Source organism: Triticum aestivum, chromosome 7A (genome assembly GCF_018294505.1).
Source record: "Triticum aestivum cultivar Chinese Spring chromosome 7A, IWGSC CS RefSeq v2.1, whole genome shotgun sequence".
Lineage (NCBI taxonomy): Eukaryota > Viridiplantae > Streptophyta > Magnoliopsida > Poales > Poaceae > Triticum > Triticum aestivum.
The window spans coordinates 238,638,306-238,782,484 of record NC_057812.1 but is presented as its reverse complement, the minus strand read 5'-3'; positions in this window follow the sequence as shown (position 1 = coordinate 238,782,484).

The window sequence follows — 144,179 nt, the reverse complement described above, 5'->3', positions numbered from 1 at the left end:
TTTGTTATTCTTCTCAGGGCCAAACCTAGGCCAAGCAAGAAGGCCCGCCTGGACAAAGCGGCCAAAGAAGATGTTATTCTTGAACCAGGCAAGACACCCAATCTTGAAGCGGCTATTCCTGAGGATATTCCCAACGATCCACCGCAGCCAGATGATGATCTTATTGCTGAAGAGAGACCTACTGATACCTCAGGTCCTATCCATCAGCCCACAGGTTCCATCCAGATTGAAAGCTCCACCGGTCCAGCAAAACCTACTGACAAGCCAACAGCTCCAGTGCAAACCGGCGGTACCCAGGATGATGAGGTTGTCATTACTGGCACTGGCCATACTGAGCCAAGCAATCCTGTCGCTTTATCCAAACATTCTGCCAAGGAAGAATTTGCTGCTTTTGGCAAAGGCAAGTGGAAAACTGATCTGACGACTTACGCTGCTCTGAACGCCCAAGATATCCATTCCGGCTATCTGAACCGGCTGTATACCAGCCGTGACTACGAAGCCGGTCTGGTTAATATGATAAAAGATAAATATGAGGTAACTTCCATATGCTCCTTCCTGCTTGTATGCTTCCATTCTTGCTGACTCTCCTAGCCCCCAAGGGCCGGTTTGAAATATTCTTTCAAATCGGGACTTAATAATATAAATCTTGATGCTTTGAAATTTGCTGATGTAGCCCCCAAGGGCCGGTTCAGCTTAGCGTAGTTAAACCGGTACTTTAAGTAATTGAAACTGCCGCATCAGTATATATATGATCAAATAGCCATTATCCCCCAAGTGCCAGGTTGAATGCTTGTATTGATCTTGGGACTTTGTAAACAATTGAAAGATGAAGATCGAATATGCATTAGCCCCCAAGTGCTAAGCGCATAACTTGTTATGTGGTTGGTACTTGAATCCTTCTACCGATTTGTTGAAACATATATCTGTATGCCTGCAGGCGGAGCTGAAGACGAAAGGAAACCAAGTCATCAATCTTCAAGAAAACCTGAAAACCCAACAGGCTGAAACCTCCAAAGCAAAAGAGGGATTGGCCAGTGCTTTAAGCGCCATGGAACAACTTAAGGAGAACTTCAAGAAGAAACAGGCGGATTGGGCCACTGAAAAGTCTGCTTTAATCAAACGAGCAGAGGATGCCGAGGCTGCACTAAAACCAGTGACAGATGAACTGACCAGCATAAAGCAGCACGTTCATGCCATGACCACTACTATCTTTGGTAAGCCAGTTTGCCTTCTGAATTGGCTCTGCCTTCTTACAGAGTCGCCGGTTTATTAACCCTTTATGGTATTTCAGGGACACACATTGGTCACTTGGGGTCAGATGTGCGGAAGAAATTGAAAGCCGCCTATACATTGGTTGAACAATTGTATACTGGTGCCCAGTGGATCATTTGTACCGCGTCTCATAACAAACCGGCGCCCACTTTGATTCAAGATACTTTGATGAAACTGTCAGTGCTTCCTGCCCGGGTTGAAGAGCTAAAGAAATCTGCTGCTCGAACCAGTGCAATCAATGCCTTAATCCGGTGAAAAGCCTGGGTGCCGGATTTTGATCCTATTGAAGCGGCTCAGGGCTATCCCAGCTTGAAGGAAGACGGGTCAGAATTTGGTGAAGCGGATTTGCGAGCAATAAACCGGGAGGTATGTCCGCTAGCTTGTCAACTGGCTGAGGAAGCGGACTTGTCTCATTATCAAGCCCAATATGACAGTCAGAACAAGCGAATAGCTGCACCAATCCATGAATCGAAAAATCTGATCCCTCCAATCCGTAAGCATACTTACGCTCCCGATATTGACCCGTCATTGCTGATCCATGATGAAGCTGTTTTTCAAGCATTAATGGGAATCGACTAGACAACTGTGGATTTCCAGCCACTGGGTAGAGAAACGGAAGCTGAAGCGGCGCAGGATGACCCACAACCATCAGGCCAGGCTGGTGCCAAGCTTAAACCGGAAGCCGGTTTTAAAACTGCCTCTCCTTTGTGAAAAACAATTATGTTATTATGGGCACCATGTTGCCTTGTAATAGGCTAGCTGATACCTTTGATGTTGATATGCCTTCGTGCATAACTTGTTCGTCCTGTGGTAATGAACTTTCCAAAACACTTTCTGAAATAAGAAATTCGTCAAGTGCCACCGCGGTTGTACCGTCAGGCAGAATATGATGTCTGTATATATGAAATCAAAACATCCAAAACAAAATTTTAAATATATGATCAAATTTTTGAGATACATAATACCTGCCATCGTTGAGTGTGAAGTTGGCTTGGCCAACCTTGAAGCGGAGTTTTGCAAACCCACACTGTTGGAGGAAATAACAGCTCCTGTATATATATATGACGTTGGTTACCATGTAAACCGTGCCAGGTTATAATAAACACCGTGTTACTCCATAAGAGGATGTTAACAACAAGGATCAAACCGGACAAATAGTCTCCGGATTGACGTGAACTGTGTTCCGTCAATTGATTGGTTAAAAAACTTTGTCGGTTTAAAAAACACAATGAAAAGCAAAAACCCCCCTTCAAAGAAAAGTGTGAAGCAAAAGCAATGACAAAAACGTTTGCCAAAAAAGATTTATTTAAGCTGATCAAATGGCGTTACCATGGCCAAACACGACCAAGCTCCCGTTAGGTGTAACTATGGTTCTAGTCAGCCAGGTCCCCAAGTGATTCTGTGGCATTTATGCCGACCAAATGGCGTGGTCATGGTTCAGGTTCGACCAAGCCCGCAAGTGATTCTGTGGCCTTAGGCCGATCAAGAGGCATGACTGGTTCAGACATGACCAAGTCCCCAAGTGATCTGGTGGCTCTCGCCTATCAAGAGGCATGGTATTGGTTAGGACACGACCAATCCTCCAAGTGATATAGCACGATGCTTTTAGCAAAGCGAACTCAAGGGGTAAACCGGAGGCCGCTTTAGAGCAACTCCGTGTAACCTCACATGATGTAAAAGAACAGATACCCCGCTTTAGCTGAGGTTCTGGTTTATTATATTTAATCATAATATATACATTGTCGTAATATGTACATAAGTATAGCCAATGGCTCAGGTATAGTAAGGCCGAAGATGAGCTATATTCCACGGCCTGTTAGTCTCCTCCTCTGATGTACGTGAGTCCTTATGCTCTCGAATATCGATCAGATAGTATGAACCGTTGTGCAGATTCTTGCTGACCACGAAAGGCCCCTCCCAAGGTGGGGATAGCTTATGCATATCAGTCTGATCTTGGATGAGCCGAAGCACCAAATCTCCTTCCTGAAAGGCTCTGGTTCTGACCCGGCGACTGTGATAACGACGAAGATCCTGCTGATAAATTGCCGATCGGGCGGCTGCGATGTCACGCTCTTCATCCAACCGGTCCAAAGCATCTTGCCGTGCTGTCTCGTTGTCCGCTTCAATGTAAGCCGTGACACGAGGTGAATCATGACAGATATCACTGGGGAGAACCGCCTCCGCTCCATAAACCATGAAGAACGGTGTGTATCCTGTTGATCTGTTGGGTGTTGTATTGATGCTCCATAACACGGATGGTAATTCTTCTACCCAAAAACCCGGCGTTCTCTGCAAAGGAACCATGAGCCGGGGCTTGATGCCTCTCAAGATCTCTTGATTAGCTCTTTCTGCTTGACCATTGGACTGTGGATGTGCCACTGATGAAACGTCGAGTCGGATGTGCTCCCGTTCGCAGAACTCCTTCATAGCACCTTTGGACAAATTGGTACCATTATTTGTGATAATACTGTGCGGAAAGCCAAAATGGAAAATCACCTTTTTGATGAACTGAACCGCCGTGGCCGCATCACACTTGCTAACAGGTTCTGCCTCCACCCACTTGGTAAACTTGTCAACCGCCACTAGGAGGTGGGTCTTCTTATCTTTGGACCTTTTGAAAGGCCCAACCATATCCAGCCCCCAAGTCACAAACAACCAAGTAATTCGAATCATTCTCAATTCTTGAGCCGGTACATGAGCATGTCTTGAAAACCTTTGGCAACCATCACATCGTCTGACCAGATCCTCCGCATCAGCATGAGCAGTTAACCAATAGAAGCCATGGCGAAACGCTTTAGCCACCAGAGACTTTGAACCGGCGTGGTGACCACAATCTCCTTCGTGGATCTCATGCAAAATTTCATGGCCTTCTTCAGGAGACATGCAACATTGAAAAGCTCCTGATACACTGCAATGATGCAACTCGTCGTTGATGATAGCCATGGACTTGGATCGCCGGATTATCTGCCGGGCCAGAATCTCATCCTCTGGCAACTCGCCCCGGTTCTTGTACGCCAGGTAAGGAAGCGTCCAATCCGGAATAACATGAAGAACTGCCACCAACTGAGCCTCCGGATCAGGAATAGCCAAATCCTCTTCACCAGGGATCTTCACCGACGGGTTGTGCAGCACATCCAGAAAAACATTGGGCGGGACCGGTTTGCGCTGAGAGCCCAGCCGGCTTAAAGCGTCCGCCGCTTCATTTTTCCGCCGGTCCACGTGGTCCACCTGATAGCCTCTGAAATAACCTGCAACAATATCCACCTCACGACGATATGCTGCCATGAGTGGGTCCTTGGAGTCCCAAGTGCCATACACTTGCTGAGCCACAAGGTCCGAGTCACCGAAGCACTTAACTCAACTTAGATTCATCTCCTTAGCCACCCGGAGACCATGGAGCAAGGCTTCATACTCAGCTGCATTGTTAGTACAAGGGAACATTAAGCGGAGAACATAACAAAACTTATCACCTCGTGGGGAAGTTAATACGACTCCAGCCCCCGAGCCTTCCAACTGCCTGGATCCGTCAAAATGGATGGTCCAATATGTATGATCCGGATTTTCTTCAGGTGCTTGCATTTCCGTCCAATCATTGATGAAATCAACAAGTACTTGAGACTTAACCGCTGTCCGAGACACATACTTCAAACCGTACGGCCCCAGCTCTATGGCCCACTTTGCAATCCGGCCAGTTGCTTCTTGGTTCTGGATGATATCTCCCAAAGGAGCAGAACTAACTACCGTAATTGAGTGCCCTTGGAAATATTGTTTAAGCTTCCGGCTTGCCATAAAAACTCCATACACCAGCTTCTGCCAATGCGGATACCTTTGCTTGGACTCAATGAGCACCTCGCTGATATAATAGACCGGACGTTGAACCGGATGCTCCTTACCTGCCTCTTTTCGCTCCACCACAATAGCTACGCTGACCACCCGAACATTAGCAGCAACATATAGCAGTAACGGCTCCTTGTCAACGGGAGCGGCGAGCACAGGCGGATTGGCCAATTGCCGCTTTAAGTCCTCAAATGCTTCATCAGCAGCAGAACTCCAGATAAACTGATCCGTCTTTTTCAACATCTAATACAAAGGGATTGCCTTCTCACCCAGGCGACTGATAAACCGGCTTAGCACAGCAATCCGGCCTGCCAGGCGTTGAACATCGTTGATACACTTCGGTTTAGCCAGGGAGGCGATAGCCGTGATCTTCTCCGGATTAGCCTCAATTCCCCTGTTGGACACTAGAAAACCCAATAGCTTGCTCGCCGGTACACCAAAGACACACTTGTCCGGATTAAGCATCATCTTGTATGTTCTCAGGTTATCAAAGGTTTCCTTCAAATCATCAATCAGAGTCTCCTTCTCCCTGGATTTAACCACGATATCATCCACGTAAGCATGTACATTACGACCAATCTGCTTGTGAAGACAATTTTGTACACACCGTTGGTAAGTTGCCTGGGCACTCTTGAGCCCGAAGGGCATAGACACATAGCAGAAGGCTCCAAAGGGAGTTATAAATGTTGTCTTCTCCTGGTCCTTAACTGCCATTTTGATATGATGATAGCCAGAATACGCATCCAAAAAACTTAAACGCTCACAACCCGCCGTGGCATCAATAATTAGATCAATACGGGGGAGGGCAAAAGGATCTGTTGGACAAGCTTTATTAAGATCTGTGTAATCCACACACATGAGCCAGGTGCCGTTTTTCTTGAGGACGAGCACCGGATTGGCAAGCCACTCGGGGTGAAAAACTTCAACAATAAAGCCAACTGCTAAGAGCCTGGCTACCTCTTCTCCAATCGCCTTGCGTCTTTCTTTGTTAGACCGGCGGAGGAACTGTTTCACCGGTTTATATTTAGGATCCACATTAAGTGTGTGCTCAGCGAGTTGCCTCGGTACACCTGGCATGTCGGAGGGCTTCCATGCAAAAATGTCCCGATTCTCACGGATGAACTCGATGAGCGCGCTTTCCTATTTCGGATCCAAGTTGGCACTGATGCTGAACTGCTTGGACGAATCGCCAGGTACGAAGTCAACAAGCTTAGTTTCTGCTGCCGATTTGAACTTTAGGGCCGGATCATGCTCCGTAGTTGGCTTCTTCAACGGAGTCATGTCTGCCAGATCAACATTGTCTTTATAGTACTTCAACTCCTCGGTGGCACAAACCGACTCTGCATAAGCCGCATCTCCTTCCTCGCATTCCAAAGCGATTTTGCGGCTTCCGTGAACCGTTATTGTCCCCTTGTGACCCAGCATCTTGAGCTGCAAATACACATAACAGGGCTGAGCCATAAACTTGGCGTATGCCGGTCGCCCAAACAGGGCATGATATGGACTTTGGATTTTCACCACTTCAAACGTCAATGTCTCCGACCTGGAATCATGATCATCCCCAAAGGCCACTTCGAGAGCTATCTTACCAACAGGATATGCTGATTTGCCAGGCACTACACCGTGGAATACTGTATTAGACGGTCTGAGATTCTTATCGGTTAGTCCCATGCGACGGAAGGTCTCATAGTACAGGATGTTAATGCTGCTCCCTCCATCCATGAGCACCTTGGTGAACTTATAACCTCCCACCTGAGGCGCCACCACCAGAGCCAACTGACCCGGATTATCGACCTGGGGTGGGTGATCCTCTCTGCTCCATATGATTGGCTGTTCAGACCAACGTAGATAACGGGGTATGTCCGGTTCAACAGAGTTGACTGCCCGCCTCTAAACCTTCCGGTCTCGCTTGTCCAAGCTAGTGGTAAAGACATGGTACTGCCCACTACTCAACTGCTTTGGGTTGCTCTGTTAACCTGACTGTTGCTGCTGTTGGTTGTAACCACCCTAGTTGTTCTGACTATTTTGACCATTATGTCCGCCCAGATTACCATTAAATCCTGAACCGGAACTTCCTCCACCGTAACCCGGCCCGGACCCTGAGCCACCGCCAGATCCGTGATCATACCGGAAATTATTAGAATTCTTGAACTCCTGCATAATAAAGCAATCCTTCCAAAGGTGGTTTGCTGGCTCCTCCTTCGTCCCATGTCTTGGACAGGGCTGGCTTAGCAGATAGTTTAGGCGGTTTGGGTTAGGGTTGGGTGCTCCACTACGATTTTTCGGCCTACCCTTGCGTCGCTAGCCATTGTCCTGTGCGTTGGTATTAGCCACAAAATCCATGTTACCATCCGCTTTATGCTTGCCTCCTCCGCCATTGCCTACCCAGTGATGCTGCTGACCTTTGGAGCTGCTGTTCTTCTTCCCTTTCCCTATCTTGTCATCATCAGATTCGGGATCCTTGGTACTATCAGAATCAGCATATTTCACCAAAGCGGCCATGAGGGTCCCCATGTCGGTGCAATGACGCTTCATCCGTCCCAATTTCAACTTCAGGGGCCCAAACCGGCAGTTGCCTTCTAGGGTTAATACTGCGGTGTCAGCGTTGATGCGGTCTGAGGAGTGCAACACTTGTGAAACCTGGCGCACCCAATGAGTCGTTGATTCTCCTTCCTCCTGGACGCATGCAGCTAAGTCCACTATCGACATAGGCTGTTTACAGGTATCCTTGAAATTGCTGATAAATCGGGCTCGTAATTGGGCCCATGAACTGATAGAATTAGCTGGCAAGCTTTTTAACCAAGTACGGGCCGTTCCTTCAAGCATCATGGTGAAGTATTTCGCACACGTCGTGTCATCCGCATCAAGCATCTCCATGGCCATCTCATAGCTCTCCACCCATGTCTCTGGAGGTTGATCCGCCGTGTAATTTGGTACCTTGCGCGGGCCTTTGAAATCCTTGGGCAGGCGCACGTTGCGTAAAGCGGGGATAAGGCAAGGCACCCCCAAAGAACTAGAAGTAACACCAGGTTCGATCGAGATGGTTGGACGAACCGGCATGAGTTGTCGAGCCTGATGCTGTGTGGCTAACTCGGCCTCCCTGCGCGCTCGGGCCCGGTTCACCACTTCCTGAGCGTCATCAGCACCACCCGTCGGGTTGTTGCCACGGGGTGCTCCACGTCGTTCATTACTCGACACTGCTGGTTCATCCATATGTCTGCTATAGCTCCGGCTTGGACGGAGGGTCGAGTGGATCCGGTCACGGCTGTACGAGTACGCTTCCTGTTGGGCCAAAGCTGTCCTCAGAAGTTCCTTGACCTGTCGCGTCTCTGCTGCCTGCGGCGAGTCACCTTCAATTGGAATGGCCTCCAGCCGTGCAGCAGCGGAAACAAGATTGTCCGTTGGGTTGGAGTAGTGACCCGGAGGTGTTAAAGCATTCCGAGGTATAATGGTGTTTTGACGAGGCGGGTCCATCTGACGAGGCTGAACTGGTGCACCGGTCCCAGGGGCTTCTGCCCGGTTCCCCTCCAGCGGATTGCCGGCTCTTGGTCCTGGAGTGTTGAAAAGGTCTCTGGCCTCGAAAACCGGAGGTAAGCGGGATCGGTGCTTCCTCCTCATGACTTCATGCGACGCGCTCTGGTCCAACATAAGCCTGTAGGCCTGTGCGTCTAAAGCGGCCCGCTCTGCGGCCATCCTGGTGTCCTCAGCCGCCAGATCCGTCTTGGCCTGGGTGATTTGTTCCTTTACCTTTGCAATCTCCGTGTTGTGAACGTCCTGATCTGGCGGATTAACTTCCGCCATAAGCACAGCCAACACATCAAATAATTCTGATAGAACCTGAGCCGGCGGGCGCACAGGGCCTCCTGCCCCGGCAGCCGTCGCCGCTGCTGAACTGGAGATCGTTGCCGCGGCTGTCGAAGAATGAAATGCTACTTGTGTTCTGGTCATGAATATTCCAACCCGGTTAGGTAGATCAGAGGGGTCCGGAATACTGTCGCCATCAGAACAGCTCTCAATCCGGCCATCTTGTAGCTGATAAAGAGATTCGGTTTCTCCGGTCGAAGATTCGTCACCGGAACAAACGACAGTCGCCCCGCGAAACTCCGATCCGTCCTTATAACTTCCTGCATGGATCACTCCCACGAAGGCACGCTTCATGGCCGGTTTAACCCGGGCGGATTGCGCACGCTGAGCCGTCTCGACGAGGTCGGTGCAGATGTCCGGCTCAGGGCCCGGTTCCCCGATCTTGCCAATGAAAACGTGAATGCTACCAAAGGGGACCCGGTACCCATACTCAATTGAGCCGGCCTCGGGGCCCCAGCCTGTGTCGTCGATGTAGAGCTTGCCGCGACGACTCTTAGTCATCCGGCCTACAGCGTAGCCCTCGAGTCCTTCAAAGCAGCCCTCCAAGAACCGGAAACCATCGTGCGATAGCCCCACGATGGGCACCAACTGTCGTGGTTTTGTCACGGCAGATGTCCTAGAGAAAGGACTTAGTCGTGGAGCCATCACGACTGGTTAGCTTGAAGGGGTTAAAGCGGACACAAGGACGCAAGAGAGTTTATACTAGTTCGGCCCCTTCGATGAAGGTAAAAGCCTACGTCTAGTTGTGATGGAATTGATGGGTGTTTCGATGACTAGGGAGCAAACAAGCTTCGCCTATGTCTCGAGTTGTTGTCTGTTGTCCTTGAACCGCCGTCGGGTCGTCCCCTTATATACATGGGTGATGCCTGTCGGTTTATAGAGTCCCAACACTGGCTCATAGATGCGTCCGGTTTGGTCTCTACTTATTCCTAACTTACAATACAAGTTACATATTGACGCCGGTTTACGGTTATAGGCTCTCAACCGATTATGGGTCTTGAGCCCTCATCTACCTTCATGGGCTTTAACATACTTAACTACTGATGAAGTTAACCCGGCCTAGATAGGCCGGTTTACGCCCAGTAGTAATATCCCCAACACATTCCCTCGTTCATCCTTTTCTCCCACAAGATAAACTTCTCATACAAATGCAGCTTGATGTTCCGTGCAATGCATGGGCATCTTGCTAGTAGGGAGAAGAAGTTTGTGTGACATATATCTAGCTATATTAAGGGATAGGTAGATAGCATATGTGTGAGAGACATTAGTGGCTGTGGGTGGGCGGAATTAAAGGGTTGGGCGTGTTAGACATAGAGAGCGTGTGTGTTTCTGTGTGAGAGACTTGTAGGACGGGGTAGAAAGACAAATTTAACCCTGACAGAGGGAGAGAAATACACGAAGTGCGCTTGTGTGATTCCGATGCCCATGGGGAAATGAGATATGTATGTGTGTGAGATAGATTGCACAATTCATTCACGTATCACTATCTAGCGATCATGGACGTGCATCGCTTGAACATAAGGCAATATCTACTTTGTATTGTGGCCAAAGGTACAATATCGATTCAACGCTATAAAGATTGGACACTCACATATCACATTTTTTTCTATTTCAATAAGCCTTTTTAGTTGTGCATGCCAAAGTTACAGTGATGTTTCTTCAAACAACCAATGTAGCTATCATGAACATGCACCATTGTTACTCTTGCATTCAAATTCATTAGTCTTGGATGATTTAAGTTTCTATTTTGAAGTAATATATGTAATATTCATATATGAATTCAACGGGTACGCAATTTATGAAATGGAGGCTATGTAATCATATGAGGTAACACTTTTAAGTAGCTGACTACAATATCCATTTCTTTTTGTGCGCCTCTACACTAACACATCAATGCATTATGTTTAAAGTAAATAACCAATGGCACTAAATTATCTATTTACACGAGAAATACATAGGCTGAGCGTTTCATCCCTTTTTTGTGAACGTGCCACTACACCCGTACGATTGGCCATGCCCGTGTGAACATCCAAGTTACCGACGCATCATCCCGAGTTATTGTCTTTTTTCTGGGGTGGACTTCACACCAGTTATTAACTGCTGACGCATGCCCCGTGTACACAGTCTAGCATGACCTTCCCACTAGCACAGTCCAATATTAGTTGAAACTGGATACGAACGATCCCGCGGGCGGCAAAATCTCCCGCCTCCTTCTAAAATTTCCGCCACCTTAGTCTTTAGCATGCGAAATCCCCCTTTTATTCTTGGTGCATGGAGACCAACAGTTACAATACCGCCCTCATCTACATGATAGGTCGGGGCTGCTTTGGTAACTTCCGATTCCCCCACTACACGGCACCCCCATTTCCTCTCCCCCTCCCGCAAAAACGACTAACTCCACAGCACCAGAGCATCTTACATCACACCATCCGTACTTCATCGCCCTTTCTCCCCTCCCCTCTCGAAACCCTAGACTGTTCATCCACCGGCGTACCATAGCCCATTCACTGCCAGCGGCGTCCACCTCGCCGGATCTGCTTCTGCGACCGCATCTACCCCTCCCACCTCCCCTAGAAACAAGTAGACTGCTCATCCACCACTGTACCTCGCCGGATCTGCTTCGCCGGTACTCTCGTCAACCACCGCGCAGCTGCAGCGGCTCATTCGTACTCCCCACCGGAGACGCTTCGTCCTCACCCCCCGGAGCCGCCCCACCGATGCCCCCGTCGACGGCCTCTGATCCTCTTCGCCGACACCTTCCTCAACCCTACCGGAGCAGCTTCCTCGACACCTTCCTCAACCCTACTGGAGTAGCTTCGCCTATACCATTCTCAACCCTACCGGGGCCGCTTTGCCAACTCACAAGTCCACGGCCTCAGATCTGCTTCCTTGCACCCCCATCCAACCTACTGGAGCAGCTTCTGACGCCCCATCCACGGCCGTAGATCCGCATCGTCGACACCACCCTTAACCCAACCACTGGAGCAGCTTTTGACGCCCTGTCCATGGCCGCAGATCCGCATCATCAACAACATCCTTAACCCAACCACCAGAGCAGCTTCACCTACGCCCTCGTCCACGACCATAGATCCGCTTCGCCCAGACCGTAGTCCACCCTACCGGAGCCGCTCCACAAACACACTACTCGATGGTTCTAGATCTCCTTACCGGACCCCGACAGCCAGCGCAGCGTCATCACCCTCGACGTTTCTAACCTGATTCCCACAGTCTGGAGAGATGCCAAGCACCCGCCACGGCCTAGGTACTTGTCACCTTTAAACCCGTCCAACATCACCTGCCCGATGTACTTCAAATATACTAACCGGTCGCTATTACCTGTTATGCAGCTGGCAAAAACTACAAGGACGATGTTTCTTCTGGATCTAACAGCTTGGCCAACCAAGATCCTGGACTGAGGCATTGCTATGATCTTGTAAGCGCGTCTCTCTCTTGTATTGTTCTGTGCCTGCCAGCGTGCTTTGCTAGGATTTTCGACCAGTAATCCCTTTGTGCAGACAATGATTTCTACTACTAGCTGCTAAATTAGATATGTAGATGTCATACATGATACTACCTCGTACCTCCGTTCCTAAATACAAGTCTTTCTAGAGATTCCACTATAGGCTACATACCGAGCAAAATGAGTGAATCTACACTTGAAAATGCATCTATATACATTTGTATGTGGTCCATGCTGGAATTTCTACAAAGACATATATTTGGGAACATGGGCAGTATATTACACAAAATCGTAGGTGGCATGTAGGAATTCCAGTGCACTACATTAGGCTCCCTTAGAGTGCCTGCTAGTCCATCATACATAGTCATGGTTTGTTTATGGTACACACACAATCGTTAATTGGTGGTTTAAATATGCGCAAGGGATATGCAATGTAGTATCATGTAGAGATGTCTGAAATTAGCCGTGTCAACTTGCAGATAGGGTTACACAATGAAAAAGTACAAGATGTATGTGGCAATTTCATGGAACATCGCAAAAAATGGAGAGGCAGCGGTGAGACTATACAGTGTGCCATGGTACGTCACTCCTCCATTGCAATCATCGTGACAGGTTATTTGTATGCCACTTCTATTAGCCAAGTTTCTTAGGGACAATTGTTACGAGTTATCCTAAGAAAATAAGCACCTGTGAATATAAGCTCCATATAATAAGCCAACCAGTTCTTTTCATTGTGTTTTTAGCTTATCTTTGGTATGATCAGTGGAAAGTCTAGATTGCATTATATTTTTTCATTTTGCTGCCCATATGGAAATTAATTTGACTTGCAAACATCACAAATTGAACCCAGTGCAGTAATTAATATGATAGGAAAACAGACCATCACTATTTGCTCAAAATGCAAATACAAAGATACCATCTACTTGGCACAATCTACTTTGGTCAATGTTTTCCATAGAGATCCCATTGCCTAATTTAAACGAAGAACGCATGACCCACATTTAAATGAAGAACAATTATTTATTGAAATTCGATGGTCCAAGTGGATGGTTATTATCGTATAGCAGCACCACCTGAAAGCATCATATAGCAACAGCGGCAGCTCATAGCAACTCATCATACAACAACAGCAGTCTGCAATTCATCATATACCAGCAGCAGATCATAGCAATTCATCATATAGCAGCAGCAGGAGCAGCTCATAGCAATTCATCATATAGCAGCAGCAGGAGCAGCTCATAGCAATTCATCATATAGCAGCAGCAGGAGCAGCTTGTAGCAACTCATCATATAGCAGCAGCAGGAGCAGCTTGTAGCAACTCATCATATAGCAGCAGCAGCTCATAGCAATTCATCATATAGCAGCAGCAGCAGCTCATAGAAACTCATCATACAGCAGCAGCAGCTCATAGCAATTCATCATATAGCAGCAGCAGGAGCAGCTCATAGCAATGCATCATATAGCAGCAGCAGAAGCAGCTCATAGCAATTCATCGTATAGTGGAAAGGGGAGAGGAGATGCAAGCGGGCAGGGCAATGAATGCTTGTGTGTTTGTTTTTACTTGAGGGTCAGGTGTGACACAGGCGTTAGCAGTTGCATTTTGAGTGTAATATAGGCAGACAACAGAGTCATTTCACTATTCCCCTTCCCTTCAATTTTTAGTGAGGTTCTACCCGAAACACCCTCTCCAAAGCGGAATTAGTTAAGACCAAGCCCATAACTCAAACATGACTTCTTTACATCTTTTATGGCTTATTTTGACAATATGCCCTGAAAAGGCGGAATCGAACTGGCCCTTAACCTACAATTCAATTGTGCGTGCAATGATGAATCACTCCTGCCTGCTATCTGTACATTTAGGCATCATCATACATGGCATAACCTAATACATGTGCATTCCATTGTAGAATCTGGAATATGCAATGTTTATGTTAGTTCATATGTTGCACATGATGATTAAATGCCCCTTAAATCTGGTCTGTCAAGTGATGGTCTTTAAGCCTCCTTCTTTGCTTCTTTTCTTGATATGTATGATTTTCTCACACATCTGTTCAATTGCTTGTTTGCATCAGCCAGCCATACTAGGACTGTTTGCTTTGATTACTTGTTGTTCTTGACATAACACTCTAACAGAGCTTGTCAACGATTTAAACACTAAGGGCTGGTGTAGTGGGGCCTTGTCTAACTCATAGGTGACATAAAGGTTTGGTTGTACACTACAGTAGGCTCTCCAAGAGTACCTGGAGATCCAGTTCGAAGGTATGCCTAGTTTTTACATAGTGCAGACATAGTAAATGCTCATTTCATTGTGTGCAAGTGCAAGAGATGTGGCATGTTTCATTATGTGGTGTTGTTTTGTTATAATCTCATTCTTTTGTGTTCATAGACTGGAAAGTATGCATATTTATCTTCCAAGGAGACGAGTAACTAGTTTGTGTCACCTTGCAGAGGGGGTGCAATGAAGATAAGATTGAGGATTTCCAAGTACAAGATGTTAGGAAGGAGCCTTGCAAGAGAAGTAGGAGATGCGCTGAGCCTCTTCAACCTGCTAAGATAAGTCACTGTATGCAACTCAACAGTTCAATTCCTTGTTTGTTTCAGGCATAGTTAATTTTCTCTTTTCAATTGCTTTATTTGTCCTCAGTTAATGAGATGCCCAAATAATCATGCCTGATGGTCGGTACTTGTATCACTATTAGTTGACATAATTAAAGGCCTTACCATTTAATTACTCTACCGAAGTTTGCCTGAAGCTTTGAAGTCTATTAACCAACTATTATTGCATGAGGCTCACAATCTAGTTTATACTACGCTAATGATTGCATAGTTTTGCCTGTTGTAGTATGTTTGTATGAAACCCTCTGCTGTTCATTATGCTCCTAAGACTTTAATTGAGGCACAGAATGGCCAACTGCTTGCTTACTTATACGTAACATGCTGTCTAAATTTGTAACTTGTCTGTGTTTTCGATTGGTCCCCAACATCATGCTCCTCTGGTGAGCTAAGAGGGAATTCTGTATGCAGGCTGCACAAACTACCTTTTTTATAATTTTTAAAATATCACCTTCTTATGCTTCATGACGTGTAACATTTTTTCTGAAAGTGACGTGTAACATTATTGTTAGTCCTATTTTGCCATGTAGTACAAAATAATGTCTGGTTCGCTTCACTGTTGTAACTATATTTTTGCCCTAGTCATGTGTACTTACAAAAACATTTCAGGATGAAGTGACATCAACACAAAGATCTGCGAGCAGTGCGGCATGGCTATTACCGAATGATTATGGATTGGAATTGGAATGTGCTGATGTTCTCGAGCATCAACTAGAGGTGGCAAGACAACGTGTACCTGATTGCCAATGTATAATCAACAAATTAAGACTCGACATGCAGGTATTAGATGCAAGAGTCAAAAAATGAAACAAGACACCGAGGTAACCATGAAGGAATTGGAGATTTTGCAGACTGAAATTTGTGCTATCTGAATTCGGCCAATCCTATTTTCTGAAGAGATTATAGTTCAAATGGAGTTAAGTTGATGCGTGTCCATGATGTATGAGCTGTATTTACCCAGTGTATGTAATTTGTTGTTTGTGTATGCTTTATTATCACCTGTGCCGAACCATAATGCCCAGTGGGTATAATCGGCTGTAATTTCTTTATTGTAATAGTGTAGGATTATTCTACCTTTCTATGACTTGATCTCTTTGTTGTAATAGTGTACGCTTTTTAGAGGTGATAGTATTGAGTAGGATAATTCTTTGAATATGCTATATCGTTCAAACGGGGGCCAATTCGCCCGACCATGGCCCTTCACGGGCCATCGGATCCATGGGCCTTCTACGTATCGTAGGATCCATGGGCCTTCTACGTCTCATAGGATCCATGGGCCTTCTACGTCTCGTAGGATCCATGGGCCTTGTACGTCTCATAGGATCCATGGGCCGCCGGCTCATTTATGGGTCTTGTACGGGCCTTTAATGGGCCACAGACGTGCCTTTATTGGAAATCGTACGTTTTATGGGCTGACCATAACGGGCCGTTAATAGGCCATATTTGGTGATGCTATGAAAATGGCCCAACAGACTAACGGTCCGCAAACGGGCCGACTGTAACGATGGGATGAATTTGGCCCACAAACAGAAAATGACAGTAATGGGCCGTAAGTAACCGAATGCTGCAAATGAGCCCAAGAATAAATGGGCCCTCAGAAGGCCGAAAGTTAACTTGGGCTGGAAACGGCCCAACGGAATAACGGGCCGTTAATGGGTACAAAGTGATACACTGTTCATTACGGGCCAGTTTCACCATGGGACGTTAATGGGTGTAATGTAATACACTATTCATTACGGGCCAGTTTCAGCATGGGCCGCTAATGGGCCAAGAGTTACAAAGGGCCTCATATGGGCCGAAAGACGTCATGGGCTATACATGGGCCAGAAGTGAAAACGGGCTGGAATCATATTGGACGGCCCAAATGATGCTACTGGGCCTAATTCGGATAGGGCGTAACGGGCCTTGGGTTAGCGGGCTGTAAATGGGCTATATGCGAACACACCGTTAACAGGCTTTCCATGGGCTGACCCGCCAGCTTTTGACCAAGTCAAATGGGCCGGCCTTTTCACAGGAATGGGCCACTATTGGGTTGTGCCACGTGTCGACGTATCATAGGCGCCTTCTGTCTAGTGAGTGGATGACATCTGTCCCAATGATTAGCCGACACGTGTTTCCTCTAGCCAATGATGATTTTACACGTGGAAAATCCCCATTGGTTGGGGCTGTTAACGGGTTACCGGATCCAAAACCCGACCTGATAGCTTAACGGCGTTCCGTTACGGTGGATGCCACGTGTCGGTCACCCTTGACGAAAGCACTTCTGTGACACGCGATTTATTGTCATGGAAGTGGACACTTCCGTGATGATAATTTTGGTAATGTCATGGAACACTTCTACGACAGCACATGTATGACTATCTTGAGTCTGTCATAAATTTGTCATGGATGTACATGCATGACAAAAAAGCGACCTACTGTGACAAACACGTATCATCACGGAAGTGTATTTTTTGTAGTGACGGGAATGGAGAAACATGGTCAAATTAAAGTCAAACCACGTGAAAATGAAAAAAATAAGAATCTTATTATGCCAGTAATGCAATTAGTCATGTTCTTCATGCATATTAATTTGAAAAGGACGTCCAAGTGGATATTAAAATTCCTACGTTTTTTCTTTGAAAGAGACAGCAAAGGAAAAAATCCTCTAGTTTTGCTTTGCTCCACTCCTTCTAACCAAATGCACCGATAGTAGTACCATAGTAGTTCCATAGCAAAGGATCCCTAAGGGATCGACATGAATGTAGAGTAACAAAGTGATGTGACGAGTGTACAACCTCTTTGGCATAGCCTTGTCGACCTCAGCATCATTGGGTTGGACATGGAGGATGGTGATGCTGGTGTGACTGTCGGAGGCGGGGAAAAAGATCTGAGACCTCTGGAAATGGCGCCGAGGGTACTGCTCCACTGTGATGGACGGTTCCATCGTTGGAGCAGCTCCGGTGAGGTGTATGGTGGCGAGGCTGAAGCAGGACAAGACATACAATGTTAATCTGAAGTGGGACTCTAATATCATCTACAATAGATGATGTAAAATACATCACCAAAAAGTGCTAGATGTAAAACGCATCAGTCGCGCCACGGCCGATGTTGTAAATATTGTTCACTCTGAACTTAACTAAAGAAACTGAACTTTACAGTTGAAACTGAATTTTACTGTCGAAACTGATTGAACTAGTAGCAGAGCATTGCAATAGATGTTTAGGGTGTTCGAGCACTAGTAGCAGAGAAGCAGTGATCTAAATCACCAGCCGCTCGAGCAGAGAACGCACTAGCAGAGAGCAAGTCGTGCAGCAGCACCGCGAGCGAGTGCTAAACTAGCAACTCCTGCAGCTGCCGAAGGTCATGTAGTAGCAGCAGTAGCAGCATGAGCGAGAGCAAGTGCAGAGTCGTAGCACGAACGAGAGCAAGAGCGGAGCAGCAGCATGACCGACAGCAATAGCAGAGCAGAGCAACAACACGAACGAAAGCAAGAGCAGTGCAACAATGTGACCGACAGCAAGAACAGAGCCGCAGCACGAGCGAGAGCCGAAGCAGCAGCAGGAGCAGCACGAGTGAGACCCGAAGCAGCAGCAACATGAGCGGGAGCCGGAGCAGCTGCAGCTAATGCTGGTGTGGAATTCTCCACCGAGGAAGCAATGACATGGGGGAGAGATGTCGTGGATAAAGTGGCCGGCGATGGTGCTGTCGATGGAGACCCGCCATGGCTGCTCGGTATCGAGTATCGTCAGCCCCGTGAGATCAAATAAAAGATAAAATGCAGCTGTGAGTGCAGAACCTCCTTGGTGGCGCTGAGTAAGCCTCGGCTTCATTGGAGGAATTGGTGAGGGTGATGTGGTTCCAGTGGGGCAGGTCAAGACGGCGCTATGGGGTGGAGTTGGCACAATGGACGAGGCGAACATCGGGGAAACTCCTTGGAGGTGGAGGATGGGGCGGCTGATCCGGCGGGACGACGATATCGACGATGGATCCTCATCCGGTGTGGTGGATGAGGTACGGGGAGCTGTTGCGGTGAACGGTGTCGTCGAGGAAGAGCCTTCGGCTTGGTGGCGGTCGGGAGTGCGATGGAGGAGTGTGGGGTTTTGTGGGTTTTGGTGGCCACGGTGTACGAATGGGGGGCGAAGGGGAAGGTAGGGGGAACCATGGCTTAGGGGTGTGCTTGTCCGAAATGTAGGGTAAGTTACCAGCGTACCCCCACCGGTTTTGACGATGCGACGTCAAGCCGGCATTTCTGGCTGAGGGGTAGAAGGGGGATTTTGCGTGCCTGGGCTGCGGGACCGGTTTTAGATGAGGAGGGAGTTTTCGCGTGCGTCAAAATTTCGAGATAACAAGGCGTGGCGCGGGTTGAATAGGCGGGAGTTTCACAGCAGATGAGACAAAAGATACTCGACCTTGAAAATTTTGGGATAACAAGGCGCGGATTCCATGGTCGGCAAAACAAACTTAACATGTACAAGAAAACAATTCATACAAGACACAAGAGAGTCATGTCCCCTTTTACTATATTGCTATAAATGCCATTGAAAAAACTACAAGAAAAATGTAAAAAAATCGGGAGAACAAGATTACCTTGTACAGTACCAAATCAATTCGCACTTCCCTCAACAACAACAAAAAACAAATCAATTCCCAGCACAACAAAGAGTCATGCCCCTTTTTATATGATTACAAATGCTAGGATCTCTCATTTCAATTTTTGAATCCATGTTATGTTGAATTCGAATATATCGTTAGGTGACCTTGTGGTTTTAATGTATGTAGTCCTACATTTTGATCTTCCATCATATATGAACATTTTACTCCACCCTATGAACATATATATTATCGTCTACCATATGGACTAAATTTGAATAAATTTTCCTTATTTGAGTACAATTGTTGTCAAGTTATACCATCATTTAAATATTATCTTGATAACAAAAAACATGCATATAGCAGTAATCATATTTCACTATGAACTACATGTACCATACGATATCCAATTCAAATATTTGTATCCATTTTATGTTGAATTCAAATCAGAGTACATTGGTCTAGGTAGCGAGATGTTCGGGATAATCTAAACCCTGTATTCATATGTATAATGTTTGGCTGAATTGTGACAAGTTTTGGTATAAGCTTCTTGCAAAACCAGAGATTTTTTCAACAAGCCTCGTGGTTCCGAGAGGGAACATGTCACCTTTGTGTGCGAAATGATATACGCTGCCTCCCCCTGATTTTCTTTACAGAGGCAACATAGAACTATATGAGTGCCTTGTTAAATTTTGGAATTATTCCGGGTTCGTTTGGCCATTTTATACATTAATTGAGTTTCTGGACATTTAATGTGCATAATACAAATTTGAACTACAAGCACATGCTCCGATGCACCAAAGTTGGTTGAAAAATCACATGTGTGTCCTTGGGTGAATTTCTAGGTCCCATGCAAGAAATGGGAATGAAATTCAAACATCTAGGCATCGTGGCTCGGCCGAGAACATCGAGAAACTTGCTTTTTAAATTCCTGTAAATCCAAAACTTGCCTGGAAATCATGAAACTTGGCATGGTGTCATGTCATGGCACTAACTTGCTATGGTAAAATATTGGGCCGAATTGGAACAAGTTTTTTCTAAGATTCTTGCAAATGGGAGGTTCTCTGAAGAAGGCTCGTGGTTCTAAGAGGGAACATGTCACCTTTGTGTGCGAAATGATATACGATGCCCCCTTGATTTTCTTCACAGAGGCAACATAGAACTATATCAGTGTCCTATTAAATTTTGGAATTATTCCGGGTTCGTTTGGCCTTTTTTATACAGTAATTGAGTTTCTGGTCATTTAATGTGCATAATTCAAATTTGAACTACAAGCACATGCTCCCGTGCACCAAAGTTGGTCGAAAAATCACATGTGTGTGTCCTCGGGTGAATTTCTAGGTCACATGGAAGAAATGGGAATAAAATACAAACATCCGGGCATCATGGCTCAGCCAAGAACATTGAGAAACTTGGTTTTAATATTCCTGTAAATCCAAAACACGCCTGAAAATCATGAAACTTGGCATGGTGTCATGTCATGGTACTAACATGCTGTGGTAAAAAAATTGGCCTAATTGGAACAAGTTTTGGTATAAGATTCTTGCAAACCGGAGCTTCTCTCAAGAAGGCTCGTGGTTCTAAGAGGGAACATGTCACCTTTGTGTGTGAAACGATATAAGGTTGCCCCCTTGATTTTCTTTACAGAGGCAACATAGAACTACATGAGTGTCATGTTAAATTTTGGAATTATTCCAAGTTCGTTTGGACTTTGTTATACATTAATTGAGTTTCTGGTCATTTAATGTGCATAATTCAAATTTGAACTACAAGCACATGCTCTAGTGCACCAAAGTTCGTTGAAAACTCGCAGTGTGTCCTCGGGTAAATTTCTGGGTCCCATGCAAGAAATGGGAATGAAATTCAAACATCTGGGCATTGTGGCTCAGCCGGAAATATTGATAAACTTGGTTTTTTAATTCCTGTAAATCCAGAACACGCATGAAAATCATGAAACTTGGCTTGGTGTCATGACATAGCACCAACATGTTGTGGTAATTTTGTTGTCCGATTTGCGAAGGCGCACACATTAACAATCAACAAAGTCATTTTGGAACAAGTGTTGTCATGTTACAATCGGAAACACGAGTATTATTGAAACCATGGGCGTTCTACTTACCATTTACGTGCCACCACGCATCCCCTTTTTATTAGCTAGGAGGCGCCGTGCATGGTAGCTATTTGAGTACGGGAGGCGTGCGATCAGACCCCTGCGCGTGCTTATCAGGAGGAGAGCCCTTTGACCTCCATCTGCCGCCCACCTCTCTCCCAAGGACTCCATTAATAGCCCTCAAGCCCCTGTTTAATGGCGTGGCTATGTCTCACTCGACTGAGAAGAGAAAAAAGAAAATCTGAAAAGAAAATTTTGCACGGATCTTGATGTAAGATCTGACGGACCTACATAGCATCTACTGCGACTTTTAGCAAGACTGATGAATATATAAGGACAATGACAGTGGATAATAATGGTCTTACATAATTAGGAAGATAATTAAAAAAGCCACATGCTGCTACGCCCGAAATACACAAGGGCAAAAGAAGAAGGAAGACAATGATCTGGCTTGCTGATGTCTAGTTTCTTGATGCGTTGCTGCAGGCCACGGAACTGGTCTCTGCGACGAGCGGTGATGAGCTCTGTTGTGTCCTCAAGACGCTGCTTGAGAGCATCCACAGATTCCTCCACCAGCCTTTGGCGCTCGATGTAGAGCATGTCATTCTCGTCCATAAGTTTCTTAACGATGACATCAGTCCTCTTCAACAAGGCACTGGGCTACTCCTGCTGCTATGCACTTCTGACGATCTTCGCCCTCAGCAGGTCGCACTCAGCCCGGAGCCTCTCATTGCCCTCCCTTAGTTGCCGGATGTTGCCGGTAGCCTGTACAAACTAGGCTTTCATGTCGTCCTACAACCTCGCCCAGCCAGAGATCTGATCCATCTGGCGATGGACGATCGCATACATGCACCTGTAAGAGTCGTTGCCTGCCCGTGAGACATTTTCCTAGGCCGTGCTACCTCTTGAGCACTGCGTTGGTTTTCCCTTGAAGAGGAAAGGGTGATGCAGCAAAGTAGCGTAAGTATTTCCCTCAGTTTTTGAGAACTAAGGTATCAATCTAGTATGAGGCCACACACGAGTCCCTCACACCTACACAAAAAAATAAACTCCTCGCAACCAACGCAATAAAGGGGTTGTCAATCCCTTCACGGTCACTTACGAGAGTGAGATATAATAGATATGATAAGATAATATTTTTGGTATTTTTATGATAAAGATGCAAAGTAAAATAAAAGGCAAAATAAATAACTAAGTATTGGAAGATTAATATGATGGAGAATAGACCCGGGGGCCACATGTTTCACTAGTGGCTTCTCTCGAGAGCATAAGTATTATGGTGGGTAAACAAATTACTGTTGAACAATTGACAAAATTGAGCATAGTTATGAGAATATCTAGGTATGATCATGTATATAGGCATCACTTCCGAGACAAGTACACCGACTGTTGCCTGCATCTACTACTATTACTCCACACATCGACCGCTATCCAGCATGCATCTAGAGTATTAAGTTCAAGAGAACAGAGTAACGCTTTAAGCAAGATGACATGATGTAGAGGGATAAACTCATGCAATATGAAATAAACCCCATCTTGTTATCCTCGATGGCAACAATACAATACGTGCCTTGCTGCCCCTACTGTCACTTGGAAAGGACACCACAAGATTGAACCCAAAGCTAAGCACTTCTCCCATTGCAAGAAAGATCAATCTAGTAGGCCAAACCAAACTGATAATTCGAAGAGACCTGCAAAGATAACCAATCATACATAAAAGAATTCAGAGAAGATTCAAATATTATTCATAGATAAACTTGATCATAAACCCACAAGTCATCGGTCTCAACAAACACACTGCAAAAGAAGATTACATCGAATAGATCTCCACAAGAGAGGGGGAGAACTTTGTATTGAGATCCAAAAAGAGAGAAGAAGCCATCTAGATAATAACTATGGACCTGAAGGTCTGAAGTAAACTGCTCACACTTCATCGGAGAGGCTATGGTGTTGATGTAGAAGCCCTCCGTGATCGATGCCCCCTCCAGCGGAGCTCCAGAAAAGGCCCCAAGATGGGATCTCGCGGATACAGAAAGTTACGGTGGTGGAATTAGGGTTTTGGCTCCGTATCTGGTAATTTGTGGGTACGTAGGTATATATAGGAGGAAGAAGTACGTCGGTGGAGCAACATGGGCCCCACAAGGGTGGAGGGCGCGCCTTGGGGGGGGGGGGTAAGCGTGCCCCCTACCTCGTGCTTTTTTGGTTGATGTCTTTACGTAGGGTCCAAGTCATCTGGATCACGTTCGTTCCGAAAATCACGTTCCCGAAGGTTTCATTCCATTTGGACTCTGTTTGATATTCTTTTTCTACGAAACTCTAAAATAGGCAAAAAAAACAGCAATTCTGGGTTGGGCCTCGGGTTAATAGGTTAGTCCCAAAAATAATATAAAAGTGTATAATAAAGCCCAATAATGTCCAAAACAGGATATAATATAGCATGGAACAATAAAAAATTATAGATACGTTGGAGACGTATCAAGCATCCCCAAGCTTAATTCCTGCTCGTCCTCGAGAAGGTAAATGATAAAAACAGAATTTTTGATGTGGAATGCTACTTGGCATAATTTCAATGTAATTCCCTTAATTGTGGTATGAATATTCAGATCCGAAAGATTCAAGACAAAAGTTCAATATTGACATAGAAATAATAATAATTCAGGCATACTAACTAAGCAATTATGTCTCTTCAAAATAACATGTCCAAAGAAAGTTATCCCTACAAAATCATATAGTCTGGCTATGCTCCATCTTCACCACATAAAGTATTTAAATCATGCACAACCCCGATGACAAGCCAAGCAATTGTTTCATACTTTTGGTGTTCTCAAACTTTTTCAATCTTCACGCAATATATGAGCATGAGCCATGGACATAGCACTATATGTGGAATAGAATGGTGGTTGTGGAGAAGACAAAAGGGAGAAGATAGTCTCACATCAACTAGGCGTATCCACGGGCTATGGAGATGCCCATTAATAGATATCAATGTGAGTGAGTAGGGATTTCCATGCAACGGATGCACTAGAGCTATAAGTATATGAAAGCTCAACAAAAAGAACTAAGTGGGTGTGCATCCAACTCGCTTGCTCACAAAGACCTAGGGCATTTTGAGGAAGCCCATCATTGGAATATACAAGCTAAGTTCTATAATGAAAAATTCCCACTAGTATATGAAAGTGATACATAGGAGACTCTGTATCATGAAGATCATGGTGCTACTTTGAAGCACAAGTGTGGTCAAAGGATAGTAGCATTGTCCCTTCTCTTTTTTTCTCATTTTTTTATTTGGTCCTTTTCTCCCTTTTTTATGGCCTCTTTTTTTATTTAGTTCGGCGTCTCATCCTGACTTGTGGGGGAATCATAGTCTCCATCATCCTTTCCTCACTTGGGATAATGCTCTAAAAATGATGATCATCACACTTTTATTTACTTACAACTCAACAATTACAACTCAATACTTAGAACAAAATATGACTCTATGTGAATGCCTCCAGCGGTGTACTGAGATGTTCAATGATGCATGAGTGACATGTATGAAAGAATTACGAACGGTGGCTTTGCCACAAATACGACGTCGACTACATTATCATGCAAGCAATATGACAATGATGAAACATGCCATAATAGCGGAACGATGGAAAGTTGCTTGGCAATATATCTCAGAATGGCTATGGAAATGCCATGATAGGTAGGTATGGTGGTTGTTTTGAGGAAGGTATATGGTGGGTGTATGATACCGGCGAAAGGTGCGCGGTATTAGAGAGGCTAACAATGGTGGAAGGGTGAGAGTGCGTATAACCCATGGACTCAACATTAGTCACAAATAACTCACATACTTATTGCAAAAATCTATTAGTTATCGAAGCAAAGTACTACACGCATGCTCCTAGGGGGATAGATTGTTAGGAAAAGACCATCGCTCGTCCCCGACCGCCACTCATACGGAAGACAATCAATAAATAAATCATGCTTCGACTTCATCACATAACGGTTCACCATACGTGCATGCTACGGGAATCACAAACTTTAACACAAGCATTTCTCAAATTCACAACTACTCAACTAGCACGACTCTAATATCACCATCTCCATATCTCAAAACAATTATCAAGTATCAAACTTCCCGTAGTATTCAACACACTCGTAAGAAAAGATTTTTATTAATCTTGAATGCCTAACATAATTAAAGCAAATTACCATGCTGTTTTGTAGGACTCTCAAAATAATCTAAGTGAAGCATGAGATAACAATAGTTTCTATAAAACAAATCCACCACCGTGCCCTAAAAGATATAAGTGAAGCACTAGAACAAAAACTATATAACTCAAAAGATATAAGTGAAGCACATAGAGTATTCTAACAATTTCTGAATCATGTGTGTCTCTCTAAAAAGGTGTGTACATCAAGGATGATTGTGGAAAACTAAAAAATAAAGACTCAAATAATACAATATGCTCCAAGCAAAACACATATCATGTGGTGAATAAAAATATAGCTCCAAGTAAAGTTACCGATGGAAGTAGACAAAAGAGGGGATGCCTTCCAGGGCATCCCCAAGCTTGGGCTTTTAGCTGTCCTTAGATTATCTTGGGGTGCCATGGGCAACCCCAAGCTTAGGCTCTTGCCACTCCTTGTTCCATAATCCATCAAATCTTTCACCCAAAACTTGAAAACTTCACAACACAAAACTTAAAGTAGAAAATCTCGTGAGCTCCGTTAGCAAAAGAAAACAAAACACCACTTCAAGGTACTGTAATGAACTCATTATTTATTTATATTGGTGTTAAACCTACTATATTTTAACTTCTCTATGGTTAATAAACTATTTTACTAGCCATAGATTCATCAAAATAAGCAAACAACACATGAAAAACAGAATCTGTCAAAAACAGAACAGTCTGTAGTAATCTGTAGCTAACGCAAGTTCTAGAACCCCAAAAATTCTAAAATAAATTTCTGGACGTGAGGAATTTATCTATTAATCATCTGCAAAAATAATTAACTAAATAGAACTTTCCAAATAAAAATGGCAGCAATTCTCATGAGCGCTAAAGTTTCTCTTTTTTACAGCAAGATTAAAAAGACTTTCCCCAAGTCTTCCCAACGGTTCTACTTGGCACAAACACTAAATAAACACAAAAAACAACCAAAACAGAGGCTATATAAATTATTTATTTCTAAACAGGAGCAAAAATCAAGGAATAAAAAAATTTGGGTTGCCTCCCAACAAGCGCTATCGTTTAATGCCCCTAGCTAGGCATAAAAGCAAGGATAGATCTAGGTATTGCCATCTTTGGTAGGCAATCCATAAGTGGCTCTCATAATAGATTCATATGGTAATTCAATTTTCTTTATAGGGAAGTGTTACATGCCTTTCCTTAACGGAAATTGGAATCTAATACTCCCTCCCTTCATATCAATAATTGCACCAATCGTTCTAAGGAAAGGTCTACCAAGAATAATAGGACCTGAAGGATTGCAATCTATGTCAAGAACAATAAAATCTACGAGCACATAATTCCTATTTGCAACAATAATAACATCATTAATTCTTCCCATAGGTTTCTTAATAGTGGAATCCGCAAGTTGCAAGTTTAAAGAGCAATCATCAAAATCACGGAAACCTAGCAAATCACACAAAGTTTTTGGAATCGTGGAAACACTAGCACCCAAATCACACAAAGCATAGCATTCATGATATTTAATTTTAATTTTAATAGTAGGTTCCCACTAATCATAAAGTTTTCTAGGGATAGAAACTTCCAACTCAAGTTTTCCTTCATAAGATTGCATCAAAGCATCAACGATATGTTTGGTAAAGGCTTCATTTTGACTATAAGCATGCGGAGAATTTAGCACGGATTGTAACAAGGAAATACAATCTATTAAAGAGCAATTATCATAATTAAATTCCTTGAGATCCAAAATAGTGGGTTCATTGATATTTGAAGTTTTGACTTCTTCAATCCCACTTTTAACAATTTTAGCATCAAGATCTAAAGACTCCAAATTTTTGGAACGCCTTCTAGGTAAAGGTGGATCATATTCAGTCCCATCATTATCAAGATTCATATTGCAAAACAAAGATTTAATAGGGGACACATCAATAACTTTTAGATCTTCATCTTTATTATCCCTAAAAATTTCTGGCTTAGCGGCCAACTTATCAACTAAGGTGGCCTGCTTATCCGAGACTTCAGCTATTATCTTCTCAAGGTGAGCAATCTGAGATTTCAAACCATCAAATTCTTTAATCATATCATCGAGCTCTTTACTCATAAAACCCGTAAAGCTCCTTTGTTCTTTAAGCTCATTTCTAAAGAAATTATTATGCTCAAATTGTAAGACCATAAAACTCCTGACGTTGCTTTCGATCTCTTCTAACCTTTTAAGGTGATGATCACCAAATCTAGGTAGAGCCATCATGACAAGCAAGCAATCCAACACATAAGCAAACAAGAGACGGGCAAAAAGAGGCAAATAGAGGAAGAGAAGGAGTACGGACAGAGAGGGCGAATAAAACGGCAAGGGTGAAGTGGGGCAGAGGAAAACGAGAGGCAAATGGCAAATAATGTAATGCGGGAGATAAGGGTTTGTGATGTGTACTTTGTACGTTGACTTTTGCGTAGACTCCTCGGCAACGGCACCAGAAATCCTTCTTGCTACCTCTTGAGCACTGTGTTGGTTTTCCCATGAAGAGGAAAGGGTGATGCAGCAAAGTAGCGTAAGTATTTCCCTCAGTTTTTGAGAACCAAGGTATCAATCTAGTAGGAGGCCACGCACGAGTCCCTCGCACCTACACAAACAAATAAACTCCTCGCAACCAACACAATAAAGGGGTTGTCAATCCCTTCACGGTCACTTACGAGAGTGAGATCTGATAGATATGATAAGATAATATTTTTGGTATTTTTATGATAATGATGCAAAGTAAAATAAAAGGCAAAATAAATAACTAAGTATTGGCAGATTAATATGATGGAGAATAGACCCGGGGGCCATAGGTTTCACTAGTGGCTTCTCTCGAGAGCATAAGTATTACGGTGGGTAAACAAATTACTGTTGAGCAATTGACATAATTGAGCATAGTTATGAGAATATCTAGGTATGATCATGTATATAGGCATCACGTCCGAGACAAGTAGACCGACTCCTGCCTGCATCTACTACTATTACTCCACTCATCGACCGGTATCCAGCATGCATCTAGAGTATTAAGTTCAAGAGAATAGATTAACGCTTTAAGCAAGATGACATGATGTAGATAGATAAACTCATGAAATATGAAATAAACCCCATCTTGTTATCCTCGATGGCAACAATACAATACGTGCCTTGTTGCCCCTACTGTCACTGGGAAAGGACACCAAAAGATTGAACCCAAAGATAAGAACTTCTCCCATTGCAAGAAAGATCACTCTAGTAGGCCAAACCAAACTGATAATTCGAAGAGACTTGCAAAGATAACTAATCATACATAAAAGAATTCAGAGAAGATTCAAATATTGTTCATAGATAAACTTGATCATAAACCCACAATTCATCGGTGTCAACAAACACATCGCAAAATAAGATTACATCAAATAGATCTCCACAAGAGATGGGGAGAACTTTGTATTGAGATCCAAAAAGACAGAAGAAACCATCTAGCTAATAACTATGGACCCGAAGGTCTGATGTAAACTACTAACACTTCATCAGAGAGGCTATGGTTTTGATGTAGAAGCCCTCCATGATCAATGCCCCCTCCGGCGGAGCTCCAGCAAAGGCCCCACCATGGGATCTCGCGGATACAGAAACTTACGGCGGTGGAATTAGGGTTTTGGATCCGTATCTGGTAGTTTGGGGGTACGTAGGTATATATAGGAGGAAGAAGTATGTTAGTGGAGCAACGTGGGCCCCACGAGGGTGGAGGGTGCGCCTGGGGGGGTAGGCGCGCCCCCCTACCTCGTGCCTTCTTAGTTGATGTCTTGACATAGGGTCCATGTCCTCTGGGTCACGTTCGTTCCGAAAATCACGTCCCCGAAGGTTTCATTCCGTTTGGACTCTGTTTGATATTCTTTTTCTGCGGAACTGTGAAATAGGCAAAGAACAACAATTCTAGGCTGGGCCTCCGGTTAATAGGCTAGTCCCAAAAAGAATATAAAAGTTTATAATAAAGCCCAATAATGTCCCAAACAGGATATAATATAGCATGGAACAATAAAAAATTATAGATACGTTGGAGACGTATCAAGCCGACGCGGCACGGCAGGACATCTCTGCTGCTTCTGCGGCACGACTGGACCAGTCTGGTACATCGGTGACTGAGGGAGTCCTGGACTAAGGGTTCCTCGGGCGTCCGGCCTGTTATCTATGGGCCGGACTGATGGGTTGTGAAGACATGAAGGCCGAAGACTATATCCATGTCCGGGTTGGACTCTCCTTAGCGTGGAAGGCAAGCTTGGCGACCGACTATGAATATTCCTTCTTATGTAACCTACTCTATGTAAACCCTAGATCCCCCTGGTGTCTATATAAACCGGAGGGGTTAGTCCGGAAAGGATATACTCATTACCATAGTCATACAGGTTAGACTTCTAGGGTTTAGCCATTATGATCTCGTGGTAGATCAACTCTTGTTAGACTCATATTCATCAAGATCAATCAAGTAGGAAGTAGGGTATTACCTCCATAGAGAGGGCCCGAACCTGGGTAAACATTGTGTCCCCCGTTTCCTGTTACCATCGATCCTAGACGCACAGTTTGGGACCCCCTACCTGAGATCCGCCGGTTTTGACACCGACATTGGTGCTTTCATTGAGAGTTTCGCTGTGCCGTCGACAAAAGGTTCGATGGCCCCTTCAATTGTCTATAGTAACGCTATCCAAGGTGGAACTTTCCTCCTAAGACAGATTTTCGCGTTCGGCGGCTTCGTACTGCGGGCCAACTCGCTTGACTGTCTGGAGCAGGTCGATAGCTATGCCCTTGGCCATCAGGTCAGATTTGGAAGCTTGAACTATGTCGCGGATATCTATGGAGACTTGATCTTCAATGGATTTGTGACCGCGGCGATCGCTCCCCTCGCTCCGATGAAAGTGCACTAAATCTGTCATCGGACCAGGTTCTGGAGATGGTTCCTATAACTTCTACGACCTTTGATTCGGAGTAGTTTGCACCATCTGAAGCCACAGAGTCCGCGGCATTGGAGCCGCACACAAACTCAACACCAGGCAATATCAGCGTCAACGGAATTTCGGACTCGTTTCCGACTATAAGTTCCGAACCTTGCGCGCTCCCGGACACCGAGCTGGATCGGTTATCAATCATCGAGTTCAGCACTGCAGATGTCTTCCAACACTCACCCTTTGGCGATGTGCTGAACTCATTGAAAAACCTGTCCCCGGCGGGGGACTCACGGCCGAACTATGTCCGGTTTGAGCTAGAGGCTGACAATGGAGAATTTTGCTTCCCACCCGCCACCCACTTCATAGACACTGTCGAGGACTTAACTGACATGCCCGCTTCTTGCTCCGAAGACATTGACGGCATAGATGACGATGCCGATAAGGAGCAAGGCCAAGACCCGCCAGTCAGCAGGCACGGGACGGCCACCCCTTCATTTGACGTGTACATGATCGATACACTTAAAAAAGCCTCGCGGCAAGGACAAGAGAGATCCAGTTAAAACTCCTAAGACACAGTCTAAGTTCCGGAGCCCCAAACGCCGCCCCAAGTCACGCCGCAACAACGATGGTGCTAGAGAAAATAGTACTCCGGACGGCGCCGAAAGTAATGAAGACCCTGTGGGAGCAATATCCGAGCAAGAGGAACAGGAATATAGGCAAGCCAGCCCCGATGAACAGGCCCCACCCAGCGATGGTTAGGAGGACTATAACTACCTTCCGCTATCCGAAGATGAGGTAAGCCTCGGTGACGAAGACTTCATCGTACCCGAAGAGCCCCTCGAGCAGGAGTGCTTCAAGCACAAGCTGATAGCTACGGCAAGGAGCCTGAAAAAGAAGCAGCAGCAGCTTCAAGCTGACCAAGACCTACTCAATGACAGATGGACCAAAGTCCCGGTCGCCGAAAAATACGGCCTTAATGGCCTAGCCAAAAGCTACCCAAAGCACAGATCACTATACCAGTCCGATGACGGGGCGTTGGAGCCCATACCTTCGTCACACAATGCGGCAGGTCGCCGACAACTCTGTCCGGATAAAGAGGCAACTCAAGCCGAACACCAGACCGCCCCACCTCGCCGTAAATGCAAGAACAATGCAGGTCATGATTACCCAGACAACCTGCAGAGGGACTTGGACAATAGAGCAGGAAACGCAAGACCGATCTACGGATCGCGAAAGCATGCTTCAACACGCGACGATGGCTACCTATTCGGACGTGTCAAACCTCGCCACGACCGATCCGAAAACCGCAAAGGGGCTCTTTCGGAGTTACATCACAGTGTGGCCCAACATGCAGGCGTCGCAAACCCGCTTTGCTTCACTGATGAAGTAATGGATCATGAATTCCCCGAAGGATTCAAACATGTTAATATTGCATCATACAAACGGGACAACCGATCCCGTGGTATGGATAGAAGATTTCATCCTCCACATCCACATGGCCCGTGGGGGCGACCTCCATGCCATTAAATACCTCCCACTAAAACTAAAAGGGCCAGATCGGTACTGGTTAAATAGCATGCCTGAAAACTCCATAGGCATCTGGGAGGACTTGGAAGAGGCCTTCCTCGATAACTTCCAAGGAACACATGTCCGGCCACCGGATGCCGATGACCTAAGTCACATTGTCCAACAGCCCGGAGAATCAGCCAGGGAGCTCTGGACTCAGTTCTTAGTCAAAAAGAACCAAATCGTCAACTATCCAGATGCGGAAGCCCTTGCGGCCTTCAGACACCAAGACAAATGGCTTGCACGCCACCTCATCCAAGAAGAACCTAAATCCATGACAACCCTCACTGCTCTGATGACCCGCTTTTGCGCGGGAGAAGGTAGCTGGCTCGCTCGTAGAAGCAATAGCACCAGAAACCAGGGCACCTCCAAAATCCGAGACGACAACGGCAAGCCACGAGGAAGCAAAAACAACAGTCGCAATGACAATGAAAGATCAGGCGACACAGCGGTCAATGCCGGATTCAGCAACCCCAAGCCCGGTCAGCGGAAGAAGCCATTCAAGGCGAATCAAGACGAACCATCCAACCTGGATAGGATATTGGACCGACCCTACCAGATTCATGGCTACCCCAATAAACCAGCTAATCATACCAACAGAAACTGTTGGGTCTTTAAACAGGCCTGCAAGCTCAACGCCGAACACAGGGGGAGGAGGCCACCAAGCGACAGGGATTACGGAAAGGTTCACCAATGAAACACCGGGGGTCAGAAGCAGTCTCCACCCGAGGATCAACTACTCCTAGAACGGAAATAGCAACCAGGCTTCCGCCGCCCACTCCGTACACCTACAAAGTTTGTACCGCGCATACATCATTACGCACTCAAGATACCATGGGCATTGGCGGAAGCACAATACAGACAAGCCTGCAAGCACTCCAGTTACTTTTTATTATTATTTATTTTATTTTTATTTATTCCTTCGCTATCCTTTAAAAACAGGTGACGAGCAGGATAAACATCGGAAAACTGGCTCTATCGGAGTCCGGATCCGTACACTCGCCTAAGGGGCTATTTCCATCAAGGATTCCCCCCACCGAGGACTGGCGGCGCAGATGTGCGATAGGAGGTCCAAAATAACTTTTTGTAGACTGCACTCTCTATTTCTCAAGCCTGTACTATGCCTGTTCCTCCGCCTCCAACCCCGAGCATGTCAAATAGCCGGGAGGATGGCTTATATATATATATATATATATATATATATATATATATATATATATATATCATAAATAATTATTGGCATATCGCTCAGTTCCCATTAAACAATATCCAAACTAATCACCCGCATTGTTTCCCCAACAAATACGGCTCCTACGGTTATTTCACAGAGATACCTTGGCATAACCTGCCAGGGGCTTGGTGTGGGAACAGATGAGTTGCTAGTAAAAGTCCGAACAGCTCTATAGCATACTTCAGCGTCGCAAGTTTGGCCTTATATGCATCAACTTCGGATCATTGTCTTGGGTCAATAGTTGGGTTGCCCGACTCCTATGCTTGCTACCCTACGTTCCGCTTTATTGGGTAGGGTAGTAAAGGGAGAACTACTGCGATTGTGCCCTAGTCTAAATCGGACGAGCACCTCAGTAGAGAAAGCGAAAAACTGGCTGTCATAATGCGGCGTGAGCTGGTCAACCACTTGACGACCTCTTGGAATCTTTAGCGATTCTCCGTGTCACACGAGGGATCTTTTTTAGATCAAATATGTAAGGCACCATATGCCGCATACATACCAGGGGCTATGTCGTAGCCCCACAATAAAACTCCTATGGCTAAGTGAAAGCGTTAACGCCCTATAGTCCGATTGCCTGGTTCGCCGTATTTATCACCTCCTTCATGGCCCAAGACATTGGATAAAGAGTGATTAAATGCCTTTCCGAACACCCCCGTACTTCCTACGAGGGGGCTGAAGCCGACGACTAGAAAACTTTCAGATTTTATCAAAACAGCCGCACAGGAGGAATTCAAGCTTTCAAGCAAAACATAAATATATTAACTATAAAATTGTCTTCTACAATTTTCATACACCTCACTCGAACATTATGTCTTTTGAGCACTGACCCTCTATAAAGCGGGCGGCCTCTAGGACGTCTTTAAAATAATGCTCCGGTTCCGGGCGGTCCTTGCCTTTGGGCGGACTCTTCATCGCAACATCGATGGCCTTCATCTTCCCCCAGAATGTTTTGACTCGGGCAAAAGCCATTCGCGCACCCTCAATGCACGATGGTCGCTTCACAGCATCGATACGCGGCACCGCATCAACAAGCCTCTACACCAAACCGAAATGGCTATTCGGAACAGGCTCTGTTGGCCACAACCGGATTACGACATCCTTCATGGCAGCGCCGGATATCCTATAAAGTTCGGCCCATTGGGACATCTGGTCATTGAGCAACAGAGGGCGCTTTGATGCGCCAACCTGCGACCAAAAAAGCTTCTCCGTTGCATATCCATCTCGTGCTTGGTAATACTACGCCGCATCAGTAGAACTCTTCGGCAAGTCCAAGAACTCGTCAGGAGAACTCCATACTAAGCTGGGCATAGTTCGGGTCACCAAACTTAGTTTGCAGCAGAAAGGGCTTTCCAGCTGCAATCTCCCTCGCCTGTCGAACCTCCTCATGGGCTGCTCTGCATTCCGACTGCGCTTCTCTCGCCTCTTGTAAGGCCTTGTCCAGATCAGCCGTTAAGGCTTTACTCTCCTTCTACAGAAATTCACAACGGCCGGTAGCATTCTCCAGTTTGGGCATAATCGTGGATATCTTCTCCTCATCTTGGCGTCGTGCAGCTTGTTTGGCTTTTAAATCAGCCGATGCCTTTTCGGCAGCAGCATTGCTATGCCGGGCCAGCTCCGCTCGAAGAACTTCAATGGCGGCAGCACCATCTGCAGCCATGCATATTCCATCATCTAAATCTCAGCATCATGCTTATACCACACAAATGTATGAGGATTGCCTCGAATACATACCTTGCGACTCGTCAAGACGCATATTGAGTAAAGCAAGATCATCCCCTGCCACATCAAGCTTCCGCTGCAAATTGGCAATCTCCATAGTCCGGGAAGTGGCCAAAGGAGAAGAAGCATGTGTTCAAAGTTCATCAGGTTAGTCCTCAAATGATCCTTTTCAATCCTACGTTTGCTTCCCAGTGGAAGCCAACCCGAGTATCAGGGGCTACTACCTATACACAGGCGCATATTTGCAAATGAAACATAGCTGAAAACATTATGTCACAAACCTCGAAGCCCTTCAGTGGGCTCATGAAAGCTTCATTTAATCCACTCTTTGCGGACAAAATCTTCTCAGTCACTGTACCCATCAAGGTACGATGTTCCCTCGAGACAGATGCTTTCCGCAACATGTCCCGCAATATATCCGGAGTCTTCGGGTTTCCGAAAGCCGCTCCAGGAGCACAATCATCCTTTGAAGGAATTTGTTCACCCATCTCCAGAATCACTGTCGGCTGCGAACCAGTCAGTCTGGGGCCTTTGTTATCATCAGCCCTGGAATCCTGGATGGTCGGAGCTCCACCCTCGGTTACTGCCTCTTCTATCCCCTGCGTAACTTGTTGGTCAAAAGGGACCCTCCGTGATGACACTTCAGAGTCATCCACCTTGTTTGGTGAGGAGGTTGGAGGAGGCATCTCGCTCTCCATCATCTCTGGGAGGAGACTCCCCGAAGAAGAGGATCGCCCAGAAAAACTCTGTGTCGACCTGTAAAAATGCATGAATGTGTTGCGTATATCTTCGGTAACAGCAACGGAGCAGGACGTTATCGAAGTACTCTGGATTCTCTTACGGTTTGGCCGAGGGCTTGTCCCCTTGTTGGAGCTGTTTAATGGCGTCACTTTCCAAACCCAGGCCGCTCGACGGTGGCATCTTGCCCTTCTTGAAAGACCGCCCCTCCCAATCTTCGGCGATGGCCCTTTTCCTCCTGTTGGAGAAGGGATACTAGGTCCTTTTTCGCCTCCGTCTTCGGGCGAGGAAAGTTTGATTTCTCCGGACTCAGTGTCCGACTTACCTTCGGAACCAAGGTCATCTTGGGTCTTCTCGCCCTCCCCTGCTAGTGCCTGGCATGGCGCTGAGGCCAGCATCCTTGTTAACACAGGAGTGGCCGAGTCTTCGGGAAGGGGAGCCGGACACCTAATCCGTTCCACCTTCTTTATCCAGCCCTGAAAAAGGATTATACTATTGGTATCTTGCCACTGGGTATCTAACTACAAGGTATTCGGTAAACGGGTACTTAATGGGGTATCCGGATGGTTACAGTCTAGGCCGACATCTTCGGTGGTGTCCGTCCATTGCCTTCATTTCCCAAAGAATAATCTCCACATTCCTTCGTGCGTAGTGTCGAAGAAGTGATGAAGAGTTCGCGACCCCTTTGGATTGAACTCCCATAGGCGGAGAGGCCATCACTGGCACGGCAGGGTCCGACAAACTAGCATTACTTGAACGACGTTGGCTATGTCGATGTCCCTCTCAATGAGGCTTCGAAGCGACTCTGCGGAGTTCACACTTCATTCGTTGATCCCCAATCTAGCCCCTTGTTAATCCATGATACAAGCTGAGTTGGGGGGCTGGATCAAAATGCGGGTGTTGTTGCCCACTTGGAGCTGCGGGGCTCGGTAATATAGAACCACCCCTGTTGCCATAGATCAGAAGATTTGGCGAAGGATCCTTTCAGCCAAACGGTGCTAGCAAGCTTGCTCACTATATCGCCACCGCACTCGGCCTGCTCCCCCTCTACCACTTGCGGCTTCACATCGAAGGTCTTGACCCACAAGACGAAGTGCGGAGTAGTTCGGAGGAAGGCTTCGCATGGGACGATAAACACCGAGATAAGGAGAATAGAGTCTGGGGCCAAATCATGAAAATCTATCCCATAATAGAACATGAGCCCTCGGACGAAGGGGTTAAGTGCAAACCCTAATCCACAGAGGAAGTGGGACACGTACATGACCCTCCCGCCGGATCTGGGGGTGGGAAACCTGCCCCTCGGCAGGAAGCCTGTGATGGATTTATGTGGTTAGGTACCTCGCCGTCCGAAGCTTTGTGATATCTTCCTCGGTGACAGAAGAAGCTACCCACCGGCCTTGACGGCTGGATCTGGACATGATTGGGGCTTGTGGCAACCGAAACCCGGGTATTGGAACTCGGGGTTGTAGGGGTCGAGGAAGAGGCAAGCGTGGAAGAAAAAGACATGTCTATACCCCTATATAAAGGCTGCAAATATCAAACTTCTCCTCTTGGGCCTCAAAAACTTGCTTGTTTCCAAGGAGATGTACCCAAGCGACGGTCGGGTTAGCCACGTCCGGGTTGATAGGAATGACTTAAAAAAGGAGGCACGATCTCCGCTTGGATAAGATGCGCCTATAAGACCATGTCTTGGGACGTGGGGCGACAGGCCGGCTAAAACGGTTCGCAAGTAGTGGCCGGGCAGGTGTGGTGTCATATTATCAAAAAGTGGTCGGTGGGTTGGACCCATGAAATATTATGTCCTATGTGGTTGTGCATACAAGTCCGGATACAATCATTACATCTGAAGATTAACTAGGAGTTCGGAAGGGGGAACCCTCCTTGCAATGCTTAAGACAACCTGCGCGTCGGACTCCTCGTCATTGAAGCCAGGTTCAGGGGCTACTGAGGGAGTACTGGACTAAGGGGTCCTCGGGTGTCTGGCCTGTTATCTATGGGCCGGGCTGATGGGCTGTGAAGACATGAAGGCCGAAGACTATATCTGTGTCCGGGTTGGACTCTCCTTGGCTTGGAAGGCAAGCTTGGCGACCGACTATGAAGATTCCTTCTTATGTAACCGACTCTATGTAAACCCTAGATCCCCCTATTGTCTATATAAACCGGAGGGGTTAGTCCGGAAAGGATATACTCATTGCCATAGTCATACAGGTTAGACTTCTAGGGTTTATCCATTACGATCTCGTGGTAGATCAACTCTTGTAATACTCATATTCATCAAGATCAATCAAGCAGGAAGTAGGGTATTACCTCCATAGAGAGGGCCCGAACCTGGGTAAACATCATGTCCCGCGTCTCCTATTACCATCGATCCTAGACACACAGTTCAGGACCCCCTACCCGAGATCCGCTAGTTTTGACACCGACAACGACACGACGGGACCTCCATGATGCTTCGGCGGTGCGGCGGGACCTTTGTGCTGCTACTTCCGCACGGCGGGACATGTCAGCTGCTTTTGCGACGAGGCGGGACATCTCTCGTGCATATGCTTCCATGCTTGCCTCTCCCTGGTGGTAATCTCTCAACCTAGAACTCACGCTAGCCAAGGCAGACGCAAGGGAAGGATGCTGAATGACTTGTTTGTTTTTGTGGATGAGGAGTTGAGGAGGAATGTGATGTCATCTTGGCATAGTAGTATTTATAACCAAGTACTAATACGCTCCTAAGTGGGAAACCGTTTAGGTTGTGATTGGTGTGAACAGGTTTGCAATTAAATATAGCATGGTAGTAATTTGTAATGTGACGAGACACAAGCTCGAAATTTATTGACGGCTCTAGTTTCGAAGTGCGACACTATTCCCGTATGGCATAACATGGGCACGTGTTCTTGGCCATGGTGTAGCATATGCCATGGTACTTCTTTTTCTACTGTTGTGTACGTGCAATAACCGGCACCGTCGGATCAATATCTTATGGTTATTGGGGCGTTCGACAGGAATATCCTCGTGTGAGCTATAGACTAGTCTTTTTTTCACACGCATTACATTGACACATACCATATCTCTCCCTCTTTCCCACACACACACCTATCTCTCGGGACTTATCGCACGCACCACCTCCAGCTCCCTAGGTCGATGCCACCCACATACACTTATACTCTGAGTTTTGTATGTTATACAGGAAGAGAAGAGGTGCATGCACGCACTCGTCCTCTCTCACACATGCATCTGTAGCTACGAATTGTAGTGTTCTCAACCATCCGGTTGGCTCTATCATAGGTTTCCTGTTGCGCCTTGGCCTTAAGATTGAGAAGTTTAAAATGCGGAGGCTAAGCTGGAGGCACGAGGTTTTGGTTAATCTGCAGGCCGCACACGGCACCAACACGACACGAGCTTCATCTGCCTGGTGCGCATATGGGTGAGTTGTCCAAGTATAGACACAACCAAGCCCTCCTTGGTATCTACGCCTCAGCTTATGCGCAGAGAAATTAGGATTGGAGGGAGTACTACTAGTAGTAGTACTACTTTGATGTGTCGCGTCAACTCGCACAAGTATGCAACCCTTCCTGAACAAACAAGCATATAAGTTGTTATACTTCTTACCCAAAGGATCTTTATATCCAACAGACACAAAATATCCGTTCATGTAACATCCCAAAATTTTAAATTTTGGAATGTTATAATAAATAGATAGATTTGATTGATTGTTTGATTGATTGACTGAAAGTGAGTGAATTCGAAACTCTTTGAAAGTTAAATGAGAGGGAATAAAAGGACTTTCCCAAACTTTCATATTTGCTTTCTGATCTCCATGAATTCAAATTCTTTTCAAACACAAAACCCCGGAGAGAAGATGACATGACTTCTTCCATTTATTTAAATGACAAGGGGTGTTGAAACTATTTGAATTTCATTTGAAAATATTTCTGATTCGAAAACTTTATTCAACTCAATGATTTTCATGAGAGAAGATAAAATGACTTCTTCAAATTATATGAAATATGAGTTGGGAGTTTCAAAGAATTAAATTCAAAGTTCTTTTGAATTTATTTTCCATTTGGAGTTATTTGAGTTTTATTCAAATTATTTTTCTCCAAAAATAAAATATATGGAAATTAGGGTAACATGATTCCCTACAATAGAAAATTGGAGAAAAATTAATTTGAAATCATTTTGGTATTTTTTAAAATGATTTTAGTTGGATTTTAATAGACCAGTAGCACTCTTTGAATTATTAGAATTTGTGTGTATTTTATTTAATGCTAGAAAAATGTCCATGTTGTTGGAAATCTTTTTCTGAAAATTTTGATATATTATATGCCTATATAATGTTTTTAGTTATTTTGTTTTTAATATTTTAGTTCTTTGAAAAAAAATATGTTAAAAAAACATTCCCGACTGGGCCGGCCCAGCTCCCTGCCAGGCCAAGCCCAGCCCAGCCGCACCGCCTCCCTCCACCCAAGCGGGAGACCGCCGCCGCCATGACTGCCGCCACCGACCTCGGCGTCCGTGCCAAGGTCGGGCACCGCTGCCCCCTCGCCCAAGGCGCTCCGCCCCGCCCCAATAAATAGGCCACCGCCGCCTCTCTCTCCACGCCGCCCCGCGCCGCATCTCGCTGCCGCCGCCACCGCATCACGCCGCCCGCGCCGTCGGAGCTCGCCGCTGCTGCTGCCTCGCCTGCGCCATCCCTCATCGCCGCTCGCCGCTGCCCGCGCAGCCCCTCGCCCCGCGCCTCGCTCTCCGCGCCGCCCGCGCCCCGCGCTACCTACGCCCCACCGCCGACGCCTTCGTCGCCGGAGTTGCCGGAGCTAGCCGCCGCTCCGGTCAAGCCCGAGTCGCCCGCCGGTTTTTTTTCTCGAAAACCGCCAAACCACCGCGAACCGGTATAAACCGACCCCGGTTCTTTTCTTTAAGTTCGTTTTTAAAAAAAACCTAGACTAGATCTGTTTTTTTAGGTTTTATTGAACAGCGAACATCCATTATTTAGACCATATAAGTGAACGTCCGCCTTTTAGTCTTTTTCTTTTTTTCTGTTATTTTCAGCCAGGGACCTGGATGTGAATACTTTATTTACAGAATAGTCCCTATACTTCAAACAAGCATAACTTTTTACTCGTTAGTCCAAATCCAACGAAACCAACGCCCACTTCTTCGTTACGATCTCCTCTATCCTGTAATCCAACTCAAACATGTTTTTGAAAAGTTTAAAATTTGAATTTGATCAGATTTGAATTCAAACTTCGTTTGATCATAACTTGAGTTTCGTAGCTCCGTTTTAGTTGATTCTTTTTGCAAATCGAAGCTCTTGACCTAAACATTCTAATAAGGACAAATTCACACAATTTTGGTACTGTTAGAAATTGTTTTATGTTGCAAGAGTTATTTGCTTGGTTTTGATGTTTCCGAATCGTCTTCTTCGATCTTTCTGATCTCTTGAGTGATTGCTTATGTGTGGTTACTATTGCTTGCTTACGATAGATTGACCGGAGTGTGACGAGTAGATCTATCAAGAATTTTGAGTGCGAATCATCTTCATCAACATTGCAGGCAAGTTCACACTTTGATCATATCCCCTTCCATACCCAGTTTTTTGTGCATTAGATCAATCTTCACTCATTGCATGATTAGGATCTAATTAAACTTTGGGATGGGAAGTAGTTGAGGTAGTACCTATTACCTGTTTATTATCAAACCTTTGGGAGTTACTTCTATGTTTGCTTATTATGCCATGCTATGCTAGTAGACGTGGATTGGGTTTCGAGAGTATCCATGACGGATGTGAGATTGTTAATTAATGGTTTACTTAAGGTGGCAATTTAAACACACATCTGGGTGGATTAAGGCACCTGGTTATTTTAGGATTGCCTGTCTAGGCACCTGGGTAATCCAGGACTTGCCTGTTTTCTTGGACCGCCACCCAGGCTCAAAGGGATCATGAGATTATTCATACTAGAAACTTCCGTGTGCAGCCACAAGCCATTATGGGCTCTGGCATAGTTGACTAAGTTGTGCGAACACTTACAGTGGTAGACTAGCAGATGTAGGGGTTGTAGGTGGTACGGTCTACCCGATCGTAAGGTGCTAGCGCTTCTGAAAGACTATGTCTCGGTCATCCGTCTTCTCAAACACCATGTAGTGCGAGAAAACAAACGGAGGCGATCGAGTCTTGTGGGGAAAAGTGCGCAAACCTCTGCAGAGTGTACAAACTAATCATGATTAGCCGTGTCCCCGGTTATGGACATCTTGAGTATCTAGTTCTTGGATTATCCTGTTGATCTCATCATGTTACTTTAAATGAATATTGTTGGGTTTAATGATGTTACTTAATTGGGATTGAGAATGCTGTCAACCATTCTCGATGTTCAACAACCACCATGATAGTTAAATAAATTTATTCCTTTGCAGTAGGGAAAAATTGGCTTTACGCAAAAACCTTATAACCATAGAGCTTTTCCACCAGCCAAATATGCATGTAGTGATAGCCATTGTTCATCATTTCTCTATGGTGTGAATTTGCCAGTACATTCAATGTACTGACCCATTTCGGGCTGCAACGTCTCATGTTGCAGGATTATCTTACGACGAGTAAGTGATACGTTAGGGTTACGATTTCTACACTCAACTTTGCCATTGGTGTTCATGGGAATCCACAACCTTGTTGCTTCCGCTATATGGATTGAGGTAATAGTATTTACGTTACTTTATACATGTGATTTACCTCTGTTATAAACCCTTCGAGTACTGTGTGTGTCAGCATACCGATCCAGGGATGACACTTAAGCACAGAGACTTGACCCATTCGGGTCGGGTCGCTACAAGATGGTATCAGAGCACATGTTGACTGTAGGATATGACCCTAGAAACTGGCAAGCCCATAGCAAAGATTTTTCTCTACAACTTTCCCTTTCAAAAAGATCTTTTACCCCTCTTCTCTTCTGAGTTTTATTCAAATTTCCCTTTAGTGAGACTATACCCCTTTTTCCCCTTTGACACACGAAGATTCGACTGATGAGACCACTCCAAGAAGTACAAGATATTGGACAACTAAGACCACTTCGGAATGAAGAGTATTTTCCATGCATCTGAATAATGGAAACTACAACGGTTGAAGGCCGGAGACAAGTAGAATTTAAAGGCTCTGAAGAATCCCCAGATTTGTATGACCTAGGAATGCTACCCTTATGGAACTTGGCATACTATGGAAGTTGTCAATGCCCGAGATCAAGGTGTATTGGAGAAAGTCCAAAACATGGAGAGTTGAGAACTCAAAGTTTTGTCAAGAAAACCCTAAGGCAGGAGATATCAACTGGCAAGATAGCTCATGGCAATGACAAGGGCAGAAACACGGTTATCCGTGATGTCATCACCATTGATACTGTGGTCACCGAGCTGAGCTAAGCATGCATTCCTTCGGAAGGATTGGATGGTAGAAGGCTGATGGAGCACCTATCATAAGATGAAGTTTTAGCCCTATCCGGTGTATCACCAGGATCTGGAGTAGTACATCAAGAAGTTTAAAATGGAGCTCCAGGAAGTCGTATTAGACAAGGAAGTATTTCATGAGGAACTCAGGATCCTGAAGATGAGAGTAGCCAAGCTGGAGGAGCTACAACCTCGAGATACCAGAGATTTGTCAGGAACTGAAGGACAGTATGACCATGGTTCATGTGAAGGATGTTGAAACCAGAAGTTTGAAATGCAACTCCAGAATATTAAAGGATGTCACGAGAGATTTCACGTCAACAGAGCTGATCTGGCAAAAGAACTTGAGAAAAACAAGCATGATCGAAACAAGCCATTGGAGGCATGAACAAGGCTTGAAGAGTTTGGAGACGTTAAAGATTTATTGACCTTAGAAGACCAAACCCCTGTTATATACCTACGTTAGATGCGGCGATTGTGAGCTGTCATTTGTTTGATGTTTTTCGACAGCCACAACAAAATCTGTCTTTTCAAAACTTTTGTTTGTATTGTGTGCATCCCTCTCTATCTCTCTTATCTCACCTCAAACCCATGGACCCAATAGAGGATGAATGAAGATGAACTTGTATTTTCTGGACCGATGAGTCAATTGGAGACAGACCGATAGATACAGAACATGGAGGATCATATGGAGAACAACCCTATAGCCGGAAAGGATATGGCCCAACATGCTCTTCAATGCTTTGAAAGAGGTGCTGCTACTTGGTGGAGGATGTACCAAACCATCAATGGATGGCAAGGAGTAACCACTTGGAAGGAATTTAAGTTGACTTTGCCAAAGTCTTGGTTTGTGTCCCAGAAGTTGAAGCCTTATGGAAAGGATATGAAGAAACCTTGTGCATGCAAGATTTGTGGAGAAATAGGACACAACCATAAAGAACACAAGGATGAATGCTCTAATTGTGAAGGAAGTCACCCAGTTGAAGAATGCCCAATTAGGTAGATTACTTGTTTCTTGTGTGAAGGGATTTCCCACTATCCTACTCAGTGTCACATTTACCCCATGGTATGAAGGACCGTACAACAGAATAAAGAAGTAATGAAAGGAGCCCTTATGGAAAGTTTAGAAGAACCTGTGATGAAGGAAGAGGTGGAGGACACGCCCAAAGAAGAACCAATTAAACCCTGCACCAAGTCATGCTATTCATGTGGAGAAGAAGGACACATCTCCCAAAATTGTATGAATGGGGATCTAGTAGAATTCCCGACGGAGGAAGTAGAATATGACCCACAGGAAATATAAGCCATGATTGGCATGGAAAGGTCCAGGAAGAGAAGTAGATTGGATTCCAGGAAGGATCTGAGTCATATCATCCGTTACAGGTGCAAGGAGTCAGGGCACTACCTCAACAGTTGCCCAAAAAGAAAACCTCGAGACTTGTCGGAAGTAATATGTTTTCGTTGTAATGAAGTAGGCCACTTTGCCAGAGAATGCCCTAAGGAGAAGGAGACTTGTGCTAGATAGTTGAGTTTGCAACAAAAGAAATGGAGTAGTAGAAGTGAGAACATTTTCTTTTATATTGAGGTGTTGAGTTGAGACATGTAATGGAAAGGCAAAAGATTGAAATCATTGGAGAATCAATGAAGTTAGCATCGTTGGTAAAGATTTGGATTTTATGAGTTGTTACTCTATAAAGAAGAATTTTGGCCATTCTGAGGATATGAGAAATATAGTCTATGGAAGATTCGTGCATTTTAAGGGTGGTAGTACCCTGTAATGGACTTCGGACAAAATGAATACGAGTTTTGTCTCGATATGTGTGATGCCCCAAGAGTATGTGGGATGAAGTTGGAGACCGACAATTGTTTGGACCAAAGGTGATCAAAGGAGTCAGAAGAGAATGTTAAGTTATTCGAGATAGACTAAAGGTAGCTCAGTCCAGGCAGAAGAGTTATGTAGACTCAAAAACTCAAGGAGGTAGTCTATGAAATTGGAGACAGAGCATGTCTTCATGTGTTCCCTCTGCGAGGAGTTAAACGAATTGGAGTTAAGGTAAAAGTTAGCCCCGAGATTTGTAGGACCATACCGAGTTTTGGAGCGTATGAGAGAAGTGGCCTACAAGTTTGAGTTACCGGAAGGACTGTTAGGAGTTCAAGATGTGTTTCACATTTTTCCAGTTGAAGAAGTGCCATGCAGAGATGGCCAATATTCCCCTGTAAGGACGCTTGATCGCGGAAAGGATAATGATGTTCCACGAAGTGGAATATGGACTTCATAAGTATAAGTTTTATCTCGGTATGAGGGATACCCCACGCGGATGAAGAGATGAGTTACCATTGGATATAAAGGAGGTATGATGTCGGAAATATGGATCAATGGAAACTCCTTGATGAGTCTGAGTAATCAAGTCTTAGTTTGGTGCCAATAGAAGGAAGGAAGACAATACAATTGGATGGATTTAAGAATACTAGGAAGTTGGAAGTTGGAATAATGATCGGTTGCCCGATGATAAGTTCAAGGACTACAAGTGATGAGATGTGCCATAACCCACAGGCCCCAGGACCTGCCAAGAAGCAAACACACTCTTGCTGAAGGAAAAACCCTAGAAGAGGATATGCCTTTATCAACCGACGATTTTATAGGAGCAACGCTAAACCTGAGAGTTGTTAAGAAACGATAGATGATTGTTTGGCTTGCAGAATCCATGGATTTATCCAAACCCAGTTCGTCGACAAGAGAAACTCTGCAATGCTTGTGAGGATGAACGAGTGTTACAATGCGAGATTCGCTAAACCATATACAAGGTAATGATTTGGGTGCGGGATGGATTGATCACCATACCGACTTACTCTTATTGTTCGCCTTGTTATATGGAATGGTAAATCTGAGCGACTTACCTATAGTAGAGAGACGACGATCAAAACCTTGTTTAAGCCTTAGAATGGTATAGGTATTTTTCCCTTGTACAAGGCAGCTTTGCCAACCGTAGGTTAAACGGTGAGGATCAACCCAGACCCATTTCCTGCAGGAGAAACCATAAATTGTTGACCAGCATGAGATATCGATAGTTGTTTAGTTTTGGCGCCAGGCCCGTCAGCTAAGAAGACCCAATCTCAGAATAACCTTACCAAGATGAAAGGACAGAAGAATTGAGGAAAAGGTTATGCCACTACCGGAAGAGCCGGATAAGGAATTATCCTGAAGATCTGATAAGACCGACACTGTCAAGAATAAGGATGGAGTATATGAGTATTGATGGAACAGTAACCATGCTTCTAAGGGTGGTAGCACCCCAGACCCCTGGGATGATCGATGGATTTTGAGAAGACCCCAAACCCTAACCCTTTTCTTGCTAGCCTCTCCGAATCTCGAGGACGAGATTCATTTAAGGGTGGTAGGTTTGTAACATCCCAAAATTTTAAATTTTGGAATGTTATAATAAATAGATAGATTTGATTGATTGTTTGATTGATTGACTAAAAGTGAGTGAATTCGAAACTCTTTGAAAGTTAAATGAGAGGGAATAAAAGGACTTTCCCAAACTTTCATATTTGCTTTCTGATCTCCATGAATTCAAATTCTTTTCAAACACAAAACCCCGGAGAGAAGATGACATGACTTCTTCCATTTATTTAAATGACAAGGGGTGTTGAAAATATTTGAATTTCATTTGAAAATATTTCCGATTCAGAAACTTTATGCAACTCAATGATTTTCATGAGAGAAGATAAAATGACTTCTTCAAATTATATGAAATATGAGTTGGGAGTTTCAAAGAATTAAATTCAAAGTTCTTTTGAATTTATTTTCAATTTGGAGTTATTTGAGTTTTATTCAAATTATTTTTCTCCAAAAATAAAATATATGGGAATTAGGGTAACATGATTCCCTACAATAGAAAATTGGAGAAAAATTAATTTGAAATCATTTTGGTATTTTTTAAAATGATTTTAGTTGGATTTTAATAGACTAGTAGCACTCTTTGAATTATTAGAATTTGTGTGTATTTTATTTAATGCTAGGAAAATGTCCATGTTGTAGAAATCTTTTTCTGAAAATTTTGATATATTATATGCCTATATAATGTTTTAGTTATTTTGTTTTATTATTTTAGTTCTCTGGAAAAAAAAATATGTTAAAAAAATTCCCCGACTGGGCCGGCCCAGCTCCCTGCCAGGCCAAGCCCAGCCCAGCCGCACCGCCTCCCTCCACCCAAGCGGGAGACTGCCGCCGCCACGACTGGCGCCACCGACCTCGGCGTCCGTGCCAAGGTCGGGCACCGCTGCCCCCTCGCCCAAGGCGCTCTGCCCCGCCCCAATAAATAAGTCGCCGCCGCCTCTCTCTCCACGCCGCCCCGCGCCGCATCTCGTTGCCGCCGCCACCGCATCACGCCGCCCGCGCCGCCGGAGCTCGCTGCTGCTGCTGCCTCGCCTGCGCCATCCCCGCCGCTCGCCGCTGCCCGCGCCGCCCCTTGCCCCGCGCCTCGCTCTCCGCGCCGCCCGCGCCCCGCGCTACCGACGCCCCGCCGCCGACGCCTTCGTCGCCGGAGTTGCCGGAGCTAGCCGCCGCTCCGGTCAAGCCCGAGCCGCCCGCCGGTTTTTTTTCTCGAAAACCGCCAAACCACCGCGAACCGGTATAAACCGACCCCGGTTCTTTTCTTTAAGTTCGTTTTTTAAAAAAAACCCTAGACTAGATCTGTTTTTTTAGGTTTTATTAAACAGCGAACGTCCACTATTTAGACTATATAAGTGAACGTCCGCCTTTTAGTCTTTTTCTTTTTTTCTGTTATTTTTGGCCAGGGACGTGGATGTGAATACTTTATTTACAGAATAGTCCCTATACTTCAAACAAGCATAACTTTTTACTCGTTAGTCCAAATCCAACGAAACCAACGCCCACTTCTTCGTTACGATCTCCTGTATCCTGTAATCCAACTCAATTATGTTTTTCAAAAGTTTAAAATTTGAATTTGATCAGATTTGAATTCAAACTTCGTTTGATCATAACTTGAGTTTCGTAGCTCTGTTTTAGTTGATTCTTTTTGCAAATCGAAGCTCTTGACCTAAACATTCTAATAAGGCCAAATTCACATAATTTTGGTACTATTAGAAATTGTTTTATGTTGCAAGAGTTATTTGCTTGGTTTTGATGTTTCCGAATCGTCTTCTTCGATCTTTCTGATCTCTTGAGTGATTGCTTATGTGTGGTTACTATTGCTTGCTTACGATAGATTGACCGGAGTGTGACGAGTAGATCTATCAAGAATTTTGAGTGCGAATCATCTTCATCAACATTGCAGGCAAGTTCACACTTTGATCATATCCCCTTCCATACCCAGTTTTTTTTGAATTAGATCAATCTTCACTCATTGCATGATTAGGATCTAATTAAACTTTGGGATGGGAAGTAGTTGAGGTAGTACCTATTACCTGTTTATTATCAAAACTTTGGGAGTTACTTCTACGTTTGCTTATTATGCCATGCTATGCTAGTAGACGTGGATTGGGTTTTGAGAGTATCCATGACAGATGTGAGATTGTTAATTAATGGTTTACTTAAGGTGGCAATTTAAACACACATCTGGGTGGATTGAGGCACCTGGTTATTCTAGGATTGCCTGTCTAGGCACCTGGGTAATCCAGGACTTGCCTGTTTTCTTGGACCGCCACCCAGGCTCAAAGGGATCATGAGATTATTCATACTAGAAACTTCCGTGTGCAGCCACAAGCCATTATGGGCTCTGGCATAGTTGACTAAGTTGTGCGAACTCTTACAATGGTAGACTAGCAGATGTAGGGGTTGTAGGTGGTACGGTCTACCCGATCGTAAGGTGCTAGCGCTTCTGAAAGACTATGTCTCGGTCATCCGTCTTCTCAAACACCATGTAGTGCGAGAAACCAAACGGAGGCGATCGAGTCTTGTGGGGAAAAGTGCGCAAACCTCTGTAGAGTGTATAAACTAATCATGATTAGCCGTGTCCCCGGTTATGGACATCTTGAGTATCTAGTTCTTGGATTATCCTGTTGATCTCATCACGTTACTTTAAATAAATATTGTTGGGTTTTAATGATGTTACTTAATTGGGATTGAGAATGCTGTCAACCATTCTCAATGTTCAACAACCACCATGATAGTCAAATAAATTTATTCCTTTGAAGTAGGGAAAAATTGGCTTTTCGCAAAAACCTTATAACCATAGAGCTTTTCCACCAGCCATATATGCATGTAGTGATAGCCATTGTTCATCATTTCTCTATGGTGTGAATTTGCCAGTACATTCAATGTACTGACCCGTTTCGGGCTGCAACATCTCATGTTGCAGGATTATCTTACGACGAGTAAGTGATACGTTAGGGTTACGATTTCTACACTCAACTTTGCCGTTGGTGTTCATGGGAATCCACAACCTTGTTGCTTCCGCTATATGGATTGAGGTAATAGTATTTACGTTACTTTATACATGTGATTTACCTCTGTTATAAACCCTTCGAGTACTGTGTGTGTCAGCATACCGATCCAGGGATGACACTTAAGCACAGAGACTTGACCCATTCGGGTCAGGTCGCTATAGTTCGACCATTGGAAATTACTTTATCTGCTGATCTGATGTCGAAGTAATTGTTGCACCGCCACCAAAACCCACCATCTCTTAAGCGAAAGTAGATCGAGCTAACCCCTATATTAGCACATTACTAAGATAAATAAAAGGCACTGTATAATCATTTAGGAGGTGAGCTTGTCAATCTGAATGTGGATGGACACCGTCCTCGACAACCCAGCCCCGGCCAGCAGCTTGGGAGGAACTGTGAAGAAGGTCAGGTCATGCACGGCGACGTCGCCTGGATCCTTGCTACTTGTCACCTCCATTTCCACCTAGCTTGACGGTGTCGTTCCTGCCTTTGGGCTCCCCCGGCGGGCCGTTCGCCCACATCTTGGCCATGTAGTGCGGTAGTGGGGACGCCCCTGCTCTGATGCAGACGGCCGACACGATGATAGGAGTGCCGATGTCGAGCATGCCACCGACCAAGAAAAACACGCGGTCGTCCTCCTCCACGAACAGCAAGATCCATGGCTCCGACAGTGGCACTTGCAGCTGGAGCACCTTGCCATACCTGATCATGTGCACGGGCATGGGATGCACGGTGCTGATGTGGTGGGAGAGCTCCGGCGGCGGGCCTTTGTAGCTGTAGATGGGCACGGGGCATTTGCAGGGCACGAGCGGACACACGCTCTGGTGATCGACGAGCTTGTGGTAAGTTGTAACGCCCCAAGACCGGAGCTTCAGATGCCTTCCAGGGTTTTCGGGTTTCGTCATGTGATTTGTTTGGTTCATTGCATTCATCATTGCATCATGTCATCATGCCATCATGTCATTTCTTTTTCTTAACTCAACTAAATAAATGGCATGGATCCTTGATCCATTTAAACCGAGGGATTTCACATGATGATTCTCTTTACAACATATCCTCTCAATATTTAGAGAGCTATAGTAAATATTCCAATTATTTGGATTTACCGCAAACACACGTGCAATTTAAAAACTCTCAGTTCTTTTCTGCTTCGAGTTGCTCCTCAAACCTTGCCATATATTCTTTCATCTTTTTCCGGAGCTCCACCAAAAATCTGAACATTTTTTGGACCTTCCTAACCCTCACTTCCTATTCGAACCATTTGAATTTAAATCAAATGAGTTTGAATTTAAACTTTCAAAAATGCCCACTCCATTTTTCTTGGAACATGCGCATTTTTGCGAGTCCGGGAAATTTATTCCCGTGCCCAAACTCCTTCTCTATATTTTCTTTTCTTCCCTTTTCTTCCTCTTTTTCTGTTGTTTTTTTTATTAGAGAAGATAGTGGGAGAGAGAGCCCAGCCTCTCAGGCCTGCTAGGCATGCCCTTTTGCCTTAAGGCCTAGCTGACCCCTCCTCTCTACTGGGTCGGCCCCAAGCCCACCTAACGCTGCTAACCCTAGGCCCGAGCAGACCTGGCCAAACGGGTCGGCCCGGCACGGCCTGTGCTAATCGTGCCTGGCCCGGCACGGCCCGCCATGGCACGTTTAATAGTCGGGCCGTGCCGTGCCGGCCCACGGGCGCTGCTCCTTGGCCCAGGCACGGCCTGATTAGTAAATGGGCCGGCCCAATGGCCCGTTTAGCATGCTGGGCTGCACATTTTCAGCCTGCTGGGCTGGTTTTTAGGCCTATTGGGCTGTATTTTAGGTATATATATATAAAAATATAAAAAATATAAAAAAATTAAATGGGCCGTGTCGTGCCGGCCCGCGTGCCCAGGCTCCAGGCCCAGGCACGGCCCAAGGCGTGCCGCGTGCCGGGCACGGCCCGTTTAGCCCGTGTCGTGGCTGGCCCATGGCGGGCCATGCCGGCGTGCTCACGGGCCGGCCTGTTTAGCCCGGACCGTTTGGCCAGCTATAGGCCCGAGCGAAACTCTCTCCCGATCGATCCCGAACTTCCCCCGCATCACCTCCTCCTCGTTCCCTCACGCCGCCAGAGACCTTCGTCCCGACCCCTCGCTCAGCTCCTCTCGATCCCCATGGCCTCTCCCTCATTTTCCCTCGCTCCCGCGGCTCCGCGTGCCTCCAGAGCCCGACGCAGCACTGTTGGAGGAGCCGCCCTTGTCCGTCGCCCCGCCTCAAGTCCGTCGATGCCAAGCGCCGCCCTGACCTTCCCGCGGCCACCTCTCCTCCCCCTGCTCCTCCACGCGGTGCCGACCGGCGACCAAGACGAACGGGAACCCCACCGGGGCTCCTTCTCTACGCCCTCTCCTGGAGCCACCCGCTGTTGCTCCTCTTCTTTGAGGCGCAAGTCCCGCCGCGGCTGCTGCTCTGCTCCTGCCCCGTCGGAGACCACGAGCCCCTCCACTCCTTCTTCCAGCGGAGCCCGGTACCTCGACCTCGCCACCACGTCCTCGCCAACCATGCGTCGGACCCCGAGTTCGCCTCCTCCCTGTTGGTGCCCAAGGACGATGTCGCCTTGGTCTCTGCCCGTCACCTCCGGTCTGTTTTGCCTTGCTGCCATGCATCTTGTATCCTCTGGTGCTCCCCTGTACTACGACCAGCAGCTCGAGCTGCCTCCATTCATCTCTGGTGACCTCCCGAGGCAGAGTCGTGCAAGTTCCTCGATGCCCTTTCAGTTCATCAAGATCGCCAAGTCCAGTGGTGCACCAAGTACATGGCGCCCTCCCGAGCACCTCCCGTTCATGCCTCCCCTCGTCCTCGTCGGCCATCCATGAGAAGTTTTGGCATGGCCATGGACGAGAACCCCCCGAGCATTTTGTTGCCTCGTTGCACTTTCGTTCCTGGAGTTTTGGACCGTCAAGACTTGCTGCCGAGACAAGAACCGCCACAAGACGTTTCAAAGATCGCCAAGTACCTCTACCGTTGGCCCCGAACACCTACGGACGTGTACGACTACCATTGCCCGAAATACCATGGGTCACAAGCGCCGTGAACGATTACCATCACTTGGGTTCGACAAGATGCCGAGTACCACTACGTTTGCCATGTACATCTACCCCAAGACCGGACCGTCAAGTACCGTGAGAACGTTTGTACCTCTACCATCGCCGTGGATCCGACAAGTACCCCTACAACAAGTGTACCTCTACCGTCGTCTTCGGAATCGCTAAGAACGTCAAGTACCCCTTCGAGATGATGGGACCGGCAAGTTCGAATGACCCCAAGTACCTCTTCGAAACGATCGAGTACCATTACCGTCGGACGCTCGAACGACTACAGGCCGAAACGTCAAGTTCCTCGATGAACCATGTACGACTACCGTTTCTCGTGGATTCACCTAAGTACCACGTAATGGACGACCCTACAAGTTACCATCACCTTGGAGATGTTGGGCTCATCAAGTTCCTCTTCAGAAAAGTAACACTACTTCCCTCAACGTCCCGAGAACGTCTACTTCCCCTACACCGCATCGAACTCGAACCCCTCCGATAATGCATGCTTCGAAGGTATAACCGCCGAGAACGACGCCCGTGGATGAATGCTTGCGATGTATGAGTGGAACCGTGTGTTGCTTCGTGTCCGAGTTGTTTGTTGCATGAAGCCCCTCTTTTGCCTTGCCACCATCATGTGGAAACCTAGAATCCGGGAGCACCCCATCTTCTTGCATGACACACTTGCACCCTTTTCTTTTTGCACCGGTATCCCCGTGAGCTTCCGGAACCGATATGTTGCCGTGGCATCATTTTCGAATTCATTGCTGTGGCACCCTTTTTCGTTTCATAATGCTCTTATCAACTTTTAATAAAAATTGCATAAAACTTGCATGTCATCCGCATCATGATAACAACTTCAAGTTTGGTTAAAATTGTTGTTTGCTTTAAATTGCTAATGCTTATGGGGATTTACCGGATTTGTTATTTGTTATATCCGGCCCCATTTAAAATGTTTAATTTACTTATGCTCCACCTCTTGCCATGTTTAAACAACATTTAATATTGTTGAGTACCTAACCGGGAGTGAACCAAATAATTGTTGTGGTGTTTTGTCAATATGTATCCCGATGCATATTGAGCTCCACTTAACTTGTAGGTTTGTTTGTGCTCTTTGCCATGCCATGCATATTTAAACCAGACATGCATCATACTTGTTTGCGCATCATGCCATGTTATGTGATGGTTGTTTACTTTGTTGTGTGCTTCTTTCCGGTGTTGCTTCTTCGGGTTGGTTCCGATAACGTCGCATTTGTGAGGACCCGTTCGACTACGTCCGTTTGTCTTCTTCATGGACTCGTTCTTCTTCCTTGCGGGATTTCAGGCAAGATGACCATACCCTCGAAATCACTTCTATCTTTGCTTGCTAGTTGCTCGCTCTTTTGCTATGCCTATGCTGTGATACCTACCACTTGATTATCATGCCTCCCATATTGTTAAGCCAAGCCTCTAACCCACCTTGTCCTAGCAAACCATTGTTTGGCTATGTTACCGCTTTGCTCAGCCCCTCTTATAGCGTCGTTAGTTGCAGGTGAATATTGGAGCTTGTTCCATGTTTGGAACATGGTTATTTTTGTTGGGATATCACAATATCTCTTATTTAATTAATGCATCTATATACTTGGTAAAGGGTGGAAGGCTCGGCCTTATGCCTGGTATTTTGTTCCACTCTTGCCGCCCTAGTTTCCGTCATATCGGTGTTATGTTCCTGGATTTTGCGTTCCTTACGCGGTTGGGTTATAATGGGAACCCCTTGACAGTTCGCCTTGAATAAAACTCCTCCAGCAATGCCCAACCTTGGTTTTACCATTTGCCTCACCACCACCTACTTTTCCCTTGGGAGTCGCTCTCTCAAGGGTCATCTTTATTTTAACCCCCCGGCCCAGTGCTTCTCTAAGTATTGGTCCGAAACGGGCAGCCTGCGGGGCCACCTCAGGGAAACTCGAGGGCTGGTTTTACTCGTAGCTTGACCTATCTGAGTGTGCCCTGAGAACGAGATATGTGCAGCTCCTATCGGGATTTGTCGGCACATTCGGGCGGTGTTGCTGGACTTGTTTTACCATTGTGGAGGATGTCTTGTAACTGGGATTCCGAGTCTGATCGGGTCTTCCCGCTAGAAGGAATATCCTTCGTTGACCGTGAGAGCTTGTGATGGGCTAAGTTGGGACACCCCTGTAGGGATTTGAACTTTCGAAAGCCGTGCCCGCGGTTATGGGCAGATGGGAATTTGTTAATGTCCGGTTGTAGAAAACTTGAAGTTTAACTTAATTAAAATGCATCAACCGTGTGTGTAACCGTGATGGTCTCTTTCGGCGGTGTCCGGGAAGTGAACACGGTGTTGGAGTTATGCTTGACGTAGGTTGTTCTAGGATCACTTCTTGATCATAGATTCTCGAACGTGCTTTTGCCTTCTCTTCTCGCTCTCATTTGCGTTTTTAGCCACCATATATGCTAGTCGCTTGCTGCAGCTCCACATCATATCTTTACCTTACCCATAAGCTTAAATAGTCTTGATCGCGAGGGTGCGAGATTGCTGAGTCCCCGTGACTCACAGATACTTCCAAAACCAGCTTGCAGGTGCCGATGAGTCCGTGCAAATGACGCAACCAAGCTTAGGAGGAGCTCGATGAAGATCTTGTCCTTTGTGTTGTTTCGTTCTAGTTGATCAGTAGTGGAGCCCAGTTGGGGTCGATCGGGGACCTTGTCGCATTTGGGGGTTCTTCTTTTATTTTGGTTCCATAGTCGGACTTTGATTGTATTTGGATGTTGTAATGCTTTATTCATGTATTGTGTGAAGTGGCGATTGTAAGCCAACTATGTATCTCTTTCCCTTATGTATTACATGGGTTGTGTGAAGATTACCTCACTTGCGACATTGCTTTCTATGCGGTTATGCCTCTAAGTCGTGCTTCGACACGTGGGAGATATAGCCGCATCGAGGGCGTTACATAAGTGATGTAGAGCCGACAGCCTTCGTGTGAACACTCCACCCTCACAGGGGAGAGGATGACATCCGTCACCGTGTTCCACACGTCAAAGCCACTACCGTGCTCGCACTTCTGGCACTGCCCCTGGTTCCCGGGGCGCTCGCCGCGGTAGTCCACATAGGCCAGGTGTCCTCCCTTGCACTTCACAAATCAATCGAACAACACATCAATCAAGAAACCTACACCTTGCTCGATCAGCCGAACGGACGAGGTCTATTTGAACCTCATACACTGGAGGCTTCAAGAGGCGGGGGCACAAGGGGCAGAGGCACAAGGGGCAATGGAGAAAGGTGAGGTCCATCGAGACCATAGAGAGCTCCATCATCGGGTCCTGTTCCGTCGGCATGATCTCGCCCTCCTCGTGCACAACCATCTCTCGATTTAGGGCCGGGGCATTACAAAGCTTTACCGTCACATATTCATACTACTTAAAGGTGCATTAAATCAACACATGCAAGTATCAAAAGGAAAGTCACAACATGCATGCATGAATTGTAGTTAATGCATCGGTAAATGCAAATTATTGAAATATATTGAGTGCACTGCTTTGATGTGTCGCGTCAATTGATACAACAATGAGAAGTTTCATTACAACGTCCTCTCCCTCGCGGGCTGAGCTCCGGTGCCTTAACTGCACCTGCCTTTGGCTGCATGACAGGTGGGCCAGCCACTTGTTGGGCCCACCTGTCATACACCCAAAGGCAGGAGCAGTAAGTCAATGAAGCTGCGTCCCTCCCTCACCCATGAGCGTGGTGGCTCGCAAGACTAGGAGAAGCTTTCGCTACATGCTCTCCCTCCTGCATGCGGTGGACATGCAGCAGTTCATTCAGTGTCAAATGGCCAGAAGCATACTGTAGTACTCCACTACAGTAGTTCCAGGTGAAGAACCAAGCGCAACCCGAACGCTCGTGTGGCAGTTTCATGTGTAGAGTAGTCTAGCATAGCGTGTACCATGCCTCTAAGCTTAAAATCGTTGGGGTCGGCTCCATGCTATGAGGCTGTCTCGAAGCTTTTTTTTGATTAAAATAATCTTCTGGCCCTACCTATCATCCTGGTGATTGTAGTTTGCACGCTCATCTGGTCAAGACAAGAATGTATATTTAAATTTGTGGTGGGCTAAATATTAGAGGTTGCAGCAAAGATATTGTACAATGCGGGTCTTTTAGCCAAGTATAGAGGAAAGCATGTGGGGCCAGTGCTATGATGTATCGCGTCAACTCGTACAACGAGGATAAGCTTGATTTTACTACTACATGACATCTCTCTCGCCCATGCGCGTGGTGGCTCGCAGACGAGGACAGGCTTTTGCTTACTACAACAAGTTATCCCTCCCGCACGCGGTGGACGGACATGCAACAGTTGATTCGATAATGTAGAAGTAGTAACATCATTGTTCGTCTTCTCGAAGAGGCGAAGAGCCAAGCACAACCCGAACATGGTAGTTGCGAACTCTCGCGTGGCAGTCTTTGTGTAGGGGTGGGGCGTGGTGCGGAGCCTTGGAGCACGCATATAGCCAGGCTCTTGCATGAGACAAAATTGCTATGTGATCCCACTATTGTACTACTTGCTGGTATAGCCCTGTAAACCGAGAAGGAGTATTTTCCTTTCTAGAGATTTCAACAAGTGACTACACCCTAAATGAGTACATATGGAGCACAATGAGTGAATCTACACCGTAAATAAATACGTAGTTCTCTCGTTTTCCTCTCCGCCTTTGCCGCGGTGCACAATATTGAGTATACTACTACTGACTAGTCTCTTTTTGGCATGCATTTATGTTGATACGGCTTGAATGCCAACGACGCAGAGGGTAGCGGTTCCCAAAACTTTGAACGGTCAATGATGCCTCCGCACTCAATTAGCATGCAGAGGTAGGAGTAAGTAATTGGAGAAGCAGAATGGAGCCAACACGATGTGAATGCAAGGCAGATTGGACTCTCATACAAAGGCGCCCTACCACTCTAATCCATCTACTCCTGGTCTCTACGCAACACTACCCACTCCAATCCAAGACTAAGTGATCAGAAGCCACAAGCACCCATGGCGTCAAATGGACGCGTGCGGCAGTCAGCTCTGCCAAGTCATCCAAGACGCTGACCTGCGGCCCCGCACCGCGCAGTGATTCCAAACGGTCCTAGCGACCGCCGGCACCAGATCCTCGTCGACGCCGGCTTCGCCTGTCGCATGTGCCAGATGATGGTCGACTCCATCCGCAGGTTCACCACCATCAAGAAGCGCACGGACGACCTTGCCGTACTGCTCCAGCCCGCGCGCCCAGGCTCCTCGTTGCCTGCCACCCTCATCGGCCTCCAAGGTGACGAACTCTTCGAAGCACTGGTGGCCCAGCAGCTGCCGGAGGTCGCGACGAAGAATGTGCACCTCGAGTCCGCGCTCGCCGCGTAGCTCCTCGCCAAGCAAGAAACCGTCGATTTGCACATCCACGTCTCTGAGGAAATCATCTACATAGGCCACTACAAGGCCAGGAAGGACAGAAAGACATTGGCCTTCTTCTAGCGGCCACGAAAGACGCTGCTACTTAGTCGCTGTTCGGTGGGCCGGCGCCCTGAGTCGAGGAGATGGACGTCGTCGATGGATGAATCTTTTTTCTTGCCTCCTGTAACCAGCACTGCATCGCCTTGTGGCCTTAATATTTTGTTAGTGTATGGCATTTTTATTCCAGTCATAAATGACATGTGTGATCCCTTGCTCTTATTTGGCGTTAATTATATGTAGTATCACTGTTTCGACCTGGTGTACTACCCAGGTCCTAGTTTATTAGTCCCTTTTGTAATTTGTGCGAAATTTCGACCAAAGATTTAACAGAAAAAATGTTAGTGCATGTCAAGAAAAATTATATCATTGATTTGTATTTGAACATAGTTTTCAATGATATAATTTTGGTGACATGCACGAACCTTTTGTTAGTCAAATTTATAGTCAAAATTTGGCACAGATTATGACAGGGAGCAATAAACTAGGACGGGGGTAGAATGGTCCGTCACCATTGTGTTTCGTGTCTAACTTTGACCTCAGCGACCCAACCTGCATGGAGGGAGTGTTGTATATATTGGCGCGACAACCAAACTTATAAAGTATATTCAAAATTGACCATTACTACAAGTCACGAGTTCAAAACGAGAAAGTGGGTACAGCATGCCTGTCCCGTTCGCGTCGCACCGCCACATCGTCGTGGTGCACAATGTAGTAACTAGTCTCTTCTTGATCCACATTTACATTGATACAACTTGAATGCCAAGGAGGGAGATGGTAGCGGTTCTCGAGATGTTGATTGGTCAATGATGCATCCTCAATTAGCATGCACATGGAATTAATTGGAGAAGCAAAATAGAGCCAACACGATGTGAATGCAACAGAGTTTGGACTCTCGTATAAAGGCGCCCCACCACTCCAATCCATCTACTCCTAGTCTCTGCACAACACTGCTCACTCCAATCCAAGACCAAGTGACCAGAAGCCACAAGCACCTATGGAGGCGATGGACGCGAGCGGCAGTCGGCTATGCCGGATCATCCAAGACGCTGGCGTATGGCCCCACATGGCACAGCGTTTCTGAACGGTGCTGGCGACCGCCAGCGTCGTAGCCCTCGCCGACGCTGGCTTCGCCTCTCGCATGGACGACATGATGGTCCACTCCATCCGCAAGTTCACCGCTATCAAGAAGAGCACGAACGATCTTGTCGTACTGGTCCAGCCCGCGCGCCCAGGCTCCTCATTGCCTTCCACCCTCATCGGCCTCCATGGTGACGAAATCTTTCAAGCCCTGGTGGCCCTGCAGGTGCCAGAGGTCGCGACGAAGAATGTGCACCTTGAGGCCGCGCTCGCCCCGCAGCGCCTCACCATGAAAGAAACCGTCAACCTGCACATCCACGTCTATGAGGAAATCGTCTACATAGGCCACTACAAGGCCAGCGAGGAACATTGGCCTTCTTCCAGCGGCTGGAATCTTTGGACGCCATTGTTCAGAAGCACATCGACCTGGCCACAAAAGCCACTGCTACTTAGTCGTCATTCATGGGCTGGCGCCCTGAGTCGAGGAGGTTGACGTCGTCGATGGATGCATCCTTCTTCTTGCCTCCTATAACCAGCACTGCATCACCTCATGGCCTTAATGTTTTATTCGTAGTATATGGCATTTTTATTCCAGTCGTAACGTTTTCACTGTGAGGTGGGCTGCAGTTGAGCAAACCGACCATCGGCAAATCCCCACCCCACCCACCGCACATCGGCTGAGTTTAGAATTGGAAGAGACAAACGAGGGAGAAGAGCTAGCTGTAGCACGGATGATATTGTCAGATGGGACTCGTGTTGATAGAATAGTAGTATTGAGCACTGGTACCTCTTTTTTGAGGGAAAAGTGGTCGTACGTCTAGTACTACTAGTTGGGTGCGTGTGACATATACTTGTCAACACTTTAGGTCTCCTTTTCGAACCACACCTGTCGGAGTCCTAGGAACGGGGGTACCCAGACTAGCCTGCCTGCGGCCCACGTCGTGGCCCTGTCGACAGCCCTGTATGGCCCAACTTCAGCAACAACAACCCAAGACCCTCACAACGGGCCAAGCCTTGCGAGGCGGACGACACCAAGACCTCCCTATGGGGCGGCCTCACCAGGTTGGCTCCTGAGAAGCGGAGATATCTATGCAAGATGCACCTCGCAAGGTTCACGTGACGTGAGCCATGATGACCAAGGCCATGCGGGCGCCAGCGGGCACAGTGTACCAGTTTCCTCTTTGGTTCCAAGGAGGCAACCGCAGGCACGGGGTACCGAGGAATCAAGTAAAGGTTTCCATATTAGTGCAACAAGACTAAGACAGCCAGGACGCCAGGACGGAGGTCATCGCGGAGCCCACCGCGGTGTCACCACCAGAGGCTTTTGCAGGCGAAGACCACTTTTGTCAGGATAACTTGTACTAGTTGTCTCCCTTCGAATTTGGCCGTTGTGGGATCCCTTCCTGCCTTACATTTGGGAAGAGGATCAAGGCCACTATAAATAGGACTTAGCCACCACCATAGAGGGAGGATGTAGATCATCCTCTCACCCACCAGCTCATCGAGCTCAAGAACACCTCACCTCCTGAGGCTATTCTACCACGGTACTATTCATCCTCAGCCCCTTGAGGATATCCACCACAAAGCTGGAGTAGGGTATTACACCGCAAGGTGGCCCAAACCAGGATAAACTGATGCGTCTCTTGTCCCTTGGGTTCGTCGAGCTAGGCCTTGGATTCATTGAGCGGGTGGACTGGGGAGGACGAGTTCTTCGCACGCACCCCAGTGTTCGAACCACTCGAGGGTCTGCAGAACCCCAAATCCGACCTTTGGCGTGCCAGGTAGGGGTGCGTCAGAGCCTCTCTTCCGCCGATCGACTCACCGCCGCTCCACCACTTCCATGGCTAACGCTCGTCTAGCCCGTGCTGAGTATTGGGTCGCTCTAGACGCTCGTGTCGCCAAGATGGCGCCCGTCGGTGGACCTCCTCGTGGTTCTCCATCGCCTGCCGCCACCGACCCGGTGGGGCACGAGTAGCAAGCTTCATCGCTGCACCCCTCCGTGCGGCATGATGGATGCACGGCCAACCTATCACTGACTCTGGCTAGTTCATCATCTCACGCATGTCATGGGCCAGCGGACACGCAGGCTGCACTGCTCATGGCACGTGAGCTCCTATGCTACCGCCTGGTCGACGACTTCTACGAAGACTGGGTGGACCGCATCGCCGAGCTTGTCACCGCCGCTGGGGGCTCTCCTGCACCGTCCCTCTCGCTACCTCGCCCGCTGCCTGCCGCGGGCGACGTAGCCCATGGAGCGCCTCCACCACCTCCCCTCAAGACGTCGCCCTCGAACCAAGGCGCGGGGCCCATGGTGTCACCCTTCGCGTAGGGCGCCCCCACGTGAAGAAGAAAGCTGCCAAGAGGTCTGGCGGCCGCAAAAAGATGCTCTAGCGCTCCCTACACCACCACATCATGACCGCGCGCCACCTGCGGTGGTGGTGCATGAGCGCCAAGATCAGACTCCACCTCCACGTCGGGCTCCCATGACCACCGCGGGCTGCCGAGCCTTCACTCCCGAGCTACGCTGTGTCGTCTGGCCGGGGAAGTTCTAGCCTGACTTGCCTCCATGCTACGACGGCACCCCGACCCTGTGGACTTCCTGCAACTCTATGAGCTGAGCATCGAGGCGGCCAACGGTGACGAGAAGGTCATGGTGAACTGGTTTCCCATGGCCCTCAAGGATGGCGCGTGCTCGTGGCTCCTGAACCTGCCCGCAGGATCGATCTCCTCCTAGAGCGAGATGCGCGAGCGCTTCGTCGCCAACTTCCAGGGCACTCGCGACCGCCTGCCTGCTGCGGGTGACCTGCGGCGCATCAAGCAGCAGCCAGGGGAAACCTTGCAGAAGTACATCCAGTGATTTAATAGCATTCGCCTCAAGATCCCCAAGGTTTCGGATGAGGCCATCATATCAGCATTCTGTGATGGCATCCATGATGTCAAGATGAAGGAGGAGCTTGCCATCCACAAGGACCTATGCACGGCTCTAGAGATGTTCAACATGGCAACCAAGTGCGCGAGAGCTGAGGAAGGATACCTCTCCCTCCTCGAGCTCCCAACGGCTGACCCAGAAGACAAGAAGCACAAGGCCAAGGACGTGAAGCGCAAGGGAGCGGACGTGCTCGCGGCTGAACCAGAGATGAAGCATGGCTGCGACCACCCAGAGTCATCCAAGAGCAGTCGTCCGTTCTGCGTCTTCCACAATGGACACATCCACAACACCAATGATTGTCAGGAGCTCAGGGCCATCTGCAACAGGCGCTCGGTCGTCGCCCCGAGCGCAATGATCAAGGCTATGGCCATGGAGGAGGTCGAAGTGGAGGACGTTGGGACGACCGCGGCCCCGCCCAAGAGTGGCGCGACCATCCTTGTGAGGACGCTGGCGGGGCCAGCCTCGTGAGGGTGCCTGGAAAGATCAGCCTCATGAGGACCATCCTCAAGGCACCGCCGGCCTAAGTCCGCTGCCACCACCACCAAGAAGGAACGATGACCACCACCAAGACGAGGGGGCTGGGGGCTTCCATGAGCCTCGCGCCATCGCTTGCATCCTAGGCGGCGCTCAGGCCCCAGCCTCTCAACACATCTTCAAGAAGTTCGCCCGTGAGGTGAACGCGGCCCTCCCCAGGCTCGAGGCCACGCGTCCGCTCAGGTGGTCCAACTGCACCATCACCTTCAGCTCGTCCGACCAGCTCAAGTGCACGACGACTACAGGCGCCCCCCACCCCCCATGACGCTTTGTTCACCCATCATCAGCAATGTCCTCGTCACCAAGACCCTCATCGATGGTGGCGCGGGGCTCAATGTTCTTTCCATCGAGACATTCGACCGCCTCCAAGTGCCATATGATCAGCTGCAGCCCACCAATCCTTTCTCAGGAGTGACCGACAGCTCCACCACCCCGATAGGGCAGATCCGCCTCCCTGTCACCTTCGGCCAACGCGACAACTATCACACTAAGATCATTGACTTCGACGTTGCCTACATCCTCCTTCCGTACAATGCCAGCCTTAGATATCCAGCCCTTGCCAAGTTCATGGCGGTGACTCATCATGGTTACAATGTCCTCAAGATGCCAGGGAACCACGACGTCATCGTGATTGCCTGCGAGGAGAAGGATGTGGTGTGCTCTCTCGAGCGCGCCTACCAGGCTGCAGCAATCGAGGACCCAGACAACGAAGGCATCGTCTACCCTCCTGAGGCTACCCCAAGAAGAAGAAGAAGCTGGTCCGCCAAGAAACTCAGGAGAGCGGCGTCTCCAGCAGCACCACCTCAGGACCTGTGCCGATGGACGGGGCGCCTCCGTCTCAGGAATAGGAAGGAACACCCAGCGCCCTCCTCAGGCTAGGCTCGAGGGCTCTCTTCTGGAGGGCCACTGACTTAGCCCATGTCATGAGGGAGGCGCTCGGGCACCACATGGAGGCATGCTTCATCGCACGCTTCCCTCACGAGGGCACAAGGCACAGGGTGCCGGGTGCTCAAGAGTTCATCACCAAGGAGGCCGAGGAGCTTCAAGAGGCGAGAGCCATGCGCGGCGACCGCTACCCACCACCTGGCGTGGCTCCTTGTCCTGGCGAGGACAATCAGCTGCGCATCTGAGTCAACATTCCAGGGCTCAACAGGGCCGCATCCCAGGAGCGCTTCTAGGCATCGCAGGTTGGTCGGTGTGAGGGCCCCCCTCACAGCTAGGTTCGCGTGCCTTTTGGTCTGCCGAATGCGGCTGTTACCTTCTAGCGTTGCCTGCAGAGCATCGTGCCGGCTTAGGAGGCCAGGCACCACGCGGTCTTGGCAGAGATATCAACGGTTTTTCACGAGCCTCCAGAGCCTCCCGAGGTTCAGGACCCAGGCGGCTCGTGAGGAGCGACTTCTTCAACACGCGCCTTCAGCTACTCCAACATCTCTTCAGCAACGGAGCCAGGTGACATTTTCCAGTTTATTCAGTTGGGGCGCCCCTCGGGCTGCATTATCCCCAGATCTCATGGGCCTGTCTTTGCGGCATTTATCTTTCTTGCATCTTTGATTAGCTTTATTGGGGGCGCCCCTTGGGCTGCATCATCCCCAGGCCGCGTGGGTCTGTCCGTGTGGCATGTATCAGTGTTGCATCTATCAGAGCTAGCTTTACCTCCTTCCATAAGTTGCTTTATGATTATCATCTACCTATTCGGTACTTCGTTGCCATGATCATCGCACGCCCTTGCAAGCCCACCCACAACCGCCTCATGATTAAGGGAGGGCACGACGTCTGTGCTCGGGTTCGTCCCTACAGCGTCGCTAAACCCAAGTGGCTGAGCTCTGGCTTGCGGGCTAGCTCCCGTGCATGTCACCACCCATGGTCCTTGGCGCCTTGTTCTCACATGAGCTAATCGGGGCGGGTAAGTTAGGGCGCGCAACATGGTGCCTCGTCACCATGGGAGCCGCGTGTCGGTTGTCTTTCTTCAGGATTTTTGCATGAGAAGACTGGGCACGGCGTCTGTGCACAGGTCTGTCCCTGTAGCATCGATAAACCCAATGGCTGAGCTCTGTCTAGTTGGCCGGCCCCGTTCACGTCACCTCCTGGGGTCGTTGGTGTTTGGCCTTCTCATGTGATAGCCTTAGGAGATTCATTTGGCGCAGGTTGTCTGACCATCTCGCAGGGCCATCATAGGTGTTCCAAATCAAGTTCAGGCACAACCCGCCTTGAGGTAGGGCCTTGTGAGTCCCGCGCTGGCTCACGAGTGCCCGGACACACCTCCTCCAGCCCTGCCATGCAAGCCACATGTCAGGGCGGGGCTGTACACGCCTCGGGGGCTCCACTTAGAGGGAGTACCCACCCACGCACCGGTGGAAGCACCAAGCTCCACGCTGGCAGTCGACATGGTCGAGGAGCGACTATGCCCGTGCAAGTGCGGAAGCGCCATGCTCCACGCTGGTGATAAACAACTGGGGGCAGACCCATGGCTGCATTAACCTCAGGGAGCCGCCAGGCTCAGTGGCCAGCCTCATCGCAACACTTTCCCTTCGGGAGAGTCACGCGAGGGGGCTGGGCACGGGGGCTACGCTCAGGTCACGCCTGGCGTACGCCACCCTGCCAGGTCCCTCGGACCTGGTCATCGCGCTCCCCTCCCGAGCGGGACCTTGGTGAGGAAAGGTGTGGAGGTATGTTCATACGTCAAGGGTTACTCCTGAGCATCGCGACTCATGAGTCTAACTGGTCATGTAGCCCCTCATCCCTTGGCCTCGTCCTGGTGATCCGGATGACCCACTAGTGGTTGAGGTATGCGCGGGGCCGGGCCCTGCCAACGCAGAACGCTAAGATCCACTGTCGCACCTCCTTCCCGAGGGCTGTTCGTACATCAAGGGGGACTCCTGAGCATCGTGACTCAGGAGCCTAACTGGTCACGTAGCCCCTCACCCCTTGGTCTCGTCCTGGTGATCCAGATGACCCAACGGCGACTGAGGTATGCGCGGGGCCGGGCCCTGCCGTCGTAGAACATTAAAGCAAATGAGAAGGAAGTTGCAAATCCTAGCAAATTATTACAATACATACTATTTCTTAAAAGTGCCAAGCACATAAGTTCTTACGCCTCCATGAGGCACGATACATGTCGCAGGAGATAAGATGAAGGAGAGTGCCACCAGTGAGCTTCTTCTTCAGCCTTGGGCGTCGCCATCGCCTGTGAGGGGTGCCCCGTCGTCGACAACATCGTCGTCGCCTGTGCCATCAGCCGTGGCTGTGGGCTCGGCGGCACCGTCAGCCGGGGGCGCGGGGTCGATGGCGAGTAACTTCTGCAGCAGGGCGTCCACCTGGTCCTTCATGGCTTCGGCAGCAGCAGCGCAGTGCTCCAGGTCCACAGGCTCAAGCAAGGATCCAAAGTCGAAGTTGGGGTCGCGAAGGTGGAGGTGCCTGAAGACACGCATCACGGCCGAGGCGGAGAGCATGGCGGCGAGGTGCTTCTCCTCGGTGATGGTGGACGCGGTCAAGGCCGGCTTGCACCAGGAGGCTTGGTGCTCGGACGTGGCGGAGGATCCAGCCTTATCGGTGGCCATTGGTCACTGATTTGAGATGAGATTGGCGAATCTGGAGGTTTTCTGAGTAGAAGGGAAAGGGGATCTGGAGCAAGGCAAAGGAAGGGAAATGAAGACTTCGCAGCGGATGCCAGCCTTTTTGTCAGCCAGGAGCAGTTGTCGAGGTAGCGGGGGAGCAGAGACGCCCACGACCCATTAATTGCCACACGTCAATCAAGGTTGTAGGCGGTTAGGGCCTGCAGCGCTCCGCACTTGCCCTTTGGCTTCACCTCGAAGCCAAGTTCGAGCGTTCCTTGGGCCCGGGTGCTACTGTCGGTGTCCTGGGAACGGGGAGCCCATAATTGCCTGCCTGCGGCCCACAGCGTGGCCCCGTCGACAGCCCGGTACGGCCCAGCTTCAGCAACAACAACCCAAGATCCTCGTGAGGGGCCAAGCCTCGTGAGGCGGATGACACCAAAACCTCCTTGGGGGCGGCCTCACCAAGCCGGCTCCCGAGGAGCGGAGATATGTATGCAAGGTGAACCTCGTGAGGTTCACGTGATGTGAGCCATGACGACCAAGTCCAGGCATGATAAGGACTCGACTAGATGTGAGTCATTCGTCGGTCCGATCTTTCACGATACTGGCAGCAGCACAAGATATTCCGGCCAAGCAAAGATGCAAGACCATCAGATCAAAAACTGGCGTCGAGCAAACTGAATCAAATCCACACGTAGAAATGACAAAATCCAACCTGGATCAGCAAAAGCAAACACAATATTTGGTGTCCCCTGACATGGGACATTTTCTGACTTTTTATTCAACTCACGTAAAAACTAATCCACCTTGGTACATGGTCGTAGCCTTTATTTATATGGTGCACGCAGGCACATGTTCTCAACCGACTCAATCCCAACAAAATCTAAAACGGACTCTGGTATCCAAACTAAACAAGAAACTACCTAATTAATCATGCGGCCACGTTGATCACCTACCAATTAACTTGGACTCAGAAAGGACTACATAAGTAGAACAATAGACTTGGACGTGATTTTGCATGCTACGGACCCACATCAAATTGACAAGTATCATTCCTACCATAATCATGTAGCACAAGGAGTTTTGAAGGTGGGCTTGACTTCGTCCGGTGCAACCAGTTGAACAGGAAATTTTCCAAAATAAATAATCTGCTCATTGTTGACCGCTTTAGATGTGCTCATGATTCTCCCATGGTAACTACCGTCACTGATAGCCACATCATTCCCTCCATCTTGAAATGAAGTTATCCTCAGTTTCATTGTAGGCTTTGGGATCTCCTTCTTCTTCTTTAATGATAGAATAGTATCCTCCTTAATATCACTAGCAAACATGGGCTTTAGCACGCATCGTCTTCCGGCATGCCGAAAAGAATAAGTGTTCAACCTTCCATCATGTGTGGCGTGATGATCATATTGCCAAGGTCTCCCCAACAATAAGTGACATGCATCCATCGGCAAAATATCACAAATCACGGTGTCGGTATAGTCACCAACTGAAAAATTAAGATGCTCCTTGTGAGCAATTTTTAGTCTGCACGACTGATATAACCAGTCGATGCAGTGTGGTTGAGGGTGCCTCCATGCAGGTAACCCCAAAGCTTCCACCAATCCCTTGCTAATCGCATTGATGTAACTTCCTCTGTCTATGATCAACTTACAATTGGTGTTGTTAATTTGACATTGAGTTTGAAAAATATTCCAACGTTGCCCCTAATCCTCAATGCGATCCTCTTGCACTCGCTTCACCATCAAAGACAGATATGATTCAGCAGCTTCAAAACCAGCAGTCGCATTTTCAGTACATTCAAAATTTTTACCAGAAGTGTCGGAAACTGCCTCTTCATCACTTGTAGATGTATAGCCATCTCTTGTGAGCAACACTCACTAGGACATTCACGCCTCATATGCCCCCTTGCTCCACACTTGAAACACTCAATGTCACTAGTACGTGTAGTCGACTATGCAGTAGAATCAACCTTCGATAGTCCTGAGTTTGAAGCATCCTTTTGCACAGAACCATGAGAGCGATTTGATGTTGTCGTTCTGAAGTTTGGACCGACATCCTCACTCTTATGCCGCGAGCGTCGCCATGTGTTCAAAGTGGTACTATTAACGGTACTGCCTTGGCATCACTTAATTTGTTGTTCCGCATGCGCAGCTTGGTGCACAAGTTCATGTATGTTGTAGTAAACCACCATCTCAACACGATCCTGCACCTCAATATTTAGCCCATTAAAGAAACATGACATGGTCACCTCCGGATCCTCCGTTGTCCCAGCATGTATCATAAGCAATTCCATCTCCTTGTAATATTCATCTACACTCATATTACCTTCAGAGAGCCACTGCAACTTGTTGTACATATCTCTTCTATAGTGCTCAGGAACAAAACATCACCTCATGAATTCTTTCATCCCTCGCCAAGTCATCGGACGATGTCGCGATCGGCAAATTTGATTCCAACAAATTAGCATGCAACCGGTGAACTCAATTCCAGCAAGTTGAACTTTCTTCTCTTCGCTATAATGATGGAAATCAAAAATTTGATCAACGCGCATCTCCCACTCCAAATAGACTTCTGGTTCGCACTTGCCGGAGAATGAAGGAATAGAAATTTTTATGCGCCCAATTCCATCATCCAAAGGAACACGCGCATCTTGACCAACTCGGTCATGCACTCCACCATGAACAGAAGTTTCAGGATGAGGCTCATAGTGTCGTGACCGTGGAGCGTACCACGCTGCCTGGTCAACTCCGTCATCAAGACCGTCATCTCCAACATGAGGTTGTGCCGCCAAACAGCGATCATGCACGCCGGCATGTCCATCGCGAGCTGGTGGTGCATAACGCAGTGGAGCAACCGGAGCAATCTGTGGTGGTACAGAATTCGTTGCCGGCATATTGATGATGTCTGCCAAACCATAGAACTGAGTGATCAAGACATCTATCCTTTTTCCAAGCGCATCATGACATTGCTTGATGTAGTTGCACGTGTGGTCAAAACCATCCCGAATATTTTAAGGAATATCATCCTCATACACTGGACGTACTATTTCCTCAAAATCAGGAGCAACCTCACCACCTTTGTTGACCGAGGTTGACATCTTGATCAACACAGTACCATGAGCAATCTTAGCTCTAAATACCATTTGATAAGGACTCGACTAGATGTGAGTCGTTCGTCGGTCCAATCTTTCACGATACCGACAACAACACAAGAAATTCCGGCCAAGCAAAGATGCAAGACCATCAGATCAAAAACTGGTGTCGAGCAGATTGAATCAACTCCACGCGTAGCAATGACAAAATCCAACCTAGATCAGCAAAAGCAAACACAATATTTGGTGTTCCCCGACATCGGACATTTTCTAACTTTTTATTCAACTCGCGTAAAAAATAATCTGCCCTGTTACACGGCCGTAGCCTTTATTTATATGGTGCGCGCAGGCACAGGTTCTCAACCGACTCAATCCCAACAAAATCTGAAATGGACTCTGCTGTCCAAACTAAACAAGAAACTACCTAATTAATCATGCGGTGATACGTCTCCGTCGTATCTACTTTTCCAAACACTTTTGCCCTTGTTTTGGACTCTAACTTGCATGATTTGAATGGAACTAACCCGGACTGACGTTGTTTTCAGCGGAATTGCCATGGTGTTAGTTTTGTGCAGAAATAAAAGTTCTCGGAATGACCTGAAAATCAACGAAGATTATTTTTGGAATATATAAAAAATACTAGCGAAAAGATCCATGTCAGGGGGCCCACACCCTGTCCACGAGGGTAGGGGGCACGCCTACCCCCTGGGCGCGCCCCTGCCTCATGGGCCCCCTGACGCTCGACCGATGTCCATCTTGACTCCATATATTCACTTTCAGGGAGAAAAAATCAGCGAGAAAGATTCGTCACGTTTTACGATACAGAGCCGCCGCCAAGCCCTAAACTCTCTCGGGAAGGCTGATCTGGAGTCCGTTCGGGGCTCCGGAGAGGGGAATCTGTCGCCATCGTCATCATCAACCTTCCTCCATCACCAATTTCATGATGCTCACCGCTGTGCGTCTGTAATTCCCTTGTAGGCCTGCTGGACGGTGATGGGTTGGATGAGATTTATCATGTAATCGGGTTAGTTTTGTTAGGGTTTGATCCCTAGTATCCATTATGTTCTGAGATTGATGTTGCTATGACTTTGCTATGCTTAATGCTTGTCACTAGGGCCCGAGTACCATGATTTCAGATCTAAACCTATTACGTTTTCATGAATATATGTGAGTTCTTGATCCTATCTTGCAAGTCTATAGTCACCTATTATGTGTTATGATCCGTTAACCCCGAAGTGACAATAATCGGGATACTTACCGGTGATGATCGTAGTTTGAGGAGTTCATGTATTAACTATGTGTTAATGCTTTGGTCTGGTACTCTATTAAAAGGGGGCCTTAATATCCCTTAGTTTCTAATAGGACCCCGCTGCCACGGGAGGGTAGGACAAAAGATGTCATGCAAGTTCTTTTCCATAAGCACGTATGACTATATTCGGATTACATGCCTACATTACATTGATGAACTGGAGCTAGTATTATGTCACCCTATGTTATAACTATTGCATGAGGAATCTCATCCAACATAATTATCCATCACTGATCCATTGCCTATGAGCTTTTCACATATTGTTCTTCGCTTATTTACTTTTCCGTTGCTACTATTACAATCACTATAAAACCAAAACTATTACTTTCGCTACCGTTACCGCTACTATCATACTACTTTGCCACTAAATACATTGCTACAGATATTAAGTTTCCAGGTGTGGTTGAATTGAAAACTCAGCTGCTAATACTTGAGAATATTCTTTGTCTCCCCTTGTGTCGAATCAATAAATTTTGGCTGAATACTCTACCCTCGAAAACTATTGCAATCCCTATAATTGTGGCTTATCAAGACTATTTTCTGGCGCTGTTGCCGGGGAGCATAGCTCTTTCTTTGAGTCACTTGGGATTTATATCTGCTGATCACTATGAAGAACTTGAAAGATCAAAGAACCAAGATTTTCCCTCAACTACGAGGGGAGGTAAAGAACTGCCATGTAGCTCTGCACTTGATTCACCTTCTGTTTTGAGTAAACTTGTGACACCTACACCTGCTATTCATTCTGATATGTCACATGTTATTGATGATGCCACTTCTGCTTTGCTTGATACTTATGATGAAACTACTTCTATGCTTGATACTACTATGCCACTAGGTGAATTTCTTGATGAACAACTTGCTAGGGCTAGAGAGAATGAAATTATTGAAACTGACAATATTGATGAAAGTGATGATGAAGATTCTTGTGATAACCTAGCTTAATAGGGATGATAGACTACTCATATCAATAAGGAATTCCTTCTTTTCTGGGAGCCCATTCGGCCAGAACTCCAAAGTTAAGCATGCTCAGCTTGGAGAAATTTCAGGATGGGTGACCGACCGGGAAGTTGCTCTCGGGTGCGCACGAGTGAGGACAAAATGCGCAGAAAAGACTAGTATTGATCTGTGAGACCAATCTAGATCCCGCCAGGAGTAACGACCATCGGCGAGTGTGTCCGGGGCGTTACAAGTTGGTATCAGAGCCAACCCTCACGATTACACGGATGTTTGTGGATAGGTGCGCGGTCATGTTGTGCATGACGTTTGTGACCCGTCGTGGCACACGGCATGGCACATGTGCCGGACTAGAAGCACAGACGTATGTGCCAAGAGGGAACGTTCCTGTGGCCCGACGAGGATGTCAGTTCCTCTGAGTGGGGTGTATGTGATAGCCTGGCTTAATAGGGATGATAGACTACTCATATCAATAAGGAATTCCTTATTTTCTGGGAGCCCATTCGGACAGAACTCCAAAGTTAAGCATGCTCAGCTTGGAGAAATTTCATGATGGGTGACCGACCGGGAAGTTGCTCCCGGGTGCGCACGAGTGAGGACAAAGTGCGCAGAAAAGACTAGTATTGATCTGTGAGGCCAGTCTAGATCCCGCTAGGAGTAACGACCACCAGCGGGTGTGTCCGGGGCGTTACAATTCTCCCCCTATATATGAATTGTCTGTTGTTCCTGAGGGTTATGTTATGGATGAAGAAACTTCTAGAGACTTTTTAGCTTGCAATGATAGATCTGATCTTAAGAAATTATTAGCTAAGCTTAAAGACAAGTCTTTGAATGCTAGAATGAAATATGACCCTGCTTTTGCTACTTCACCTATCTTTATTACTGATAAGGATTATGATTTCTCTGTCGATCCTGAGTTAATTACCACTACACCACAATAGTTAATTAGGGCAGTTAACTGCCGGGAGAAATACCTTATCAAGGGCAAAAAATCTGCCGGGGATTACATTTCTCCCGGCACAAGTAGGTATGGGCAGAGAAACTGCCGGGAGAAGTTAAGGTACCGGGGCATGCGGACTGCCGCGAATGATTACTGACATGTTTTCTGCCGGGAAAACTAAGTTGCGGCCCATAAACTGCTGGTACATGGTGCGAGCCAGAAAGTAGAACATATTGGGCCTAAACGGCCCGCGGGAGATGGAAAATATTGGCATGCCGAACAAAAAAAAGAACAATCCCCACTACCGCTCGTCTCTAACCTTCCAAGTTGCTCCCCAAATCGAACCCTAGGCAAATCGAATCTCACCCCAAGGCCCCCTCCCCCTTCCCCGGCGCCGCCGTCGCCCAGCCACCCGAGCGGAGTGCCCTAGCAACCTCCTCATCCGCCGGTGAGCACTCTTCACCGCTTCCTCCTCGACCTCTGCCACATCGAGCGACGGCTTCCTTCCCCGACCAAAGTCGGCGCTCCTAGACAACCTCCCCTGCGCCCCCAGCGCTGCCTCCCGACACTTTCTCTCCGAGCAGCACCGCGGCCAGCTCCCCCGCCATCGTCTACTTGCTCGCTTCCTCAAGCAGCGCCGACTCATCCAGGAGCTCCTCCCGCTAGCAGCACCTCGTCCTCTACGAACCAGTTCTCCACCAAATTGGTACATTCATGCTTGCGATGAAATACATGAGGAGTTGATGGTTTCTTTTATCTATTGGTAGTCTATCTGTACATTTACTTGTTGGGGAGTACTCTGTACTCAGTGGTGTGGTTTATCTTTTGCTTGTGGATCTGCAACAACTGGTATTCCTAGATTCTTGTTTGTTGAATTAATGAAAAAGCAGGGCTGGATTGGGCCAGTTCACAATTTTTTTTGTACTTTCATCTGTAGATCTATGTCAAAATGTGTCATTTTAGCTTGGATGCAATATATAATGTGCAAAATTCTAGTCACGATGTTTTACTTTTCTCCTGTAGTTTAGTTACATTTTTTGGAATATACAGGTGCAATAATTTTGCTCTACAATAATACTTTTGTTTTGTTGCTGATAATTAGAACGTTTTGGTTGCTCGTTGTTTATTTTATGCATATAGGTTTGGTGGCAGTGCTGGTCTGTGTGGCTTAATTTCTGATGTTTAGAGGGTGCCCCTAAAGGGGGACTAACCTGAGACATGTGGTTGTGTTCTATTAGTTTTTAGTAATGGAAATTGGAGCTATGCCCCTAGGTAGATTTTTTTCAGAAAATGGGTCATGAGGCTAGTTGAGTGTCATGCTCTTTTTTCTATATGTAATCCTGACAAACAACTCTCTAATTTTCATTTGGTGCTTTCACTGAAATAAACTTTTCAGTTTGTTTGTTCTGTGAGCAGCGTGCATCTTCTTTGTCCTCTCCACCAAGTAGCGTCGACAACGCCATCTTCCCCCAGGTAGTGCCTCATCTATGTCCTTGGCCCCAAGCAGTGTTCAAAATTTAGAGCTGATATGATATATTGTATGTGGTTTGCATATTGATGATCTGGTAAGCATTACAATTACTGGAAGCTTTTACATGTACTAGAACTGAGCTTTTGCATGCCCTGTGTATTCTGAAGCTTAGTATTTTGTTATTGGGCAGTAATTGAAACATAGTTGTTGGTCTGCCTGCCATAGAACCATTTATGAAGATCATAGGTGTTGCCTTCTCATGTATTCCTATGCATAGTCTAGTACATATTTCCGTGTGTAAAAAGTTGTTGGCCTTGCTGTAGATTCACACTGAAAGTTGAAAATTATGCTAGTAGAAATACGTGTTCTGGTATATATGACTACTTGCTTTGGAATAGTTATTTCTTAATATTATTTGATCCGATCTCATGTATATATTATTTATTTCTAGAAAAAGCTTTATGAACCTAGTTCACTACAACTTGAAGTCTTGTGCATGGAAGGGAATTGAGATATGTGCTTATTCCGTAGTAGTTAAAACGTATGTGTTGATATTCTACTCATTCTGGTACATGCCGCTCTTAATTAAGGTCTTCTTTTATGAGCTCTTACAGTGTTGTAAGGTTGAAGGTTCAAGATACTACACTTCAGTACAGACCTGTAACATTATTTGAAAAGTAAAGTTCTAATCAGCAGTAGAGTTGTATATAGTAAACTTTGGAATGTCTTGATTAATTTTCTATATATTTCATTGCAATGCTTACAGATTCATCTTTACTTGAAATCTAATTGCATGTTGGTTGTTCTTGAGGAATCAGGGTACTAATTTGTGATATGATTGGTGAAAGAGGTATTTTGCACGATTCATTTATATCCTACATGTCTTTTCTCTCTATATATATAGTAGCATTATTTGAAAATGTCCTTGTATTTCCTCTGAGAAGCTCACACATGAATATCATTATATATGCTTGTGAAAAAGCTATGTATGTTCTTTTGACTTAAGCCTACTTGCCTTTGTGTGCTTAATGATACGTCTCCAACGTATCTATAATTTTTGATTGCTCCATGCTATATTATCTACTGTTTTGGGCAATATTGGGCTTTATTATCCACTTTTATATTACTTTCGGGACTAACCTATTAACCGGAGGCCTAGCCCAGATTTGTTGTTTTATGCCTATTTCAGTGTTTTGAAGAAAAGGAATATAAGACGGAGTCGAAACGGAACGAAATCAACTAGAGAAGTTATTTTTGGAATGAAAGCCACCTGATGGACTTGGACCCCACGTCAAGGAACGAAGGAGGAGCTCATGAGGGTAGGGGGCACGCCCACCCCCCTGGGGCGCGCCCCCTGTCTCGTGGGACCCTCGTGGCTCCCCTGACGTACCTCCTGCACCCATATATACTTACGTGACCTAAAACTTCCAGAACACACAATAGATTGGGAGTTCTGCCGCCAGAAGCCTCCGTAGCCACCGAAAACCAATCTAGACCCGTTTTGGCACCCTGCCGGAGGGGCAATCCTTCTCCGGTGGCCATCTTCATCATCCCGGTGCTCTCCATGATGAGGAGGGAGTAGTTCTCCCTCAGGGCTGAGGGTATGTACCAGTAGCTATGTGTTTGATCTCTCTCTCTCTCTCTCTCTCTCTCTCGTGTTCTTGATTTGGCACAATATTGATGTATCGCGAGCTTTGCTATTATAGTTGGATCTTATGTTTCTCCTCCCCCTATTCTCTCTTGTAATGAATCGAGTTTCCCCTTTGAAGTAATCTTATCGGATTGAGTCTTTAAAGACTTGAGAACACTTGATGTATGTCTTGCCGTGGATATCTGTGGTGACAATGGGATATCACGTGATTCACTTGATGTAGTATTTGGTGATAGACTTGCGGGTTCCGCCCATGAACCTATGCATAGGGGTTGGCACACGTTTTCGTCGTGATACTCCGGTAGAACTTTGGGGCACTCTTTGAGGTCCTTTGTGTTGGTTGAATAGATGAATCTGAGATTGTGTGATGCATATCACATAATCATGCCAACGGATACTTGAGGTGACATTGGAGTATCTAGGTGACATTAGGGTTTTGGTTGATTTGTGTCTTAAGGTGTTATTCTAGTACGAACTCTAGGGCTGTTTGTGACACTTATAGGAATAGCCCAACGGATTGATTGGAAAGAATAACTTTGAGGTGGTTTTGTACCCTACCATAATCTCTTGGTTTATTCTCCGCTATTAGTGACTTTGGAGTGACTCTTTGTTGCATGTTGAGGGATAGTTATGTGATCCAATTATGTTAGTATTGTTGAGGGAACTTACACTAGCGAAAGTATGAACCCTAGGCCTTGTTTCCACACATTGAATTACCGTTTACGCTCTCTTTTATCATTTGTTACCTTGCTGTTTTTATATTTTCAGATTACAAAAACTATTATCTACTATCCATATTGCACTTGTATCACCATCTCTTCGCCGAACTAGTGCACCTATACAATTTACCATTGTATTGGGTGTGTTGGGCACACAAGAGACTCTTTGTTATTTGGTTATAGGGTTGCTTGAGAGAGACCATCTTCATCCTACGCCTCATACGGATTGATAAACCTTAGGTCATCCACTTGAGGGAAATTTGCTACTGTCCTACAAACCTCTGCACTTGGAGGCCCAACAACGTCTACAAGAAGAAGGTTGTGTAGTAGACATCAAGATCTTTTCTGGCGCCGTTGCCGAGGAGGTTAGCGCTTGAAGGTATATCTTTAGATCTTGCAATTGAGTCTTTTAGTTTCTTTTTTATCACTAGTTTAGTTTATAAAAGAAAACTATAAAAAATGGAATTGAGTTTGTCTCATATGCTTCATCTTTTTAATATCTTTTGTGAGTATGATGGAAAGGATAATTGTGCTCAGGTGCTAGAAGAAGAAATCTATAAAATGTTTGGCACTAAATATTTGAATTATGAGAATGATTGCAATGTTGTTAGTATGAATTCCTTGAATATCTATTATGCTAATGATATGCAAAGCCACAAGCTTGGGGAAGCTATGTTTGATGAAGATGATATTTTTTGTCCCCCAAGTTTTGATGAGCAAATTTATTATGATGAAAGCATGCCTCCTATCTATGATGATTATTGTGATGACACCTATGCTTTAAAGAATAATGATAACCATGAAACTTGTCATCTTGATCTTAATTTTCAAGCACATGATAGTTATTTCGTTGAGTTTGCTCCCACTACTATTGATGAGAAGAATTTTGCTTATGTGGAGAGTAGTAAATTTTGCATGCTTGTAGACCATGAAAAGAATGCTTTAGGTGCTGGTTATATTGTTGAATTCATTCATGATTCTACTGAAAATTATTATGAGGGAGGAATATATGCTTATAGGAATTGCAATAATATCAAGTGTCCTCTCTATGTGCTTAAAGTTTTGAAGTTATGCTTGTTTTACCTTCCTATGCTAGTTGATTATTGTTCTCACAAGTTGTTTGCTCACAAAATCCCTATGAATAGGGAGAGGGTTAGACTTAAATGTGCTAGTCATATTCTTAATGATGCTCTCTTTATGTTTCAATTCTTATCTTTTGTGTGAGCATCGTTCAAATCATCATGCCTAGCTAGGGGCGTTAAACGATAGCGCTTGCTGGGAGGCAACCCAATTTTATTCTTGTTCCTTGCTTTTTGTTCCTGTTTAGTAATAAATAATTCATCTAGCCTCTGTTTAGATGTTGTTTTATGTGTTTAATTAGTGTTTCTGCCAAGTAGAACCTTTGGGAAGACTTGGGGAAAGTCTTGTTGATCATGTTGTAAAAAACAGAAACTTTAGCGCTCACGAGAACTGCTGCCATTTTTATTTGGAGAGTGCTATTTAGTTAATTCTTTTTTAAGATGATTAATAGATACATTACTCAGGTCCATAAATTTATTTGAGAATTTTATGAGTTCCAGAATATACGTTTGATCCAGATTACTGCAGACTGTTCTGTTTCTGACAGATTCTGTTTTCTATGTGTTGTTTGCTTATTTTGATGAATCTATGAGTAGTATTGGAGGGTATGAACCATAGAGAAGTTGGAATACAGTAGATATAACACCAATATAAATAAATAATGAGTTCATTACAGTACCTTGAAGTGGTGATTTATTTTCTTATACTAACGGAGCTTACGAGTTTTCTGTTAAGTTTTGTGTTGTGAAGTTTTCAAGTTTTGGGTAATGATTCGATGGACTATGGAATAAGGAGTGGCAAGAGCCTAAGCTTGGGGATTCCCAAGGCACCCCAAGGTAATATTCAAGGACAGCCAATAGCCAATGCTTGGGGATGCCCTGGAAGGCATCCCCTCTTTCGTCTTCGTTCATCGGTAACTTTACTTGGAGCTATATTTTTATTCGCCACATGATATGTGTTTTGCTTGGAGCGTCAATTTATTTTGTTAGTATTTGCTTGCTGTTATTTAGAATAATGTTTTGCATCTTTTATTTCAATAAAAGTGGCATTTATAGCCTTTACTATGCCTATGTTACAAGTATATATGTTGCTGTTTGAAAACAGAAAGTTTACCGCTGTTGCAATAATTCCCTAGAAAAGTCAGAATGTGATAAAATGTTGAAACCTTTTGCATATTAAGCTCTGATAAATTTACTACAATGGGAATTTTATTTCATAATTTTTTTGATAGAAAGACTGTAAGGGAGCCCCCTACAGTATAATTGGTGCAACAAACCCAAATTGCAAGTACCAAGCCTTGAACCTGGGTGGGTGGGAAGGCATGGAAGTATGGATGTTGCAGCATTCTTTACAGACTATCCTGTTTAGGCAGATTGTTGTTATGTTTGCATTGTTTGCATATGTTTGCTTCTTTAATAATTCTATTTGAGGATAGGACTATTAAATATGCAGAGGCATTTAGTATGCAATGTTGAATAGTAATTTTAGTGATTTGCTACAGTAGAGTATGATAAGGTTTTTGCAATGGTTTATACTAACTTATCTCACGAGTCCTTGTTGAGTTTTTTGTGGATGAAGCTTTTGAGATTTAGGGAGGCCGTGATATGAGAGGAATTAAGGAGACACAAAAGCTCAAGCTTGGGGATGCCCAAGGCACCCCAAGATAATATTTCAAGAAGTCTCAAGGTCTAAGCTTGGGGATGCCCCGGTTGGCATCCCACCTTTCTTCTTCAACAACTATCGGTTAGTATCGGTTGATCCTAAGTTTTTGCTTCTTCACATGATGTTTGCTATTCTTAGATGTCATTTTATTTCACTTTGCTTGCCGTTTGAATAGAGTACCAAGATCTGAAATTATTAAATGTTAGAGAGTCTTCACATAGTTGCATAATTATTCGACTACTCATTGATCTTCACTTATATCTTTCGGAGTAGTTTGTCATTTGCTCTAGTGCTTCACTTATATCTTTTAGAGCATGGTGGTAGTTTTATTTTGAAGAAATAGAAGAACTCTCATGCTTCACTTATATTATTTTGAGAATCTTAAATAGCATGGTAATTTTGCTTAAAATCCTAATATGCTAGGTATACAAGATTAATAATAAAATTCTCTTATGAGTGTGTTGAATACTAAGAGAAGTTTGATACTTGATGATTGTTTTGATATATGAGGATGGTAATATTAGAGTCATGCTAGTTGAGTAGTTGTGAATTTGAGAAATACTTGTGTTGAAGTTTGTGATTCCCGTAGCATGCACGTATGGTGAACCGTTATGTGATGAAGTCAGAGCATGATTTATTTATTGATTGTCTTCCTTATGAGTGGCGGTCGGGGACGAGCGATGGTCTTTTCCTACCAATCTATCCCCCTAGGAGCATGCGCGTAGTACTTTGTTTCGATAACTAATAGATTTTTGCAATAAGTATATGAGTTCTTTATGGCTAATGTTGAGTCCATGGATTATACACACTCTCACCCTTCCACCATTGCTAGCCTCTCTAGTACCGCGCAACTTTCGCCGGTACCATAAACCCACCATATACCTTCCTCAAAACAGCCACATTACCTACCTATTATGGCATTTCCATAGCCATTCCGGGATATATTGCCATGCAACTTTCCACCGTTCCGTTTATTATGGCACGCTTCATCATTGTCATATTGCTTTGCATGATCGTGTAGTTGACATTGTATTTGTGGCAAAGCCACCGTTCATAATTTTCCATACATGTCACTCTTGATTCATCGCAATCCCGGTACACCGTCGGAGGCATTCATATAGAGTCATATCTTGTTCTAAGTATCGAGTTGTAATTCTTGAGTTGTTAGAAAATAAAAGTGTGATGATCATCATTAATAGATCATTGTCCCCAAAAAAAGAAAGGCCAAAAAAATAAAAGAAAGGCCAAATAAAAAAAGGAAAGGAAAAAAAATAAAATAATAAAAGGGACAATGCTACTATCCTTTTTCCACACTTGTGCTTCAAAGTAGCACCATGATCTTCATGATAGAGAGTCTCCTATGTTGTCACTTTCATATACTAGTGGGAATCTTTCATTATAGAACTTGGCTTGTATATTCCAATGATGGGCTTCCTCAAAATGCCCTAGGTCTTTGTGAGCAAGCAAGTTGGATGCACACCCACTTAGTTTCTTTTTGAGCTTTCATACACTTATAGCTCTAGTGCATCCGTTGCATGGCAATCCCTACTCACTCACATTGATATCTATTGATGGGCATCTCCATAGCCCGTTGATACGCCTAGTTGATGTGAGACTATCTTCTCCTTTTTGTCTTCTCCACAACCACCACTCTATTCCACCTATAGTGCTATATCCATGGCTCACGCTCATGTATTGCGTGAAGATTGAAAAAGTTTGAGAACATCAAAAGTATGAAACAATTGCTTGGCTTGTCATCGGGGTTGTGGATGATTTAAATATTTTGTGTGGTGAAGATGGAGCATAGCCAGACTATATGATTTTGTAGGGATAGCTTTCTTTAGCCATGTTATTTTGAGAAGACATGATTGCTTAGTTAGTATGCTTGAAGTATTATTATTTTTATGTCAATATGAACTTTTGTCTTGAATCTTATGGATCTGAATATTCATGCCACAATTATGAAGAATTACATTGAAATTATGCCAAGTAGCACTCCGCATAAAAAAATTCTCTTTTTATCATTTACCTACTCGAGGACGAGCAGGAATTAAGCTTGGGGATGCTTGATACGCCTCCAACGTATCTATAATTTTTGATTGCTTCATGCTATATTATCTACTGTTTTGGGCAATATTGGGCTTTATTATCCACTTTTATATTACTTTCGGGACTAACCTATTAACCGGAGGCCCAGCCCAGATTGTTGTTTTATGCCTATTTCAGTGTTTTGAAGAAAAGGAATATCAGACGGAGTCGAAACGGAACGAAATCAACTAGAGAAGTTATTTTTGGAATGAAATCCACTCGATGGACTTGGACCCCACGTCAAGGAAGGAAGGAGGAGCTCACGAGGGTAGGGGCACGCCCACCCCCCCTGGGGCGCGCCCCCTGTCTCATGGGACCCTCGTGGCTCCCCTGACGTACCTCCTGCACCCATATATACTTACGTGACCTAAAACTTCCAGAACGCACAATAGATCGGGAGTTCTGCCGCCAAAAGACTCTGTAGCCACCGAAAACCAATCTGGACCCGTTCCGGCACCCTGCCGGAGGGGGCAATCCTTCTCCGGTGGCCATCTTCATCATCCTGATGCTCTCCATGACGAGGAGGGAGTAGTTCTCCCTCGGGGCTGAGGGTATGTACCAGTAGCTATGTGTTTGATCTCTCTCTCTCTCTCTCTCGTGTTCTCGATTTGGCACAATCTTGATGTATCGTGAGCTTTCCTATTATAGTTGGATCTTATGTTTCTCCTCCCCCACTTCTCTCTTGTAATGAATCGAGTTTCCCCTTTGAAGTAATCTTATCGGATTGAGTCTTTAAAGACTTGAGAACACTTGATGTATGTCTTGCCGTGGATATCTATGGTGACAATGGGATATCACGTGATTCACTTGATGTATGTTTTGGTGATCAACTTGCGGGTTCCACCCATGAACCTATGCATAGGGGTTGGCACACGTTTTTGTCGTGATTCTCTGGTAGAACTTTGGGGCACTCTTTGAGGTCCTTTGTGTTGGTTGAATAGACGAATCTGAGATTGTGTGATGCATATCGTATAATCATGCCCACAAATACTTGAGGTGACATTCGAGTATCTAGGTGACATTAGGGTTTTGGTCGATTTGTGTCTTAAGGTGTTATTCTAGTACGAACTCTAGGGCTGTTTGTGACACTTATAGGAATAGCCCAACGGATTGATTGGAAAGAATAACTTTGAGGTGGTTTCGTACCCTACCATAATCTCTTCGTTTGTTCTCCGCTATTAGTGACTTTGGAGTGACTCTTTGTTGCATGTTGAGGGATAGTTATGTGATCCAATTATGTTAGTATTGTTGAGGGAACTTACACTAGCGAAAGTATGAACCCTAGGCCTTGTTTCCACACATTGCAATACCGTTTATGCTCACTTTTATCATTTGTTACCTTGCTATTTTTCTATTTTCAGATTACAAAAACTATTATCTACTATCCATATTGCACTTGTATCACCATCTCTTCGCCGAACTAGTGCACCTATACAATTTACCATTGTATTGGGTGTGTTGGGGACACAAGAGACTCTTTGTTATTTGGTTGCAGGGTTTCTTGAGAGAGACCATCTTCATCCTACGCCTCCTACGGATTGATAAACCTTAGGTCATCCACTTGAGGGAAATTTGCTACTGTCCTACAAACCTCTGCACTTGGAGGCCCAACAACGTCTACAAGAATATGGTTGTGTAGTAGACATCACTTATACAAAAAGATAAGATCCTGTGATGTAAAAAATTCATACAGGTTGTGGATATCACTTCCTTTTTCTTGACTGTTGTCCCTATTTTGTCTTATGTACAGACAAAGTTTGATGATTCTTCACTTTCAGGAAAGTAAACTTAATACCAGAGGTAATCACACCATGCCATATGGGTTTCATTATATGTCCAGACCTGAAACTGTTGTCATGCTTTCCAGGAAGGGCAACTAGATGTGCTTAATTCATGCGCCCAAACTTGAAACTATTGACATTTGTTAGTTTCTTATTAAATCGAATGTTCATTTGATGCCTTAAAGGGAAATTTGTTGAGAAATCTCTTGATTATGTAGATGTTTTTCTTATAAAAAATGGGGGTGGAGCACTCTGTAAATTCTTTGAGTATCATAATAAATGTAATGGAGATTATGTTTTCTAATACATGTACTTGTCATTTGGTCACTTCCTTTCCAGGTTGAAAATGTTCCTGCAAGAATGGTTAAGGCACCTTGCTGTAACCATATGTGTTGAGCTCACACAGAAGACCTAACAAGCTTTACTCTTTGTGTTTGTTACATTTTGTACTGCTCGGATGTCTAGAAACTACAGATGCTAAATTATGAGGAAGTCTTCATGTGTACTTAATTAATTGTATATATTGTAAAATGTTTGATGGTGGGATTTTATAATATATATGCGAAGTGCATCTACAGAATCCTCTTGCTTTATTTGAATGGATGCAGCATCATGTGAATCGTCAGTGTGTATGTAAATGTGAAGTGAATGCAATATAGAGTATAATAGCCTTATTAATTGGGATACTTGGCACCACCGGTAGATCATCTGCCGGGTAAGCTGCTGATTGCTGGCACAAAATGTCTGCCAGGAGAGTAGGAACTGCTAGGAGAATTCTGAACATGAGGGAAGAGAAACTGCTGGCACATCTCCATCTGCCGGGAATTATAATCCGCGGCAGCGTTCTCATGGCAGTTCTATCTGCCGGCAGAAAATCATTCCTGGCAGTTTGACCGCCCTTGTAAGGGACTTGTCCTGGCAATTTTTCTATCCTTGCATCGATGTTGTGGTGTAGTGTAGTTTGCTTGAATCTGACCCTTTTTATGGCTATGAATCTGAAACTGTTGTGGCACATCTACTAAATTAAATGATATAGCCACCATGTTTACTCATGATGAGAAAACTCGATATTACTTTATCCTTAAGTTATTTCCGTTATCATTAAAGGGTGATGCTAAGACATGGTTTAATTCTCCTGATCCTGGTTGTGTGCGTAGTCCCCAAGATATGCTCTATTACTTCTCTGCTAAATATTTCCCCGCTCATAAGAAACAAGCTACTTTAAGGGAAATATGTAATTTTGTGCAAATTGAAGAAGAGAGTCTCCCACAAGCTTGGGGGAGGCTTCTCCAATTATTTAATGCTTTGCCTAATCATCCTCTCAAGAAAAATGTAATACAAGATATCTTTTATAATGGACTAACCGATGATTCCAAAGATTACCTGGATAGTTGTGTTGGTTGTGTTTTCAGGGAAAGAACTGTTGATCAAGCTGAATTGCTATTGAATAATATGATGACTAATGAAAATAATTGGACACTTCCTGAACCAACTCCTAAGCCAACTCTGAAGAAAAGGGGTATCCTATTTCTCAGTCCTGAAGATATGCAAGAGGTAAAGAGATCTATGAAAGAAAAAGGTATTAAAGCTGAAGATGTTAAGAATTTACCACCTATTGAAGAAATACATGGTCTTGATAACCCAACACAGGTAGTAAATATTGGGGAACATAGTAATTTCAAAAAAAATCCTACGCACATGCAGGATCATGGTGATGCATAACAACGAGAGGGGAGAGTGTCGTCCATGTACCCTCGTAGACCATTAAGCAGAAGCGTTATGAAAACGCGGTTGATGTAGTCGTACGTCTTCACGATTGACCGATCCTTAGTACCGAACATACAACACCTCCGCGTTCAGCACACGTTCATCTCGGTGACGTCCCACGAACTCACGATCCAGTAGAGCTCGGGGAAGAGTTTCGTCAGCACGACGGTGTGGTGATGATGTTGATGAAGCTACCGCAGCAGGGCTTCGCCTAAACACCGCTACGGTATGACCGAGGTGGATTATGGTGGAGGGGGGCACCGCACACGGCTGGGAGAGATCTTTGTGATCAACTTGTGTGTCTAGAGGTGCCCCCTACGCCTGTATATAAAGGAGCAAGGGGGAGGCCGGCCGGCCCTTGTTGGCGCACCAGGAAGAGGAATCCTCCTCCTAGTAGGAGTAGGATTCCTCCCTTTCCTACTCCTACTAGGAGGGGGAAAGGAAGGGAGAGAAAGAGAAGGAAAGGGGGGCGCCGCCCCCCCTCTCCTAGTCCAATTCGGACAGAGGGGAGGGGGCGTGCTGCCTGCCCTAGGCCGGCCCCTCTCTATTTCCCTTATGGCTGAACAAGGCCCATTAGTCCCCGGGGGGTTCTGGTAACCCCTCCGGTTCTCCGGTAAAATCCCGATTTTACCCGGAACTCTTCCGATGTCCAAATGTAGGCTTCCTATATATCAATCTTTATGTCTCTACCATTTCGAGACTCCTCGTCATGTCCGTGATCATATCCGGGAGTCCGAACTACCTTAGGTACATCAAAACATATAAACTCATAAAACTGATTGTCACAGAACTTTAAGCGTGCGGACCCTACGGGTTTGAGAACTATGTAGACATGACCGAGACATGTCTCCAGTCAATAACCAATAGCGGAACCTGGATGCTCATATTGGTTCCTACATATTCTATAAAGATTTTTATCGGTCAAACCGCATAACACTGTACGTTGTTCTCTTTGTCATCGGTATGTTACTTGCCTGAGATTCAATCGTCGGTATCCCAATACCTAGTTCAATCTCATTACCGGAAAGTCTCTTTACTCGTTTCATAATGCACTATCCCGCAACTAACTCATTAGTTGCATTGCTTGCAAGGCTTATAGTGATGTGCATTACTCAGAGGGCCCAGAGATACCTCTCCGACAATCGGAGTGACAAATCCTAATCTTGATCTATGCCAACTCAACAAGTACCATCGGAGACACCTGTAGAGCACCTTTATAATCACCCAGTTACATTGTGACCTTTGGTAGCACAAAAAGTGTTCGTCCGGTATTCGGGAGTTGCATAATCTCATAGTCATAAGAACATGTATAAGTCATGAAGAAAGCAATAGCAGTAAACAGAAACGATCAAGTGCTAAGCTAACGGAATGGGTCAAGTCAATCACATCATTCTCCTAATGATGTGATCCCATTGATCAAATAACTACTCATGTCTATGATTTGGAAACGTAACCATCTTTGATCAATGAGCTAGTCAAGTAGAGGCATACTAGTGACACCATGTTTGTCTATGTATTCACACATGTATTATGTTTCCGGTTAATACAATTCTAGCATGAATAATAAACATTTATCAGGAAATAAGAAAATAAATAATAACTTTATTATTGCCTCTAGGGCATATTTCCTTCAGTCTCCTACTTGCACTAGAGTCAATAATCTAGATTACACAGTAATGATTTTAACACCCATGGAGCCTTGGTGCTGATCATGTTTTGCTTGTGGAAGAGGTTTTGTCAATGGGTCTGCAACATTCAGATCCGTATGTATCTTGCAAATCTCTATGTCTCCCACCTGGACTTGATCCCGGATGGAGTTGAAGCGTCTCTTGATGTGCTTGGTTCTCTTGTGAAATCTGGATTCCTTTGCCACGGCAATTGTACCAGTATTGTCACAAAAGATTTTCATTGGACCCGATGCACTACGTATGACACCTAGATCGGATATGAACTCCTTCATCCAGACTCCTTCATTTGTTGCTTCTGAAGCAGCAATGTACTCCGCTTCACATGTAGATCCCGCCATGATGCTCTGTTTAGAACTGCTCCAACTGACAGCTCCACCGTTTAATATAAACACGTATCCGGTTTGCGATTTAGAATCGTCCGAATCAGTGTCAAAGCTTGCATCAACGTAACCATTTTCGATGAGCTCTTTGTCACCTCCATAAACGAGTAACGTATCCTTGGTCCTTTTCAGGTACTTCAGGATATTCTTGACCGTTGTCCAGTGATCCACTCCTGGATTACTTTGGTACCTCCCTACTAGGCTAATAGCAAGGCACACATCAGGTCTGGTACACAGCATTGCATACATGATAGAGCCCATGGCTGAAGCATAGGGAACACTTTTCATTTTTCTCTCTATCTTCTGCAGTGGTCGGGCATTGAGTCTTACTCAACTTCACACCTTGTAACACAGGCAAGAACCCTTTCTTAGCTTGATCCATTTTGAACCTTTTCAAAACTTTATCAAGGTATGTGCTTTGTGAAAGTCCAATTAAGCGTCTTAATCTATCTCTATAGATCCTGATGCCCAATATATAAGCAACTTCACCGAGGTCTTTCATTGAAAAACTCTTATTCAAGTATCCTTTTATGTTATCCAGAAATTCTATATTATTTCCAATCAACAATATGTCATCCACATATAATATTAGAAATGCTATAGAGCTCCCACTCACTTTCTTGTAAATACAGGCTTCTCCAAAAGTCTGTATAAAACCATATGCTTTGATCACACTATCAAAACATGTATTCCAACTCCGAGAGGCTTGCACCAGTCCATAAATGGATCGCTGGAGCTTGCACACTTTGTTAGCTCCCTTTGGATTGATAAAACATTCAGGTTGCATTATATACATCTCTTCTTCCAGAAATCCATTCAGGAATGCAGTCTTTACATCCATTTGCCAAATTTCATAATCATAAAATGTGACAATTGCTAACATGATTCAGACGGACTTAAGCATTGCTACGGGTGAGAAGGTCTCATCGTAGTCAACTCCTTGAACTTGTCGAAAACCTTCCGCAACAAGTCGAGCTTTGTAGACAGTAACATTACCGTCAACGTCTGTCTTCTTCTTGAAGATCCATTTATTCTCGATGGCTTCCCAATCATCGGGCAAGTCACCCAAAGTCCACACTTTGTTCTCATACATGGATCCCATCTCAGATTTCATGTCCTCAAGCCATTTTGCGGAATCTGGGCTCATCATCGCTTCCTCATAGTTCGTAGGTTCGTCATGGTCAAGTAACATGACTTCCTGAACAGGATTACTGTACCACTCTGGTGCGGATCTTGCTCTGTATGACCTACGAGGTTCGGTAGTAACTTGATCTGAAGTTTCATGATCATTATCATTAGCTTCCTCACTAATTGGTGTAGGTGTCACGGGAACTAGTTTCTGTGATGAACTACTTTCCAATAAGGGAGCAGGTATAGTTACCTCATCAAGTTCTACTTTCCTCCCACTCACTTCTTTCGAGAGAAACTCCTTCTCTAGAAAGGATACATTCTTAGCAACGAATGTCTTGCCTTCAGATATGTGATAGAAGGTGTACCCAACAGTTTCCTTTGGGTATCCTATGAAGACACATTTCTCCGATTCGGGTTCCAGCTTATCAGGTTGAAGCTTTTTCACATAATCATCGCAGCCCCAAACTTTAAGAAACGACAACTTTGGTTTCTTGCCAAACCATAGTTCATAAGGCGTCGTCTCAACGGATTTTGATGGTGCCCTATTTAACGTCAATGCAGCTGTCTCTAAAGCATAACCCCAAAATGATAGCGGTAAATCAGTAAGAGACATCATAGATCGCACCATATCTATTAAAGTACGATTATGACGTTCGGACACACCATTACGCTGTGGTGTTCCGGGTGGCGTGAGTTGCGAAACTATTCCGCATTGTTTCAAATGGACCAAACTCATAACTCAAATATTCTCCTCCATGATCAGATTGTAGAAACTTTATTTTCTTGTTACGATGATTTTCCACTTCACTCTGAAATTCTTTGAACTTTTCAAATGTTTCAGACTTATGTTTCATTAAGTAGATATACCCATATCTGCTTAAATCATCTGTGAAGATGAGAAAATAATGATACCCGCTGCGAGCCTCAATATTCATCAGACCACATACATCAGTATGTATGATTTCCAACAAATCTGTTGCTCGCTCCATAGTTCCGGAGAACGGCGTTTTAGTCATCTTACCCATAAGGCATGGTTCGCAAGTACCATGTGATTCATAATCAAGTGATTCCAAAAGTCCATCGGTATGGAGTTTCTTCATGCGCTTTATACCAATATGACCCAAACGGCAGTGCCACAAATAATTTGCACTATCATTATCAACTCTGCATCTTTTGGCTTCAACATTAGGAATATGTGTATCACTACTATCGAGATTCAACAAAAATAGACTACTCTTTAGGGGTGCATGACCATAAAAGATATTACTCATATAAATAGAACAACCATTATTCTCAAATTTAAATGAATAACCGTCTCGCATCAAACAAGATCCAGATATAATGTTCATGCTTAACGTTGGCACCAAATAACAATTATTTAGGTCTAAAACTAACCCCGAAGGTAGATGTAGAGGTAGCGTGCCGACGGCGATCACATCGACTTTGGAACCATTTCCCACGCGCATCGTCACCTCATCCTTAGCCAGTCTTCACTTAATCTGTAGTCCCTGTTTCGAATTGCAAATATTAGCAACGGAAGCAGTATCAAATACCCAGGTGCTACTGCGAGCTCTGGTAAGGTACACATCAATAACATGTATATCACATATACCTTTGTTCACCATTCCATCCTTCTCATCCGCCAAATATTTGGGGCAGTTCCGCTTCCAATGACCACTCTGTTTGCAGTAGAAGCACTCAGTCTCAGGCTTAGGTCCAGACTTGGGTTTCTTCTCCTGAGCAGCAACTTGTTTGCTGTTATTCTTGAAGTTCCCCTTCTTATTCCCTTTGCCCTTTTTCTTGAAACTGGTGGTCTTGTTAACCATCAACACTTGATGCTCCTTCTTGATTTCTACCTCCGCAGCTTTTAGCATCGCGAAGAGCTCAGGAATTGTCTTATTCACCCCTTGCATATTGTAGTTCATCACGAAGCTTTTGTAGCTTGGTGGCAGTGATTGAAGAACTCTGTCAATGCCACTATCAACAGGAAGATTAACTCCCAGTTGAGTTAAGTGATTATGATACCCATACATTTTGAGTATATGCTCACTGACAGAACTATTCTCCTCCATCTTGCAGTTATAGAACTTATTGGAGACTTCATATCTCTCAATCCGGGCATTTGCTTGAAATATTTACTTCAACTCCTGGAACATCTCATATGCTCCATGACGTTCAAAATGTCGTTGAAATCCTGGTTCTAAGCCGTAAAGCATGGCACACTGAACTATCGAGTAGTCATCCTCTTTGCTCTGCCAGACATTCATAACATCTGGTGTTGCTCCTGCACCAGGTTTGGCACTTAGCGGTGCTTCCATGATGTAATTCTTCTGTGCAGCAATGAGGATAATCCTCAAGTTACGGACCCAGTCCGTGTAATTGCTACCATCATCTTTCAACTTTGCTTTCTCAAGGAACGCATTAAAATTCAACGGAACAACAGCACGGGCCATCTATCTACAACAACATAGATAAGCAAAATACTATCAGGTACTAAGTTCATGATAAATTTAAGTTCAATTAATCATATTACTTAAGAACTCCCACTTAGATAGACATCCCTCTAATCATCTAAGTGATCACGTGATCCATATCAACTAAACCATAACCGATCATCACGTGAAATGGAGTAGTTTTCAATGGTGAACGTCACTATGTTGATCATATCTACTATATGATTCACGCTCAACCTTTCGGTCTGAGTGTTCCGAGGCCATATCTGCATATGCTAGGCTCGTCAAGTTTAACCCAAGTATTCTGCGTGTGCAAAACTGGCTTGAACCCGTTGTAGATGAACGTAGAGCTTATCACACCCGATCATCACGTGGTGTCTCGGCACGACGAACTTTGGCAATGGTGCATACTCAGGGAGAACACTTTTATCTTGAAATTTAGTGAGAGATCATCTTATAATGCTACCGTCAAACAAAGCAGAATAAGATGCATAAAGGATAAATATCACATGCAATCAATATAAGTGATATGATATGGCCATCATCATCTTGTGCTTGTGATCTCCATCTTCGAAGCACCGTCATGATCACCATCGTCACCGGTGCGACACCTTGATCTCCATTGTAGCATCGTTGTCATCTCGCCAACTACTGCTTCTACGACTACCGCTACCGCTTAGTGATAAAGTAAAGCAATTACAGGGCGATTGCATTGCATACAATAAAGCGACAACATATGGCTCCTACCAGCTGCTGATAACTCCATTACAAAACATGATCATCTCATACACTAAATATAGCATCATGTCTTGACCATATCACATCACAACATGCCCTGCAAAAACAAGTTAGACGTCCTCTACTTTGTTGTTGCAAGTTTTACATGGCTGCTACAGGCTGAGCAAGAACCGTTCTTACCTACACATCAAAACCACAACGATAGTTCGTCAAGTTAGTGTTGTTTTAACCTTCTCAAGGACCGGGCGTAGCCTCACTCGGTTCAACTAAAGTTGGAGAAACTGTCACCCGCCAGCCACCTATGTGCAAAGCATGTCAGTAGAACCAGTCTTGCGTAAGCGTACGCGTAATGTCGGTCCGGGCCACTTCATCCAACAATACCGCCGAACCAAAGTATGACATGCTGGTAAGCAGTATAACTTGTATCACCCACAACTCACTTGTGTTCTACTCGTGCATATAACATCTACGCATAAAACCAGGATCGGATGCCACTGTTGGGGAACGTAGTAATTTCAAAAAAAAATCCTACGCACACACAGGATCATGGTGATGCATAGTACAGAGAGGGGAGAGTGTCGTCCACGTACCCTCGTAGACCGTTAAGCGGAAGTGTTATGACAACATGGTTGATGTAGTCGTACGTCTTCACGATCGACCGATCCTCAGTACCGAACGTACGGCACCTCCGCGTTCAGCACACGTTCAGCTCGGTGACGTCCCGCGAACTCACGATCCAGTAGAGCTTGGGGAAGAGTTTCGTCAGCACAACGGCATGGTGACGATGTTGATGAAGCTACCGCAGCAGGGCTTCGCCTAAACACCGCTACAGTATTACCGAGGTGGATTATGGTGGAGGGGGGCACCGCACACGGTTGGGAGAGATCTTTGTGATCAACTTGTGTGTCTAGAGGTGCCCCCCTGCCCCTGTATATAAAGGAGCAAGGGGGAGGCCGGCCGGCCCTTGTTGGCAAGCCAGGAGGAGGAATCCTCCTCCTAGTAGGAGTAGGATTCCTCCCTTTCCTACTCCTACTAGGAGGGGGAAAGGAAGGGAGAGAAAGAGAAGGAAAGGGGGGCGCCGCCCCCCCCCCTCTCCTAGTCCAATTTGGATAGAGGGGAGGGGGCGCGCTGCCTGCCCTAGGCCGGCTGAAAGTGCAACTATCCCTAGGTGGTTTTGGTAATTCATAACAACATATAGCTCATTGAGCTAATGCTATTCCGAGATGATTATTTCAGGAAAGCTCAATGATTGGCATGGCATGGATGTGAAAGTGGAACCCTCAAAATGCTAAGGACAAAGGATTGGCTCAAGCTCAAAAGCTCAAGACTCTTCATTTTATATTTTAGTGATCCAAGATCACATTGAGTCTTTAGGAAAAGCCAATACTATTAAGGAGGGATGAGGTGTTGCTTAATGAGCCTCTTGCTTCATGTGCTTAGTGATATGCTCCAAAACCCTCAACTACTTTCTCATATCCACATATGACCTTAAACCCTAAGCCAAACTCGGTCCTACCGATTCTTCCTATCCGGCGCCACCGGGTTTCACTTGTCATTAGCCACTGTCAAACCCTAGCAATTCGGTCCTACCGATAAGGATCTCGGTCTCACCGAGATGGGCTTGCAAACTCTCTGTTTCCCTTTCGTAACTTTTCGGTCCCACCAAAAGAGCGAATCGGTCCCACCGAGATTGCAATGTAAACTCAGTGTTTCCCCTTTGTAACTTTTTGGTCTCACCGAGTTCCACTCGGTCTCACCGAAAGAGCAAATCGGTCCCACCGAGTTTGCCTGACCAACTCTCTGGTTAGCTAGTTACCAAATTCGGTCTCACCGAGTTTGTGTAATCGGTCTCACCGAGATTACATTATGCCCAAACCCTAACCGAATCGGTCCTACCGAGTTGCATGTCAGTCCCACCGAAATCACTAACAGTCACTAGGTTTACATTTTCGGTCCGACCGAGTTTATTGATTCGGTCCCACCGAGATTGGAAAACTGTGTAACAGTTGGATTTTGAGTGGAGGCTATATATACCCCTCCACCATCTCCTCATTCAGAGAGAGAGCCATCAGAACACACACATCATTCCAACTCATATGTTCTGAGAGAGAACCACCTACTCATGTGTTGAGACCAAGACATTCCATTCCTACCATATGAATCTTGATCTCTAGCCTTCCCAAGTTGCTTTCCACTCAAATCTTCTTTCCACCAAATCCAAATCCTATGAGAGAGAGTTGAGTGTTGGGGAGACTATCATTTGAAGCACAAGAGCAAGGAGTTCATTACCTACACACCATTTGTTACTTCTTGGAGAGTGGTGTCTCCTAGATTGGCTAGGTGTCACTTGGGAGCCTCCGACAAGATTGTGGAGTTGAACCAAGAAGTTTGTAAGGGCAAGGAGATCGCCTACTTCGTGAAGATCTACCGCTAGTGAGGCAAGTCCTTCGTGGGCGATGGCCATGGTGGGATAGACAAGGTTGCTTCTTCGTGGACCCTTTGCGGGTGGTTGCTTCTTCATGGACCCTTCATGGGTGGAGCCCTGTGTGGACTCGCGCAACCGTTGCCCTTGGGTGGAGCCCTGTGTGGACTCGCGCAACCGTTACCCTTCGTGGGTTGAAGTCTCCATCAACGTGGATGTAGGATAGCACCACCTATCCGAACCACGGGAAAAACATCCGTGTCTCCAATTGTGTTTGAATTCTCCAAACCCTTCCCTTTACATTCTTGCAAGTTGCATGCTTTACTTTCCGCTGCCAATATACTCTTTGCATGCTTGATTGAATTGTGTGATGATTGCTTGAGTTGTCCTAAAATAGCTAAAATCTGCCAAGAACTAAAATTGGGAAAAGGTTAAGTTTTTATTTGGTCAAGTAGTCTAATCACCCCCCTCTAGACATACTTTCGATCCTACACCGGCCCCTCTCTCTTTCCCAAATGGCCGAACAAGGCCCATTAGTCCCCAGGGGGTTTCGATAACCCCTCCGGTACTCCGGTAAAATCACGATTTTACCCGGAACTCTTCCGGTGTCCAAATGTAGGCTTCCAATATATCAATCTTTATGTCTCGACTATTTCGAGACTCCTCATCATGTCCGTGATCATAACTGGGACTCCGAACTACCTTCGGTACATCAAAAGATATAGACTCATAAAACCGGTCGTCACAGAACTTTAAGCGTGTGGACCCTACGGGTTCAAGAACTATGTAGACATGACCGAGACATGTCTCCGGTCAATAACCAATAGCGGAACCTGGATGCTCATATTGGCTCCCACATATTCTACGAAGATCTTTATCGGTCAGACCGCATAACAACATATGTTGTTCCCTTTGTCATCGGTATGTTACTTGCCCGAGATTCGATCGTCGGTATCTCAATACCTAGTTCAATATTGTTACCGGCAAGTCTCTTTACTCGTTTCGTAATGCACTATCCCGCAACTAACTCATTAGTTGCATTGCTTGCAAGTCTTATAGTGATGTGCATTACCGAGAGGGCCCAGAGATACCTCTCCGACAATCGGAGTGACAAATCCTAATCTTGATCTATGCCAACTCAACAAGTACCATCGGAGACACCTGTAGAGCACCTTTATAATCACCCAGTTATGTTGTGACGTTTGGTAGCACACAAAGTGTTCCTCCGGTATTCGGGAGTTGCATAATCTCATAGTCATAAGAACATGTATAAGTCATGAAGAAAGCAATAGCAGTAAACATAAACGATCAAGTGCTAAGCTAACGGAACGGGTCAAGTCAATCACATCATTCACCTAATGATGTGATCCCATTGATCAAATAAAAACTGATGGCTATGGTTTGGAAACGTAACCATCTTTGATCAATGAGCTAGTCAAGTAGAGGCATACTAGGGACACTATGTTTGTCTATGTATTCACACATGTATTATGTTTCCCGTTAATACAATTCTAGCATGAATAATAAACATTTATCATGAAATAAGGAAATAAATAATAACTTTATTATTGCCTCTAGGGCATATTTCCTTCAGCAAAGGTAAATTCTCTCTATAGATTTGATAAATGTGAAATTCCATTTACTAAGTTTGCTAGCCAATGCTTGGATGAGTTTCATGACTTTATGGTTAATCAAGAAAACTTCAATGCTTATGTTGGTAGACAATTGAAACACAATGTTGATATGCTTGAACACTTGAGTGGTTATATGGCTAGTGTTAAAGGTGAACTTAAACTTATTAGTAAACATGCTTCTATGGTTACCACTCAAGTAGAACAAGTACTTAAGGCTTAGAATGATTTGCTCAATGAATTAAATAATAAGAAAAATGATAATGATGTTAGAGTTATGACTAGAGGGGGTAAGATGACTCAGGAACCTTTGTATCCTGAGGGCCACCCTAAGAGAATTGAGCAGGATTCTTAGAGAACTAATGTTGATACACCTAGTCCTTCTAAGAGGAAGAAAAAGAAAAATGATAGGACTTTGCAAGCTTCTAGTGAACCTGTTGTTGACACACCTGAGAATCCCAATGATATTTATATTTCTGATGCTAAAACACAATCTGGTAATGAACATGAACCTAGTGATAATGTTAATGATGATGTTCATGTTGATGCTCAACCTAGCAATGATAATGATGTAGAGATTGAACATGTTGTTGATCTTGATAACCCACAATAAAAGAATCAACGTTATGATAAGAGAGACTTTGTTGCTAGGAAGCACGGTAAAGAAATAGAACCATGGGTTAAGAAACCCATGCCTTTTCCTCCTAAACCATCCAAGAAAAATGATGATGAGGATGTTGAGCGCTTTGCTGAAATGATTAGACCTATCTTCTTGCGTATGCATTTGACTGATATGCTTAAAATGAACCCTTATGCTAAATACATGAAAGATATTGTTACTAATAAAAGAAAGATACCCGAAGCTTAAATTTCCACCATGCTTGCTAATTACACTTTTAAGGGTGGAATAGCAAAGAAACTAGGAGATAGGAGTACCAACTATACCATGCTCTATTAAAAGAAACTATGTTAAAACTACTTTATGTGATCTTGGAGCCGGTGTTAGTGTTATGCCTCTCTCTTTATATCGTAGAATTGATTTGAATAAGTTGACTGATGTCTACTACACAACCTTCTTCTTGTAGACGTTGTTGGGCCTCCAAGTGCAGAGGTTTATAGGACAGTAGCAAATTTCCCTCAAGTGGATGACCTAAGTTTTATCAATCCATAGGAGGCGTAGGATGAAGATGGTCTCTCTCAAGCAACCCTGCAACCAAATAAAAAAGAGTCTCTTTTGTCCCCAACACACCCAATACAAAGGTAAATTGTATAGGTGCACTAGTTCGGTGAAGAGATGGTGATACAGGTGCAATATAGATGGTAGATAAATGTATTTGTAATCTGAAATTATAAAAACAGCAAGGTAACTAATGGTAAAAGTGAGCGTAAACGGTATTGCAATGCGTTGAAACAAGGCCTAGGGTTCATACTTTCACTAGTGCAAGTCCTCTGAACAATAATAACATAATTGGATCACATAACTATCCCTCAACATGCAACAAAGAGTCAGTCCAAAGTTACTAATAGCGGAGAACAAACGAAGAGATTATGGTAGGGTACGAAACCAGCTCAAAGTTATTCTTTCAAATCAATCCATTGGGCTATTCCTATAAGTGTCACAAACAGCCCTAGAGTTCGTACTAGAATAACACCTTAAGACACAAATCAACCAAAACCCTAATGTCACCTAGATACTCCAATGTCACCTCAAGTATCCGTGGGTATGATTATATGATATGCATCACACAATCTCAGATTCATCTATTAAACCAACACATAGAACCTCAAAGAGTGACCCAAAGTTTCTACCAGAGAATCACGATGAAAACGTGTGCCAACCCCTATGCATAGGTTCATGGGCGGAACCTGCAAGTTGATCACCAAAACATACATCAAGTGAATCATGTGATATCCCATTGTCACCACAGATACGCACGGCAAGACATACATCAAGTGTTCTCAAATCTTTAAAGACTCAATCCGATAAGATAACTTCGAAGGGGAAACTCAATCCATTACAAGAGAGTAGAGGGGGAGAAGAAACATAAGATCCAACTATAATAGCAAAGCTCGCGATACATCAAGATCATGCCAAATCAAGAACACGGGAGAGAGAGAGAGATCAAACACATAGCTACTGGTACATACCCTCAGCCCCGAGGGAGAACTACTCCCTCATTGTCATGGAGAGTAGCGGGATGATGAAGATGGTCACCAGAGAGGGATTGCCCCCTCCGGCAGGGTGCCGGAACGGGTCTAGATTGGTTTTCGGTGGCTACGGAGGCTTCTGCCGGCGGAACTCCCGATCTATTGTGCTCCCCGGTCGTTTTAGGTTATATGGAGATATATAGGAGGAAGAGGTACGTTAGGGGAGCCACGAGGGGCCCACGAGGGTGGATGGCGCGCCCTAGGGGGTGGGCGCGCCCCCTACCTCATGGCTTCCTCGTTGCTTTCTTGACGTGGACTCCAAGTCTCCCGGGTTGCTTTCCTTCCAAAAATAACTTCTCCAGATTCCATTTCAACTCCGTTTGATATTCCTTTTCTTCGAAACACTGGAACAAGGGGAAAAACAGGAACTGGTAGTGGGCTCTGGGTCAATAGCTTAGTCCCAAAAATAATATAAAAGTGGATAATAAAGCCCAATAATGTCCAAAACAGAAGATAATATAGCATGGAGCAATAAAAAATTATAGATACGTTGGAGATGTATCATTGACACCTACTGAAACATCTTTGCAAATGGCTGATAAATCAACTGCCATACCTGTCGGTATTTGTGAGGATGTGCCTGTTGTGGTTGCAAACGTTACTATTTTAACAGACTTTGTTATTCTTGATATTCCCGAGGACGATAGTATGTCGATTATCCTTGGTAGACCCTTTTTGAATACTGCAGGGGTTGTTATTGATTGCAGCAAAGGCAATGTCACTTTTCATGTTAATGGTAATGAGCATATGGTACACTTTCCGAGGAAACAACCTCAAGTCCATAGTATAAATTCTATTGGAAAATTTTCAACAATCACTATTGGAGGTTTTGAATTTCCTCTTCCTACTGTCAAGAAGAAATATGATTTTCTTATTGTTGGGGACATGCATATCCCCGTTGAAGTAACCTAGTGTTATTCAAAATTTCTTTGGTTTCATGTTATTCGAAAAGAGTTTGTTAACAAGACTTGATCAACCTTGTTAATGGATTCCTTTGGATGAGAATGAGATGGATGAAGTTAGAAAGCACAACTTTCTGTACCCTCTTTTTGCTTTCTGTTATTTATATTAAATAAAGCAAAAATAGTATTTTCTATCTGTTTTCTGAATTATCCATGCAATAAAAAATACCCCGAAAGTAAAAGTTCTCCAAATTCCTTGGAAATGAAATATGATTTTTTTTCTAGAATATTTGAGAATATCTGGCAGTGAAAACACAGCAGGGGGAGCAGCCACATGCCCACGAGGGTGGAGGGCGCGCCCACCCCCTAGGTGCGCCCCCTGCCTCGTGGACCCCACGTGGGCCCCTCCACTTATCCTTGCACCCACACACTTCGTCTTGCTCCAAAAAAAACTAGCCAGCTCAAATCCGAGTTCTTGCTCATCTTATTGCCATTTTCGATCTCCTTGCTCAAAGCTCCACTCACAAAACTGCTTTGGGGGATTGTTCTTCGGTATGTGACTCCTCCAATGGTCCAATTAGTTTTTATTCTAGTGCTTTATTCATTGCAATTTTTTTGCTTAGGTGACCCTATTCTTGAGCTTGCATGTCAAATTTATGTAGTCAAAAGTAGTTCTAATGCATGATATAGCATCGAGACACTTGTAGGAGTAGTTGCTATCAATTTTGTTAAGTTGGGTTCACTTTTATTTTGAGTCACTAAAAATTTCAGAAATTTTTAAGAGGAAGAAATATGTTTAGGAAAATGTACGAAGGTGGTTCCTCAAGGAAGCAAGGACCCAGCCCGCGATACGTGAGCCGGACAATGAACTACCAAGAGATGCTCAAGTGCGGCCTTGTGAATGGCCGTCCGAAGATTTTATGGTTCAAGCAGGGATCAAGGAGGAATTTGACGCATATGTGAGTAACGCTGATCTTGAGAGCTTCAAGGCAGATAAGTGCCTCCAATATTTTTACCTAACTGATTCCTTTGTGAGAAGATTTAAATTTACATCATCATGCAATTCTCAAACTCTCCTATTTGATCTTTATGATAAATCTTATACCATGGACTCAGAAGATTTTAATACTGCTTGTAAACTCCCGCAGTGGGGTAATGTTAGTGAACCTCGCAAATATGAATATAAAGATTTTCTTGCTAGTATGATTGTGGGGGAATCTAGAGAAATAACACAAGCTACCATAGGGAGCATTCATTTTCCTGCCATACATTATTTTGCACTCTTCATAGGTAGATGCATTAATGGTAAGGATGAGGCATGTCACATGTGTGTTCCAGATCTTAGTGTTCTCAAGAGTGTTGTATTAGGAGATAGCCAATATAACTTGGAGGCCATTATTGCACGTAGGTCGCATAATAACAATATTAATGGGGATTTGTTTGGTGGAATTTACACAACCCGTTTAGCTAATTTTATTGAGGTACCCATACGTGGATATGATATTGAGTTGCCTCCTGCTTATTTAGATTATAATGCTATGGTTCGTCATCAGTTTGTTGAGAGGAAATATCAGTCCCTCCAGTACCGACTAATCTTTAACAGATGATGCACCTATCACGTCACTCTCCCTACTCCTACTTTCTTTGACTTTCAGGCAAAAAGGAGATATGTTATAACCAGGGAGGAGGCGGACAAGTACGAGAGGAGGACAGAGGCAGCCCGCTTCCAAGCTACAGCTCTTCAGACAGTAGCTGATGCATCTCAGTACGACCCCAGCTTCAACTTGGGATATCCACCAGGCCATCCATGGGCATAGACCAATTTAGGCCAAAAGCCTAAGCTTGGGGGAGTATGTATCTCTCACTGACATTACATTCATGCTCACACACTCATGCCAGTTGTCGGTGCTCATACTTTTTCATTGTATCATCCATGCTAGTTTATTTTCTTTTAAAGCTTTCTTCTTGTGTGTTTGAAAAACCTTAAGAAAAAACCAAAAAAATTAGTTATAGCTTTTAGTTAGTTTACTTTTCATGCATGTAGTAGTAGTAATTAAAATAAAACCCAAAAAGATTTCTCATTCTTCTTTTGCTTGTTGGGAGCTTTCCCGTGTAAATAGTTTTGTTTCTTTTCCTTTCCTTTGGGGGTCGAGAGGAGAAGACCATAATGAAAATGTTAAGTGGCTCTCATATGCATTATTGTTGATCTAACAAAGAGCCCATATTACTTTGTCTTCTCTCTTGAATTGAATGCTTGCAGATTCTAGCTTAGTCCAATGCACGTGCACTATTATTATTATCCACACTATTTGGTTGTGCTAGTGAAAGGCAATAATGACGATATATGATGAATTGATTGAGATGAGAAAAGATGGTATGAACTTGACCTCTTTTGTTTTTGTAAATATGATTAGTCCATCGTTCCTGATTCAGCCTATTATGAATGAAACATGTTTGCAATGACAATTAGAGATTATAGTTGCTTATGCCATGCTTAATTTGCTAGGAATTTATAATGATTTACCTTGCATGCCAACATGCTATTAAAATGGTTGTGATGTGGTATGATAGGGTGGTATCCTCCTTTGAACAATTCGAGTGGCTTGACTTGGCACATATTCACGCATGTAGTTGAAACAAAATCAAGATAGCCTCTACGATATTTATGTTCATGGTGAATTATATCCTACTCATGCTTCCATTCAGTGTTGATTAATTTTAATGCATGTTCATGATTGTTGTCGCTCTCTAGCTGCTCGCTTCCCGGTCTCTTTCTAGCCTTCACTTGTACTAAGAAGGAATACTGCTTGTGCATCCAATTCCATAAACCCCAAAGTTATTCCATATGAGTCCACCATACCTTCCTATATACGGTATCCACCTGTCGTTCCAAGTAAATTTGTATGTGCCAAACTCTAAACCTTCAAATAAATATTCTATTTTGTATGCTCAAATAACTCATGTATTAACTAGTGTTGTATGTATCCTCCATGCTAGGCGAGTTATTCTCAAGAGGAGTGGACTCCGCTCATTACTCACGATAAAATGGCTGGTCACCGGGATGCCTAGTCCCATGCTCAAATCGAATCAAAATAATTGCAAACAAAACTCCCCCAAGATTTTTGTTAGTTGGAGGCACCCGTTGTTTCGGGCAAGCCATGGATTGATGATTGTTGGTGGTGGGGGAGTATAAACTTTACCATTTTGCTTGGGAACCGCCTATAATGTGTGTAGCATGGAAGATATCGAGATCTCTCAGTTGTTATGTTGACAATGAAAGTATACCGCTCAAAATATTATTCATCTCTATTTCAAAACCGAGCTCTGGCACCTCTACAAATCCCTGCTTCCCTCTGCGAAGGGCCTACCTATTTACTTTTATGTTGAGTCATCATCCTCTTATTAAAAAGCACCAGTTGGAGAGCACCGCTGTCATTTGCATGTATTATTATTAGTTTACATTGAGTATGACTTGACTGGATCTCTTTCACCATGAATTACAATGTCTAGTCAATCCTTGATCTTTAAAGGCGCTCTGCATTTATGTTTTGCAGTCTCAGAAAGGGCTAGCGAGATACCATCTTGTTATATCATATTATGATTGTTTTGAGAAAGTGTTGTCATCCGAGATTTATCATTATTGCTCGCTAGTTGACTATGCCATTGATATGAATAAACATGAGACATAAACATTATTGTGAATATGGTTAGTTCATAATCTTTGCTGAAAACTTGAATGCTGGCTTTACATATTTACAACAACAAGAGCAAACAGAGTTCGTAAAAGTTTTTCTTGATCACTTTCAGTTTGTCAACTGAATTGCTTGAGGACAAGCAAAGGTTTAAGCTTGGGGGAGTTGATATGTCTCCGTTGTATATACTTTTCCAAACACTTTTGCCCTTGTTTTGGACTCTAACTTGCATGATTTGAATGGAACTAACCCGGACTGACGCTATTTTTAGCAGAATTGCCATGGTGTTATTTTTGTGCAGAAATAAAAGTTCTCGGAATGACCTGAAAATCAACGGAGATTATTTTTGGAATATATATATAATACTAGCGAAAAGATCCACGTCAGGGGGCCCACACCCTGTCCACGAGGGTGGGGGCGCGCCTACCCCCTGGGTGCGCCCCCTGCCTCGTGGGCCCGCTGACGCTCCACCGGTGTCCATCTTGACTCCATATATTCACTTTCGGGGAGAGAAAAATCAAGGAGAAGGATTCATTGCGTTTTACGATATGGAGCCGCCGCAATCCCTAAACTCTCTCGGGAGGGCTGATCTGGAGTCCGTTCGGGGCTTCGGAGAGGGGAATCCGTCGCCATCGTCATCATCAACCTTCCTCCATCACTAATTTCATGATGCTCACCGCCGTGCGTGAGTAATTCCATCATAGGATTGCTGGACGGTGATGGGTTGGATGAGATTTATCATGTAATCGAGTTAGTTTTGTTAGGGTTTGATCCCTAGTATCCACTATGTTCTGAGATTGATGTTGTTATGACTTTGCTATGCTTAATGCTTGTCACTAGGGCCTAAGTGCCATGATTTCAGATCTGAACCTATTATGTTTTCATGAATATATGTGAGTTCTTGATCCTATCTTGCAAGTCTATAGTCACCTATTATGTGTTATGATCCTTTAACCCCGAAGTGACAATAATTGGGATACTTACCGGTGATGACCGTAGTTTGAGGAGTTCATGTATTCACCATGTGTTAATGCTTTGGCCCGGTACTCTATTAAAAGGAGGCCTTAATATTGCTTAGTTTCCAATAGGACCCCGCTGCCACGGGAGGGTAGGACAAAAGATGTCATGCAAGTTCTTTTCCATAAGCACGTATGACTATATTCGAAATACATGCCTACATTACATTGATGAACTGGAGCTAGTTCTATGTCACCCTATGTTATAACTATTGCATGAGGAATCACATCCGACATAATTATCCATCACTGATCCATTGCCTACGAGCTTTTCACATATTGTTCTTTGCTTATTTACTTTTTCGTTGCTACTGTTACAATCACTATAAAACCAAAACTATTACTTTCGCTACCGTTACCGCTACTATCATACTACTTTGCTGCAGATATTAAGTTTCCAGCTGTGGTTGAATTGACAACTCAGCTGCTAATACTTGGGAATATTCTTTGGCTCACCTTGTGTCGAATCAATAAATTTGGGTTGAATACTCTACCCTCGAAAACTGTTGCGATCCCCTATACTTGTGGGTTATCACCCGGCCACGTTGATCACCTACCAATTAACTTGGACACAGAAAGGACTATGTAACTAGAACAAAAGACTTGGACGTGCTTTTGCATGCTACGGACCCACATCAAATTGACAAGTATCGTTCTTACCATAATCATGTAGCACAAGGAGTTCTGAAGGTGGGATTGACTTCGTCCGGTGCAACCAGTTGAACAGGAAATTTTCCAAAATAAATAATATGCTCATTGTTGACTGCTTTATATGTGTTCATCATTCTCCCATGGTGACTACCGTCACTAATAGCCACATCAAGGCGGGCACCAATGGGCGCAGTGTACCAGTTTCCTCTTTGGTTGCAAGCAGGCAAGTGCAGGCGCGGGGTCCCGAGGAATCAAGCAAAGGTTTCCATGCCGGTGCAACAAGACCAAGACTGCCAGGATGGCAGGACAGAGGTCATCGAGGAGCCCAGCACGGCGTCACCACCAGAAGCTTTTGCAGGCGAAGACCAGTTTTGTCAGGATAACTTGTACTACTTGTCTCCCTTCGAATTTGGTCGTTGTGGGATCCCTTCCCGCCTTACATTTGGGAAGAGGACCAAGGCCACTATAAATAGGACTTAGCCACCACCATAGAGGGAGGATGGAAATCATCCTCTCACCCACCAGCTCATCGAGCTCAAGAACACCTCACCCCTCCTGAGGTTGTTCTACTACGGTACTAGTTCATCCTCAGCCCCTTGAGGCAATCCACCACAAAGCTGGAGTAGGGTATTACACCGCAAGGTGGCCCGAACCAGGATAAACTATTGTGTCTCTCGTCCCTTGGGTTCATCGAGCTAGGCCTTGGAGTCGTTGAGCGGGTTGACTGGGGAGGACGAGTTCTTCGAACGCACCCCAGTGTTCGAACCTCTCAAGGGTCTGTGGAACCCTGAATCCGACAGCAACTACGCTTCATAGGACATACTTTTTCATGCATTTATCCTCCTATATGTACTCCTAGGCTATTTGCACGTGCTTCCTTTCACCGACATGTGGGACATAGAGCATCTGGGTCGTAGTGCATGCACGACTCAGAGCATATGTTGGGGTACTTTACGGGGCTGTTTGGTTTGTGACTAAGATTGCCAAAGATTGCCACACCTAAGGTTAGGCAAGTTTGACCAACTTAGGTGAGTGTTTGGTTCAAGCCACACCTTAGGAAAGCCACACTAGGGCCCCACATGACATACACACAAAAAGTGTGGAAAGATTCCCTTAGGCTTGCCAACTTTTGGCTCTCATTTTGAAGAACTAACCTTTGGAAAGTTTGGCAACATTATATGGCGAAGTGTGGCATTGCTAGGCCTAAAACCAAACGGCCCCTACATTTCAGACCTCACGAATTACATGCAAACCCCCCGAAGAAGAATAAATAAATGAATAAATTACTACATGAAATCGGATTATTTGCGTAGAAACCGGAGCACGTTCATTAAATTTTGGAAATAACACGTTTATAAAAAACGACCGGACCTAAAACATTCTAAGGGCCTCTTTGAATCATAGGATACTGAAAACACAGGAATGGGGAAAGTATGATGGCGATGAACCGAGACGAGGAGAACTCTAACTCAGTTAAAGGTTAGAGTTAGATTCAAACCGTGAACTAACCCTAAACTAACTCTAACCAAAGAGGTGTTTGGATGGCAGGGTTAGATTCACAATAAATGCTCTTTCTCAATCATTTGACTACTTTGGACCCTATGTCCTGCCGGATTTGGTGTGGCCGGCTCTTGTGTGGCCTCCTCCCGCTCACAGTTGACATAAATGAACCATCTTTACAAATCAAGCATGCAAAACATGATAAAATTTATTTTTTCATACAAATGAGATATCCCACTTAAACATACAAGTCGTCAATCAAGCTTCACTAAAAAATTATAGTCCATGAAACAAAGCATGAGCTAACTCATCACGGAAGTCATTCACGATAGGGAGGGAGCCCGGAGCCCCTCATGCGCCCAGGGAGGAGCTCGTCATCGTTGCTCTGGAGGAAGGCTCTGTAGAGCCCAAGCCCTGGGAACCCCTCCAACGCTGACGCTTGTGAGTTGAGGTCGAGACCGGCATGGGTAGCAGGGCCTCTTGCCGACGACTATGAACCGAATCTTTGGGCCTCTAGAAATAATGCAAGCCTGAATCTGAAATACCTAGAAAGGTGAACTAAATCTTTCGGCCTGTAGAAATAATGCAAGCCTAAAACTAAAATACTTAGAAAGGTGAACTGGATCTTTGGGCCTCTAGAAAGATTTATTACCTCCTCAAGCAGCATCAACCAATTCCATGTGTGCACCACAAATCTATACCAAGTTTAATCAGGATCTACTTTTCCAAATCAGAATTAGCGCTAGAGTGAGCAAGATCAATGGTATGGCCATGAGACAGAGAAGGAACGGACAAGCTCACCCCTCTTGCGACCTCCCTGGTAGATGCGCCACTTCCGCGCATGACAGAGGGAGAAAAATGACCGGTGAAGGGGGAGCGGGGCAAGCTATGGAGGCCGGAGGGAGAGGGCGGCTGGAGGAGGGAGAGGCCGAGCGGCGGAGCGGCGCTTGGGCGAGCGGCGCGATGGGACCAGAGAGGAGTCGTGCAAGGGGGGTGGTCGGAGGGAGCGATCTAGTGCGTGCAGGGGAGATTTTTTAGTTATCTTTTAGTGGGCCCGAGGAGAACTAACCCAATTAGAACCTCTCCACCGGGCTAGTTTTTCTAGCTGGGTTAGAGCAAACTAGCTTAAACTAATCCCTCCTGTTTGGATACTTTGAGGCTATTTCAACCCAAACTAGCTCTAACTCAGGGATCCAAAAAAGAGGAGTAGTACTATACATGCCATAGTGTGGACCATAGCACATTGTTTTTTATGGCCGTATCACCACATTGTTTTCTACTACTGGTTCACTGGGCTGCCGTGGTTCGCACTGCTGGTTCACTGGGCTGTGGTTTGCACTCCTACGACGTGAGTGGTAGTACTAGTGTATACACTATATATAATGCATGATTCTTTGCTCCTTCTTACTACGTACTTCGCCGACATGTGGGAGAGCCAGCATCCGGGTCGATGTGTCATGCACCAGATTAGAGTGGGGAATGGAAGGGGGGCATCACCCTGGTCGTAGCGCCATTAATTCATGACTATAGTGAGTAGTCATATCACAAGTCTTTCCAGCAGTAACGCGTCGTCAAATCGCATAGCCTGACCTTTCCAGCAGTAAGTAAGTTGAATCCGCTACTCCCTCACCCTCCTCGCCTCTTTGTCAAACCGCCTACACGGAAACTGCCGCGCGTACTGCCCGGGAAAAGCCCCCCCTCAACTTTTTACTACGCGAAAATAGTTCGAGCTTGTTCGTTCTATATAAATACTAGTATTGTATGTTTATTCACCACTGGGATTGTTTAATGAATGGAGGGCCGGGGAGCACAAGTGAACAATACTACTAAGTAGGAGTCGTATAGTTAGTCATGTTAAATAGAGAGTTTCTTTTCTTTAATGCCACGTACACAAATTGAAATGCTTGTTGTGGAGAGAAAAAAGATAATCACTCCACTATATATGTTGGCAGGGGCCTGAGCGCTTGCTTTACTAGGGTTGCTCTCTTCATTCTCTCATCCTCTCAAGATCTAAACAAGACAGCGGTAGCGACATTTTCTGTCTGCTCACCGCTAGTCACAGATCTGGCCGGATCCCTTCGACGGGTGTGTGTAGAGGACTAGGTGCATCGTTCACGCGGTCATCATCGGCGAGGGAGGAAACCCACAACTGCTGGCGGGGCCCGATCCTCTGTCGGTGCCGTTCTCTCCGACACAGCGCCGGCTTGAGAGGTCCTTCGACCCTTTTTTTCCTCCCTGTCATATTGTGCGCAGATCCGACCTGCCACCGCCGACATCCCGACGACCCTCAGGTATAAGTTCTTCGAAAGCGGCCTTGCTCTATTGCCCCAGCTCTCCATGTATCTACATGTGCATCTTTTTCTACTTCCATCAGCTCTTCCAAAGCCACCTAAATTTTTAGTATTATTAGATGTAAAGCTACTTCATGCATTCGAATCTAGGACTTGATTCAAACAATGAAGAAAGGGGGAAGTCGTAGGATGAATCTAGGACTTGATTCAAAGAGGAAATAACAGGCGGGAAAGTAGTAAAGACCAGATACCCAACTGATCTCTTGGTTGAAAAGGGAAATAATGGGAAAATGCAGTACAAACTAGATAAGGAATAGATCTATTATTGGTTGAAAAAAGGATAGAAAGTGGCGGCTGGTGGACAAGTCAACAGAGTATGTCCAGGATTAGGTTTGCTGCCCTCACATAGTAAAAGGTCTCAGGATTAGATTTGCTGCCCTCACATAGTAAATGGTCTCCAGGATTAGATTTGCTACCCTGACAGAGCATGAACAAACTCAGCATCACCACTTTATGCCTCCTTGTAGGTACATTGTGCTGATGCGTCCACTTCGCATGTCCTTACACCAACTTTTTGCTGTTGTTAATGTAAGGGCGCATGTAAAATGAAGCGATCACATGGTTATACCTTAAGGACATGTCTAACTAGTGTTATTGTTAATCTAATGCCTCTAGTGATATGATGCAATTAAATTGTGTTACAAATGGTACTCTTTTTGTTTTCCCGAGTATGATAAGTAAGTTGCTTCTTTACACTACTCAGTGTCCTGGTGTCCCCACGGTCCCATGCTCTTAAACCAACTCTTTCGCTGCTATTGATTTATTGTATCTGGTAAACAAGCAATGCCACCATTAAAGTAATCCCATATTTGACGAATGTCATTGTTGATCGTAATGTTTCCGGTAACATGAAGCATTGCTAACATTTTAAAATTTCTACTGTCCTCACGTGCTTGCCATGAACATAATTAAGATGCTTCTTTTCATTTCATGTATGTTTCGTATCTTCTTATTGACCAGCAACTATTTACTTTCTATCTTTTTGTGCAGACAGGGATATCCATTTCACCTTGTTGCTATTGTGACCTTTTGGTGAGCTGCACAAAACACTTTTTTGGAATGAGTGCCTTGTGCAGTTCAACTAAAATGTCACGTGGGCAACATCTCTCAATTTTGGTGGAACTGCACAAAATGGTGATTGAAGTTTCCAAAATCTTCGTCAAATTCTATTGGTAATCTCGTGCAACATTTTATTAGCCTTTGCAAGATGAGCTGTCACTGTCACCACAATGGCACGTTATTTTAGTGGAACTGCACAAAAGGATAAGCAAATTATAGTTGCACCTTATATGAGCAGGACAACCAACCTTGATGTTGCTCAATTTTTGTGCAACTACTAAAGAAGAACCTGCCAGCTCACGAGAGCAAGTACTTGCTAGCTGAATGATGCAATCTTTGCTTCATTTCAGGTGAACTGCGGAAAAAGTGGCATGAATTGAATCATCGAGTGGAGCTGCAGGTTGACTTCCACTAGTGCCACTATTATAGTAATCATGATCTTTATTATCTGTGTTGTGCAAACAAGAATACTCAACTACAGATGTTGTGATGGTCAAGAGCATTCGCTAAGTTCTTGGGTTGTATGACACAGCTACCAAGATGGATTTAATCCCGATATTCACTTTATCACACTACAAAAAAAGACACATCCGTGATATTTTGGGCCGAACGAAATTTCTCTCTCTCATACTTATGACACTTCTATGATGATAATTGTGACAAAACCCGGTATCATCATAGATGTGGTGGGGTCGTACTTCTTGACAAAAAATCATGACAGAAAATGGGCTTTTCATCCTGGGCGGGCCGGAGACGCAGCTGCATGACATTCTTTGGGTCACCCAGGACGGAAAAAACTGTGGTAGAAGCGAGGGCGAGGAAAATATCGGGGTGTTCCCGGTTACGGTGGATGGTCGGGGCCAAGCGATGCATGTTTCTCTCATACACGCACGCGCGTGGGTGCGAGGCGTTGGGCTCTAACTGAACCCGAGTGATTGCACTGCAGGCTACACGTTACGGAACCCGAGCAATCGATCGATGGGTGTTAACTAAACCCGATCGAGCTATTCCTTCGCTACTACTGCTAACTGAAGCTGATCGATGCTGCCTCTAGATGAACAGTGAGCGTTGCTGGGGGGTTTGGATGAACAGTTCCCAGTGGGGTGGATGAATAGGACCCCGTGGTGTTACCTCTGGATGAACAGGACCTCGATCGATCGAGCGGGTTGGGGCTGGATGAACAAGACCCCGTGGAGGGCAGGATGAACAGGACCACCCTGTGGAGGGCTAGATGAACAGTAGACGATTGAGGGCTGGATGAACAGTAGCCCATGGAGGGGTGGTTGAACAGGAGCCCGTGGAGAGGGCTGGTTGAACAGTAGTCGGTGGAGTAGCGTGCGGTGGAGGCTGGATGAACAAGAGTCCGTGGATGAACAGTCGTAGGTGGAGGCTGGAGGAGGTCGACGGTGGATGAACAGTAGCCTGTGGAGCCTGGAGGGGGTTGATGGTGGAGATGAACAGTATCTCGTGGAGTCCCGTTTTGCGGTACGCCACACCCCTCCCAATGAACAGGACCCCCGTTTCGACCGTAGCGCTCCAACACAAGTCTGTTTCCTCCGTTTTGCGGTACGCCACACCCCTCCCGATCAACAGGACCCCCGTTTCGACCGTAGGAGGCCCGTTCCTCCGTTGCGGTCCGCTAGACCCCTCCCGGTGAATAGGATCCCGTTTCGACCGTGGCCAGTCGAACACAAGGCTGTTTCCTTCGTTCTGCAGTACGCCAGGCCTCGTTTCCATCGGTTGTTCCGTCCAAGCCCTCCCGATGAACACGACGACACATTCCATTCTGGCCCAGCCGGTTGGCTCCCCATGAACATGACAAGGACACGGTTTCTCTGTTCCGACCCAGCCATGTACACGAGCCCTGGCCGTACGTATGCGCGAGTAGGCATTTGAGACCCTGCCCGTATGTACGTACGTGGCTGTATTTTCTTTCTTGCACACTGGTCGCTGTATGTATGTGTACATGCTACGTGCACGCCTCTACTACGACACGTGCGCGCCTCTACATCGACCAGTATGTACGTACACATTCGTGACCAGAATGACAACGCTACATACGCTTCGACCAAGTGGGTCCCGACTGTCAGTCACTTCCTTGCGTGCGAAGATGTAGTTGGTAGGTCCCAGTAGTCAGGGGAAATGTTTTTTCGTGAAATATAGTTGCCCGTCTGGTGGGTCCCTGCTGTCAGGTGGAGGAATAATTATTTTGCGCGTAATAAGGAGGCACTTCCTTGCTGCGGCCGTGGACCCAGCTGTCAGCCTCTCCACATACAGTCCACGTCCGATGGAAGCCGTTCCTTGACCACGTTGACCACGCCACGCCGAGAGCACCAGGGTGGTGGACGACGGTGAGGCCTAGGAAGGGGACGACGTGGAGCCGGGGAAGACGCGGCAGTGGATGCCCACGAGTAGAGGAGTACGAGGGTTCACTGGTTCGCTGTAGTGTGAGGCTGCCATCGCCGTAGAATAACAGGGGGTGTGGGTGAGTAGAGGGATGGCCTGGCCAGCGGTAGGCCCACAAGTTGACTAAGTTGACAAAGCACTCCGTCCCCGTCAACTTAGTAGGCCCACAAGTCAGCCTCCCACCAAGGTGGGTCCCAACTAGCAGGGGGAGTATTCATTTTTTGTGCGTAATAAGGAGGCACCTCCGGTGGGTCCGAGCTGACAACGGGGGGGGGCGTTTTTTCGCAAAATATGTTGGCCTGTCCGGTGGGTGCCAACAGTCAGGGGGAAACTTTTTTTCGCCAAATACGGTGGCCCATCCGGTGGGTCCCTGCTGTCAGGTGGAGGAATAATTATTTTCCGCGTAATGAGGCACTTCCTTGTGGCTGCCGTGGACCCAGCTGTCAGCCTCTCCACGTACAGTACTCTTCCAATGGAAGTCGTTCCTTGACCATGTTGACCACGCCGCGCAGAGAGCACCGGGGCGGTGGACGACGACGAGGCCTAGGAAGGGGACGACGCGGAGCTGAGAAAGACGAGGCAGTGGATGCCCACGCGGAGAGGAGTACAAGGGTTCATTGGTTCGACTGCGGTGTGTGGTTGCCATCGCTGCAGAATAACATGGGGTGTTGGTGAGTGGAGGGATGCACTGGCCAGCGGTGAGAGTAGTAGGAGCGGTGAGGCATGTGCGGCAGCACAGCCGGCCACGGGAGGCAGGAGCAGGCGGCACGACCGGTGCTACTTTGGGCGGCTGGAGCAAGAAGACCAGAGGTTGAAGAAGCACGACGGCCGTTGGATGGACATCATACGGTCACTGCAGCTAGAATTGTTTATATTGACTAAGTTGACAAAGCCCTTGGTACGCGTCAACTTAGTACGCCCACAGGTCAGCTTCCGAAATGGTGCGCCCCAGATGTCAGGGGGAGGAATCATTTTTTGAGTGGGTGAAGCTAGAATATCCGAGATTAAAAAAGAAGCATGATACGTCTCCAACGTATCTATAATTTTTGATTGCTCCATGCTATATTATCTACTGTTTTGAATGTTTATGGGCTTTATTATACACTTTTATATCATTTTTGGGACTAACCTATTAACCGGAGGCCCAGCCCAGATTTGTTGTTTTATGCCTATTTCAGTGTTTCGAAGAAAAGGAATATCAAACGGAGTCGAAACGGAACGAAATCAACTGGAGAAGTTATTTTTGGAAGGAAACCTACCGGATAGACTTGGAACCTACGTCAGAAGATGAAGGAGGTGCTCACGAGGGTAGGGGCGCGCCCCCTGCCTCGTGGGCCCCCCTTCGGTCCACCGACGTACCCCTTGTACCCATATATACATACGTATCATAAAACTTCCGGTGAGCACAATAGATCGGGAGTTCCGCCGCCAGAAGCCTCCGTAGCCACCGAAAGCCAATCTAGACCCATTCCGGCACCCTGCCGGAGGGGGAATCCATCCCCGGTGGCCATCTTCATCATCCCGGCGCTCTCCATGACAAGGAGGGAGTAGTTCTCCCTCGGGGCTGAGGGTATGTACCAGTAGCTATGTGTTTGATCTCTCTCTCTCGTGTTCTTGAGGTGATACGATCTTGATGTATCGCGAGCTTTGCTATTATATTTGGATCCTATGATGTTTCTTCCCCCCTCTACTGTCTTGTAATGAATTGAGTTTCCCCTTTGAACTTATCTTATCAGATTGAGTCTTTAAAGATTTGAGAACACTTGATGTATGTCTTGCCGTGGATATTTGTGGTGACAATGGGATATCACGTGATTCACTTGATGTATGTTTTGGTGATCAACTTGTGGGTTCCACCCATGAACCTATGCATAGGGGTTGGCACACGTTTTCGTCGTGATTCTCCGGTAGAAACTTTTGGGCACTCTTTGAGGTCCTTTGTGTTGGTTGAATAGATGAATCTGAGATCGTGTGATGCATATCGTATAATCATACCCACGGATACTTGAGGTGACATTGGAGTATCTAGGTGACATTAGGGTTTTGGTTGATTTGTCTCTTAAGGTGTTATTCTAGTACGAAGTCTAGGGCTGTTTGTGACACTTATAGGAATATCCCAATGGATTGATTGGAAAGAATAACTTTGAGGTGGTTTCGTACCCTACCATAATCTCTTCGTTCGTTCTCCGCTATTAGTGACTTTGGAGTGACTCTTTGTTGCATGTTGAGGGATAGTTTTATGATCCAATTATGTTAGTATTGTTGAGAGGACTTACACTAGTGAAAGTATGAACCCTAGGCCTTGTTTCCTAGCATTGCAATACCGTTTACGCTCACTTTTATCACATGTTACATTGTTGTTTTTATAATTTCAGATTACAAATACCTTTATCTACTATCCATATACCACTTGTATCACCATCTCTTAACCGAACTAGTGCACCTATACAATTTACCATTGTATTGGGTGTGTTGGGGACACAAGAGACTCTTTGTTATTTGGTTGCAGGGTTGCTTGAGAGAGACCATCTTCATCCTACGCCTCCTACGGATTGATAAACCTTAGGTCATCCACTTGAGGGAAATTTGCTACTGTCCTACAAACCTCTGCACTTGCAGGCCCAACAACGTCTACAAGAAGAAGGTTGTGTAGTAGACATCAAGCTCTTTTCTGGCACCGTTGCCGGGGAGGTTAGCGCTTGAAGGTATATCTTTAGATCTTGCAATCGAGTCTTTTAGTTTCTTGTTTTATCACTAGTTTAGTTTATAAAACAAAACTATAAAAAATGGAATTGAGTTTGTCTCATACGCTCCACCTTTTTAATATCTTTCGTGAGTATGATGGAAAGGATAATTGTGCTCAAGTGCTAGAAGAAGAAATCTATAAAATGTTTGGCACTAAATTTTTGAATGATGAGCATGATTGCAATGTTGTTAGTATGAATTCCTTGAATATCCATGATGCTAATGATATGCAAAGCCACAAGCTTGGGGAAGCTATGTTTGATGAAGATGATATTTTCAGTCCCCCAAGTTTTGATGTGCAAATTTATTATGATGAAAGCATGCCTCCTATCTATGATGATTATTGTGATGACACGTATGCTTTAAAGAATAATAATAACAATGCACCCTGTCATCTTGATCTTAATTTTCAATCACATGATAGTTATTTTGTTGAGTTTGCTCCCACTATTATTCTTGAGAAGAATTTTGCTTATGTGGAGAGTAGTAAATTTTCTATGCTATAGATCATGAAAACAATGCTTTGGGTGCTGGTTATATTGTTGAATTCATTCATGATGCTACTGAAAATTATTATGAGGGAGGAATATATGCTTGTAGGAATTGCAATAATATCAAGTTTCCTCTCTATGTGCTTAAAGTTTTGAAGTTATGCTTGTTTTACCTTCCTATGCAAGTTGATTCTTGTTCCCACAAGTTGTTTGCTCACAAAATCCCTATGCATAGGAAGTGGGTCAGACTTAAATGTGCTAGTCATATTCTTCATGATGCTCTCTTTATATTTCAATTCTTATCTTTTATGTGAGCATCATTGAAATCATCATGCCTAGCTAGGGCATTAAACGATAGCACTTGTTGGGAGGCAACCCAATTTTATTTTTGTTACTTGCTTCTTGTTCCTGTTTAGTAATAAATAATTCATCTAGACTCTGTTTAGATGTGGTTTTATGCTTTTAATTAGTGTTTGTGCCAAGTAGAACCTTTGGAAAGACTTGGGGAAAGTCTTTGCGATCATGCTGTAAAAAACAGAAACTTTAGCGCTCACGAGAATTGCTGCCATTTTTATTTGGAGAGTGCTATTTAGTTAATTATTTTTTAAGATGATTAATAGATAAATTACTCAGGTCCAGCAATTTATTTGAGAATTTTATGAGTTCCATAAGTATACGTTTGATCCAGATTACTACAGACTGTTCTGTTTTTGACAGATTCTGTTTTTCATGTGTTGTTTACTTATTTTGATGAATCTATGGCTAGTAAAATAGTTTATAAACCATAGAGAAGTTAGAATACAGTAGGTTTAACACCAATATAAATAAATAATGAGTTCATTACAGTACCTTGAAGTGGTGATTTATTTGCTTATACTAACGGAGCTTATGAGTTTTCTGTTAAGTTTTGTGTTGTGAAGTTTTCATGTTTTGGGTAAGGATTCGATGGACTATGGAATAAGGAGTGGAAAGAGTCTAAGCTTGGGGATGCCCAAGGCACCCCAAGGTAATATTCAAGGATAGCCAAGAGCCTAAGCTTGGGGATGCCCCGGAAGGCATCCCCTCTTTCGTCTTCGTTCATCGGTAACTTTACTTGGAGCTATATTTTTATTCGCCACATGATATGTGTTTTGCTTGGAGCGTCAATTTATTTTGTTAGGATTTGCTTTATGTTATTTAGAACAATGTTTTGCATCTTTTATTTCAATAAAAGTGGCACTGATAGCCTCCACTATGCCTATGTTACGAGTATACATGTTGCTGTTTGAAAACAGAAAGTTTACCACTGTTGCAATAATTCCCTAGAAAATTCAGAATGTGATAAAATGTTGAAACCTTTTGCATATTAAGCTCTGATAAATTTACTACAGTGGGAATTTTCTTTCATAATTTTTGGAGCTAGGGAAGTATGGATGTTGCAGCATTCTTTACATACTATCCTGTTTAGGCAGATTGCTGTTATGTTTGCATTGTTTGCATATGTTTGCTTCTTTAATGATTCTATTTGAGGATAGGACTATTAAATATGCAGAGGCATTTAGTATGCAATGTTTAATAATAATTTTAGTGATTTGCTACAGTAGAGTATGATAAGGTTTTTGCAATGGTTTATACTAACTTATCTCACGAGTCCTTGTTGAGTTTTGTGTGGATGAAGCTTTTGAGATTTAGGGAGACCTTGATATGAGAGGAATTAAGGAGACACAAAAGCTCAAGCTCGGGGATGCCCAAGGAATCCCAAGATAATATTTCAAGAAGTCTCAAGCATCTAAGCTTGGGGATGCCCCGGTTGGCATCCCACCTTTCTTCTTCAACAACTATTGGTTAGTATTGGTTGATCCTAAGTTTTTGCTTCTTCACATGATGTTTGCTATTATTAGATGTCATTTTATTTTGTTTTGCTTGCTGTTTGAATAAAGTATCAAGATCTGAAATTATTAAATGTTAGAGAGTCTTCACATAGTTGCATAATTATTCGACTACTCAATGATCTTCACTTATATCTTTCGGAGTAGTCTGTCATTTGCTCTAGTGCTTCACTTATATCTTTTAGAGCATGGTGGTGGTATTATAGAAATAGATGAACTCTCATGCTCTACTTATATCATTTTGATAGTTTTAAATAGCATGGTAATTTTCTTAAATAATCCTAATATGCTAGGCATCCAAGAATAGTAAAAACTTTCATATAGAGTATTGAATAATAAGAGAAGTTTGATGCTTGATGATTGTTTTGAGATATGGAGATGGTGATATTAAAGTCATGCTAGTTGAGTATTTGTGAATTTGAGAAATACTTGTGTTGAATTTTGTGATTCCCGTAGCATGCACGTATGGTGAACCGTTATGTGATGAAGTCGGAGCATGATTTATTTATTGATTGTCCTCCTTATGAGTGGCGGTCGGGGACGAGCGATGGTCTTTTCCTACCAATATATCCCCCTAGGAGCATGCGTGTAGTACTTTGTTTCGATAACTAATAGATTTTTGCAATAAGTATGTGAGTTCTTTATGACTAATGTTGAGTCCATGGATTATACGCACTCTCACCCTTCCACCATTGCTAGTCTCTCTAGTACCGCGCAACTTTCGCCGGTACCATAAACCCACCATATACCTTCCTCAAAACAGCCACCATACCTACCTATTATGGCATTTCCATAGCCATTCTGAGATATATTGCCATGCAACTTTCCACCATTCCGTTTATGACACACTCCATCATTGTCATATTGCTTAGCATGATCATGTAGTTGACATCGTATTTGTGGCAAAGCCACCATTCATAATTCTTTCATACATGTCACTCATGAGTCATTGCACATCCCGTTACACCGCCGGAGGCATTCATATAGAGTCATATCTTGTTCTAAGTATCGAGTTGTAATTCTTGAGTTGTAAGTAAATAAAAGTGTGATGATCATCATTATTAGAGCATTGTCCCAGTGAGGAAAGGATGATGGAGACTATGATTCCCCTAGAAGTTGGGATGAGACTCCGGACGAAAATAAATAAATAAAAGAGGCCAAAGAAGCCCAAAAAAAAGAGAAAAGAGGTCATAAAAAAGGAGAAGGCCCAAATAAAAAAATATAAAAAATGAGAGAAAAAGAGAGAAGGGACAATGCTACTATCGTTTTACCACACTTGTGCTTCAAAGTAGCACCATGATCTTCATGATAGAGAGTCTCCTATGTTGTCACTTTCATATACTAGTGGGAATCTTTCATTATAGAACTTGGCTTGTATATTCCAATGATGGGCTTCCTCAAAATGCCCTAGGTCTTCGTGAGCAAGCGAGTTGGATGCACACCCACTAGTTTCTTTTGTTGAGCCTTCATATACTTATAGCTCTAGTGCATCCGTTGCATGGCAATCCCTACTCACTCACATTGATATTTATTGATGGGCATCTCCATAGCCCGTTGATACGCCTAGTCGATGTGAGACTAACTTCTCCCTTTTTGTCTTCTCCACAACCACCATTCTATTCCACCTACAGTGCTATGTCCATGGCTCACGCTCATATATTGCGTGAAGATTGAAAAAGTTTGAGAACATCAAAAGTATGAAACAATTTCTTGGCTTGTCATCGGGGTTGTGCATGATTTAAATATTTTGTGTGGTGAAGATAGAGCATAGCCAGACTATATGATTTTGTAGGGATAGCTTTCTTTGGCCATGCTATTTTGAGAAGCCATGATTGCTTAGTTAGTATGCTTCAAGTATTATTATTTTTATGTCAATATTAAACTTTTGTCTTGAATCTTATGGATCTGAATATTCATACCACAATTAAGAAGAATCACATTGAAATTATGCCAAAGTAGCACTCCGCATCAAAAATTCTGTTTTTATCATTTACCTACTCGAGGACGAGCAGGAATTAAGCTTGGGGATGCTGATACGTCTCCAACGTATCTATAATTTTTGATTGCTCCATGCTATATTATCTACTGCTTTGAATGCTTATGGGCTTTATTATACACTTTTATATCATTTTTGGGACTAACCTATTAACCGGAGGCACAACCCAGATTTGCTGTTTTATGCCTATTTCAGTGTTTCGAAGAAAAGGAATATCAAACGGAGTCAAAACGGAACGAAATCAACTGGAGAAGTTATTTTTGGAAGGAAACCTACCGGATAGACTTGGACCCTACGTCAGAAGATGAAGGAGGTGCTCACGAGGGTAGGGCGCACCCCCTGCCTTGTGGCCCCCCCTCGGTCCACCGACGTACCCCTTGTACCCATATATACCTAATTTCCGGTGAGCACAATAGATCGGGAGTTCCGCCGCCAGAAGCCTCCGTAGCCACCGAAATACAATCTAGACCAATTCCGGCACCCTGCCGGAGGGGGAATCCATCTCCGGTGGCCATCTTCATCATCCCGGTGCTATCCATGACGAGGAGGGAGTAGTTGTCCCTCGGGGCTGAGGGTATGTACCAGTAGCTATGTGTTTGATCTCTCTCTCTCTCGTGTTCTTGACGTGATATGATCTTGATGTATCGCGAGCTTTGCTATTATATTTGGATCCTATGATGTTTCTTCCCCCCTCTACTCTCTTGTAATGAATTGAGTTTCCCCTTTGAAGTTATCTTATCAGATTGAGTCTTTAAAGATTTGAGAACACTTGATGTATGTCTTGCCATGGATATCTGTGGTGACAATGGGATATCACGCGATTCACTTGATGTATGTTTTGGTGATCAACTTGCGGGTTCCGCCCATGAACCTATGCATAGGGGTTGGCACACGTTTTTGTCGTGATTCTCCGGTAGAAACTTTGGGGAACTCTTTGAGCTCCTTTGTGTTGGTTGAATAGATGAATCTGAGATTGTGTGATGCATATCGTATAATCATACCCACGGATACTTGAGGTGACATTGGAGTATCTAGGTGACATTAGGGTTTTGGTTGATTTGTGTCTTAAGGTGTTATTCTAGTACGAACTCTAGGGCTGTTTGTGACACTTATAGGAATAGCCCAACGGATTGATTGGAAAGAATAACTTTGAGGTGGTTTCGTACCCTACCATAATCTCTTCATTCGTTCTCCGCTATTAGTGACTTTGGAGTGACTCTTTGTTGCTTGTTGAGGGATAGTTTTATGATCCAATTATGTTAGTATTGTTGAGAGGACTTACACTAGTGAAAGTATGAACCCTAGGCCTTGTTTCCTAGCATTGCAATACCATTTACGCTCACTTTTATCACTTGTTACCTTGTTGTTTTTATAATTTCAGATTACAAATACATTTATCTACTATCCATATACGACTTGTATCACCATCTCTTCGCCGAACTAGTGCGCCTATACAATTTACCATTGTATTGGGTGTGTTGGGGGGACACAAGAGACTCTTTGTTTTTTGGTTGCAGGGTTGCTTGAGAGAGACCATCTTCATCCTACGCCTCCTACGGATTGATAAACCTTAGGTCAACCACTTGAGGGAAATTTGCTACTGTCCTACAAACCTCTGCACTTGGAGGCCCAACAACGTCTATAAGAAGAAGGTTGTCTAGTAGACATCAAAGCACGACATCCGTTGGATGAACATCCAACGACCACTGCTGCTAGAACCGTGTGTTGACTATAAGTTGACAAAGCCTTGCATACACGTCAACTCTCTTTTTTTTTAGGGGACGCGTCAACTTAGCAAGGCCACAAGTGTGTGGCAGAGAACTTATAGCCCATTTGAGATTTGTAAGAATGTGCAGCCAATTTCTGAATTCTAATGGAATTTACTACAACCCATTTACAGTTTGTTAAAAGTACAACCCATTTCAAACCAACCGTTCAAAACAGAATTCAATAAAATTTCCCACATTTTGGTGGGATCCAAAATATTTTTATCCCGAAATTTCTAGTCAGATTAAATACAATTTCAATATAAATTTATATTACGTAAAAATCCAACGAAACATTGCGCTCGCAATAATTAATGAAATTAAAATTTTCAATATCCAAAAATAATATTTTATAAAGTAATTACTTGTTTGGTGCATTTTTTATAGTTACTGCCCAGTTTTTATAATTACATCCCATTTATTATTTCTTAAAGCCCATTTTCTTGTTAAGCCTAATGCATCCCTCCTAGGAAAGAATTGCGTCCCAGCGGGGCGGAGAATAACAACTTGACCTTGCCTGGGTGTTCCTAAAAAGGTATAGTTGGGCTAGCCATTTTCATCTTGAAAAAAATTAAGATCTAGGCTGGATGTCTGGCCTGGGCTAGACAGGCCACAGCCTGCCCAGTTAATAGTTGCAGCGATGTTTTCATTGTTGTTTAGAGGAGAAAAATTAATATCTGGGTTAAACATCGCTCAAGAAAAACTCTGCAGTGCTCACACCTCAAAAAGACAAATACTGCTCGAGCTGCTTGGCCCCAGCTGTCGGCCGCTTCTTGTGCAATTCTCTCGTTTATTGACTACATAGGTTGACCGTGGTGTGGGACCATGATGTTAGGAAACCAGGAGGAAGCAAAAAAATATAGTTTTATATACTAATAAGGAGGCACTTGCGTACGTGCGGTATGGCCCTGGTGGGTCCCCACTGTCATCCTCTCCAAGTAAAGTCATCTCCTCATTCTCATGTCCATTGACCATGTTGACAACGTGAGATGGCGGCGCCACGGCGAGCGCAACAACTCGAAGGATGACGGACAGGGCCTCGCGGGCCCTACGGATGGTCTGATACAGCGCCCGCTGCTCATTCGGGAAGCCAGGATCATAGGGCCACATGTCCGCGACGGCATTGTCATTCGCTTGTTCACCGGTGCTCGTTGAGGAGACAGAGGTTGTAGCACAGGTCCTCCTGCGCTGGTAGCTCTTCCGCCATTATGGCGTCGAAGTGCGACCACACCTGCTCTATGGTGAACACGGCATGAACCGGCTTGGATAGTGCCGCCGGCTCCTGGTCGGAAGCTCCGTCCATCGTCTGATTGTCTTCGCTCAGCTCGGCGAGGTAGCTGGCGAGCCAGCATGTCTGGCTGTTGGACCGACCCGGTGCCAAGCACGAGTCTGACTGCCCTGGCTTACCCAGACCGCCTCCATCGCCCACGCGTGCTTTCCGCCCGAAACGGTCAGCACTGCCCGCCCCGCTTCCCGGTGCATGCGATTGCTCCGCCTTCAAACGACACAAGTGTCGTCCCTCCGTCCTTCTGTCGCCCACATTAATGATAGGTGGTTGCCGAGGCGGCTACTCCGGTGCCACATGTTTGTCCCTCCATCACCCACCATTTCTATATAAACTGCTGCGTCAGCCATAGCTGCAGTCATCCGCATCCGTTCCTATTCTCCTGTCCACACCACTACTGCCCACCATGGCTTCCTCGCGCTCCAGCTCCCTTCGGGACAGGCGGACGACGGACCACAAGGAGATGGCAGCTATTGCTGCCGACTGGCTGGCCGGCAGGCAACTGGAGGACGACGACGTCCCAATGGAGAACATGGTAGTCGACAATCTGGCGCCAACCCCCTCCTCCGGGCCATCCTCGCCAGTGCATTGCACCATGACCATCGGCGAGGCCTGTGATCAATATATGGACACGGTGAGGAAGAAGCGTGAGGAGTAGTTCCGGGAGGCACAGGCCGACGCCGCCTACAACCACCATCTCCTCCAGGAGCACCTGCAGGCGAAGGAGCAGATCGCCGCGGAGCGGGCGGACCAAGAGGCGCTGCTCGAATCGTACCGCTCCGCCCGCGAGGGCCGCCTCGAGCTCTGGCGGTACCGCATGCGGGTGGCAGAGGTTGCACCCGCCTACAAAGAGGGCGATGAAGCCGGCGCGACGCTGTTTGGCCAGACCGAGGACGAGGCAGAGGACATTGCCAGCCGACGAGTCCCCGCTCCGTTGGCGTCGACGAGGCCCCGCGGTGCCAACAACGAGGCATAGGACACCGCCAGCTCTGCCGAGGCCCCACCCTGTCGGCAACAAGGGGGAGGATTTCCCCCGCTCCACCGAGGCGTGGCCCACCGGCAACGAGACAAAGGACATCGCCAGCTTCGCCGAGGCCCTACCCCACTGCCAACGAGGCCGCGCCACACAAAAAACGAGGAAGAGTAGAACACGTTAGGTCGCCGCCGCTCGGGTCCAAGTAAGGCCACCACTGCTACCCTCCGGTTGCTGGCACTGAGTTGTACATCATGGAGCAATTCCATGATTACAGGATGATTGAACAGCGCTTCGTGGTTGAGCAAGCTCATGAGATACAGTCATTTGCTAGATAACTTGAGCACTTCAGTTGTATGCTACCGAAAAAGTTTGTTGCTGGAGGTATCATCACTAAGCTTCCTCCTTCGTGGATCTCATTGGCACTCTTGATGCGGAAGAAAAGGCAAGAGCAAAGGACACACGTGCTCAAGGAATTGAGGGAGGATCTAGTGCCAATCTGGTACAGAAGAAGAACTTCCAGCCTCACAAGTTCAATAACAAGGGCAAGTTTGATGGTAAAACAAAGTTTGATGGTAAAGCAAAGTCTGGTGGGAAGAACAAGGCCGTGCAACACACGAACTTCAAGAAGGAGAATGACAAGAAGAAAGGTGTTTGTCATGTGGGGATCCTGATCATTGGGCTCCTAGTTTCCCTAATCACTATGACAAGCTAGGCGGGTTGACCACTGACGGTCGGTTAGCTTCTTGGCGGCGACATGGAGTCGGAGAGCTATGTTGGAGAAGGACGCTTCTTCTACTTCATTGCTGGTGCAGTTGGCTGACTGACATGTGGGCCCAACAGGCATCTGGGCCACATGTCACTTACGCAACTGCACCTGCAGTTAAGTCACTGAAGCTTCTGTTCGGCTCAGTCGGACACATGTGGGTAGCTTCGGTTAATTAATTATACCTCCAACGCACCAATTTTTAGTTGAAGAATGTATGAAATGTAATGAAATCTGGCATGTTTATATGAAATCCGACCATGTATGAATGAATTTATTTCGATTAGTTCGAATTCTTGTATCACTGGCATTGGATGAACATGCAAAACAATACGTACTCGCATTATTCCCAGGGTGATCACCTCGTTTGCAGCAGTTTCACATGTACTCCCTCCGGTCCTTTCTAGTCTGCATACAAGTTTTGTATGCAGTCAAAGTATCTCTACTTTGACCAATCTTATAGAAAAAAGTATGCACTTTCACAATGTGCGAAGTAAAAAGGAACAGGAGGAGTACAAAGAGTTTGGCAGCTTTTTAGCGTTCCTGTACATTGCAATCAAACACACAGGCCTGGCAATTCATAGAGAACATTCAAAACAATCAATGATTATGCATCTCAGTGATTCACATGTCAGAGCCAATATTTACTTCACAACTAAAGAATAAAGAAAAAATGGATCAACGCGTCTGATAGCAAAGGGTGTCCCATTCGAAAATATCAAACGCATGTCTTCTTGCTAAAATCAATGAGCAAAATTTGACAAGGTTTTCCCATTCCAAAATATCAAATGCTTATGATTGTGGAATGGGTGGGGTTTGCCATCAATTTGGACATTAACATGGCACCTCGTGCTAAATAAACCAGCTGTTCTATTTGTGTAGTTCCACCAAAATCAATCAAATTCGCGCGTAGCTTGTATGATTTTGCCCTTATATGTTGCAACGCCTTGAACTTATCGGCACCTCCTTTCTTGTGGTGGAAATGAATGATTCGATGTATTCATGAACATTTTGTGCAGTTCCCATTGAAATCAAGCTGAGCACCCCTGTTTGCGCAAATACAAAAAAAGTGATTAGTATAAAGAAAATTGTACTATGAATTGACAGTTTAAACAGGCACCTACATGGTCCATGTAGAGCACACTTTTAGAAAAATGGAACTCACCGGAAAGAATCCTAGAACAACATTGTACTTGCGCATCACAGCAAGAAAATGGAGATTTGTCAGTCCTTCCGAGCTGAAGTTAGTTTGGTCTTGTGGGGGGTAATGTAACCATCCTTCAACTGCTCCTTCTGATGAGAAGATAGACATGGCTTCTTCATCCTGGCATAATCGGAACTAGTCACTTCACGTACTCCATATTCTTCTTCAGAGGAGGAGGATCCTGTTGTGCAAAGACGAGAGGATAACTAAATGCTAGCATCCCTGTTTGCTCGAAAAAAGGAAAGGAAATGTTTAAAACAGCACAGATGAAGCACTTCTCAAGGACAATACCACTTTTTGATGACAGTATCTAAACAGTAGCACAACACCAATAGAGATAACAAAGCTCAATCATATGGATGAAATAAGTGGGCGAGTACCAACCTTTGTCAGGAGGCTTATTGTGTAGAGCATACAGATGAAGGACTTCTTCGAAACCATCTGTTGCTATCTACTCTGGTGGCCATGCTTACTATATATTCCTCGATTAGATTAATGTTTCCAACATCTTCTTGTGCAGTTCCACTAAAATATATGGTATCTTCAAAGAAGATCCATGTTTGCACAAGTAGAGATAATTACGTATTACATTAAGAGTGGCATCAAATCAATGGCAAAACAATTGCTCGTTCCAGCCATAGCAATAAATTAAGATGCAAAACTATATCATTACTTGTGTCATCACAGTTCCAGTGCTTAATTACAGCACCAGGAGTTGAATTTTGTTTTTCTTCCGCTTGTTCTTCCCCTTCATCACTTGGTTCAATAACAGACAAGCTTCGCCTTCAATGTAAGATTTGGCATGTCAATTAGGTTGCACAAGTATAGCACTAAACAAAGACATTAACTTTCTAATGGAAGTGGCAAAATACAGGCCAACAGTTGTGAAATATCCTGATCTTACCTCAATGGGATATTGCGGTGCACATACAGATTGGAAGCCTTGTCTCCATTTGTGCAATTCACTAAAATCAAGCAACATTACCGTGCAAGTAGCACAACATATGAAAGCACACTGCAGAATCATGCGAAAGAAGGCTAGTACTGACCTCTCATGACACGGAATTCAAAAAACACACAAGAAGAAGATCTGAACCAAATTTTCCAACACGGATAGGAAGTAAGATCCCCTCTTGTGCAGTTCCACTAAGATCAAGCAATCAAGCAACATTGTCGGTGTGACACTTTGGTTGAACTGCACAAAACACTCTTAAAACAAAAGTGTTTTGTGCAGTGCAACAAAAGGTCACAATGGCAACGAGGTGAAGTAGATAAACCTGTTTACACAGAGGTGCAAAGGAAACAACTAGTGGTCGATAACGGTGGATGACACAGAAGCCAACAAAAATAAGCATCTACCTTATCTAAATGGGAAAGAAAGCAAGACAGTAGCATTTCTCAAATGGTGGCATTGATTAGTATTAACAGAGAGATTATATTAACAATAACACTTGTTAAACATGTAATTTGCTTTTAACTGTGGCATTGCATCAATTTTCCAGCGGCATTATTAGAGGGTGCTTGTTTACAGGGACATTTTGGTGGAGGGGCTAAAAAAACTCCGTGTCAGTCCCATCTAAACCAAACAGGAGGGACTTTTAGGGACTAAAAGTGGCCATTTGGGACTAAAGAAAGAAGACCCCGAGGGAGTCTTTTTGGGACTTTTTCCAACAGTTGCCCCTGCCACGCATCACACCTTGTCTCTATTAGTTCATTACTAGGGGTAACATGGTCTTTTAGCATGTCATCTAATAACCTCTCTGTCAGCGTCCTGGGACAGGGGTCCCCAGACTTGCCTGCCTGCGGCCCACGGCGTGGTTGGGGCTGGCAGGTTTGTACGACCCATCTTCATCGACAAGGCATTCAAGATCCTCGTGAGGGGCCAACCCTCGCGAGGCGGACGATGCAATACCTCCTCGGGAGCAGTCACGCCAAGCAGGCTCGCGAGGAGCGGAGAGATCAAGGCAAGGCAATCCCCACGAGGTCTGCGTGACGTGAGCCATGACGATCGAGACCAGGCGGGCGCCAGGCGGGAGCCAGCGCGTGCAGTGTCCTTGTTTCCTCTTTCGTGCCAAGGGGGAAAGCGCAGGCACGGAGTACCGAGGCATCAAGGTTACCATATTGGTGCAACAAGACCAAGACCCGAAGGATGGCAAGACGGAGGTCACCATGGAGGCCAAGACGGCGTCATCACCAGAGCATTTTATAGGCGAAGACCACCTTTTCTCAGGATAGCTTGTACTAGCTGTCCCCTTTCAAATTGGCCGTTGTTGGCTCCCTTCCCGCTCAATATTTTGGGAGAGGAGCAGGGCCTCTATATAAGTAGAACTAGCCACCATCGTAGAAGAGAGATGATCTTGGACCGGATCCACCCCACCAAGGCCACACACAAGTTTGGCAAGCACAAGAACACCTCAACCTCAGGAGGCGGTTCTTCCCCTTGTAACTGTTCTTCATCAGCCCAAGTGGCAATCGACCACCACCAAACTGGAGTAGGGTATTACACCACAACGGTGGCCCGAATTGTGTCTTTCTGTGTTGTGAGTTCGTGGTGTTCGTCTGCGAGATCTTAGAGAGCTAGGGCGTGGATCGATAGGGAGAAAACCTTCATGCGCACCATAGTGTTTGAACCTTAAGGGTTTGCCGGAACCCGTGATACGACATTTGGCACGCCAGGTAGGTGTGCGCCGTAGCTTCTCTTTTGTCGATCTGCGCTCAGTCGACACCATGCTCCGCCCGCATGGCAGGCACCCTGCCGCCGACTCCGACGACCAGTGTTGACAGCGGGGACAGGAGGCTCCAAGCCTTAGCCCCCGCCCTACAGCGGGTGCAGTGGCCCCCAAGTTCAAGTCGGAGATGTCGCTGTGCTATGATGGCGCGGTAGACCCGTCAGCTTTCCTGCTGGCATACGAGGAAGCCGTCCTCGAAGCCGGGGAGACGACAAGGTCATGGCCAACTGGCTTCCCATGGCCCTCGCCGACGAGCCATGCGCCTGGCTGCTCAACCTTCCTGGATCCACGGTGGCGTCTTGGGAGGAGCTCCGCGGCCTCTTCAATGCGCGCTACGCAGCACCGGTGCATCACGCGGTCGCGGCCTTGCTAGGCGGCTCACAAGCTCCGCCTTCACAGCGCCACATCAAGCCGTTCCTCCGCCAGATCGGCGCCGCTTCCACGCGCTCGGGGGCTCCACCGGGCTGGACTGCACCCGAGGCCGACCTCACCTTCAGCTTAGAAGACCACCCCGTCACCACCACCGGCTCGAGCATGCTCCCGATGCTCTGCACACCCACCGTCTGCAATGTGGCCGTCACCAAGACCCTCATCGACGGCGGCGCAGGCCTCAACTTTCTTTCCATGGAGGCCTTCAGCCTACTTCATGTGACGCTCGAATGACTCAGCCTCATCAAGTCTTTCTCAGGGGTTGGTGGTGGCGCTGCCCGCTCCCTGGGGTAGATCCGCCTTCCCGTCACCTTTGGCACGCGCGACAACTACCGCACCGAGCTGGTCGATTTCGACATCACCCGTATCGGCCTCCCATTCAACGCCATCCTCGGGTACCCAGCCTGGGCCAGTTCATGGCGGTGACTCATCCAGCCTACAATCTCATGAAAATGCCAGGGAGCAAGGGTGTCCTTACCATCAAAGGGGATACTAAGGAGGCCGTGACGGCGCTCAAAATCACCTTCAGGGCCGCTGCGGCGACGCAACCCATCGACATCCGTACCCCTGAGGCCAGGGAGGCAGCGCCGACCAAGAAGAAGTAGCTGTTCACCCAAGACAAGGCAGAGACAAAGCAGGTGCCGGTAAACGAGGACGGTTCCTCAGGATCCACCTTCACCATATGTGCCGGCCTCAACCCCAACCAAGAGGAAGCATTTGTGAAGTTCTTGCGCGCGAACAAGGACATATTCACATGGGAGCCCAATCAACTAGTGTGAGTCCCGAGGGAGGTGATTCAGCACAACCTGAAGGTGTGCCCCAATGCGCGCCCTGTGAAGCAGCGAGCAAGGCAGCAGTCCATGGAGAAGCAGGCTTTCATCGTCCAAGAGACCCGCAAGTTGGAGGCAGCGGGCGTCGTTCGTGAGGTCAGGTACCCCGAATGGCTGGCAAACCCAGTAGTGGTGCCGAAGAAAGCCGGGAAGGAGCGAATGTGTGTCGACTTCACCAACCTCAACAAGGCGTGCCCTCAGGATCCGTTCCCTCTCCCGTGCATCGACCAGATCGTCGACCCACCGCTGAGTGCGACCTGCTGTGCTTCCTGGATGCGTTCTCAGGGTATCACCAAATCAAGATGGCAGTGGAAGATGTAGAGAAGGCAGCCTTCTTGAACCCATGTGAGGTGTACTACTACACCTGTATGCCCTTCGGACTGCGCAACGCGGGAGCGACCTTTCAGCGGCTCATGCACATCGCTTTAGGGCGACAGCTCGGGAGGAACACGGAGTCCTACGTCGGTGACATTGTTGTGAAATCTCAAGAGGCGATAACCTTGATCCAAGACCTGGAGGAGACCTTTGAGAGCCTGCGCCAAGTGAACCTGCGGCTTAACCCAGAGAAATGTGTGTTCGGTGTTCCTTTCGGCAAGCTGTTGGGGTTCCTCATATCGCACAGAGGGATCAAGGCGAACCCGGAGAAGATCAAGGCCATTGAAGGCATGAGCCCGCCGCAGACCCTCAAGGAAATGCAGAAGCTGGCTGGTCGGGTAACCGCATTAGGGTGCTTCATCTCCAAGCTGGGAGAGTGCGCCTTACCATTTTTCAAGCTGATGAAGAAGAAGGGCCCGTTCGAGTGGACTCTGGAGGCCGACCGGGCCTTCCAAGACCTCAAGAGATACCTGACCGGCCCACCGGTATTGGTGGCGCCACGGCCTCTCGAGCCCTTGGTGCTTTATCTTGCCGCCACCCCATACTCCGCCAGCGCTGCGCTGGTGGCGGTTCGGGAGGAGCACCAGGGCAAGAGTGCACCGCGCCAAGCTACATTGCTAACTGAGATGACGCGAGATCAGGAAGGCGTAGCAAGGGCCGTAGCGGCAACAACAGAAGACCAAGCTCGGCCGGGTGACACCATAGAGACCCCCGCAAGCGACCAGGCGCCAGAAGTCCCACTGTTGGTGTCAAAACCGGCAGATCTCAGGTAGGGGGTCTCGAACTGTGCGTCTAGGATCGATGGTAACAGGAGACGAGGGACACAATGTTTACCCAGGTTTAGGCCCTCTCTACGGAGGTAAAACCCTATGTCCTGCTTGATTGATATTGATGAATACGAGTGTTACAAGAGTGGATCTACCACGAGATCGTAATGGCTAAACCCTAGAAGTCTAGCCTATGTGGGTATGATAATGAGTATATGTGATGTACTTTCTAGACTACTCCCTTCTGTTTATATAGACACCGGGGAGATCTAGGGTTTACATGGAGTCAGTTACATAAGAAGGAATCTTCGATCACTAAGCTTGCCTTCCATGCTAAGTAGAGTCCAATCCAGACACGATGCAGTCTTCGGCCTTCATGTCTTCACAACCCATCAGTCCGGGCCAAAGGATAATAAGCCGGACGCCCGAGGACACCTTAGTCCAGGACTCCCTCAGTAGCCCCTGAACCTGGCTTCAATGACGAGGAGTCCGGCACGCAGATTTGTCTTCGGCATTGAAAGGCGGGTTCCCTCCTTTCGAACTCCAGAATAGTCTTCGGACGAAGTAAGTATATCCGGGCCTGTGTATATAATGGCAGAGGACATAATACCCCACGAGCCCAACTTGTTGATAACTGTTCATGACATCATATCACGCCTGCCCGGTTGCTATTTCCAACCGTCGGCTAGCGAGCCGCCCCACGTCTCGGGGGTGCGGATTTACTAGCACGTCTCGTCAAGGCAGAGATCGTGTCACTTTATTTACGGGATTTTCATTAATGCTGGCGTAGGGAACCCAACCGTCCCTTGGGTACAACTCCTTGGCGATAGGTAAGTTTAGATACCCAAGGGTAAACGCCTGGTATTCAGGTCCTTTATATAGAGATCCTAGTCTCGTCTTCTTCCCTTGCGCTCGCTCCTTCCTCAACCCCAGCCACCCCAAGTTTGAACCCTCGGGTTCCAATCACCACCAGCCTTAGTCATGTCCAGATTCAGCCGTCAGGTCCGGTGGTGGCTTCTTCTGTCACAGAGGAGGATATTGCGAAGCTCTGCATAGCGAGGTATCTGACCCCGGAAATCTTTCATCGACTTCCTGCACAAGGGCAAGTCATACCGACCCCCAGATCTGGCGAGAGGGTAGTATTTGTATCCCACTTCCTTCACGGGCTAGGGTTCGTGCTTAACCCCTTTGTCCAAGGGCTCATGTTCTACTATGGGCTAGATTTTCATGATCTGGCCCCGGACTCTGTTCTCCTCATCTTGACATTTATATTCACGTGCGAAGCCTTACTCCGGACTCCTCCGCACTTCGGTTTGTGGCTCAAGACCTTTGATGTGAGGCCGCAGGTGGCAGAGAAGGAGCAGGCAGAGTGTGGCAGCATCACAATAGGCAAGCTGGCCTACGTGGTTTGGCCCAAAGGATCTTTCGCCGAATCTTCCGACTTATGGCAGCAGGGGTGGGTTTATATCAACGAGCTGCAGGGCCCCAAGTGGGCGGCCACACCTACATTCCAACCCGGCCCTCCAACTCAGCTCGCTTCATGGGTCAATAAGGGTTTGCACTGGGGATCCGTCGATGAAGTGCAGACTCTGCAAAGTCGCATCCGAAGCCTTACCGAGAAGGGCATCAATCTTGTGAACATTGTATAAGTAATGTTGGTCTGCTGGATCCTGCCATGTCAACCCAGAAGGGCCGCGGACCCTACAGCACTTCTTTGGCACTACACACGAAGGAATGTGGAAATTGTATTTTGGGGAACGAGGGCAATGGTCGGACACTAAGATGTTGGCCTTGACTGCAATCGTCCAGCTACTTCGGTAAGTACTCGAGCACCTTTCATTCGAGCATGTTTTAACGAGATATTGAACAACCTGTCCCTGCTCAGGACTGGATAAAGACAGCGGTGCTAATCTGGTGTCTGACGCCTCTACCCGAAGACCCTGCGACTGTCCTGCTGATGAGAATGCTGATTCCGGCACCGTACCAAGTGGCTGCGTTCATGGAAACCGAAATCCCTTTGCCCAAGGGCAAGGGTGCAGAGGGAGTCCTCCAAGGCAAGAAAAGGGCTGCTTCCGAAGATCGGGAGGGGAAGCCTTCCAAGAGAGGAAAAGAGCCATCGTCGAGCGGCTTGGGCTGGGCGAGTGAGGTTGCCGTAGATCTTGATGATGAGGATGAACCTCGAGGCAAACCGTAAGTGACGCTGGGGCACTTTGAATGTACCTCATTCTTTTCCCACTAGTGAAGTGATCGTATGTTCATCCACGCAGGTTAACACCCGGTGTTTCTCAATCGTCCTCCTCCTCGGGAGATCTTCTTTCGGAGATGATGGAGAGTGACACGCCTCCTCTGGCCTCATCGCCCAACAGAAGAGATGATACCGAGGTATCGTCCTGAAGGGCGCCCGAAGGCGGTGCCTCCGTCACTCGAGGTTTCGGGATCGAGACTGGTGTTCCCGAACCGTCCGGTTTACAGCCGGAGACGATTCTAGAGGCAAGCAAGCGGGTTCCTTCACTGGAATGACGTACTCCGGTGGTGGTTTCGAAGACGCAGGAGCGCCAGAGATGCTGACGGACATGCTACGATGAGCGTCCATTTCAGAAGAGCACCGTTCCTTGATGGTTACGGTGGTCGAAAGGGTTCTATCCTCAAAGAGTGGATTAAGCGAGGCCTTCATGAGCCTTCTAAAAGGTTTTGAGGTTTGTGATATAGCTTTATCAACTGAATTTCATTGACAGAATGCACCTGTTGTATACGCAGTAGCCCCTGAGACTCGGATTGTCTTCCGAAGGGAGCGATCGGAGCATCAAAGAGATATGCTCAGGTATTAACCGTGGTTTAATTTGAAATACAGGCTGCTTCCCCTCCTATGGCTGCCCAGAATACAGAAGTGGCCAAACTGCAGCAAAAGCTGGATATTGCGGAGGATGACATTGCATTGATCAACAGGCGTCTTGACGACTCGCAAGGTATGTATTTCGAGTATTCTTTACACCAGTGTGCTTGACGTGGGAAAGAGCTTTATATGATATGTGCATGAAATGCAGATGGTGCTACCGTCGTGGAGGCTCTTCGGGCGGAGCTAATCCGGGCCAAGGAGCGGGCCCAGTTTAGTGATGCTGCTGCTGAAGGAGCATTGGTTGAACTGAAGGACGAACAAGTTGCGCGATGCCAGGGCGAGGAGAAGATATCCATGATGACACTCGCTTTGGAGAATGCTACTGCCGCTATGAATTTCTTGAGAAGGAGAATAAAGCCTTGACGGCTGAACTGGACAAGGCCCGTGTAACGCCGTCGATGCGGCTATATCTCCCACGTGTCGAAGCACGACTTAGAGGCATAACCGCATTGAAAGCAATGTCGCAAGTGAGGTAATCTTCACACAACCCATGTAATACATAAGGGAAAGATACATAGTTGGCTTACAATCGCCACTTCACACAATTACATGAATAAAGCATTACATCAAACAGATACAATCAAGGTCCGACTACGGAACCCAAAATAAAAGAAGAATACCCCGAATGCTACACAGATCCCTGATCGACCACAACTGGGCTCTGCTACTGATCAACTAGAAAGAAACAACATAAAGGACAAGATCTTCGTCGAGCTCCTCCTGAGCTTGGTTGCGTCATCTGCATGGACTCATCGGCACCTGCAAGCTGGTTTTGGAAGTATCTGTGAGTGACGGGGACTCAGCAATCTCACACCCTCGCGACCAAGACTATTTAAGCTTATGAGTAAGGTAAAGGTATGTGGTGGAGCTGCAGCAAGCGACTAGCATATATGGTGGCTAACCTATTCGCAAAAAAAGAGCGAGAAGAGAAGGCAAAAGCACGGTCCAACAACTATGATCAAGAATTGATCGTAAAACAACCTACGTCAAACATTACTCCAACACCGTGTTCACTTCTCGGACTCCGCCGAGAAGAGACCATCACGGTTACACACGCGGTTGATGCATTTTAATTAAGGTCAACTTCAGGTTTTCTACAACCGGACATTAACAAATTCCCACCTGCCCATAACCGCGGGCATGGCTTTCGAAAGTTCAAAACCCTGATGCCTTCCAGGGTTTCCGGGTTTTCGTCGTGTGATTTGTTTGGTCCGTTGCTTTTCATCTTTGCATCATGTGCATTGCATCATGTCTTCTTGCACCTCTTCTTAAAACTCAACTAAATAAAAATGCATAGATCTTTGATCTATTTAAATTGAGGGAACTCACCTGGTGATTTCTCTATATACCATATTCTGCCAATATTTCAGGGAGCTATACAAATTATATTCCAATAACTTGGAATCACCCATCACACAATTGCATTACTCCTCAACTCTTCTTGTATCCGACTTAACTTCATATATTTTCCTTGTCATCTCTCTCTCAAGCCATACCCATGCATCATCCCTCTCACTTCCTTCTTCTTTCATGTCTTTGCAAGCGACCTTACTCCTCCTCCATTAATGTTCATCTTTTCCCTATAAATCTTGCCTTTTCCCTACACCCTCTCTGTCAGATTTCATCCCATTCGAAGTTGTTTTGGTCAGGTTCAAAAATGATTGGAGTTTGAGGATAATTTGAACTCTAATTATTTTTCTACTTTCTAAAAATACCAGAGCAATTTATTCAAACCCTACATAAATCCAGGGTTCCAGAGATATTTTTATATATCTCATTTTTCTAACCAAAACCCCCTGGATTTCCCCCTTTGTTGGTTGTTTATGTATATAAACAATAAATTAAAAAAGGAAGGAATTTGGTGGGAGAGAGAGAGCTAGCAGTCAGGCCAGCCTGCTTCCTCGAGGCCCAACCAGCTCGCTGCTTCTCCTGGGCCTCTAAGGCCCAGCCGCGCCACTTAACCAAACAACCCTAGGCCCGAGCGAGGCTACATCCCGTTCGATCCCTCTCCCTTCCCTCGTTTCCCTCGCGCCGCCACACAGGGTCGAAGAGCCTCGATCCCATCCCCGTGCGCTCGACCTCCTTCTCCCTCTCGATCATCAAGCGCCCTCCTCTCCTACCTCGCGCCTCTACTTCTCCTCGCGTCACCCGGAGCGCTCTCGCGCCGCCACTGGAGGCCACCTCCGGCGACTCCACACTCGCACAGAGCCCCGCGCCCGATCCCGCGGGTCCCTCCTCTCGCCTGTCGCCGAGCAGGAGCTCCGCCGCCCCGACTCCTGGTCCGGGCTCCGTCGACCGCTCCCTCCTCGGCTTCCGGCCTCGTCTAGGCCACCCTGTCGTCGCCCCTGCTGCCTCATCCATGACCTGCTCCCTCCTTGTTCGGCCTCGACTGGTGCTAGCCTCCCCTGTCTCCCTGTCCAAGATGCGGCCATGCTCCGACGCCGCCCTCTGCTTCAGCCGAGCAGCGCCGCCATCGTTTCCCCGAGCTCCCTGCTGCACCTGACCGCGTCCAGCTGGACAACTCCGCGCCTTCGTCCTGCTACTATCACACGACATCTCCGCGTCGGACACCAACTGGTCCTCGAGCTTCGAACCTCGTCCTTGGCGCCGGTCTCCTTGCAAGAAGCCGCAGTTGCAAATCTCCAGCGTAGTCCAATGAGCCCCTTCTCCTTCCCTCGCTGCCCGCATGACGCTGCCTCCGTCGCACCCATCCTGAGCGGGAGTACTCTGGATTCGTCAAGTACAACTACATGGTGACGCGTCAAGTACCTCTACCTTTGTCTTCGGAACCTCCACGTCGCCAAGTACCTCGAAGCCCGATGCCTAGAACGACTACCGTCATCGAAGACCCATGAACCAAAAACCTCAAGTTCGACTACCGTCGCAAGGACGAGATCGGCAAGTCCGAAGACCCAAGTACCACGATGATAAGTAGCCCTACGCGTGAAGGCACCAAGACCGTTTTGGGATTCACCAAGTACCGCTACCGATGACTCGAACATCTACGAAAACATGTACCACTACCGCCGCCTGAACGTCTACAGAACATGTACCGTCGACCCTCGAAGAACTGTGGACGTCGAGTTCCTTGTGTTGACCCCAAACACCTACGGAGTATGAACATCTACAAAGCGAGAACGACTACTTCCACTACCGCTGTCGCGTGAACAACTACTTCTACTACAATCTCGTTTCACCCAAAACGCTTGCTTCGAAGGTATAACCGCCGAGACGATGACCCGTGGAACCAATGCATGTTGTGTGATGTATGAGTTGCACCCTATGTTTGCACTGTGCCCGAGTTGTCACTTGCTCGGTCCTCCTCTTCTGCCGCTAACCCGTGGGAACCCGGTTACCGGGATCACCCCACCATCTTGCACGACACGCACCCATCACTTTCTTTGAACCGATGTCTCAATTGAGTTATCGGAGACCGATATGTTGCCGTGGCACCGTTTCGTTAACGTTGCCGTGGCACCCCTTTTGTTTCCGCCATGATGACAAATGCTTCTTAATATGCTCTTATCAACTTTCTCACAAATATGGCTTAAAACTTGAACATGTCATCCGCATCATGTTAACAACATTAAGATGGTTTAAATTGTTGTTTGCTTTAATTTGCTAAATGCATATGGGGATTCATCGGATTCATTATTTGTTATATCCGGCCCCATTTAAATTGTTTAGATGATGTAGTTTTGTTATGCCTCACCTCTTGCCATGTTAACCAACATTTAATATTGGTGGGTACATAACCGAGAGAGAACTAAATAATGGATGTGTTGTTCCGTCAATATGCAACCCGTTGCATATTGAGCTCCACTTAATTTGTAGTTTTGGTTGTTGCACTTTGCCATGTCATGCATATTTAAACCGGACATGCATCATACTTGGTTGTGCATCATGCCATGCTTATGTATTGGTTGTTTACTATGTTGTTTGCTTCTTTCCGGTGTTGCTTCTTCGGGTTAGTTCCGTTAACGTCGCGTTTGTGAGGATCCGTTCGACCTCGTTCGTTTGTCTTCTTCATGGACTCGTTCTTCTTCCTTGCGGGATCTCAGGCAAGATGACCATACCCTCGAAATCACTTCTATCTTTGCTTGCTAGTTGCTCGCTCTTTTGCTATGCCTATGCTGCGATACCTATCACTTGCTTATCATGCCTCCCTTGTTAAACCAAGCCTCTAACCCACCTTGTCCTGGCAAACCGTTGTTTGGCTATGTTACCGCTTTGCTCAGCCCCTCTTATAGCGTTGTTAGTTGCAGGTGAAGATTGAAGTTTGTTCCTTGTTGGAACATGGAGATGTTGTTCCTTGTTGGAACATGTTTACTTGTTGGGATATCACAATATCTCTTATCTAATTAATGCATCTATATACTTGGTAAAGGGTGGAAGGCTCGGCCTTATGCCTGGTGTTTTGTTCCACTCTTGCCGCCCTAGTTTCCGTCATATCGGTGTTATGTTCCCAGATTTTGCGTTCCTTACACGGTTGGGTTATAATGGGAACCCCTTGACAGTTCGCCTTGAATAAAACTCCTCCAGCAAGGGCCAACATTGGTTTTACCATTTGCCACCTAGCCTTTTTCTTTCCCTTGGGTCGGCCAGCCCAAGGGTCATCTTTACTAAACCCCCGGGCCAGTGCTCCTCTGAGTGTTGGTCCAATCCAGAGCACCGTGTGGGGCCGTCCCTTGGCAACTTTGGTTACGTTGGCTCCCGTATGCTTAGCTTATCCGGTGTGCCCTGAGAACGAGATATGTGCAGCTCCTATCGGGATTTGTCGGCACAGCGGGTGGTCTTGCTGGACTTGTTTTACCATTGTCGAGGATGTCTTGTAACCAGGATTTCGAGCCTGATCGGGTCTTCCCGCTAGAAGGAATATCCTTCGTTGACCGTGAGAGCTTGTGATGGGCTAAGTTGGGACACCCCTGCAGGGTTATGAACTTTCGAAAGCCGTGCCCGCAGTTATGGGCAGATGGGAATTTGTTAATGTCCGGTTGTAGAAAACCTGAAGTTGACCTTAATTAAAATACATCAACCGCGTGTGTAACCGTGATGGTCTCTTCTCGGCCGGGTCCGGGAAGTGAACACGGTGTTGGAGTTATGCTTGACGTAGGTTGTTTAGGATCACTTCTTGATCATACTTTCTCGAACGTGCTTTGCCTTCTCTTCTCGCTCTCATTTGCGTATGTTAGCCACCATATATGCTAGTCGCTTGCTGCAGCTCCACCTCATACATTTGCCTTACCTATAAGCTTAAATAGTCTTGATCGCGAGGGTGTGAGATTGCTGAGTCCCCGTGACTCACAGATACTTCCAAAACCAGCTTGCAGGTGCCGATGAACCCTTGCAGGTGACGCAACCAAGCTCAAGGAGGAGCTCGATGAAGATCTTGGTCGTTGTGTCGTTTCATTCTAGTTGATCAGTGGTGGAGCCTAGTTGGGGTCGATCGGGGATCTGTGTAGCATTTGGGGTAGTCTTCTTTTATTTTGGTTCCGTAGTCAGACCTTGATTGTATTTGGATGATGTAATGCTATATTCATGTAATTGTGTGAAGTGGCGATTGTAAGCCAACTATGTATCTCTTTCCCTTATGTATTACATGGGTTGTGTGAACATTACCTCACTTGCGACATTGCTTTCAATGCGATTATGCCTCTAAGTCATGCTTCAACATGTGGGAGATATAGCCGCATCGAGGGCGTTACAAGTTGGTATCAGAGCCTTCCCCGACCTTAGGAGCCCCCCTGCTTGATCGAATAGCTGGCGTGTTGAGTCTAGAAAAATGTTTTGAGTCACTTAGGAATTATATATCGGAGAGTTAGGAATTCTTTTTACTCCCCAGTCCCTTCATTGCTCTGGTGAGGCATCCTGACGTAGAGTTTTGACTCTTCTCTTCTCAAATTTCACTAAAAAAAATTTTGGATCACGCGGGTATCTTGGAATCGTTCCGATGGTTTTGTGATGAGAACATTGTTCTTGGTGCCTCCTGTCATTTAGGGGTTGTGGCAGTGTCCCGGGGAGTTGAGCTCCGACGTGTTGTTGTCACAATTTTATCGTTGCAGTTTTGGAATACCTGAGTTTAGTTTCGCCGACATCGAAAATCTTTTTTATGCAATTGTTGGTGAGATAACCTCGACGCCACCCAGTACTGGGGTGGGAGTTCGGGAGTATTGCCATAACTCGTATAACGGATGCTTTTCAAAGGTTGATGTAGACGATTTCTGAAGGTTTCTTGGTTATGTGTTGAAGGATGGATACAGATGGATGTAGGATTTGTTAGTTTTGGGTGAGATATTATGCTTCCCCTGTATCCCCAACACCTGATTGCATAACCGGAAATTTTTGGGAGTTTATAAGTGGGAATTCAAGTAGCTCTTAGGATATTCTTTCTGACGAATATATGATATGAAATTGGGGTTCGACGTCTAGTGGTCCGCCTATTCACGGTTGGTTTTACAGTGGTCTCGTTGTGTCTTATAGAGTCCTTGGCTATGCCGACTCGGGGACGCTTCGTATGTCATCTGCACTGCCTTGTACATGATGGTGCTGTACGATCGAGCCCGTGTAGGCCCCACCACAAAAACTTCGGACGAAATCTCTATCATATGTTTGTTTCGGCTTATTCTGCAAGCCAATCCTTTGTTTTTGTTTTTTGAGCTGTGGTATTCGAGTTGCTTCAAAGTCAAATGTTGATTCCATACCTTTCCTAAGTGGTGTTCTCATATAACTATGTGAATACTAATCCTCCTTGATAATCGAGATTGTCATGACAATCCTTTTCAACCGGTGTGTCTCTCTTCAAGTGGATCCGTTCATTTTCAACATTTGCAAGATTCAATCTCAGCTTTCTCAACGGTGTTCGTTCCATCCGGCCCAATTTGTCTTTTGTTTTACCCGTCCTCCCACCCTTGTTTCTTCAAGGACTCATATTTCTTAATCAAGTATCCATCTTATTGATACGAAGTCTCTCCATTCTTTTCCGTTAATATTCGTATCCAGTGATTCTCATGAAGTTTCTAACGAAGCTTCAAGTTCATCATTCTTCGTCCTCTTTTCTTCTCTGGTGTATTTAATTCAAGCTTTTGGTGTTGATCATATCCCTTAACTCGTTTCAAATGTTTTCCATGCCAGTGCACCTTATTATCATTCCACTTCTCACTATTCTTTTGGTCTAGACTGCTGAAGATATCTCGAAGATTCGTGTTTCCACTCTGCTTTCATTCAAGCTCTTTAGAGGATGTTATCTCTTTTGAGCCATCTAATTCAACCGGTGCAATCTATCTTTTAAATCCTTCAACGATGTTTCTTTTGAGTGGGCCCTAACCCACAGGTCTTTTCCCAGGATCTTACCTGACTCTTCTTATTTTCCCGGAGGTATTCTCAAATTCTTTTTGAAGTTTGACGTAAGAATGATTTACCATCAGTCAAATGTCTTTCTCCAAGATCTTTCAAAATTCTTTTCATCGTTGGCTCAACCTTTCTATTCTTCATTCCGGTGTGCCTCAATAATTCATGCTGGTGTTTCTCATTGTCATTCTCGGATTTTGAAGACCGAAGAAGAGTTTCTCTTTAATCTTGCTCCATTCTCTTCAAGATTCGTGATTCTAGCTTGTTGCCATCCTCTCGTAATTGTTTTGATCGTGAGAATTCTTTTCACCTATCCGAAGCAATTCAAGAGTCTTCTTAGTTTGTTATCCGGAGTCCATCAATTCAGGGTTATTCATTCTCAGTTTTAGCTCACATTCTCCAAATCTTACCAGTGCATCATTCAATATTCTCTAATCAGTACATGATCTCTTCGTTCTCATATATCTAAATCCTAGCAAGCATCTTCGTTCATTTGCTAATTCTTCCCGGTGTTTCTTTATCTTTTCTTTGTCCATTTTAAATTCTTACGGTGGTTCTTCCAAGATTCTTCTTCCTTCGTTTATCATATCAATGCATTCGTGCTTTCCAAATTCTACTGGTGGATCGTTGAAGACCTTCTCAAGTTGAGCTATATCTATCTTCATCCTTGCTACGAGAATAAGTAGTATGCCAAATCCGTGGATTGTCATCAATTTAAATTGGTGAAGGATAAGCATAACATAATTCTTATTCTTGTTCATCCAAGTGATTAATTCCTTATTCCGGAGGTTCATTGAAAAATTCTCGGTTTCTTTGTTTCATCTTCTCTTTTTCCCGGAGTTCCAACCTTTTTCAATTACTTCACCACGGAGATTCATTTAAATCGGTACAAGGATTCACCTTGTGTTTTCAACTTCTCTTTCCTTCCATTTGTTCATTCTTTCGTTTACCGGAGTTCTTCATGGAGGTTCTACATGATGGTTCATAAAGGATTTAATTCCTTTCCGAAGTGTTCATCAAGATTCTTTCAGAGGAGTTCAAGCTTTATTCATCATTGCAATCCAGTGTGCTATTCTGTCTACCGTATCATTGGAGGTGGTATTATGTCATTCTTGATAATTTCTTTCGTGTTTCATGATTCACAAGTTGTCAGGAATGAGATATTTTAAATCCATCAATCTTGTCATTTGAGTTATCTTGGGTAATATTTTCACCAAAAGCCTTCCCTATGTATTGTTGCTATTATGGTGCTCATAAATGACTCAAGTTCGTTTATCCCCCCGGTGAAATAGCTTCTCGTCTCCTTGTAATATAAATCCAATCAAATCTTTTCCGTGAGTGGCAGGTTGTCACCTCATAATTTGAGATGTACTCCATAAGACCATATCAAGATTATTCTTTTCGTTGTTGGCTTTCCAATAACTCTGTTCAACCCTTCTCCTAAAGGTGCCTTTTCAAGCTCTTTTGTGGCAGAAGTTGACATTTTTCTTCTCCATTCCCCTATTTCAATTATCTATCTTCTGTTCTTTTGTTCTGGAGGCATTGTCATGTTGCGCTTTTCAACCCATCATCTCGTAATTTGTCAAAGACCATGTTCTTTTCGTGCTTATCCATTTAACCGGAGTGTTGTGCCCTTTTGCTCAAGTTTTTTTCGCCTTATCAAGCCTTGCATCTCTTTTCAACCGGAGTGCTATCTGAGATCTTTCGTACCGCTGGTTCCATTCATTCAATAGTTCCGGAGGCAGTATGTTGTTGATCTCATCAAGTATCCTCTCATCTTGTCAAGTTCATGTTCTTTTCCTTCCATTTTCAGTCTGAGTGCTGCCCAAATTATATCATTCTGATTCCTTCTCTATTTTGTTTTGACCGGAGTGGCTTCAATGTCAATCATGTCATTTAAGCTCGTCTTTTTCGCCGTATTTCTGGTTCCTTGTCTAACGGAGTGTTTTCCACTTCGTTCATCTTCATTGTTGTCAGGACCCCGACTCAATGCCACATCGATCTAGCATGTAACACCTCATATCACTTTGCGGCCTCACGCACGGTATTCCCACGGGTGTCGCCTTACCTTTGCCCGGGACCGTTTGCGCCTTTTGGCACACGTATATGACAGTGTCGCTAGCATCCATATGATAAGGAGCCCGGGCTGACATGGCTAGTCGTAAACCCAAAGCGGCACAGACTTACAGGGACAGGCATCCATGACCCAGCATCGAACGTGTCGGTCATCAGCGAGTGAATCCAGGCTGTAGCACTGGGCTAGCAGGACTCCGGTGAACCGGGCTGTAGCGGGCTAACAGGACTCCGGTATTCACCGCGTGACATTTCCCCGAAGGGACAGACACAGGAACGAAGAAGGACACATGCCGGCCAGCCTAAGTGTTCCGGAGCAGTAGCAAGCTACCATGGCTCGGTGGAAACACTAGGAGACATTTCCCGGTAAGAGAGGCTACTAAAGATAAACAACTAGATGGTCAGATCCCACACATACCAAGCATTTCAATAACATACACACAATATGCTCGATATGTGCAATACAACATGGCATCACAACATGACTCTACGACTCAAGTATTTAATCAATAGGCTCCGGAGGAGCGAGATATTACAAACATGGGTCTCATGACCCAACAATCAGAGCATACAAGTCAAAGCACAAGCGGAAGCTATCATGTCTGAGTACAGACATCTATAAATGAAAAAGGCTGAGAAGCCTGACTATCTATCAGATCCTGCCGAGGGCACAAGATCGTAGCTGAGGTATCAAGCTAAACGTCGAAGTCCACGTGAAACTACTAGCGAGACCGAAGTCTCTCTGCAAAAACATAAAATAGGCAAACGTGAGTACAAATGTACCCAGCAAGACTTACATCAGAACTATCTACATATGCATCATTATCAACAAAGGGGATGGTGGAGTTTGACTGCAGCAAGCCAGCTTTGACTCGGTGGCTAACCTGAACTACGACTGCAATGCAACTTTTTGAGGTGGCGCACACGAGTCCACATATTCACCATATCAATACACCACTATGGATCCGCTCCCGTCTCCCTACGAGAACGCCATCCATAGCACTCACGCTTATCTTGCGTATTTTAGGGTATCCACTTTCACTTGTCTATGAACTGATATAAGCAACCCAGAAGTCCTTTTCCGCGGACACGGCTATTCGAATAGATCATATTAACCCTGCAGGGGTGTACTTCTTCACACACGCTCTCACCACTTACCGTCGTTTACACGACATGTACTCGGCAACCTTCAAGCGGAAGCCAACGTGGGTGTCGGCCACGACCTGCCTAAACACTCAAGTCTCTAGTCCAGGTTTATCGCCTATTCGGGTTCCATCCATGAGGAGATCCGACCGGAGTTTCGCTCACAGCCCCAAACGATGTGTACAGGGTTCCGTGACACCAAACGGGCGCCCGGTTTACCCGGCCACGTGCCTACCGCATCACAGCCCACCCCTACGGTCAGCGCTGTCCACGGCCTCCAGCATACTACAAACACCAGAAACTACTTGCAACTCCTGGACAGAGGACAAGGGTGAATAAGAAGTCGAGCGGGTCATTGTTTCAGGGCCCAATGTATGGTAGTAGCTGAATCATGGATCACAAACACAGAACTCAGTTCCTGAGGACGGCTACAATGAGACAACCCACCATGTACTCCTACATGGCCTCTCACCGCTACCTTTACCAAATCGTGTTCACACACTTAGCTCACACACAGTAGGACATGTTCACACGCCTCTGATTCATCCCCGATGAATCAGACCTGACTCAACTCTAAGCAGTAGCAGGCATGACAAACAAGCATGAATGAGTAGGCACAACAGGGCTCAAACAACTCCTACTCATGCTAGTGGGTTTCATCTATTTACTGTGGCAATGACAGGTCATGCAGAGGATAAAGGGGTTCAGCTACCGCAACAAGTAACAGATGAATCGGTGTTGTCCTAATGCAGTAAAAGAGAGCAGGAGCGAGAGAGTAGGATTGTATCGGAATGAACAAGGGGGTTTTGCTTGCCTGGCACTTCTGAAGATAACATTGGGTCTTCATCAGTGTCAACGATCACATCATCGGTATCACGTCTATCGAGAGGGGACAATACCGGCAACACAGAAGGAAACACAATCAATGCAATGCACAATATGATGCATGCTATGACATGGCAAATGAATGTGTTTTGGGCTAATGCACTAGCAACAGATTAAATGAAGTTGGTTTGAATACAAGATTCAAATTCAAACTCCATATGTGATTATTTAAATGCCCTTTACTTGATTTGTGCTAAACAGTAGCTGATAAGTTGTTCTAACATGCATGAAAATGGTACAGATGGATTCCTTGAATTTTTCTGATAATTTTTCATATATAATTATTTAATTTGGAGTTACGGTTAATTTTCTATGATTTA